Source organism: Canis aureus, chromosome 32 (genome assembly GCF_053574225.1).
Source record: "Canis aureus isolate CA01 chromosome 32, VMU_Caureus_v.1.0, whole genome shotgun sequence".
NCBI lineage: Eukaryota > Metazoa > Chordata > Mammalia > Carnivora > Canidae > Canis > Canis aureus.
Genome location: NC_135642.1, coordinates 37,692,559 through 37,809,024, shown reverse-complemented (window position 1 = coordinate 37,809,024; position 116,466 = coordinate 37,692,559). Strand labels below are relative to the sequence as shown.

Genomic DNA, 116,466 nt, shown 5'->3' with positions numbered 1-116,466 from the left:
GGATTGCTCGCAGACCTTCTGGAGGGTTAATAAATAAATGATGGGCTTCTTTCTGGCCGCGGGAAACCATCTCAAGGTCAATGATATTGCAGAGCAGGGCTTTACAGAGCTTGCTAAGATTAAAAAATCATCAGCTCCCACTAACCACATCCCCTCTTTTCTGAAACTTTGAAGCTTTGCTGCTGCAAAAAAGGAGCACAATTAAGCCTCGATAAAATTTTAATAGCAGGAATTATGCACTCTGCAACCAGCCTACAATTAGCCGTTGCTATGCTACGGGCAGAACCTAATCACGATAATGAGGCAAACAAAGGGAGGGAATTAATCAGGGCTATAAGGTTAGTGCACAGCCGGTTCCATCCCGGAGCACTGATTTCTGAAACACAGCAGTTGGGCCCCTGGGAAATCTCAGTCCTACGCAAGGTTAGATTAGCTGGTGTGGGGTGGGTGTGTGCAATCTTCTGAGTAAGGAAGGCTATGTGTGATATGATTCCTACACTGCCATGACGATGCATTCATTTTTAAAAAATGATGATGCCCCTACTCTGGGCAGAAAACCATGCTAGTTTCTGTGAGAGAGAGATTGCTATGCCAGACACAAGCCCGGTCCTCCAGGACTTCGCAACCCCAGGTGTGCTCCTTGGACCAGCAGCAACGGCAGCACCTGGGAGCTCGTTAGAGATGCACAATCTGGGCAGCCTGGGTGGCTCAGCAGTTAAGTGCCGCCTTCAGCCCAGGGTGTGATCCTGGAGTCCCAGGATCGAGTCCCACGTCGGGCTCCCTGCATGGGGCCTGCTTCTCCCTCTGCCTGGGTCTCTGCCTCTCTCTGTGTGTCTCTCATGAATAAATAAATAAAAATCTTAAAAAAAAATGCAGATTCTCAGGACCCACCCAGACCACTGAATTTTAACAAGATCTCCAGGTAACCTGCGTGCATACGGAAGACGATGCACTCTACTCCAGATCTCTTCCTGGTAATTATAACATTGGCATTATAATGATAAGAGCTATGGTTTATGCCAGGTTTTGCCTGAGGCATCCCAAATGCACAACTATCTCATTTAATCCTTACTATCACCCTGTGAGGTCCCCCCCCCATTATGCTTGTGAGGAAACTGAGGCTCAGAAGGGTTAAGAAACTTGCCCAAGGTCACCCAACTAACAGGAAGAGGAAGTAGAATGGGAATTCCAGGGTTTCCTGATGGCAAAGTCTGCGTTCTTACCTTCTGCTTTGAAGTGCCTCCTATTGTGAACAGATGGAGGGTAAATACAAATGATCACAATTCAGGGGCCCCTGGGTGGCTCAGTTGGTTAAGTGTCTGCGTTTGGTTCAGGTCATGATCCCGGTGTCCTGGGATGGAGTCCCACGTTGCGGTCCCGGCCTGCTTCTGCTTCTCCCTCTCCCTCTGCCTCTGCCTGCCGCTCCCCCTGCTTGTGTGCTCTCTCCGTGTCAAATAAACAAATAAATAAAATATTTTTTTAAAAATCACAATTCAGATCAGTGATAAAGGGTCACAGATGAGTCAAAAAGGGAAGATGGATTTAAGAGATTATAAAGAGGTAGTAGTCCCTTTTGGCTGGGGTGAGCAGGGATGGAGGAAGTAGCATTTGAGTTGGAATTTGAGTAAGTAGGATTTATGCAGATATAATGGCAGGAAGGGTGTTCCCGGCAGCAGGATCACCATAAGCAAAGCACAGTGAGTTGAAGGCATGGGGCTAATGGGAAGAACGCTGGAGTGTGATCCATGTGTGAGGTGGGGCTGGCTTATGGAAGGCGTTGAATGTCGAGATAACATCATTGGGAGGTGATGAGGATCCATGGAGGGTGTCTGAGCTGGGCTTGTGTCATGGTCAGGCCCACCTCTCAAAAGAGCTGTCCTGGATGTTATGAACTGCACTGAGAAGACCAGAGGGAAGCCTGAGAGCCCAAGTCACCATGGGGTCTTTGGGGTCTGAACTGAGGGTGTCAGTGAGATTGGAAAGGAAGGGGTGCCGAGAGGTCCTTGTAGATGGGGGGACAAGGCATTGGGATGAGTCACAGCTTCCAACTCCAGACCCCACCCTTGGTGACTGGGAGAGCACCAAATCAAAGGGAAAGATGCTTTGAGGAGAAAGATGGCATCGTGATTTGAGATGTATTACATTTGATGCGATTCGCATCCTCTCATCAGCAGCATCGATGCTCATCCCACAGATGTTTACCGAGAGGGACAGCAAAATGAATAAGGCACAGAAGCAAAGAAATGACAGTTCACAGTAACTGAGCACCACGTGCAGGGCAATGCCTTTCTGACTCCTCTACTGCCTCCTGAAGTGACTTCTCACCCAATCCCTAAAACCCAGGATGCACATTCTAATCATCCAGGGAGCTTAAAAAAAAAAAAAAAAAAAAAAAAAAAAAACCAAAAAAACAGGACCTAGTTACTGAGATGAGTGAGGGTCCTGGTCCAAGGCGGTGAGGGTATCAGCTGAGTCTTAGTGGAACCTCCGCTTCTATCAATGCTCTTTAGCTAAAGAGCACCAGAAACACATCTGTAGTTAAACAAGTGAATGCACTTGGGCTTCGATGGGTGACTTGGGAGCGGGGTCTCAGGAAGTGGGGGTTGCCCTAGTTGGATGGCTTTGGAAAGTGGGGGCAATTGGAGGAGTATCTCAAAAAAATCCCCTCTAGGGAAAGGGGAGACTGGAATAGAAACAAAGTTGAGGGGCACCTGGGTGGCTCAATGGTTGAACGTCTGCCTTTGGCTCAGGTCATGATCCCCAGGTCCTGGGATCGAGTCTGGCATCCGGCTCCCTGCATGGAGCCTGCTTCTCCCTCTGCCTGTGTCTCTGCCTCTCTCTCTCTCTCTCTCTCTGTGTCTCTCAAGAATAAATAAATAAAATCTTAAAAAAGAAAAAAAAAAAAAGACAAAGTTGAAATTGGTAAAGAAGGAGCAGCCACTCATCATGGCCAAGAGAGGGGGTATCTGGGACTTGGCAGATGGCAGAGTGATCCTGTTTTGTCTGAGCTGGAACAAAATTAGGAGGTGGCCTTGCTTCATCTCGTTGCAGCTTGGTCTCAGAGTAAACTTGTCTGCAGTCGGCATTCTGTGAAATCATTTTTATCTAATACGAACTTAACCTGGCCTGGCTCTGCGCGTCAGGCCGGCTTCTGAGTGTCGGGGTGCCACCACCCATGCCCTCCGTGTACCTCCGTCCTCTGTCCTCCAGGCAGCTGGGGGCAAAGGAAAGAGAAGACCCAGCAGAGGGGAAGGAAGAGGGAAGAAGGTGTACAGCTCAGGAAGTGAAAAGCCAGGGCGGAGGAGGAAGAGGTGCAGCTGGGTGTGGGGAGAGCAGGCTGCCAATCCCGCTGCCCAGCCCCGAACTGCACCACGCAGCAGGCCGCTAGGCAGCTGAAGGTGGGTAGCTGGGCAGGAAAGGGTCCCGACTGAGCCCAGGATGAGGAGGAACCATTCATTAATTTTTCACTGTCCTGCAGTCTCCTGAAGGAGATGGGGATGTCGTGGCCCAGCCCCCTCGGAGCCAGCGTTCATCTGCCATCTGTTGGGCATCAGGCGACCAGGGATGCTCAGCTTGGTGTGAAGGGGGACCTGCTTACTGAAGGGGAGGCAGCGGGCGGTGAGGGGGTCCGGGGAGCCAGGCCCCAAAGCCCCGGGTCAGGGGGAGGGGAGCTTAGAGGACTCTTGGCCAGACTGTTCCCTACTCAGATTGACAACGGACGGTGTGCGGGCGAGGGCTCTCCTGCATCTGGAGCTGGCCCTACAGCAGGTGTGTGCAGCCTCCCTGCCTCCACTCCAGCTTTTCTAGAGCTGGAGGAGGGGGATCCCCTGAGCCCTTCGGTGCTCCCAGCCTGCTCCGGGGCTGCCATCTGGGTGGCCTGTGCCTTCCCTCCACTTTGGGGCTGGCCCTGTGGACTCTGATGGTTCAGAAGCCGCGGAGACAGCAGGGGCCAGGTGGCACCAAACCTGCCATGTCTGTTGTGCCTTTTCTTGCCTCGGCCCAGGCTTTCCTCTTCCTGGAAAGCCTCTGCCTCCCGTGCCCCAGCCAGCCACGCTGAAGGCAAATTCCTGCTCCCCCAGCAGAATCAGTTGTCCCCTCCTCCGTGCTCCCCGAGGGGGGCCTTTGCCCGCCTTCTACAGAGAAACTCCTCCCCTGGTGTTTGCGACTGTGTGATCCCCACCTGAGTGTCTCTCCTAGGGACAGGGAATGGGTTTATCCATCTCTTGGTCCCCAGCCCCTGGACTTTGGCCAGACTCCTACCAGACATTTGGTAAATGTGTGCAGAGGTGAGAGAGAACTCGACGGCCACTCGAAACTCCCAGCAATGTCCTGGGGGTTGAGGGGACCCAGAAGCCAGGCAGCCAAGTGAGCCCTGGATGCTGTTGAAGACGGGCAGCCCTTTCTCATCTGGGCTGAGCTGCAGCCGGGCGCCCCTGCCCCTCCTCTCCCCATCTCACTGGGGCTTCTATGGAGTCGGGAGTAGCTAAGCCAGACGTGGAAAGTTCCAAACTCAGGGAGAATCTAGGCCACAGTTAGCAGCAGGTACTCTGCCGTTAGTTCAGGAGAGCCTCAAAGGAAGGAGCGAGTGGCAGGTGGCTCCCCTGTTGATACAATTTTAACCTACAACTTTTGCTGCTCTCTAGAACCAGCTCCTCGGTGAGGCCACCGAGAAAGACAACCAAACCATAAACCCCAAGCAAAGTTCCCAGGGCGATAAGATGGGGGACTTGGGGACTGGAAACATTACTCACCCACCCCCCACCCCCCCGCCCCCGCCCTGGGCTCCTTGGTGGAGAAGCAGAGGTAGCTTCGGCTCTCCCCTGGGGTGGCTGTGTCCCTGGGCAGGCCACAGGCTGTGGCCGTGTCTCCTGGCCCTCGTCAGGGCCTCTGCATGGGGACCTGTGCTCGGTGGCGTTCGGGTGGAGCCGGGCCCCCTCTTTGCAAATAGTGCAGCTCCACAGTTATGCACTTCAACACCCAGGAGCTTCGGTGGGGAGGATGCTAAGTGAGTGACCATCAGCACATGCGTGAGGATCCCTAGTGTTTGTGATGGACGAGACACCCTGAAACTGAGACTCGGGAGAGGCCGGGAAGGTAGGAGGGGTTTCTGTTCTCAGCCAGAGAGGAGCATGGGGCTCGGCATCTCAGTACTCACCAACCTGCCAATCCCTACCCCAGGCCACATCAGGAGCCACAGAGGCTCCTTTCTGAGGTTTCGAGATCCAGCCAGGGGTGCGGGTAGGAAGGGGGAGAGAGTTGGGAATAACATTTGAAACGTTCCCCTAAGCCCAGCCTCATGGGCCAGGGGGCAAGACCTTGGCAGTGATGATCTCATAGAGGCCACTCAGAGTACCGGAGTGAGGGAAGATCTGCATGGCACGTAGGCTGGGGTTCAAATCCCAGCTCCCCCCCCCCCCCCCACTAGGTCTGTGATCCTCGACAAACATTTGAATTCCTCAAGCAGCTAGTCCATCTTCCCTAATAGAGATCGTGTCCTTCTTCTGAAGCTGCTGGGATTTGGATGAAAAGGAAGGACATGGGCAGCCCGGGTGGCTCAGCGGGTTAGGCCGCCTTCGGCCCAGGGCGTGATCCTGGGGACCAGGGATCGAGTCCCGCATGGGCTCCCTACTTGGAGCCTGCTTCTCCCTCTGCTTGTGTCTCTCATGAATAAAAAAATAAAATCTTAAAAAAAAAAAAAAGAAAAGAAAAGAAAAGGAAGGACACGGCCCGTTGGGAAGGAAGGAGCACAGGCCAACCTACTGGAGCTGCCGGAGGAAGGAAGTGCCCTTCCCACCCCCCTCCTCTTCGCAGGAGAGGCGGACCCCCCCAACCCACCCCGGCCTGCACACCAGACAGCCTTGTTTCTCAGAACACGGATTACCTTGGAGTTCACCTGCATCTGGACACCCGGTGGGAGGAAGCGGCTAGCTGGCTGTTGGTGGGTTCCAAATATTGCACCCCCCCCCCCCCCCCCCCGCCGTGGGTAAAGCCGAACTCCTAATCTGTCCTAAAGAACAGCTCCCCAGGGATCCCTGGGTGGCGCAGCGGTTTAGCGCCTGCCTTTGGCCCAGGGCGCGATCCTGGAGACCCGGGATCGAATCCCACGTCGGGCTCCCGGTGCATGGAGCCTGCTTCTCCCTCTGCCTGTGTCTCTGCCTCTCTCTCTCTCTCTCTGTGTGACTATCATAAATAAATGAAAAAAAAAAAATTAAAGAACAGCTCCCCAGCTGCCCGCAGGGCCTCAAGCTTGAGCAGGGCTGGGAGTGGATGAGCGTCTCCTTTCCCATCGTGATTTTATCGACTCTAATCGCCTCTCTGTCCAGACTTGAAGCCTCCAAGTTTTCAGCTTCAAGTGATTCATCTCCGAGGCCACCCCCGTGGGCCCCTCCCTCATCTGCTGCTTAATTGGAGAAGAGGGTGCTAGACGCCCCAAAGCCTTAACTGCCTTTGTTAACGGGTAGGTACAATTATCCCCGCTGCACTCCTGCACACTGTCGGGCCGACAGAAGATGATTAAGCGGATCTTTAAAACTCCAGCTCCCCACAGCCCTCTCCACTAATTGAGCAGCGGAGGAAGCGATACTGAGCTCCCCCACTCCTTTTTATAAATTCACTCCTGGCTCCGAAGTCCTCCTCAGAGCAGAGCTTTGGCCACATGGCTCAGAGCATTCTGTTCCAACCCCATCTGTCACCCGTCACTTCGGCGCGGGGCCCAGCCAGATTGGCGGTGGGTCCATCCATCATCACCCGCGGGCTGGGAGTAGACTGGGGCGGGGGGTACCTTTGTGACCTCCAGAGGGTGATGTCATCCAACCTGACGGTAGCACCTGACTTAACTGAGAGGTGGCCTGAAGCTGTCCCATTGTCCCCCGACTTCGGCCACCTGTGCTCAGTCTGGACCGCCATGGCTGGCCCACTGTGCCCTGATTTCGTGCGTTCTCCACCCGGCAGCCAGAGCACAGCTATCAGCTTGAATCATAGACACGGTCGAGCACTGATGTGCTTTCACAGCTTCCCACTTTACCCAGAATGTAATCCAAGCTCTACACCATGGTCTACAACCGCTGGGGTGGGGAGAGGGAGGCTGGGGCCTGACACTCTCTCTCTTCTCACCCTGTATCCCCGGCCCTTGGCTACTGAGCTCTAGCCACACTGGTCTTCTCATTCCAGGTCCCCAAATATACTGAGCTCTTTCCAGCCTCAGGGCCTTTGCACATGCTCTTTCCGCTTCTTGGAAGAATTCTCATTCCCTGTAGAAAATCTCCTACCCTGTGTGCCCATCGCAGGATGGTGCTCAGGTGAGCTTGGGTTTTGGCCTGCTTAGCGTTTCTTCTGGAAAGAGCATCCCAAGTTTTGTTTGGAGACCACTCCCTACCCCATTAGATGCGGGCTTGGTAGGACTGTCAATCACACCCTCTGCCCTCCCCCAGGCAACGTGTGGTACTGGCCCCAGGCCCCCCTTCACACTTTTCATGGTCAGCCCCTTCCTCCCCTTTAAGATTTCTGTTTAAATATCACCTAAGACTTCTACCTGTGACTGTCATATCTTAAGTAATCTCCTACCATCTTAGTTCTTTTTGAAAAAATACTTTTTTCGGGGCATCTGAGTGGCTCAGCGGTTGAGCATCTGCCTTTGGCTCAGGTCGTGTGATCCAGGGGTCCTGGGATCGAGTCCCATATCGGGCCTGCTTCTCCCTCTGCCTGTGTCTCTGTCTCTCTCTGTGGGTCTCTCATGAATAAATAAATTTAAAAAAATACTTATTTCCTTTGAATTCTATATTGCAATTTTCATTATTTTTGTTTTGTTCTTTTGCTATATATTTTTGCGGTGGTTTGTGCCTCACTAACTATAGCTCCATGAGATCTCCTGATCTTTTAGTTCACTGTTATATCCCGAATGCCTGTCGGAGGACTTGGCACTTCCTCACTTATTCAGCAAGTGTTTATTGAGCACCTACTATGTGCCAGGCACTCTCTTAGGCGTGAGGAATACAGCAGTGAGCAAACAGAAGAGAATCTCTGCCCTACTGGATCTTACATTCTAGAAGGGACAGGAGAAGCAGACAATAAATATAAATAAATATACAATACAAAATATACAATTTTTTGTACTTATACAAAAAATATAAGTAAATCATATAGAATGTTAGAAGGTGACCAGGGCTCTTTCTACCAACCAAGACTAATGGGAAATGATTCTCTGTGATCCTGGGAATTAAGTATTGGGTAAAAAGCTAAAGAGAAAAGAAATGTGTATATGCAAAAAAAAAAAAGAAATGTGTATATGCGTCTGCGTGTGTGTGTTGGGGTGCAGAAGGAAGGTCGGTTAACAGTGTGGACTTGGATGCATTGTGTTCCCATGGAAATGGAAATGTCGCCTTACCCCTTCCTTTTTCTGGGTGTCCATCTCCGCAAGCTGCTGGCTCTCGCTCTGCTGCACACCCTGTGTGCATCTTCCATTTCCCTTCTCATTCCCTGTAGAAAATCTCCTACCCTGTGTGCCCATCGCAGCATGGTGCTCAGGTGAGCTTGGGTTTTGGCCTGCCTAGCGTTTCTTCTGGAAAGAGCATCCCAAGTTTTGTTTGGAGACCACTCCCTACCCCATTAGATGCGGGCTTGGTAGGACTGTCAATCACACCCTCTGTCCTCCCCCAGGCAACGGGTGGTACTGGCTCCAAGCCCCCCTGAACCTCAGTCCTAAATGGAGAGACAGGATGATTTCAAACCCAAAGTTTGTTCATTCTCCTGAAATGATTGTCCATTCATTCTCACTCCCAGGCCCTCAAGGCTTTCCTGTCCCTGTCCTTTCCAGTCGTATGTCTCACTTGTCCTTTCTTCTTGGGGCAGCTCCACCGTCCTTCCATACATCTTTTCCTGTTTATGACCAGGGGGGTGGGTTTCGGTTGCTTGCAGCCAGAGATCCTGCCCAGGGCTGCATCAGCACAGGCGGATATGGCTGCAGACCAGGGCTCTTGTTTGCGGCTGGGGGGACTGGTGCTGGAAGCCCATGCTTTTGGGGCTCGATTCCCTTGCCAGTAAAATGAGGACAATGACAGTTCGGTCCTCAGCAGACGGGAGGTGTGTGCCTGTGAGAGTGCCCGGCAGCCTTTCCCTTCCAGCGCCCTCCCTGACCTCACATACAAGTCCAGGAGGAGATGGAGTCAAGTGGCAGCAGCCAGCAGCCGGTCCCCACAGGGGTTGCTATGGGAACCCCAGCCACATGTGCAGCCTCGGAGTGGGGGGGCTGGGGGAGGGTGCCTGCAGCTGCTGGGGGGCTGGCGGCAACGACTCTGCCTTTTGGAGCAAAAAGGCCCAGCTGTTCCCGTCCCCCCAGGTCCCAGCTCGGCTCAGTTCACAGGACTCGGAACAGAGCAGCTGTTCAGCTTGGGGAGATGGGAGGACCAGGACTCGGTGCAGCTCTCAGCTTCCAGTCCCAGGGGAGGTGGGGGGGTGGGTGGCAGGAAGGAGGAGGAGGAGGAGGAGGAGCAGTATCCCCGACTGCAAACAAGCCTTAAGGAGCCACGTTGATCAATCCCGCAGCGAAGCACCAGTGAGTCAGTGCTGGGAGCCCAGCACTTAGCTGAGTGGGCAGGGAGGAGGACGAGGATCAGAAAACAGTAGTGGGAAGACCTCGGTGGAAATAAAAATAGAAACTGGCAACAGCAAGCTGGGCTCTAACTTACGGAGTGCCCACCCCGGGTTAGCCACCCAGCCTACTGCTCTACCTACACCTGAGAGCCCGCACCAGAAACCAGCAGGAGCCAGGAGCAGGCCCATTCCCCCGAGTGGCGGGGAGCCCTGAGCCCCAGGACCGCCTAGCCAGGCGAGGTGGCCCGGTGCGATCCGAGCCCCCCAGGGCCAGTTCATTCACTCACTCACACCCAGAGGCTCGCTGAGCACCCGGTATGTTCGGGGCCGTGTGTCAGCCCCGCTCGGAGCCCCACGGGAGAAGCCCGTGCGCACGGCCGACAGTGACACTGGTGAGGGCCAACGACAGGCCTGTGAAAGCAGTAGGGCAGGACGGGGGCAGTGCCTTGGATGTCAGGTGAAGCGGAGAGATGGGCTGAACTGGGCCTGGAAGGAGGGCCCAGCGGTCACCTAGGAAAGGAGCCCATGGAAGCGCGGAGGAGGGCCTTGGATGCGGGGAACCAGGCTGTGGTAGGGAGGGAAGAGGGACACTTGGGGGAGACATTCAGAGATGGAACCAGGAGACCCTCGGTGGCAAGAACCTGAGGACAAAAATATGTTCTTTGCCAGAAACCTCTGGGTGTGTCTGTGTGGCGTTTGGGTGTGTTGACACGCACACCGTGCGTATGCATGGCCTGCGCACACGTGCATATGAGGCTGCTCTCTGGAGGCCCACGGGGCCATGCGTGCAAGCGACCTGCGTGACGAGCTTCTGTGCGCTCGCAGGCCCGTCCGCACGACTGTATCCGTGTGTCTGTGCCTGTGGCCTGTGGATCTGCCCGCTGCCCCCAATCCAACTGTGAACCCCCCGCTGCCTTGCTGTGCTCTGGGCTCAGTGGGATTCTGTGTGCCAGGCACCCCCAGGGACTCAAGCTTTAGGGGCTCCCACTGCTAACCCGCCATGCATCTCCCATCCCTGCTTGATGCTGCAACAGGAACCCGAGGCAGGTCTTCAAAGGGAGCACTGGGGGGTGGAAGAAGGAGGGCAGCATCAGGATTAAAATTGTGAGCTAGCCCTGCTCCTTCCGGCTCCAGCCCTGGCCCGGGGCCCTTCCTCTGCAGACAGGCTTTGATTGGACAACGGCAGCGCCAGGATGAGGGGCTTCTGGGAACAGTGATGGGCAGCGCTGGTGGAGGGAGAGAGCTGCCCCTCCCACGCAGCAGGTCCCTTGGCCTGTAGAATAGGCTGCCAATAGGGCCGGTCAGAGGAACCCTCCCTCCCTCCTTCCTGTCCTCCTCTTTCCCCTCTCCTCTCCTCCCCTCCCCTCCCCTCCCCTCCCCTCCCCTCCCCTCCCCTCTCCTTCCCCTCCCTTCCCCTCCCTTCCCCTCCCTTCCCCTCCCTTCCCCTCCCTTCCCCTCCCTTCCCCTCCCTTCCCCTCCCTTCCCCTCCCTTCCCTTCCCTTCCCTTCCCTTCCCTTCCCTTCCCTCCCCTAAACACCTTTTCCAGAGGATTCCAAGGCTTCACTTACTCTGATACTTAATGATTGTGGGATGGTGGGCAAGGGCTCCCCCTGTTTTAAAAGGTCGCCACTCTCACCAGCCAGGGTTGTTAGAATCATGTAAACGCAGGCACGAACGGACGGCGGCGCCAGGCTCCCCAGAGGGGGGCAACGAAGGGTAGCCATCCATTTGTACGGTGGATCAACAAGGCATCGCCCCAGCAAACTGGCTTCTACCAGTAGCAGACACCAGATGAACAAATAGTGCAGTAAGAGTCTTATAAAAGGCGGGGTGCTGGGGTAGCTTGGAGGGGGTTCAGAAGAGTAAGGGCCACGCTCCCTAGGAAAGGTACAGGATTAGGGAGAGCTTCTTGGAGGAGGTGACCTCGGAATCCTAAAGGCTAACTGGATTTCGCCAAGTGGGTGCCAGGGGAGGGTGGCCAGGCTGAGGAGAAGACTTTGCCAGGGTGTGGGAGGGAAACTGCAAAGGCACTGTGGTGCATCCCAGCCTCCGGTTTCTGTGTGGGAAGCGGGTGCAGGCTGCAAGGCCAGGCAGGTCAGTGAGTGATCAGGGCCCCAGGGAGAACTTACGCAGGCTGGGCGTGCCGGGCTGAGGGGCCTCAGCAAAACCTTTCTAGGCCCTAGAAAAAAACCTTTCTAGGCCCTAGGCTTCCACTCAGGTGGCAGGCTGCCTGTGGTGGCCGCCCACCTGCCCCTTTCTGCCCCTTCGCAGGCCTGCTGGGAGGGCTGTGGCATGTGGCCTTCAGGGGTCAGCTCCCACACACAGACGCCCCAGCAGTGGAAGGCAGCTGCACCCAAGATCCCAGCCACCCCCTGCCTCCCCGCCCCAGCCCAAGCTGGGGACTGACCAGAGCCCTGGGGGTGTCAGGGTCAGTCCATTGCAGCCCAAGTCAGGACTTGGGGCTGACCTAGCTCCAGAACTTCCCCAAGAGAGGTCAGCTGAGGCTGCCGGGAGCCTGCCTTGCAGCTGCACGGGGACCTCTTCCTCTGCCCCCCTTCCCCCTCCAGCCCCTCCCTGCAGAGGCTCCCCTCCATTGCAGGGGCCTCCCTAACCCGAAGGTTGGCTGCTAAGGCCACTCACCTCTGCCTACGTTGTCTGCCCCCACCCCCCACCTCTTCCTGCACTAACCTTCTCATGCTCATTGGCCATTAGGACACCCTCCTTTGCGAAGCAGCTGCTCTAAGCCTTTTGCTTATATATTTACTGAGGGTTTTTTTTTCTTTTTTTGCCTTATTGATTCATAGGAGCTCTTCGTATATTCTGTATATAAGTCCTATGGCAGATCCCCATGTTCCTTTTTTGAGATTCAAGTATTCCTAAGAGAGGAGTGGAGGGGTGGGGCGATGGGAAAGAGGGAGAGGAGGGGTGAGGCCCGGCATCACCAACACCTGAGTTATACCAAATTCCTTTCTCCCCTCTCTGGGCCTGGGAAGCCCTTCCAGAGAGAAGGCCCCCTCCGCGGGGCTGCATTTGCCTTCCTCCACAGTCTTCTTTCGGCTGGGAGAGGGGGAAATACAAAAGAGCAGCCCCAGAAGAGCCAGCTGCAAAGGGCTGGACTTTTCACAGTAGGGGAGAGGAGTGAGGGGAAGAGTTTGACCTCTCCCCTCCTTTGGGGCCTGTACAGGGGGTGAGCAGGGAGCGTCTATTGCCAGGACAGCAGGAGCCCCCTTCCAGAAAGGGGGCTGAGCTCCCAGGGGGCATCGGAGCCCAAGGGGATCGGAGGAGATGAGAGAAGGAAAACCCAGGAGACCAGAATGTCCCCCTCACACTGCGATGTGACCCCCTCACTCTACAGGATCCCCCCTCCATCCCCAGATCCCTGGCCCTTGGCACAGCAGGTGTCGTGGGTTTGCCCAGCAGAGAGTAAGGGACCTGTGGAACCTTCTGGGAGGAAGCTGTGAGGGAGGGCCTGGGGGTGCTCATTCGAGGGGGCTCAATGAATGAAGTTCAAAATGCGGTGTGAACGGGATGCACCTTTCTTGAGCACCTGCCATTTCCGCTGAGGGGAAGGGACTTGCCCAGGGTCACTGGGCTGGCCTTGCAACCCCGCTGCGACCCCGCTGCGACCCCTCTGCACCAGCCCCTGAGTCTGCGAGCTGCCCCTAAGCCGCCCAGCTTCTTGGGAGGGGAGGGGAGCCCCAGAGGGCAGTTAGCCAAGGAGGGGCTCCCTCCAAGGACCCAAAGGCTGGTGGGCGGGGCTCTGGGAAGGGGCGGGGCTAAGGGGATCACAGCCCCTCCCCCAGCTCTCGGCTGCACCTGCTACCCTTACCCACCTGTCTGCTGCCTGCCTCCCTCCCTCCTCCTACCTCCCCCACTCTTCCCCCTCCCTCCCTCCTTCCTCTTCCCTCCTCCCTCTCCCCTCCCTCCCTTTTCTTCCTCCCTCCCTCCCTCTTTCCTCCTCCCTCCCCCCACTCTTCCCTCCTCCCTTCCCCCTCCCTCCCTCCTTCCTCTCTCCCCTCCTTCCCCTTTTCTTCCTCCTTCCCTCCCTCCTTCCACCCTCCCCTCTCCCCTTTCCCTTCTCCCTCCCTCCCTCCTCCCTACTCTCTCCTGCCCTCCTCCCTCCATCTCTCCCTCCCTCCTCCTCCCACCCTCCTTCCTCTTCCCTCCCTCCCTCCTTCCTCCCTCTCTTTTCCTTCCTCCCTCCCTCTCTTCCTCCTCCCTCCCCCTCTCTCTCCCTCTCTCCCTCCCTCTCCCCTTCCCTCCTCCTGCCCTCCTCCTCTCCCGCCCTTCCTCCTGTCCACAAGCACTTACTGCGCCCACGTGCCAGGCCGGGTGCTAAGGGAAAGTGAAGAAAACCAACACAAGACCCCCCTGCCTTTGTGCAGCTTACACTTGAGCCAAGCAGTGAGCACCTGAGACAGCCATTAACCCCATGACCCTGTGATCCCACCCGGGAGGTGTGGGTGGGGGGTTCACATGCGTGTTGCTCTCCCACTGATGCCCTCTTGGCATGAGAGAGTCCCCAGTCTCTGAGCTCCATTCCCCAAGGCCCCTTGTTGCTGGGTGAGCCAGCCCTAGGCTGCTGTTGCCAAGCACCCAAAAGATCTCCTTCCCCTTTCTGGCTTTTGTTTTGTGAAAACACATTTTCAGGGGAATTTTGCTGCATGGTCTGGGAGGGGGAGGGCTGGGAGGGGGTGAGGTGGAAGCAGCTGGGGTAGAGAACTGGGGGTTTCTCCCACCCTGCAGAAGAGGGTCAGGCTTGGGGGGTGGGGAGGGTGCTCTGGGGTCTTAGAGGGGAGTGGTCAGCCCGCTCCTCACACTAGCTCCCAACCCTGGCAAAGACCAGGATGATCCCTCATACACTCACAGGCTTGGCGGGGACACCGTGGAGCTTCCAATCTTCCTGGTTTATAGGAAATCTGCTATTACCTGTGCCGTCCAGGGCAGAGCAGCTAGCCCCTGAAGGGCACGTAACCTCTAAGGCCCCCAGGACCCTTACTTGAGTGGGGAGGAGCCTCACGGTCTGCCGAGGTGGGGTTTCCTACCCTGATTCATGTTCAAACTGCTGGCCTCTGAACTATCATGCTTTTGTCTGACTCCAGTGTTGACCTCGATCCGGAACCCAGATCTGTTTGTCCAGCAGCTTTCCCCACACCTGAGGCACTGACCAGGGACCAACGCTACGGAGGGGGGAGGAGGGATGATACCCTTCCCAGGGAATTTGTAAGGATTAAATGAGATAATTCACATGCAGCGGTGAGTACAGTGCCTGGTCCATGGAAAGGGCCCGATAAACATTAGCTGTTGTTATTAATGACCTGCCCAAGCGTGCAGGAAGCAGAACACAGGCCCAGAGGCATGGAGGGGCTTGGCATGTTCAGATCGTTCGATTCCAAGCAGCTGGTACAGTACCAGGCTCGTGGGATGGTATCAGACATAGGAGAGCGACCCAGGATCTAGAACACGTGTGCGATCACAGGCACCATACAAGGGGTTGCGATTTCTTCCCGCAAGCCCTGGGAAGTACTGATGTGGTTTTTTTTGTTTCTTTGTTTTTTTTTTTTTTTTTTTAAGATTTCATTTATTTATTCATGAGAGACACAGAGAGAAGCAGAGACACAGGCAGAGGGAGAAGCAGGCTCCATGCAGGGAGCCCCACGTGGGACTCGATCCCGGGTCTCCAGGATCAGGCCCTGGGCTGAAGGCAGGTCCTCAACTGCTGAGCCATCCGGGCTGCCCAGTACTGATGTTTTATCAACAGGAATGCACAGTTTCGAGATCCCACTGGGCCACAGTGTGGAAGGTGGATCTAATGGGGGGGGTGGGGGGGGACACACGACTCAAGGATGTGCTGTTACCTGCCACTGACCCTGGTTTATGCCCTCAGTGTCTGAGTGGCAACACAAGGAGAAAGGGGGGAGTCTAACCTATTTTCCAGCAGCCACTGGTTTTTAGTGAGTCAGCAGCTTTAGAATGTTAATTGTACAGTCAGGGAAGCGATAGAGCAGGAGAGAAAATAAAACAACAGAAACCTGTAAAGAGATCGCAAGTGTGATTCTGTAGGCGACAATGATTCAGGGACACAGAAGTGTCAGAGTTTCTGAAATCCTGACACCTTCCTTCCCTTCCTGTGTTCTACCCACTGACCCCGGGAGACCTCCTCTTTAGCTTGTGCCTTAATTAGGACTTCTTATCGCAAGCAGCAAAATAAACAGAGCCTCTGTCCGACAGGCTTAAACAGTAAAGCGAAGGTACTGACTTGCATAACTGAAAAGCACTAGAGGGAGGCTAGCTTCAGGTGAAGCTTGATCCAGGGGCTCACACAATGTCATCTAAGAATTGGTGGCTCTCTGTCCTGCCATCTAGACAATCTCCAGCCACCCCAGGCTTACCCTCGCAATTAGGATGGCCGCATTGGTGCCTGACTTCGCATCCTGACTAGTCTTTCCAAAGTGGGGGTTGGGGGGATTGGGGAGTTGAGGGGGGAGGTGGAGTCTCTTTCCTGGTAGAAGAATTCCTCTTTCTGAGAATAGCTGCCCTTTCCTTCCCGCACTAACATCCATGTCTCCTTGCTTCCCACTGCCCTTGAGAGCTTATACGGCCCTCCTAAATTTACCAAGCTGGCTGGTGGAGGCCGGGAGACACACTTGCCTTGGAACTGACCGTCCTCACTCAAACCACGTCAAAGAATGACACGAGAAGGGTGGGGGCCCCTGGACGGTTCCGTTGGTTAAGCATCTGACTTCAGCTCAGGTCATGATCTCAGGATCCTGGAGCGGGGAATCTGCTCCTCCCTCTGTCCCTCCCCCCAGCTCATGCTCTCTCTCAAATAAATAAATAAAATCTTAAAAAAAAAAAAAAAAAGAGGAAGGGTGGTTTCCTAAATGAAACTGCCCTCAAGAAGTGGGGTAGGGAGGTGCCTGGGTGGCACAGTGAAGCAACCGACTCAGGGCATGATCTCATAGTCATGGGATCAAGCCCTGCATCAGGCTCTGCGCTCAGCATAGAGTCTGCTTGTCCCCCTCTCTCTACTCCTCCCCCTGCTTGCACACTCTCTCTCCAGTAAAAAATTAATTAATTAACTAATTAATTAATTAATTACATCTTTAAAAGGTGGGATATGGGGATCCCTGGGTGGCGCAGTGGTTTGGCGCCTGCCTTTGGCCCAGGGCGCGATCCTGGAGACCCGGGATCGAATCCCACGTCGGGCTCCCGGTGCATGGAGCCTGCTTCTCCCTCTGCCTGTGTCTCTGCCTCTCTCTCTCTCTCTCTCTGACTATCATAAATAAATAAAAATTAAAAAAAAAATAAATAAAAAATAAAAGGTGGGATATGGACACAGGCCACCATGACATTGTTTCTCCGCGTGCCCTCAGCCTCAGTGACCACTCCTCCTAGACTTCGGGGCTCCTCCTCTTTTCCCATCCTTGAAGCCTAGGGTCCCCATGGTGTCCTATTAGGTCTTCTCTCTCCTGAGCGGCCACCCCCTTCCACCTCCTCCGCCCACCCCTTCGTTGACCCCTGGACCCACACTGCCGGTCCAGCTCTCACTCCTGTGCCGTGACACTGCGGGTCCCACCGCCTGCTGGCCCCTTGCCCTCAGAGGTGCCGCTGAGGCCCGGAATCCACCATATCTAACACCAAACTCATCCTTACCCCACCCCCAAACCCACGCTCCCAAACTGCTTCCCTCTCCGTTCCCACCACCTCCACTGAGTTCGAAACTTGCTCAGCCTGGACCCTTCCTCCCCTCTGTCCCCCAAGACATAACCAAGCCCCAACTCTGGGCCTGGAATCCATCCACCTTTCTAGCCCCAGTGCCCATTCACGTTAGGTGCTCAGGGATTCTGGGGCGACTGATGTATTCCATATCAGCCAAGGTCCCACCCATGTTCTCTACAACCTCCTGTCTGCTCCGGTGGCCACCAGAGTGGCCTTGCCTTGAGGGCAGGGCCTGTATCACTGTAACTGCTGCCTGACCAGAGCCTGGGACAGTGCCTGGTACCTAAAGATCTCCCCAGAACTGCGTGCATCAAACAGATGAATGGATGGAGGAGAGAGGAAAGAGAAGAAGAGGGCTTCCTGGGGGAAAGAGGCAGGATCTCTGAAGGTCTGGGAAAGCAGAGGGGGCCCCAGGCCCCTTGTGCTGGTGTTGCAGCAGCGCCTCTCGGGGGGCCACCTGGCAATGGAACTGCAGAGAAGCTTCTGTGTGAGGCAGCCAGTAGAGCAGAGTTCTGAGGATCCTGAGCCTCTCCGGATCCTGGGATTCCCTTAGGCTCAGTACAGTTAGCCCCTATTACCACCCGGAGCAGCTAAAAGTCGGATCGCTCCATTTCTTGTTTGAATGTTTCAGAAAACTAGCACATCAAGGCAGGGGCCCTCGGGCACAGAGCATGCTTGCTCGTCGCCCACCCTGGTCACGGGTGCCTGGCATGTGGGTTAACGACACCTAGGAGTTCAGCTACTGCAGTGACATTAAAATGTGCAGCGGGGAGAAGGCAAAAGGAGCCTGCTCGGCTGTAAAAGGCTCACAAACTTTATTGACCTTCTGTGACTTGGCAGAGATGGCCAGCTGGTGGCAAACACACAGATGTGGAAACAGACACGTGGCTCTGTGACTTTGGTCTTCCCTCTGAGGTCTCTGCACTTTTACACAAAGGCTCACTCTGACCTCTCTCCTGCTGGACAGGGACCCCTTCAGCCCCTCAGGCTTGGAAAGAAAGGTAAGGAAGGAGAACGCTTGGCTTTGTTGTGCCATGCAGGGCAGCTCACAAGCATTATCTTATTTAAACCTCACAGTAACCCTGAAAACAAACACCTTCCCCTTCCCCATTTTTATAGACGAAGAGACAAAAGCCCAGAGAAGTCCCCTGACTTGTCAGAGGCCGAATGAGGGGTGAGTGGCAAAAACGGGACCTGCATGCACATCTGTCCTTCCCATAGACCCAGTCACCAGGCCGACTACACAACCATGTTTGGATTTTAGGGTCTCTGTGGGATCCCTGGGTGGCTCAGCAGTTGAGCATCTGCCTTCGGCCCAGGGAGTGAGTGATCCTGGGGTCCCGGGATTGAGTCCCACGTCGGGCTCCCTGCATGGAGCCTGCTTCTCCCTCTGCCTGTGTCTCTGCCTCTCTCTGTGTGTGTATCTGTCATGAGCAAATAAATAAAATCTTAAAAAAAAAAAGATTTTAGGGTCTCTATAGTCTGCGTCACAGATGTGAGCAGTGCAGGGGTCTGGGGATGTTCATACTTCCTTAGGCTCTGGCTCCCGAGAAGGAGCCTGAGACGATAATACACACGTACCGTGATAGATTCTCTCTCTGATTTCTCATGTAGGACTCAACTTTCATGATGCTGCTTAAAACTTTCTTTCTTCTCTCTCTTTTATTAATATGGAGAGGTTCCAAGAAGAAAACCAAAAGTAAGTCATTAAGCTTCTTGGTCAGATGGACCTTTGTTCACACACACACACACTTGGGGTCGCTGGGTGCCTCAGTTGGTTGAGCATCTGTCTGACTCTTGATTTTGGCTCAGGTTGTGATCTCAGGGTCATGAGATTGAGCCCCGTGTCAGGCTCTGCACTGGGGGTGGAGCCTGCTTAAGATTCTTCCTCTCCCTCTGCCCACCCCCATCTCCCTGTCTCTGTCTCAAAAAAACAAAACAAAGCAAAAAACTATTAATTAAACTTATCGTAGTAATCATTTCACAAGATATACATGTATCAGATCGTCCTGTTGTACACCTAAAACTTATTAATGTCATCTGTCAATTATATCTCAATAAAACTGGGGGGAAATTGAAGTATAAATTTTAAAAATTCAGGGACGCCTGGGTGGCTCAGCGGCTGGGCACCTGCCTTTGGCGCAGGTCGTGATCCTGGGATCCGGGATCGAGTCCCGCATCAGGCTCTTACAAAGAGCCTGCTTCTCCCTCTGCCTGTGTCTCTGCCTCTTTCTGTGTCTCTCATGAATGAATAAATAAAATCTTAAAAAAAAAAAATAAACAGAAAAACTTACGGAAATCAGATTTTGGTCAATTTTATGTGAAACAAATACGTTTTCTCCATCTTTCACTGTACAATCTCAGATACATGCTAGCACGTCTTGTTTCTAGATGTAGCTCAAACGATTGCTTCACAAGGACCATGGGGAAGGCGGTGGGAGGCTGTATTCGCTTTCTATTGCTGCCATAAAAATTATTAGAAATTTAGTGGCTTAAAAGCAATTGAATTTACTGCCTGAGGTTTGGAGTCTAAAGTGGGCCAGCAGGGCTCCTGGAGGCTGTGGGGGAGAACCCATCTTCTAGCTTCTGGGGTCCACCTTGATTTGTGGCTCCTTCCTGTCCCCAAAACCAGCATCATAGAATCTTCTCTTCTCCCTGCCTCTGTTTCCCTCTTTCCACCTTTTCTCTCTATTTGAGCCTCCTGCTTTCTTTTATAAGGATCCCTGTGATTACATTGTGATTACATCCAGATAATCCAGGATAATCACCCCATCTCAAAATCTTCAATAGGCCAAGAGGGCATACGGTGACACAGCCACAGGTTCTAGGGATTAGGACATGGACACCTTTTGGCAGGCTTATTCAGGGAAGAAAGGGAGGAGGGGAAGGAGGGAGGGATTCTAATATTATTCCAAAGCATAGCCATCTCTCCTCCAACTCTGGCACTCTGGAACTTTCTACATGCAGCGTGACCTAAGCCTCATCACAGACCTCTTCTTCCAACCCCACCTAAAAGGTGACATCCTTGTTCTTCAAGGGCTGTCACATTGCTTTGTTTGTCTCTTATTCTCTCCTGCCCCACCCACCCCACCCCCAATGGGGAGCAGGGACAACTTCTGGAAATCAAACTCTTGTGCAAAGTAATCAACTCTCTGAGCTGGGTCTTACTTCCTTGCCAGGCTCTAGGCGCCTGGAAGCCTAGGGTCAAGTCTTCAGCTCTTGCTATTGTTGTTTCGTACCCAGAACGCCTGGCCTGGCATCAGAGAGAAAAGGAAGGAAGGGGATCTAGAAGAAAGGGAGGGAGCTGCTGCCCTCAGCCCAGCAGGCCTTGCATACAATCCTGCACAAAGGCGGCTCCCTTTCCGGAGGGCCTCCACCCACCTGGGACTCAGCTGGACTTCTGTCTTCCCTTGGGGGCTTGGGTTTTCTAAGAGCCACCTGGGAGCAAAGACTCTGCAGGAGGACCCGGCCCTCTTTTCTCCCCGGTAGGACGCTGGACCCACCGCAAGAGCAACAGGGACACTTGGCATGAAGTCGAACCTCTTTTGGGGTTCTGCTGGGGGTGGTGAGGTGAGGAGGCAAGGGACAGTTTCTGGCACAAGGACAGAGTTCAGTGTCTTGCTCAGAGGCAGGGTGATGGACCGGATGGCCTCTCGGGGTCACTACCACTTTGGCAGATCCAGAAGTGCTGCGTCCTCACCCCTGCAGACCTTCTTCAGCCTTCCTTCTCTGAAACCTCCAGACTTGAGATCTCCCTGGACAAATGGCCATGGAAACCCTTTTCCCTCCAGACTTTATTTTTATTTTTAAAAATATTTATCTGAGAGAGAGAGAGCACAGTCAGGGGAGAGGCAGGCGCCCAGCTGAGCCGGCAGCCAGATGCGGGGCTCCATCCAGGACCCTGGGATCGTGACCTGAGCCAAAGGCTGACATTAACTGCAGACTGAGCCACTCAGGCGCCCTTCCTCCTGATTTTAAAAATAGTACATACCTCTTATTGTTCAAAAAAAAAAAAGAAGACAACAATTTCAGAAAAACATAAAGAAGGAGCAAAATCCAATACCCATAATCCAGATGTCTGGAAGGAACCATGGTTAACATTTTAGCCTATTTCCTTCCCGCCTTCTTACTCTGCATATGTATTTGTAATTACTATTACTGTGAGCTGCTTCTTTCTGGGGTTTTCGGGGAGGGGGCATCTAGAGATGAACTTCCTCCAGGCATCCCTAGTAGGGGGGTGCCATTCGTGCCCTCTATTGCTTTGGCCCAAGTCACAAGGGGGGAGGTTGAACCTTCTTGGCAGTGGCCCTGGGACCTTAAGGAGGATTTCAATCCTGTACTGAATGAGAGCAGAAGACGGCGTCCAAGTGTTACAGGATTGGGGTCCTCTGTGGTGGGGAGGTGAAGATGGAGGTGGAGGAGGAATCTGCCCATATTCCCTGCACCTGTGAGCTCTCCTGCTTGGGTGTCTTTCTGCCTCTCCTGTCCTCCTGCCGCCCCTCCCACTTCTTACCTCTTCCCACTCACCCCCTTCTGGGAATGACCTCTCTTCTCCAAAAGATGAGGAACTCTCTCTCTCTTTTTTTTTAAAGATGTTATTTATTCATGAGAGACAGAGAGAGAGAGAGAGAGAGGCAGAGGCACAGGCAGAGGGAGAGCAGGCTCCTTGCAGGGAGCCCAATGTGGGACTCCATCCCAGGACCCCGGGGTCACGACCTGAGCTGAAGGCAGATGCTCAACCGCTGAGCCATCCAGGCGCCCCTAAGGAACTCTTGAATCCCTTCCTGCACCACCCACATTCCCATCCCCTGGCTCTGAATGAAGGTGGCTTGTCTCCACTGCAGCCAGCTGCTTGTGCTCTAGATGACTAGTAGGTCTCTGCAGGAGGGTGCAAGGGGGCAAGGGAGGAGCCCTGTTTTCTGGAGCCCAGGGATGGAGGGTGGGGGGTGGGGGGGTGGAGGGATTTTTCTCCCAAACGTAGCTGCTTCGCCCAAAAACGCATCTACAATACGACCTATTGCTCTACCCCAAGACTAATTTCTTCCAGGAAGAAAGTCCCACAACCGTACAAATAATACTTGACACACATAAGAAATTAATATTCTTCCTATTACTCTACTCGTAACTCTATTTCCTGTGAGCAAACACGCTGACCTTATTAGCCCCAAAGAACATTTACCTCCTCTCTGTCAAGGTTAGATGACAAGATATCCTTCATTAACTTGGCAAAAAAGCATATTGCTTTAATTGCTTGGGAAGGAAATTGGGGTGGGCATAGGGTGGTGGGGACGGAGGGGTGAAAGGTCTCTCTCCATCTATTCCACACACATTTTAAACATACTTGAAATTATACGATTTTCCATCCTGCTTTTTTCACAAGATGATAAACATGCTCCCAAATTTTTTAAAATTCCCTAAAAGCTCTCTTATATAAGCACCATTTTAAACGATTGTGTAACATTCCATTGTAGAACACAGCCTGAGATTTTTTTAGGGGCAGAAAGTCAACGTCCCAGGATTATTCTTGCTAAAGTAAATCCTTCAGAGCCCTAATAACTAGCTGGGGAATTGCTGGAGCCTTTCCAAAGAAATCACTAATAGGGAGCAGCTTATGTTAAGTTGAAAATGTTGTTCTGGGTATCAAAGCTGTGTGCAGGAAGCATCGAGGCCAAACCTGCTGGAATCGTGTGAGCTGGGTCAAGAAACATATCCTAGGAGGAGCCAAGGTGAAAGTATGTATTTTTAACAACCCGAGACAACCCAGCCCATATACTAAAGGCTCCCTACCTGGATGTTTGTGTCAAGAGCCATCAATCTGTCCCCAGGGAGTAGATCCAATGACATTTCATCTTGGACACAGGCAGACAGCTGTATTCCCGGATGGGAATGAACAGAACTGCAGCCAGCAAATTCCTAATTTTGAGCTCCGACCATCTCTGGGACTAGGTAAGCCCTCAGTTCTCAACCCTGACTGACCATTAAGGGAAAAAAAAAAAAAAAAAAAGAAGGAAATGCCCAAGACTTAATCACATTCTGATTAAAGGGAAAAAAAAATCAGATTTTATTTTTGCTCTGGGGAGCCCTCGGGAAAGACAAAGCTCTCTGTTCGGTTTGTGCACATTAGATGCTCTAGAACACCTTTCTAAGGCAGGGGGTGGACTATGTGACCTCCAATAGGTGGCACATCTGCCTCCAGAAAGCAAGAAATGCTGAGATGGCAACAGTTTTACAGAGCATCTTGGTACCCAGGTGGTTTTGTTTTGTTTTGCCAACTGTTTTCAGGTGTCATCATCAGGAGACTTGGTTGATAGGACAGGAATTGGGGGATAACAAGGAACTCTGCTTCTGACTACCTTAGGGTCTTCTCAGACATTCCCAGCAGTCCTGAGTTTCATCCAGACATCTGTGGGGGAACCTTCCAGGGAAGCGGTGGGATGCTCACTGCCCCATGAGGACTCTTCGATGGCCTTCCCAGAGCGCCCAGCCTGAGCAGATGCGGTCTGGAACTAGAGGGAAGCTGTGTTACATCACACGCTCGGGCAGCCGGCCCTGAAATAGTCCCTCAGCCCCACTCACATATCCAAGCAGCCAGAGTCCTCCACACTACCTCCCAAGGCCGTCCAGGATACACTTCTCTTCTTCCCCGTCTCCAGCTCCCCAAGGTGGGACCAACCAGTCTCCTCACCGGTCCACCAACCTCAGATCTTTCTGCCTCCAGTCTGTCTGGTGGGGAGCAGGGCTAGCTGAGGACAAAGCACAGCTGATACCCCACAAACTACCCCCAAGTTGATGAGACAGGTGTGACATTCCTCAGGAAGTTTCTCATCTTCTTATTGTTACTGCCTTGCTAGAGGGAAAAGCAATCTTTGACTTGACAATGGCAAGGCCTCCAGTATCTCTCGATCCTCCTTAGCATATGAAAATCCTTTTGAAATCTCCCTTTTCCTTACCTCCCCCAACTCCCAGGTATATAATCAGCCACCCTCACAAGCCTGGGACAGCAGCTCTTCCTGCCCCCGGGGCCTGTCCCAGTGCTTTATTTAATAAAACCACCATTTCACACCAAAGACGTCTCAAGAATTCTTTCTTGGTTGTGGGCTCCGGACCTCACCTACGTTCCAAAACTTCATCTTGTCCGCATGCCATAGCCAACGAGACCCTTGCCAGCTGAGAACTTCTGTTTGCAAGATGGTGAAAAGGTGGCAAGGCCCCTTTCTTTTACCGGAAACCATCTCACACCAAGCGCAAGCTCCATTTTCAGTAAAACCTAAAAAAGTAAAACCTAAAACACAAAATGGGTGGCAGGGTTGACCCCAAACAGTGGATCTTCAGCAGAGGGGCTCGCAGGAGGAAGTGGCATGGGGGGGGCACCGGGCCATCGAGTCTTAGGGACGGTAAGGGGCACAAGTGGAGGAGCAAGGGAGAGGCCTCATGTGCAACAGCAGGAAGCAGGTGCTCACGCTGGTGGCAGGGGTTCTGCGGGACCAGGACACAGTCCGTCTCCGTGGCAACACTGAGGAGCAGGAGAGACTTTGAACCGGGAAGAGCCTCATCGTTGGTAAAGAGAATCCAAGGCTAAGTGCTCTTATATTGACCCTGGGTCATAAGGAAAATGTAGCCCTCCTGGAAGCCCCCCGTGGCTGCTGTCATGCAAGAGCAAAATAACCCACCTGCTCCAAGGATGAGTAATCTATACAAAGCAATGACAAGAAAAAAAAAGGGTCGGAGTGGGGGGGTGGGGGCAGCCCCAGTGGCCCAGCGATTTAACACCACCTTCAACCCGGGGTGTGATCCTGGAGACCTTGGATCGAGTCCCATGTTGGGCTCCCTGCATGGGGCCTGCTTCTCCCTCTGCCTGTGTCTCTGCCTCTTTCTCTCTCTCTCTCTCTGTCATGAATAAATAAATAAAATCTTTTTTTTAAAAAAAAAAAGCGGTTGGTGGAGGTGGGGGTGGTGGGGGAAAAACACAAAGCAGGCAAGAAGACGCACCAAGAAACATTGCCAGGGAGCAGATGAACAATCTACCCAGAAAATTAAGAGAACAGGGGCACCCAGGTGGCTCAGCGGTTGAGCGCCTACCTTTGGCCCAGGGCGCGATCCTGGAGACCCGGGATCGAATCCCACGTCGGGCTCCCTGCATGGAGCCTGCTTCTCCCTCTGCCTGGGTCTCTCTCTGCCTCTCTCTGTGTGTCTCTCATGACTAAATAAATAAATCTTTAAAAAACCAACCAACCAACCCCTGCATGGCTCTCCTTGCCGAGAGCATAAATAGCAAGTGCACACCTCCAGATGGCTTGGTGGTAGGGGCGACCATAGAATGTGTTCCCCAACAGGGCAGTTCTGAGGTCGACAGGGGGTGCTCCATGTGTAACCCGAGGCTAAGGTCACCCACCTATGCGGCAGTTGTGACCTGATCCGTGCTGCCCTCCCCAGCCACACCTCACTGCCCGCAGCTCGGGGTGGGAGGGGGGCACCCAAAGCCCAGCCACAGGCCAGCCCTCCGCACAGGGGCTGCTCCCCCTGCCTCTCTGCCTCATACTCTCTCTCCTTCCCGCACCCTCATTCTTCTTTCTCTCCACTCCAATCCCTGATTCTGTCCAACGCCCTTTGGGTCTGAATGGACCCCTCAACACTTACACATTTTACCACTTCGAAAAGGTACATTTCCCCTCTACATGTGCACATCTGAAATTAGAATAGGGCTCACCATCCACAGCATGTCTCAGTTTCATCCACAGCATTTTTCCTGGAGGACCGTGAATTAACAGCACATCTTACAACAGAAGGCATCTTAGATTTGATGACACGTGTTATCACTCTGTACTATAATTGTCTAGTTCCACGGCTAGCTTCTCACTAACTGGGATATCTTTGGGGGCTGTCCTGTGTGTGATTTTTCATTGAATCCCCAGTGGCACTTACTGGGAAACAGCAGGGACACAGTAAATAAATTCTACAATGAGCTAGAAATTTCAGATAAAAAAAAAAAAATGGGTTAGGGATAGGGGATTTCCTCTTGAAAACTTCAAAAAGTTTTGTTTTGTTTTTTTCCTCCTAAAGATTTCTGGTTTTATTGGGCTCTTTGGGTCTCCAAATACCCAAACTTGAAGGAATGAAGAAAATCAAGTTCCATGTAAAATACATCTTTGTGTTTCTAACGGCAGGACTTCAGGTCTATACAGGAAAGTGAAATCAAAGGGAAAAATATATATTTTCTATTTTCTTTCAGTGTTTCCATCCAATCCTTGACTTGGTTTACACAGTAAAAGTGACAAAGTGCAGAAGAACATATTCATTCATTCAACAAACATCCACGGAGGCCCCATGATGATTTGCCTGCGTTTTTTTTTTCTTTTCTTTTCTTTTTTCTTTTTCTTTGCCTGCATTTTGTTCCAAACTGATGACACCACAGCAAGTAAGACCACGTCTCCCCCCACCCCCTGCCGGCCCCCAGCTCACAATCTAGTGATGACTGTGAGACAGTAACATACGCACAAATACAAATATATAACATGTCAGAAGTGGTGGTTATGATGATGATAATAATAGGAAAATATAGCGTTTTGCTATATTTGGGGGGGGTCCCCAGGCTTATCTGATCATAACAAGCACCAGGAAGCTCATTAAAAACAGATTCATGGGCCCATTGCCAGGCCCACTGATCTGAGACCTCCAGGGGAGAGACCTGGCGAAATCATTTGAAGGAATGCTCCAGTTGCTTCTTGTGATCACTGGAGGCCTAGGCTGGATCAGAGGTTTTGAACTTTGGCCACATGATAGAATCACGTGCAGAGCTCTCAAGTATATGACACCCAGGTTCCTCTGCTAAATATTGTGATTTAATCCATCCAGGTGAGTCCCGAGTTTTGTATTTATATACAAGCTCACCTGGTAATGCTAGTGGGCTGCCGCAAGCCCTTGGCTTCAGGGATGGCTGGAGATCAGAAATCAGGAACTTGCTGCCTTTGGGCTGTCCGCTGCCCATGCTGGCCAGGAGGCCCGCATTAGGCCTTTCCACCCAGCTGCCCGCCTGTCCAAGACTAAATGTCTTCAGATCTACACCCAAGGACAGACTGGTGGCCAACTGGACTACCGTGTTTTTGCATCTGCTTTTATACTTTTATAAAAAAAAAAAAGTTTTGTTTTTTTTTGGCTCTGCTTCCTGTACAGAGCCAAATCTGAGCGGTGACCCCTACTATAACATTTCAGCCCCGCCAGGCCCCAAGACCTTCTGCGCACAGCTGTGACTACCTGGAGAACGCTCCCAGTCACTGAGCACAGGCTGCTCTTCATTAGCAATTTCTTTGGAAAGTCCCCAGTGTATCATTTCCATTAGTAACTTCATTTTGAAATCCCATCAAGTCTATCAGGTGCTATGCCAGGAACCCACTAGGCAAACATCCTAACATCTCTCTCTTAAAAAAAAAAATAAAAGAACAGAACAGAAAAGCAAAGAAAAAAAAAATGATTTCCTTTTTCAGCTCAAAATTTCCAAAATCATTACATCCCTACACCTGGCCTGTGAGGGGAATTGAAGAGGGAGAAGACAAGATTGGGGTTCCGGGACGTCCAGGCGAGAGGAGCCTAGCTATTCTTTTCCTATGAGTCGCCTCCGCAGTCACTCCCACTTTGACATAAAATTGAAGGGCAGCCCCCCAAGTGGTCGTGGTTGGAGCTGGGTGACCTCTGAGAGCCTCTGTTTCTCCATCCACCTGTGCTGTTGGAAGAATTGGGGGTGCCCATCACTAAAGCAGAAAGTACTGCCCCGAGCACGTAGTAGGCTGTTCTGATTGTTACTCCCTCCCTCCGCCTTCTGGTGTTTTCTTCTAGAGAACTGATCGTGTCAGGACTTTTTTATGTCATTGCTCAATGAGCTGGAAACGGCAGCCCTGCTGATTAGAATGCTGGTTTGCAGGGAACAAGCGGTAGTGTTGACATTTGCAGAAAGCTTTCTTGCTAAACTTTAAACACTTCGCAGATCTAATCCTGCTGGCATCGCCTGTTAGTGATATTCCTCTGGCTATGACGGGCGCACCGAGTTCAATCAGACACCGAGGGAAAGGGCAGGATAATTGGCTTCCTTTAGGGTTCCAGCAAAGTTGGGTGGACACCACGTCCATTTTAGCGTGAAGGAAGCTAACTTGTATTGAGCGTTACCTGTCTGGTGCATAGGGGGGAGCTCAATAAATGTTGACAAGCTGAATAATGTGAAGGAATGATTAATTAATTGCATAGGCCAGAATGAATCGTGCATTTTTATTGGGCACTATTTATTTTGCTACGCACAAGTGGCTAATTTCCAATATTGATGTATTTATTGGGGCACAAAATGGCCACCTTCTCACTCTGTTCTCGTATGGCCTTTGCTTGGTGCAGGTTAGAGAGAGAAAGCTCTGTGGTGTCTCACCTTATAAGGACACCAGCCTTATTGGATCAGGACCCCAGCCTATGGCCTCATTTTACCTTATTTGCCTCCTTATTCCTAATAGAGCCTCATGGTTAGGCCTTCAACATATGAATTGTTGGGGGGGGGCGGGGCAAGGGGAAAGGATGCACAGGTGCAGACCCCGACATGGGCTTGCAGTGCGGTAAGTCCTGTGATTGAGAAAGCCTGAGGCCCCCAATGCAGACTGGCAGGAAAGCTGGGGCGGGGGAAATGGGGTGAGGGTGCTGGGAGTGAGAGCTCGCTGGGAAGGCCTAGGACAGGTTAGCTAGGTGGAGAGGGCCGGTGCACCTGCCAGGCCCTGGGAACTTCTCTGGAAAGGCCTGGGGGCGGGGGGAGCAAGCTGAGCCTCAGAGGAACTGGAACCTGGCTGGTGGGACTGGTGCTGGGGCCAGAGGGGAGGCAAGGTGGGGAGAGGTGGGGGAGACCCCAGCAGGCCTGGCACCACTGCGGGGTCAGCTGGTGCTCAAGCTGGTGCGCTGCAAGGCAAGGGGCTAAACGTGGTTGCCCAGGAAATCATTTGATGGGGGAAAATCAGCTCTTTGTAAAGTGTCCTTTGCGTATGGCTTTCAGCTTTCAGTTAGAGATGGAGTGGAGGTGGTGGCTTCCGGAGGCTTTGTAACGTTTAGGGCCTCTAGGGGGCTTTATGGGGCCCTGATTGTGAGCTCCTGAAGGCCGAGAGGAGCTATTGGAGGGTTTAGGCAGGGGAGCGGGTGGTAAGTAAGAGGTTAGCTTTCTTTTTGTTTCATCTCTGGTGTCTAGGGAAGTGGATTCAGTGAGGCTGCCCGGATTGGGGGGGGGGGTACCCAGCTGCAGGGCAGGAGGCAGAGAGGGAACACGGGGTTTGTCTCAGGTCTGCAATCCCCAGTCCAGAGCCCTCTCCGTGTCCCCTTCTCCTGCAGATGCCTCGGCAGGGTGGGGACAAGGGTGGTGACCAAGAGGCCAGATCCTAGAGCTAGAGCAGATTGTCTGCCCCGCCACTGCAGCTACAACCTCATAGGGGAGCAAACTCTGGGGCCTCTCTGTGCCCCCTCCTCCAGTCTCAAGGCCTCGATTGATTCTTCCGTGGGCCTTTATGCAGGATCTTCGCGGACTTCAGGAGCCTGGGGACTCCTTGGTGGCCACTGCTCCTGCAGGGCAAGCAGAACAGAGCACCCCGGGGAGCGAGAACGCCCCACACCCCACCCTGCTCCAGGCTCCCCATTGCATCCCCCTTGTCCCTTCTCCCCTGATGTCCCTCAGCCGCTCTTCTCACACCCTGCCCCTTGGGCGTAGACACCCTCCCCAGCCCTTCACCCACAAGGGGAGTGCAGGGTTCAGGGAAAAGGAGGGATCAAGTCAGATAGTTCGAATCCTCTTCCTCCTGAGTACCCCTCCCTGCTGGCAGCAGGGCCAAGGCCCTGGTCACAGAGAGGCCAAGGTCATGGTCATGGAGAGGCTTCCATGGTTTTTTGGGGGACCAGATGCCTATAGTGAGGACCCAGTGAGCTGTGAAATGCTTCTCCCTCTTGTCTGCTGCCTTCCATACCCTCTGCCTGCCCCTCTCTCTCTCGTCATGATTTTCCTCGTTCCGTCACACAGGGAGTACGTAAACACATTTTCATGGAAGATGTTGAAACCGTACACGATTGAGATCACACAGCAAAATCTCAATGTCATATTGCATCAACTCCACCCCCGCTGCTCCCCACCCCTCAACTCCCTTTCCCTCCTCCCAGCTGGAACCCCAGCCAGAGTTTGGTCTGCACCATTCCATCGCCTTCCCTCAGGGAAGCTCCTGCATTTACACACATGTGAATACACACGTCTGAACATACACAAATACGGCTCCATTGCGTATATGCTTGTGTGTACATACTCTTTTTGGGGGTATTTTTTTTTTTAATTTTTATTTACTTATGATAGGCACACAGTGAGAGAGAGAGGCAGAGACACAGGCAGAGGGAGAAGCAGGCTCCATGCACCGGGAGCCCGACGTGGGATTCGATCCTGAATCTTCAGGATCACGCCCTGGGCCAAAGGCAGGCGCCAAACCACTGCGCCACCCAGGGATCCCTTTGGGGGTATTTTTATAGAACTGGGGCCATGCCATAAGTGTTGTGCAAATTGCCATTTTCGTATAATGTGTCCAGGGGAGCTGTCGATCACAGAACACACCGGTCTACTTGGAGCCCTATCTCATCCTAACAGCTGCACGTTCCAATCTGCGGAGTCCTAATGGTTTTTCAACCTCTCACTATGGACATTTCTGGTGTTTCTAATTTTTATTTTGCTATCACAAACAAGGAAGTGACGACTATTATACTAGTTATCTATTGCTGCCTAGCACATTACCCCAAAACTCGGTGGCTTAAACCTATAATAAATATTTATTATCACTCACAAGTTTTTGCTGGCCAGGAATCTGAAAGCTGCTCGGCTGGGTGGCTTCTGGCTCAGCATTTTTCAGGAGGTTGCAGTCACTGTTGTTGTTTTTCTTTTTTTTTGGTCACTGGGTTTTGACTAGGGCTGGAGGGTACAGTCACTTGCAGGGGGGCGGTGGGCCAGATGGCTGTTGGCTGGTGGTGGCGAGCCTCAGTTTCTCCCCAAGGTTGAGTGTTCTTACAACATGGTGGCTGCTTCCCCCAGAGAGAATTATATAACAGGGAACAAGGTGGGAGCACCGAATGCCTCTTGCAACCTAAGCTCACAAGTCACACAGTTGTCACTTGGGCCACAGTCTCTTCATCAGAAATGAGTCACTAAGTCTAGCACTTTTGAAGGGAGGAGTGCACAGGATTTGTGAACATATTTTAAAACCATCAGTACAGCCCCTATACATAATCTTTGTGGATTTATATGAGTGTATCCCAAGAACAGATTTCTAGGACTGGGATTACTGGATCAAGTGGTATATGCACTTTTAATTTTGATAATTCCTGTTTGTTCCAGAAACTGTTAGCCACCTCCTAATATCCATCATCTGTCTTTCTCCCCTTAGCCCCAGACCTCCTCCATTTGAGCTGGCTTAGCTCGGGACTGTATTTCCCAGCATCCCTTGCTGCTATGTGGGGACAGTTCACTAAGTATTGGCCAATGAGAGGCATCATGTCAAACTGGGTCATGCCCTTAAAGGAAGCTGTTGGCCTACTTCCTTCCTCCCCCGGGGAGATCATGGGGTGATACGTGGAAAGAACCTGTCCCTGGATCACCTCACAGAGCCACCCCTCTTCCCAGGACTTCCTACCAGCTTAGACCTTCGTATAAGAGAGGGATGGAGTGTGGTTCCCTGCATTCATGTCCCATCTCTGCCACTTGACTCTGTTGACACGTCCTTGCTGTGTGCCTGCTGTGTGCCACTGGCAATCCGTGAGAAGCTGCTGTGTCTGGAGCTTACCTTTGGAGGGCTGAGAGGGACAACAGGCCAGGCTGGGCTGCAGATCCCTCACCTGGAGAGTGGGAACAACTGCCAGGCCCAGTGCAAGTACTGAATGAAGTTGCATGTGGATTGGATTGCGCCCACAGCACCTGGGCACCGCAGAGCCTCAGTCCAGGCAGCTGTGATAATTAAGAAAAGCCATAAAAGAAAGTCTCCAGAACCACCGCCACCCCCTTTCCTCTCCAATGACTCCCATAGACTTTAATACCCATCATCCCAGGAAAAAACCAAAACACCTGCTTTTATAAACGATCTTCTAAATTCTCTCTCACTAAAGTAAAATTGATTGGTGTCGCTTTATGCACTGCTCCCGTCACATGCACACTTTGGTGGGCGACAGACTGTGCTTGCCTAGACCACATGCAGATCTAACTGAGATTTCCGGTACCGGTGAAGCTAAGTGGGGGCACTTGGCCCACTCGGAGGTGCTTCACTGACACTGTCAAAATCATAATTTTTGGGGGGAGCTGGCCCAGACTTCCTCTCACCCTCTTCCCTCCCCGCCTATGTCGTGTCCCCTCTCTTCTCTCTCCTGTTCCCTCTCTGTCTTGTCCTGGCCCAAATGGCCACCTGAGTCCCCAATGATTCAATGCGATTACATTTCCACAGGCAGGTGTGTGTCGTGTTTAGTCACATTAAAAATAAATCACTTGGCCCTACACGGTCAGTGCATCAATCTGTCGCTCTCCTCCGCTTTCCAGGAACGGTTTGCTCAGAGTGCAAATGACTGCTGGGTAACGTGAGCGGGGGAGGATGAGGTGGAGGGCACAGGGCCCTTCCAGCTCGCCCTCCAGCTTTCCGCCCCATCAGACGGGTCGGTCAAGGCCACGGTCATGCCCGTCGTGCAGCATGTGTTGCGCTCCTGGGGCCAGTGATGGTGAACTGAGGAAGAAATCAGGTCTGGGGAGGAGAGGTAAGGACCCGCATTCACTGACACCTGCTCTGTGCCAGGCCCGTGCTTTCTTTGGCATCTGTTCTCTTCTACAGGGTAAGGGGGTAGGCATCAGGATCCTTGGGCAATTTCTCCTTTCGGGGCCTCATTTGTCCAGACTAGAAACATTACCTCATTGTCTAATCATTCCTTTTGGTATGATGGCAGCGTCTGGAGGTTAGCAGACCCAGCTCACCACTGTGAGCAGGCTGCTTGGCCTGTTTCTTCCTCTCTGAAATGGGGACGGCAATCAGGATCGAACGAGATAATATATTTAAGACACCTTATAAATAGGCAGCTAAAAAAGGCTGGTGTTTAATCTCTCCTTCATAACTCATGTAATGTGCTTCACCATCTTAGGGATTTGATTATTTTTACCGGTTGGGGTGGCAGGGTTTCAGGGTGCATGTGTGTGTGTGTGTGTGTCTTGATGGAAACACTGTGTGTGGGGTGGATGAGTCTTAGAAGAAATCTCAGCACCTTAGAAAAGGAGATCCCAGCCTCTATAAAATGCTAGTAGGCATTCAGGGGGTGGTGGGTATCAAAGATGTCCTCTGGTCAACCAGTTGTCCCTACAGTCCCGCTCTAGGGATTGGCCCTCCTTTGGTGTCCCATCTGGGCCGGTCTGTGGGTTGCTTTAACCAATACAATGTGGTGGACACTGAGACAGTTCTGGGCCTTGAGTATCCCTGGAAACTAACAATTTTGTGCTTTGGGGGACCTTGAGCCAATATGTAAGAAATTTGGTCTCTTTGTGCTGGAGAGACCGTATCAAGAGAATACATGGAAAAGGAGAAACCCTAAGAATATATGGGGAGGGTGGAGAGAGGGAAATGCAACTGTCTCCATGTCCCCCTGAACCCAGCCTTCCAGCCACACCTGTAAGGCACCAGCCATGGGCATGACCTCTCCTGGCCCTCCTGCCTGGTCCAGCTCTCCCGTGGCTACAGCCCCCACCCATACCATGTGCAATGGAAGATTTGTCCGGTGGATGCAATCACCCTCCCATCTCAAGAGACAATCAAAATGGTTGTCTTGAGCCATTAAATTGTGTATATTACACAGCAATAGATCATTGAAATAGCAGGATTTTCAAGTCCTCACTGTGCACCAAACCACGGATGCTCATTATGAGAGATTTGCAGGCACTACCCTTGGGAGCTTAGATTGGGCAAGGAGGTTGCACGCGGGCAAGCATGAAGATTTGAGACATTTATTAATCCACGCTCAAGTGCGTGCTTAGAAGCATGAGGCACAGACTATTGATGATGAGGTTGGAAAGGCGAAGCAGGAATACTTCCTAGGGAAAAGGAGTTTTGAGCTGGATTTTGAAGAGAAGAGCAGATGACATTAGGTGACATTTCAGAGAACCATGGGTAAGACGTACAGCAGCATGGCAAGACCATTAGGAGCACGTGGAGCTGGAGCTGAGAAACTTGAAGTCTGGTACTAGCTGGATATAAAACTAGGGAGGCTAATGGAGATCTTGCCAAGTTAGGTTCTAGGCCTGCAGAAAAGCTGGTTATTTCATGAGATTTCCTTTCTCCATCTCATTTGATAAAAATATAACTTGTGAATGGCCACATCCCTTCACTGCTGAGTTGTCCATGTTCAGCACCCACGGGGGGAGGCTCAGGGGATGCGCAGTTCCCCCCCAGGACAGTTTGTGGGGGGTGAGAAGTGAGGCTGCTGGGGCCCCTCCTGTAGCTGAGGAGGAGGAGGAAGACTTAGCTGTGGAAGCACCAGCCACTGGAGCTAATTGGTTGGTAATTAGTAGGTTAATGGCTCACTTCAGGGCTAATTGGAGGCTGGAGCCATGGCAGGAAAAGATAAAGCCTCCCCTCCAGTCCTCTCCCTCCTCCCATATTTGGTGGGGTTTTGACCTCTCCTACCTGGGAAGATCGGGGTCACACGTGCCTCCTCAGCTCCTGGAGTCGGGACCAGAAGGCGATGGCTAGCACCCAAAATCATTAGTTCAGAAGACAATGAGTGGTCCTGCCCTTCCCTTGAGGAGCAAGGAGGGGTGCAGGTGTAAGTTGTAGGGTGAGGGGCGTGTGGCCCTGTTCTAAGCACAGAAAGGCTGAGAGGGTCAGGGGACCCAGTGGCTTCTCGCAGCATCTCTTTTCAAATTTTATTTATTTATTTATTTATTTTTAAAAAGATTTTATTTATTCATGAAAGACACACACACACACACAGAGACACAGGTAGAGGGAGGAGCAGGCTCCATGCAGGGAGCCCGACGTGGGACTCAATCCCGGGTCTCCAGGATCACGCCCTGGGCCGAAGGCGGCGCTAAACCACTGAGCCATCTGGGCTGCCCTCTTTTCAAATTTTAGGTAGGCACCTGAAATGGTGAGTCCACTCACCTTACTCCATTTATAATTTTAGCCTAGACCATTATGGATTTCTATAGGCATGGAGTGTGAACTGGTTAGGGATCTGTTCAGTTGTAAGAAACACATCACCCAACGAACGTTGCCCTACGTGGTCAAGACAGTCATTCCTTGGATCCACAGAGAACTACCGAGAGCTGCCCCCCCGCCAGGCACTGTTCTAGGGGCTGTGGGGTGAGAGCAGAGACACGCGGACTTCCTGTCCTGGAGCAAGAAGCAGCACAGGCGAGGGCAGGGCCTTTCTCTTCTCATCACCCCATGGATTGGCTTCCGCCTCATGGTCAACGGACGGCTCAGGGTGTCCAGGAATCCCACTCAGTCAAGTCAGGAAGCAGGACTCAGAGGTGGCAAAAGAACAAAAGCTTTCCTGGAGGAACCCCCAGCAGATTCTCACTTACCATCAACCTGGGGTGGGGGTGGGGGTGGGGGGGACCTGGTGGCGGTGTGTGCCTACATCAGAATTTGCATGACCAGCTAATCTGGTCATTATTTATCACCTGGGGTTGTCCAAAACAAAGTCAGGTTCTATTTGCAAAGGAAAAGGGGGAAGAACGTTGGGGTCAGGTTGTCTTGTGCCCTCACTGTTGATGGGTGGGGTTGGCGGACACCACACAGGGAAACACTCGATGGGCAAATGTACTATTGCGGATCTCAAGTAGGGAGAAACAGTTTAAAAATGGTCTTAGATACAATCCAAGATCAAGCAAAAAGGCTTTCTTTGTTTGCTGCTGTTACTAAGCTCTTTTCCAAGTGCTCTGTAGGGACATATGAGAGGGATGAAAGGTTCCAGGAGCCTCAGGGAACGTTGAGACCAGCTGGAGATCACACGCGTGTGCACACACACACACACACACACACGCACTCACTAGCCTCTGCCAGAGAATGAGAGGCTTTGGTGGGATCTGAGGGCACAGGGCATCGAGGTACGCGTAGAGGCGATCACTGCACGAGGCACCCTCACCGCCTCCTGTCCACACCTCTCCTGGAGAACACGTCCTGCTCACAGCTGCTGTAGGGGGAGTCTTGGGACGTCCAGGCCCCTCCCCACCCCAACCATGGCTGATGGCCAGACAAGGGCCCCCACCTGAGACAGCCAGGCCCCACCTGGGGGCACGGAGGCGAGCCCAGGCACTCAGATACTATCTCTGGAGAATCTGAAGTAAGGGACACAGAGACTATGGCCCCTCAGTGAGGGGTCATTTTTTTTTTTTTTTAGGATTTTATTTATTTATTCATGAGACAGAGAAAGAGGCAGAGACACAGGCAGAGGGAGAAGCAGGGTCCCTGCGGGGAACCCCATGCAGGACTTGATCCCATCCCCGGGTCACCCCCTGACCCGAGGGTAGACTCAATCCCTGAGCCCTCCAGGCCTTCTGCGAAGGGGTCTTGATACCAGTTGGGGCTGGATGCTGGGTCCTGCAAGCAGAGGAAGCCAGCAGGGAGCAGAGGGACCTGAGGCCACCTCAGGGCCTTGAGAAGGGAAGGGCATCCTCAGTCCTGACTTGAGTCCATCCTCTCCTGGGGTGGTTCCATCCTAACCTCCAACCTTCCTTTCACTAGGGCTGGTTTGAGTGGGTTGTGTGTCTCGGCTTGGATGGTATTGGTGTGGGGAAGGCTTTGCCCTCACCCCTCACCCCTTCATCGCCTCTTCACTGCTCCCCAATCCAACCCCCGCCTCTGCCTGGGTCCTGGTCCTCTTTCCCCCTTGGGTCTCCCTGCATTTGCTCTCCAGCCTCCATTTCATTTATAAACGTGGACACTGATCTTTCATGACCCTGTCATGCATGCCCTTGCTTTAAATCTTGGAGTGGCTTCTCAGGGCTCAGCTCCACCCTGCACTCCTCCCCTGCTACCCGCCCCAGACTTGCCCCACCTTGACCCTTCTGTCTCCCCCTATCCACCCCAGAGCCAGTCATGGCGCTGAGCCTGCACACATGCTCCGACTTGTACCCACGAATGTCCGCCCCTGTTTCCTACTCCATGTTCAAGACCAAGGCCAGGGGGCATCTCACGCTACCCCGACCTTGGTTCCCTCCTCCTTCGGCCATCACAGCACCTTATGAGGCTCTCTGGGACATCTGCTTCCTTGTATGCACCACGCTCCCTGTTCTTATCGCCTGGCACTATTCCTGGCACAAGGCAGGCATCCAGCAAATGCATGTGAAGTGAATGAATGAGTGAATGAATGAATGATTTTGAAAAACTGGACTAGTAAGCCTCAGCTGATTCCATAGGGTTTTATTGGGGAAGTAGGGCACGAGCAGCAGCTCCACTCCCTGGGAGATTAGCCTCCGTCCAGCCTGAGTGAGGGACCAGGTTCTTTTTATTTTTTTAGATTTTATTTATTCATGAGAGACACGGAGAGAGAGGCAGAGACACAAGCAGAGGGAGAAGCAGGCTCCATGCGGGGAGCCCGATGTGGGACTCGATCCCAGGACCCTGGGCTCAAGCTCTGAGCCAAAGGCAGATGCTCAACCACTGAGTCACCCAGCATCCCTGGGGGACCAGGTTCTTTTTGAGACTCTCCGACCCCGGAAAGCCCCACCCCATCTCCCTGCACCCTTTGGGGCCATGGGGCCAGGTTATTTGAAACTGGCCTTCCTATCCTCAACCCTGAATCGAAACCCCCAGGAAAATTTTGCTGTTTTCCCCTTTGGAGAAGGGGAGTGCAGAGCCCAAGAGCAGAGGCTTGGAAGTGTGGCTCAGATTTGATAAACAGGCAGGAGATTTCAGAAGCAATCAGGGGAGAAAAGAACATACATTATTCCCGGAATTCACAAGGCAGCGCTAATGAGCTGGAGGAGCTATGATTTGATCTCCTTCTGCCTCCTGCAGCCCAGGCTTGGTGGGTTGGGGACAGGACACAGGGAGGGGCGCCGTCGGCTGCCGCAGGATCCACGCGGCCTGGCCAGGGCTTGCCGGGGTGTGAGGGCCCGCAGGCGGGGCGGCGTGGTGGTGTTTGCTGACCCCCGGGAGCAGGGTGGTCCTCCCTGGGATGGGAGGGGGGTTCTTAGGAGGCTTCCAAATATGGTTGGTCATCAAGGATCTAAAGACAAGGGACAACAGGTGTCTCCTGATGGCAGTGGGGCAACTGGGAGGGTCCTCGCCAGAACCCCACCACTCCGGCACCCTGATCGTTCCTGAACCCCCAGCCTCCAGAAGTGCGAGAAATAAATTGTGTTGTGTATAAGCCACCCAGTCTGTGCTATTTTGTTTCAGCAGTCCAAACCGACGAGGACAGAAATAACCATTTATTGGAATGTACTACATGCCCAGCACTGTTTTAAGCACCTCCCACACATTAACTCATTTAATCCTAACCGTGGTCCTATCTAATAGGCACCGGGATGATTTCGTCCCCATTTCACAGATGAGGGAACCGAGGGCAGACACCTCGACCCTCCCGTCCACTGTAGAACTCCAGTGCCCAGAATGGTAGGGATTCCACAGACTTGTCTCCTTCAGGGCACGGAAATGCGCCCTAATGTGGAACCCCGGGGGGGCCACAGCCTCCCAGGTGATGGCATGGTGGGACCCGGGAAATGGACCGAGGCCTTCCTGCCCTTCAAGAGGCTCTGCGCCTCCCTCCTGCCCTCTGCTCATCCCCGCGGATCGCTCAAGGCCCCCTGGTGCAGCGCTGTCACATAGAGCGAAATCTGATTTAGGTTTTGCCCCCAAGTCAAGATTATAATTATAATTTAATAAGCAAGGGATAACTTTTGTGTAAAGATTATGGCAAAGGAATAAGAATCACAAAGAGAAGGAAGCAATGTGCTGTCATAATTTTCTCATTCATTCATTCATTCATTCGCCCGCTCAAGGAGCGTTCACTGGGCTCAGCCTTGGGGTGCAGGGTTGAGGGTGGCTTAGGCTCTCCTTCTGGTGGGAGGAGGTAGGGGCTGCCCCTCCACTCCCTGGCACCCCCCAGGGTAGCAAAGGCCTAGAGGGAGCAGCTGAGGGGAGCAGGCTCCAGGCCGGAGGCTTGCCCCACCACCTCTCTCTCCTCTCTGGCCCGAGGGGTGCTCCCCGCCCCCCAGTTGGCCCCAGCCCAGAGCACAGCCTGCAGGGCTCTGGCCTGCCGAGAAAAAGCAGGTCAATGGACTTTGTCCCGGGCCTTCGGGCTGGCTGACCCCATTCGGTGTCCCTCTGGCCTCCCTCCCCCTGTGATGGCTGGCAAAGGGCCGCGGGCTCCCGGCCTGGCTGCCCACTCATGCACCTGCTCCCTCACGCAGAGCCATCTACGGACAGCCCGGCCACTTCCCCCACCGGCCGCGCAGCTCTGCGGAGTGATGGATGGGGCTGCTCTCGCTCTGAGTCCCGGAGAGCTCCTTTGAATAATAACTTGGCAAAATTACTCTTTTTTTTCTCTCCCTATTTCTGATTCATTTGCTCTTTCTAAGTCATTCATCTCTTTTGAGTTACAGGAAGAAAGAGGAAGAGGAGGAGGAGGTGTCTCAGGTGCAAGGGACCACAAGCCCCACCTCCACGTCTCACAGAGAGGGCTGGAGTCCATAAGCACCCCTGTCACTGGGATGTCTCTATTACACCTGACCTGCGCTCATGGGAGAGAAGCCAGTGTGGGAGGCAGGGGAGGTGAGGGAGGCAGGAGCCTTTCCAGGAGCCCTAAAGTCCCGCCTTGAAGGCAGCTGCCTGCTTAACTCACCTGAAAGGTCCTGTCTGCCTGCAGGGATGTTAGGGTTTTCCCACCCTCGAGGGGGAGCAGCAAAGAGGATAAGGAAAGGAAGGAGAGATGGGGGTCCCGTTAGCTTACCAACGACTTCACTGACCGCCTGTTACATGCCATGGGCCAGAAAGACAGACAGACTCTGTTCCTATCCTCAAGGGACTCCCAGGCTAGTAGGTAAGTACCTGCGGAAGATCCCTAGTGGAGGCAGGTCCTGTGCCATCATACGAAGGAGGCTGTTTATTCCGTGACAAGTTGGTCATCAAGGATTTCATCAAGGTGATGAAATGTTCTGAAACCTCGATCTGAAGATGGGAAAGGGTGCTCCGCACGACAGGCGCTGCAGAGGCCAAGGCTTTGAAGGTGCTCTGGGGGGAGCTCTGTTACCTGGAGAGGGAGATGGCAAGGGTAAGACTCAAGAGGTCAGGAAGGGCCGGTAATAACGTGGTGGTTGCAGATCTTAACTGAGTCCTTAGCTTATCGGGGAGGCCCGTGTGCCAGTCTCAGGGCTCGGATGACTGCAAAGGGACAGTTACACAACAGGAAGTTGTGTGATTATATCCGCAACAGTGTTTGTGGGGGGGGGATGGCTGGGAGAGGCTGGAGGCAGGGAGACCAGCCAGGAGGCTGCTGCCAGGGTCCAGGCAAAAGGCGATTGAAAGACTGAACCTGGGCAGGGCCAAGGGGAGAGGGAATGGATGTGAGAAACACGGGGAATGTCATGTGACGGGGCCTGGTGACCGGCTGGGGCCCGAGAGTGGGGGAGACAGAAGAGTCGATGCTACCTCCTGGTGCCACCAGCAGAAACAGGGACCGCGGTGAGAGAAATATTGACGACACACAGCCGAGCGCCTGCTAGGTGGTGGCGCTATTCCAATCACAGGGACACGGAGACAAATAATCCATTTCTCTTGACGGCTCTCAGGGGCATTTAAAGACAAGCTTAATCTGTATATGTAAACTCCTATCCTACCACATCTTGAACTTTTTTTTTTTTTTACACAAAAAATGTGCCCTTTTCTCCCCTGCCACACAGAAACTCACTACCTATTTTTCTTTATTTTGCTTTCTCCACCAGGCTACACTCCACACAGTGGAGATGATTCAAGGTGGCCCCATTGCCCAAGATGGTCCGTGGGCAGGATAGGGGAGCCCTTTTGGGGCCACTGCCACGTGGCCAAGGTTGGGAGGCTGGAAGCTGCCTGGAGAGTGAAGTCTCTTTCCAGCCATCTCTGCCATTCAGCTTGAGGATTTTTCCCCCCCCCCCGGGATGGCTTTCCCCATAAAATAAATGTCTTGTCTGAATGAATCTTATTTTTAAAAGGAGAGAGTCATCATATTGTAAAGACAGATCATAAAAAGAGGCATCAATCTGTCGGGAAGGCTGGTTACTATGAGTGCTTGTTTAGCAGGAACAGTGTCCCCCACCCGCGCCCCCAGCGGCTGTGCTGTCGCTGGACCCAACCACCACCCCCCCCCCCCCCCCCCCCCCGCCCCAGCAGGCAGCTTCTCCCGAGTGCCCGAGGCCTCTGCAGTCTCCTTTGCGGACCAGCCTCAGGCCTGGAAGGGGCCCTGTGTTTTACTCCGCAGCCCCCTGGGGCCCACAGGTTGGCACACTGAATCCTGGCTTGTCCCAACATCCCTTTGCAGAAGAAGTCCCAGAGCGCCCCCAGCTGGAGGGGCCGATCCCACTGCCCAGCCCCGTCCCACACACTTTCATCTGGGAGCCACTCATTATTCAGGATCTTTTTTTTTTTTTTAAAGATTTTATTTATTCATTCATGAGAGACACACACACAGAGAGAGGCAGAGACACAGCAGAGGGAGAAGCAGGCTCCATGCAGGGAGCCCGACGTGGGACTCGATCCCGGGATCCCAGGAGCACGCCCTGGGCTGAAGGCAGGTGCCAAACCGCTGAGCCACCCAGGGATCCCCATTCAGGATCTTGATGACACTTCAGACAACCTCTCCATTTTGTTTATTCTTGAAAAAGAAACGATATTAGGCCTGAACCTAAGGGCATAGTTTAAAAAGCAAACAAGCAATTCCTGAAGAGCGTGGTGTAAAATTTCTATACTGTAATGTGAAATGTTACGTGTATAATACGTGAATACATAAAATAGGAAAGAGGAAAGCGTGAAGGTCCTCCTTTACCCCCTCCACCATTGACCACTGTGGATGTTTGGTGTGTCTCCTGTCTCCCAACGCATTTCTACCGATTTATCCCCTGCTCCATACACATAAGCAGTTTCTTTTGGGTTACGTGAAGTTGTTTCTTTTTTCTTGTACTCAGCATTCTTTTTTTAAAAAAAAAACAAAACTATAAAACCTACAGCTATCATAAAAACTTCAGACTTTATGGAGGATTAGAAGATAAAACGTAAAAAAAAAAAATAAAAATAAAAACAACCCCCAAACAAAATCCTTTCCTTCTTGTCCCTCCATTCCCACTCCCAAAGCAAACAGATGAAAAACATCTATTTTTTGCATATCTTTTAAGAAAGGAATATGCATATACTAGCATTTTAAAATACTCATCCTTAATCTGTTCATTTTATAAATGAGGAAGCAACTGCTCAGAGAGGTCACGGGGCATACCCAAGGTCACACAGCTGACTGGGACACAGGCAAATGTGGGACCCAGTGCTCGGTCTTCGGAGGGCAAAGGCCCCCTGGTCACCTCCAAGATGTTTGCCCAGGGCCAGTCTTGGCTGGTATCTCTCTCTCTCTCTTTTTTTTTTTTTTTTTTAAGATTTTTTTATTTATTCATGAGAGACACACAGAGAGAGAGGCAGAGACATAGGCAGAGGGAGAAGCAGGCTCCATGCAGGGAGCTCGACGTGGGACTCGATCCCGGGACTCCAGGATCATGCCCTGGGCCGAAGGCGGCACCAAACCGCTGAGCCACCAGGGCTGCCCTTGGCTGGTATCTCTGATCCCTCCCTCATCTTGACTCTGTCTGCAAGACTGCTGACACCTGTCAATATGACCCGTGTCACCTCCCCTCCCGTCCATGCCCGTTGGCTCTCAGTGTAATAGACTGCACTTGTGCCTCTGGTTCATCCGGGTGGGCCTGTCTAATCGCTTCGCCAGCCCCTGCTGGCTCTGTGGGAGCTGACCACGGGGCACAGCAGCCTCGTGGAGCCCGGCGAGGCCGTTGGTTCAGTGGGCTCAGAGTTTGCACTTTGGCATCCCAGATTCCAAATGACAGTTCTATGCAGAGGACCCTTCCTTCCCAAGGATAATTCCAGTTAAATAAGCCCTTTGCTCCCGCCCCTCCCTCTGTGCTAGATGCTGGGGCCCAGGCCTGACCGTGGGGAGCTCACGGCCACATAACCCACCCCTTACCTGTAGTTGGCTTGTGTTCCCTCTGTTCCCTGTGTGTGTGTGTGTGATTGCCTGAACCCTCTTAGATGCCCATATGCCTACGGAGGAAGGTCAGCCAGACATGCGGATGCATTTCTTTCTGGTTGATGGCAGGACGGCCCCCATCTGCACATCCAGGCAACATCCAGATGGACAGACCACATATTCGATCCTGCCACCTACGAAGAGAGGTAGATGGCCGAGCCCCAGGGCGGAGCCTGGACCTGCACACTGTCCCCCAGCAGGCCTATCCTGTCCTTACTTACAGATGGAAAAGTGGGAAGCCCAGGGAGGGAGGGGTATGTGTGTGTGTGTGTGTGGGGGGGGTGGTAGGGACAGGGTCTGTGTGCGCGTTTGTGTGCTGGTGCTAGGGGCTGGCAGCTCCAGGAACTCTGATCTGGAACATGAACCTTCTTGACTTCACACATCTGCCCAGGTCTGGGGCGGAGGTGCTCCTGGAGCCGGAGCTTCGGGGTGGGGCACAGTGTCCTCGGGCCTGCCTTGGATTCACTGCCACTCAGGGACCCGGCTCCTTCCCCGCAGACAAAACCTCCAAGATCTCTGGTTCTGCAGCGCCCTCCAGTGGGTACCTGCAGTATGTCTGGAGAGAAAGCCTCAGGACTAAGGTGGCCAGATGTCAAACGTGTGGCCCCTGGGTGGATTTTAGATCTATGTCCCAGTTCCTCCCCCTCCTCTCACCCTCTGTGTGATATAAAATTCCAGATGAACACAGACAGACAGACAGACAGACACAGAGGGAAGTCCTATGCTAAACAGACTCTGCTCTGCCAACTTTCCAAATGACTTTGGTACATTCCCAGCACATGCCCCAGCCCTGAGTCAGGACACCCTGTTGACTTCTGCGCTACAGGTGGTGACAGTTTGCCCCCAAGCCTTCGCAGGTCTGATGAAGGGGAAAGAACCAACCCAGCAGGGCAATGGGTTCCAAGACCGTGTGACCTCAGCCTGATAACATGACTCCTCCGACTCCTCCGTGTGAGTTGTGCGCCCACCCCGGGCTTGCTGGAAACTGCACCTGGCCCGGGTGGAAGGTGCCTGGCACCAGGTCTCCCAGGTGTGCAGGCTCCCAGCAAGGAGGGGCTCAGGGGGGCCTGGGTCCCCTCCTCCCCGCCTCTGCACCCAGTGCTTCCCTGTGGGGCTGCCAGCTGGGCCCCTCCTCCTCTCGTACGTGCTCCTGCTCCTCCTGCTTCTTGTACCCCATGTCCTTTCTCCCACTGCCTCTGTCCTCAAGGAGCACTGTGCCCTCTCCCCCAGGGTGTCCTTCCACTCCTTCCGCCACCATCCCCTCCTCTCGCTGCTGCTCTGTGAAGACAACTTTCCCACAGGATGCCTCCCTCGGCCCTCTCCGCTCACCCTCTGCACACCGCCCCCTCATCTGGGTCCCAGCTCCCCCTTTGGATGCCCAGATCTATATAAGGGGTGTCCTCCTCACCCAATTCCTTTACCTGTTCCCCTTCTGGGCCTTCCAATCCACACAAAAGAAAGGCACAATCTGTGATTCTATGGGAAAGTGCAGCATTCGAAGCCCCCTTCCCCCTCCCCAAAGCGGGTTTGGGGTGGAGTGGTTTAGGCTCCCACACAAGAGAAAGAACTAACTAGCAGGACAGGCTGCAGAGTGGAGGCCACCCAGGACCTTGGGGGTTCCCAGGGGCTCACGGTGTGGGGCAGGCGGGACCCCCCAGCTCAAATCCAAGCAGCAAGGCCAGCCCCCCTCCCACCCCTGCCCTCCACACAGTGTCTCACAGGAGAACTTGGGCTTTCGCGCTCCCTGCCAGGTACTCCAGCACACAGTGACAGATGGGACAAAGGCTGCCTAGGGACAAGGTGCAGAGACACGGACAGCCATGCGGGGATGGAAGATGTATGTCCTGAGCACCGACGTCCCATTTTGCTCTCATGACAACTGTGACCAGGTGATGTCACCAGTGCCATTTCTCAGATGAAGAGTCAGTCGCGGAGAGGTTTCCAGGGCTGCACCACAGCCCTGTGGCTCAGCTGAGCTTCAAGCAACGAAGTTTCCAGGCGCACGGCTCTCCTGTGTCCTGTGTCCTGGCTCTCCTGTGTCCCCCTCGGGTGGACGCAGCCACAGACTGTCTCCTATCTGTTCCTCTGATGACTCAGGGCATGGGGACAAGGGAGAAACCAACACGTGGAGCTGGGAAGGGACACCAGGGGACACACGCAGGCAGGGGAGAGGCAGAGAGAGGCAGGGGGAGCGATGCGGGGTGGGAAGGGACACAGATAGGGAGACGGTGACAGAGAGAGAGAGGTGGGAAATCTGCTGCTCATCTCCTCCTAAGAGGATGGGTTTTGAATAAAATACATTTTCCGGGGTTCACCTCCAGAACTTCACAATCAGAATTGCTGCAAGCGGGACCCAGGAGTGTGCACGTAAAGGACGCTCCTCAGATGGGCAAAGCGGGCTTGGAAATGCATCGGAAAGACAAGATACGTGGATGCATGGAAAAGAAAATAAAATGTTGGGATAAAAATCCCGAATGATTTGGCAGGTGGGGGACCACTGTTGTAGGGGAAGGCTCCCTCGGAGGACTTTCGGAGGAGCAGTGGCCTGGGAAGCACCCCCCCTCAGTTTCTCAGCAACCCCAGAGTGCACAGCAGCACAGGGCCCAGGCCACCGGCCTTTCCCCAGGGTCCTGAAGGAGGTGCACCTGGCCTGGGTGCTCCTGCTGTGTGTGTGGAGCAGGGCCAGGTGGCTCCTGAGGCTGGCCTCTGTGGGGCACTGGGGCGACGGGATCAAGTTGGCCAGCAGCGTGGGCTTGGGAGAACCGGGGGAGATGAGGCTAGAAGTTCTCTTGGAAGAACTTGAAGCCGAACTGCTCACAGTGGCCCTTGAGCACCTTGGCCAGAGCTGGGGAGCCACAGAAGAAGACCTGCACCTTGCCCTTCTTTTCAGCAGCCACTTTCTGGAACACCTGGGGCCCACACAGGGTCAGGAGAGAGCAGAGGGGGGCCAGTGAGGCTGCGGAGCTGCTCGGGGACACACCCACCTGGAGCTGACAACGTAAGGGGTGGCAGTGATGGCCCTCTGTCCCCACCAGGAGCTCCAAGGCTTGGCTTCAGAGCGGAGGGTCCAACACATCACCATCCATTAAGGAGCCATGTGCTCAACCCCTGACCTGACCCAGACCCCGGGAAGGGGCTGGACCAGAAAGACCCAGGCCCTCCACTCCTAGAGCACGCCTGTGGGGAGTGTTGGAGGGTGGCCACAGGGCCCCGTGGGCACGCTGAACCCCGACTGCCCAGACCTCGTGCTAGTCGTCCACCGGTCGGTCACCTGCCTCCATTGAAATGCCTCTTTCCTAAAGTCCAGCTTTTTTGCCAGTGAAGACCCATTTCCACCCCAAATTCTGCTTAAGGAGGCCATTGCTAAAATCCCTCTTTGGTGCCCAGGCATCAGTGGTGTCCTGTCCCCTCACCACCTGGGCATGATTATCGCCATCAGATTGAAAAGCAGTACCTTCTGGCTCCTCATGCAAACTGCACCCTGACTGGTAAGTATTCAGGGGGAGAAATGATTTAAAAGCCAATCTGAGAAATCAAATAGAAAGACCACCAACTTTTGTGCCTTTGGGCTTCAATCTTTCCATTTGTACCGGGAAGGATAAGACTTGATGCTTTCCCCAAGACCCCGTCTACTCAGGCCTTCTGACCTTGGTTCATAGGGAATCAGGGCGGGGGGAAACCTAGGAGGTCCAACTGGCTAACTTTCTCTCTGAACAGAGGGAAACTGAGCCCAATGATGGAACAAGGTGAGATAGTGATGGCGCCAGTGATCCTGGCTGGACCCAGGATGCTGGTCTCATGCTTGGCCCTGAGCTGCTTGGTCCTAACCGCCCCAGCCGCTGCCTTAGGCTCTCAGCCCTGCTGGTCCTAGCAGGCCTTTACCTTGTTCCAGTCAGGCCGCCCAGGCTGGGTGCGTGTCTGGAGGCCCGTGATGGAGTCCTTCTTCTCCTTCTTGGCCAGGAGGTCGAGGGCCATCTGCAGGCCAATGGCCTTCATGTCATTCTTGCCTAGTGCAGAGGTCATGTACATATGCAGCTCCAGGAAGGGGCCTGGTGGTGGGAGAAGGTGACATTGAGGGGTTCACGCCTATAATGGGGACACGGCAGGATGTCAGCCCCCTACCCCAGAGCTTGGAGAGAGACTAAGAGTGCTCAGAGCCCACTGTGCTCTTTGCAACCTCCAAGTGACCAATGCTTTAGAAAGGAAGGATGGCCCACCGCTAGATCAGAGCCTACTCTGTGCAAGGCGTAGGCAGTGACTGTGTGACCTCTGTCTGACTTGCACCCCAAAACCACCTCAGGACTAGGAGGGGAAATGCATCCCCTTCTAGCAGCATAGCAGTCTTTGGGCTCTGAAGCTCATACGCTTTCACATCTTATGGCGTCTGTTCAGTCTGGTTGGGCACACAGGCCATGCGCGCCTGAAAAGGTGACCGAGACTAAAGGGTCAAAGGTTGAATGAGCCGGTCAGATGGCCAATGCTACTGATCTACAGGGAAGGGCTGGAGCAGACGGACCTGCTTCCTGGGAGGGTGGGGACAGGGGTCGGTCTTGGGAGAGGGGCAGGATTCAAAGCTGGAGTGGGGTGTGTGAAAGGAGGGCATGCTGAGAAGGGGGAGCAGAGGAGCCAAGGAGGAGAGGCTGGAACCGACGTGGTGTTTGTGGGGCGCGATGGGACTGCCTGCCTGGAACACAGGATCCTTGCACAGGAGCAACAGGAGATGGGAGATGCGACCGGACACACATTGAGGCCCAATGTGAAAGGCCTTGACTGCCCAGCTGGCAAGTGGTGGCAGGTAGTGGGGACTGGAGCATGGTATGGCAGGATGAGAACAGCATCCCAGAAGGGGAGCCAGAGGACAGGAGGGACAGGGCAGAGATTGGCCTGGATCTGCCTGGACACAGGCCTGGATACTGGTGAGCGTCCACAGCCCAGTGCCTGCAACGGGATCGGTTTGCTGAGGCATTGGTCCCTTTGGCTCTCGGGGTGATTGGAGCTCCCTGCTGGGCACCTCTGTGCTCGAGCAGCTTCCCCCGTTTTCCCTGACTTGGCATACAAATGTTACCATTTTCCACGTGTGCCATGACAGGAAAAGGCTGGCAAAGTGCCACCTTCCACCTGCGCATCGATCCCAGCTGGAAATGATGGGGCCTGATCTGGGACGTGGGGTCCACAAGCTTCATCCTTCTCCTCTCCCAAGACTAAAGTGTTCAGGCCATCCCAGCTGGCTCTCTACTGTCTCCTGTGCTGCCATTAGCCCTCTTTTCCTGTGGCTCAAAGTCTCAGTCACTGTTAAAATGCAAATGGGTCTAGGAAGAAAACACCTTTTATTTCACATATCACTTAACTTGAGCAGGGCTGGGTGGCTGGGAGGGAACAAGAGGTACCATAGAGACACATGCCTGAGAGGGACCCCCCTTCTTTCGCCTTCCTCAGAGTCCCCATCCCCCAAAGAGGGGGTGAGGGGAGAGTGACACCATGGTGGGGCGGAGAGGAGGAGCTCTGGAGAATGAGCTGGGTTTCACCCTCTCCAAATCTGTAGTGTTTGAGACATTCATTCCATTTCTGGAAAAGTCTCTGAAGTAGATCATCCAAAGGAGGGAAATAAACTAGGTGCACATACAGATTAATTGCAGCTTTATATATGAGAGTGGAGAAACAGAAACAAATAAAATGTCCAGTAGTTGCAGCACGGCAGACCACTAACTGTGTCATTCATTATATAGTCATTAAATACTATGACTGCTGGGCAGCCCGGGTGGCTCAGTGGTTTAGTGCCACCTTCAGCCCAGGGCCTGATCCTGGAGACCCGGGATCGAGTCCCACGTCAGGCTCCCTGCATGGGGCCTGCTTCTCCCTCTGCCTCTCTAGACTCTTTCCTCTCTGTGTTTCTCGTGAATAAATAAATAAAACCCTTTAAAAAAAGAAAAAAAATACTACAACTGCTGCTGCTACTACTATTGCCACTATTATTGCTAACTACTGGAATCATGGACCCCTGGAATATGAACCCTGAGCCAAAGGCAGATGCTGCTACTGCTATTACTACTATTACTACTGATGCTGCTAAATTTACTGAGCAGCTATTAAGCTCCAGCCACCGTTTTGTGTGCTGCACAGATGATCTCATTGAATACCCATGACAACCCTATGAGGTGGGTACTAGTCACATACATATTTTTCACGTGAGGAAATCGAAGCAAAGCAGTTAGATAATGTCCCCAAGTTTCGATAGCTATTATGGGATGGAATAAAGATTCAAGCGCAAACAGAATGTTCGAAGCTTAAGCTGTAGAAATTAAAAGCAATAAACCACAAATTCTTGAACTCAAACTTTGGTAAATAATTAAAGTTGAAATCAGAAGTCATGAGCTTCTGTTGCAGTTAATGAAAAACCTTGGAAGAAATTTGAGGTAATAAAGTTGTTGACTCAAGTGGCTTTGAAAATGCAAAGCACCGGGTTCACTGTTACCCTTTGTTTATACAGATTAAGAAGAAGCAAATTGCAAATATTTATATACCAGTAACCAGGAAACTTAAATGAAATCTAAACTTCCCCCCCAAGCTTGTCATCATAAAATTGAGTTTCTAGTGAATTAATATACATAAAAGCATTTAGAACAAAGTGGAGGTTCTATAAATATTTGCTATAATTGTTATTTATAAGAAAGGGCAAGGAGCTTTATTGCAACATTCTAAAGTTTACCAATTCTGTGTCAAATACTGTTGACTCGTGCTTTAGGGCTCTGAATGTTTGTTATAATTAACTATGCCTGTTTGAATGTTTCTTACACAAAACTGTGTTTGATTACTTGAACTTAGAAACTATTTATCATAGGAATTTAAACTCACTCATGGCAGCCATAGGATAATTAAACAGCCAAATAAGATCTGATTCCATTGAACTCAACAAGTATTTAAAAAAAAAACTACCAATTCTCTAAAGTTAGAAATATATCTAAAGATATTCCTCCTCATATTACTTATTCCAGAAGTAAAACAAAACAATGATTCTAACAAATTTACTTTAAAACACAGTATAAAACCTCAGTGTTCATGGGCATCCCGGGGGGCTCAGGGGTTTAGGGCCTGCCTTCGGCCCAGGGTATGATCCTGGAGACCCGGGATCGAGTTCTGCATCAGGCTCCCTGCATGGAACCTGCTTCTCCCTCTGCCTATGTCTCTGCCTCTCTCTCTCCTCTCTGTGTTTCTCATGAATAAATAAAATAAAATCTAAAATAAAATAAAATAAAATAAAACCTCAGTGTTCCATAAAGATGTCCTGTGAAGACCAAGATGGAACCCAGAGAACCATGCTATCATACAGATTCAGCCTTGGCTTAGCATAGGATGTAAGCAGCAACCCTTAGGGGTGGGAGGGAGAAACTGTGGGGCTGGAGGAGGACATTCAAAACATTCATTTTTATTTTTTTTTTATTTTTGAAAGATTTTATTTATTTATTCATGAGAGACACAGAGAAAGAGAGAGGCAGAAACACAGGCAGAGGGAGAAGCAGGCTCCATGCACCGGAAGCCCAACGTGGGACTCGATTCCGGGTCTCCAGGATCGCGCCCTGGGCCGAAGGCAGGCGCTAAACCGCTGAGCCACCCAGGCTGCCCAAAATGTTCATTTAAAAAAAAAAAGATTTCATTTATTTATTCATGAGAGACACACACACACAGAGAGGCAGAGACACAGGCAAAGGGAGAAGCAGGCTCCATGCAGGGAGCCCAATACGGGACCCTATCCTGGACCCCTGGAACATGCCCTGAGCCAAAGGCACATGCTCAACCACTGAGCCACCCAGGTGCCCCCAAACATTCATTTTTGATAAAAGTGTAAAAGAAGGGACCAAATGGGAAAAGAATTCGTACGTGTTAAGTTGTTTAACCTTTACCTTAAAGCATTCTCTACACCCTTTTCCCTGCCACCTCAGCAGGACAATTATTGAGCATTCATTCCCAATCAACACCTATGCTTCTTCACCTGTTCTTCTCTACTAGCAGACGATGTACATTAAAAATTTATGTAGGAGGGGTTTCTGAGTGGCTCAGGCAGTTGAGCATCCGACTTAATTTCAGCTCAGGTCATGATCTCTGGGCCATGAGATCGAGCCCCCACATCAGGCTCTGTGCTCAGCAGGGAATCTGCTAGAGAGTCTCTCTCTGTCCCTCCCCTTGCTTGCATGCTTGCTCTCTCTCAAAACAAATAAATCAATCTTTAGAAAAGTTATGTTGGAGGAAAAAAGAATCATATTTACCTTCTCACCTTAAACAACTAGAAAAATAGACAAAATATACAAAACTATGTTTTCCAGACACATGTGATCAAGCAGCATAGAACTGTAGTCGTTGAGAGAGAGAAACAGATGGAGTGAACCCCAGCTTACTGCCTGGTGCTGGTCTCACTGCATTGAGAAGTCACAAGGCAGCCGGGATTTGCCAGTCATAAAACTGAGAAAAGGAAAATGCACAGAAAAGAGCAAGGGGAACAGGAGAGAAAGAGGAAGGGAAGAAGGGAGAGAAGGAAGGAGGCAGGAGCTCCCTAGCTCTGAAAATCCACATAAAATTTCCCCTAAGTCTTTGGCTGAGCGTTAATCAATACAGATACGAAAGAAAATTACCAGAAAACACTAGGCTTAACAGTACTAGGAGCTCAAATAGAGCTGGGGTTAATTTGTGTTTCCATCAGCAAGAGTGGAGACAGCTTGTAATGTTCAGGGGAGTGGGTAGAGCCCTCAGAGGTGTCGCCCTATGCTGACACTGCTCCACACGCACCCTAACAAAAGTTAAAAGCAAGTCTTGAAAGGATCCCAATTCTCCTAAGTCATATAAATGTGTGCCAGAACAAGGCACAGTGCTATGTAAAGCAATACCACAAAATCCAGAACACACAACGTGCAGTTTGCAATGCCTGACATCCAAAAAAAGTTATTGGGCATGCAAAGAGGTAGAGAATATGTTCCAGAACTCGAAGAAAATTTAGTTACTAGAAACAGACCAAGAAACAACAGAGATGATGGATTTAGGCAAACCTATCACAAGAGATACTAAAAGTGTGGATGAGAGAATGTAAAAATAAAAGAAAGCAGATAAAATGGAGAGAGAAATGGAAAACATAGAAGAGACCCAAATTTGCTCAAATTTGATGAAAATTACAAGCCCACCCATCCCAGAAATTCAATGAATTACAAATATAAGAAACACATAGAGAAAACCATTTCTCAGAACTGTTTTGTAGTTTTCAGTGTACACATTTGCTCTTATTTTGCTAAATTTATCTTTAAGTATTTCATGTTTTTAAACTCTCTATTTAAAGTTTTTCATTACTAATTATCTGTTGCTAGTAAACAGGAATACAATTGATTTTGTGACCTAATATCCTATGCCTTGTGGAGTTCACTATGAGACTGATTGAAATGAAGAGCTAAAACTACAAGACTTCTAGAAGAAAAACATACGAGAAAATACTCATGACCGTGGGTGGGGCAAAGATGTTAGGACACAAAAGGATGAAGAATAAAAGAAAAAAAAATCTGATAAACCGGACAACACTGAAATTCAAAATGTTGCCCTTCAAAAGGCAATTTAGGAAAATGAAAAGATAAACCACAGACTTATAGAATGTATACGTCAAATGTGCACCTGACAGGGAACCTGCTTCCAGAATATGTAAGGAACTCTTACCACTTAATAAAAAAGAAGGCAAAGGAGTGGACAAAATACTTGAACAGACACTTCAAAAATGCACAAACCGCAAATAACATGAGAACATGTTCAGCATCATTAGTTGTTAGGGAAATGCAAATTAAGAGCACATTGAGGGACGTCTGGGTGGCTCAGCGGTTGAGGGTCTGCCTTTGGCTCGGGGCATGATCCTGGGGTCCCTGGATCGAGTCCCATGTCGGGCTCCCTGTATGGAGCCTGCTTCTCCCTCTGCCTGTGTCTCTGCCTCTCTCTGTGTCTCTCATGAATAAATAAATAAAATCTTTAAAAAAAAATGAAAAGACTATTCTTTAAAAAAAAAAAAGAGAGAGAGCACATTGCGATACTGCTATGTTCCCACTAGATTGGCTGAAACGTAAGAGACTGCCAATATCAAATGTTGGCGAGGTTGCAGAGCAACTGGAACTCTCGTCCATTGCTGATGGAAACACAGAATGGGACAGCCACTTTGGAAAACCAGTGTGGCTGCTCCTTAGAAAGTTAAACTTAACACAGACCATACTACCCGGCAAATATATCCACACTTACAGGCAGATGGTCAGAGCAGCTTTCTTCCAAATGGCTAAAAAGTGGGACTAACTCTAACATCCTCTCACAAGTGAGTGGCAAAAGGGATTTTGGTATATCTATAAAACAGAACACTGCAGAAGAACGAACCACTTACTAATACATGCAGCAACATGGGGAAGTTCAAAGGTATTACGTTAAGGGAAAGAAGTTAGAAAACATTGCATATTATATGATTCCACTTACAGGAGAGTCTAGAAGGGGCAAAACTGTAGTGATCGAAAGCAGATCCGGGGGTGCCGGGAGCTGCACATGGGGGGGAGGAGATGATGCCAAAGGAGGATGAGCAAACCTTGGCAGATGATAGAAATGCTCTATATTTTTACTGTGGCGGTGGTTACACCGCTGCACACATTTGTCATAATGTCATTGTATTCATGTAAACGTGCATTGGCGAATGTTATGGTATATAAATTATTCCTTAAAAAACTAAAAAAAAAAAAAAAAGTGTGACTAGGAGTCATTTGAAAGCACGTTAAAATGTACATTCCTGGGGAGGGATGGCTGGGTGGCTCAGTCGGTTCAGCCTCTGCCTTTGGCTCGGGTCATGATCTCAGCGTCTTGGGATGGAGCCCCCCCGCTCAGCAGGGAGTCTGCTTGTCCCTCTGCCTTCGCCCCTGCTCTCGCTCTCTCTCAAATGAATAATAACTTTAAAAAAAAAAAAAAAAAAAAAAAGCATTCTTGGGCCCTGCTCTCAGAGACCCTGATTTGGAAGTCTGGGATGAGGCCTGGGAATCTAAATTTTCATCAGGTATTCATCGTGACTTAAAAAAATAAAAAAATGCCACAAAAGAGGGAAATTAGAAAAAAAATTATGTTTTTGTAAAATGTGAATAAGAAAAAAATACCAGGACATCCTTTAAAATACTTGGAATGCTTTGGATAGCTGGATGAGATTATGAATACCTTTTTCTCCTCTTTTTTTGGTTTGACACGTTACATTTTAGTGGGGAAAGAAAAAGCATTCCTCTCTCCCTCCCATTTTTGATAGAAATGGAATAATCTAAACACCCTCTTACAAAGACCCTGAGCCCCACCCTGCTGCCATCTTCCTCAGGCCCGGTTCCTTTCCTACCCTCTTGTGATATCTCGGCCTGGTCCATCTCCAGTTTGGTCAGCAGGCTCACAAACCACTCGAAAGATCTCTGGTCTCGGTTGATCCACATGAAGTCCACCTGGGGAGAGGGGCCCTTCTGTTCAGAGTGAGCCAGCCTCATTCATAGCATGCTCACGTCTGTGATCCTCAGCACCTGGATGACGCCCTGGTGTTGGCAGGACACGCATTATCATCCCCATTTAACAGATGGTGACACAGTGCAGAGGTAGGAACCTTGCCCAGGTCACAGAGCAGCATGGGATCAGGACCCAGTTTCCTGACTGTCAGGTCAGGATTTTCTGCAATAACCTAATGTTCATAGTAAGCAGTGTCCTCAACTATTAAGCTTAGGAAGAAGCCAGAAGAATAATAATTCTTTTTTTGAGAAGCTCTTTTAAGTGGCCTATACAAAATAATGAATTTTCAGAAGGCAAACGTTTTCATTTTTAAAACTACCAGCAGGTGATGGCTAGTACACATCACGGCTATAACCGGATCCCAGCTGCCTGACTTGCAGGCTCCGAAGGTCTTTACTGGGACTCCATCTTCAGGGCCCAGGCTGCCTCTCAGAGGTGCAAGGGGAGGCCTGGACACTTGGGAGGCACGAGGAGAACATGGGGTGTTAAAGGAAGCATAGGGACCAGTTGTTCCATCCGTCCCTCCCCTGCATCTGCACAGGAGAGCCTACTCTTCCAGGGGAGAGGGTCCAAAGGCCTGCCTGTAGGAGGTGGCACTCACCTTGTGGAGCTTCATGTCCTCATCCTGGGCGCTATCCATCCAGGAGTGCTGGCAGCTGGGGCAAATGTTCTTCCTCTTCTGGTGCCTGAGGGGAGGCGATGAGTGAGTCTTCTCAGGACCCCAAAGAACAATGCAGGGGATGGGGGGAAGGGGCAGGGTAGCAGGGCCCACCCTATGAGGAAGGGGAGGATTGAGAGCCAAAAGAGAGAGGGAGGAAGGCCAGAGCAAGAAAGAGAAGAAAGGGTGAAAGGAGAGAAGACGGGAACAAGGGTGAGGGGCGAAGGGGGGCTCCCTAGGATGCAGGCAGGGGTGGCAGCCTGTCCGCCCACCTGTACATGATGCTCTGCAGGATGGAAGCAAAGGGGGTGATGCCAATGCCCGCGCCGATGAGCACTGCATGCTCAGAGGCAAAGATCCTGCGGGTGGGGGTTCCGTAAGGGCCGTCAATGTAGCACTGTGGACGGGAGAGCATTGGAGGAGAGAGGGCTGGGTGCCTGGGGAGAGCCGGACCCCAAGGCTTCAGCAGCCCTCCTGGGCTGCAGCCCAAGCCTAAGTGGCTCCCACTGTAGGGCTCGGAGGTCAAGTCTGGAAGAGCCCTGGAATGTCAGAAGGCAGAACTGGGGAGGGTGGGACCCAGCACCTGCGAGGGCACAGGTTTGGTCCCTTTCTCTGGACACCTGGGGACTTGAGGAATTGGGGTCCCTGGGGTCACAGCAAGCCCTCTCTGTAAGCAGAGGCTTCTCTTCCTCTGGTTGAAGCAGGGTCCTTGGTCATGCTCAGCCATGGGAGCCTCTTACCTTGATGTTACAAAACAGGTGGTTCTCAGAGGACTTCTCAGAGACCTGTGGGGAGCAGAGAGCCGTGGGCCTCTGGGAACGGGCGCATCAGGTCATTCTCAGAGGCAATCCAGCCCTTGCCACTCTGGGCAACTGTACAAAAAGGGAATTGCTTTTCCTGCCCCAAGCATTCCAGGGAGCTTGGAGTCCTTTTGAGGGAGAAGATCAGTGGCGTGCTGGCAAACTGACTCCTCAGAAAAAGAAGACGACACCAAAATCCTGACTGGTAGTGTCCAGAGATTTCTGGTGTAAATACTGCCATCGTGGCTTCCACCGTAATGACTGTGTCTAATAATTGGCTCTCAAGGCTCCTGAAAATCTAACAATTGGCTCTTGTGGTCCAATGCAAGTCAGCTTCAAGGGGTGACTGGAGAATGAATGCTCACTCCCCCCAGTCTCCAGCCACTCCCATAACTTTCTCCCCGCCCCCACTTGGCTTAAAGACCCTTTCCTCTTCCGCAGCTGACAGATCCCTGTGCATCCTTCAGAACCCAGCTCAGCTGAAGCATCTGTTCCTCCTTATAGCTGTGCCCAGCTGCACCAGGCAGAAAAGCCAGTGGCTGGCCTGGCTCACAGCTTCACCCTGCCCCTGGCACTCTGTCCTGGGCTTCCTGACGGGAGCCACCGAGAGCAGGGAGCAGGCCTCCTTTCCGGGCCTGGGCACTTGGCAGACTGCATTTGGGAGGTCAGTGCACTTCCTTCCAGAAGTTGAAGGAAGCAGATCCTCCCAAACAGGCTGCAGGGGCCTGGGATAACTCTCTGTCTGGTGCTGGGAGGCAGAGTTAGGGGTGACCTTCACAATGATCCAGAGTAATCCCCCACTTCGCCAAAGAGGAACCCAGCTTGACAGTGTTGAGAATGACTTGCCCAAGTTCCCAAAATGCTCAGGGTAGAGCCTGGGTCTCTTGCTGACTGTCCAGTGCTCATCGCATGACAACACGTTGCTTCTTTGTTTGGGGGCCCCTGCATGCTGCGTCCTTGCAGAGGAGGTGTCAGACTTGAACTAGCGGTGTAGGAGGTACACCGGACAAGGGCTATTCTCCTTTCTGTTCTCTTTAAGCCTTCTGATTGCAAGGGGAAAGCCCACGTCATGGTTAGCAATCTGACACGTAACATTTACCAGCCCCACCCCTTTTTTTTTTTTCTTCTCTTTTTCAAAAGCAAGAGAGAGAAAAAAGAGCACGAGAGTCTGAGAGAGAGAGAGAAAAGGGAGAAGCAGTGGAGTCCAGCTTCAGACTCAGAGCACTAGCAGGCAGAAACATCTGGAAAGAACTTAGTAACACTGGTTTTTATTGATTTTACTTTTCAAGTTATCTTGATTACAGCACATGCTACTAACTTCCCATTAAAGACAGCAAGCTCAAGCATCCTTTTAATACAATTCAGTTTAAAGTGATGCTGGGGAGGAAAGAGAGAGGCCAGGTAGGCAGGCAATAGTCTCATCTCAATAGGGTGCGACTATGGCAATAGTTATGGGAGGGGCACACCCATGCTCGGGTGCAGGGGCACCACATAATAATGTGCAGTGCTTCCTGGTGTGGCCTGCCCATAAGGACCTCTCCTCTGGGTTCCAAGGACTTGCCACCCATGGGAAGACAAACATGGGCTCTCCCCCTCTCCAGCCCCCGTCTCCGCAGCCTTACCTGGCCTGGCTCGGCTATGGCTCTCCACCGTGCCTGAGCCCCTTCCTTTGTCACCGCCGTGGATACTAGGCCTTGGTCCCCCTGCTGTGGGGTTCCCTTGGGCCTGTAGGATGTCAGTTCCACAGTGACATCCTTGCTGTAGGCCACCGCTCCCTGTACCGAGGTTCCCGAATGGATGTGCTGGTGCTCCAAACTCTGGTTTCGAAATGGAAGTTGCTTTATTACTTAAATCATGAAATTAGTACATGTTAGTTCTTTTTTTTATTTTTAAAGATTTTACTTATTTATTCATGAGAGACACAGAGAGAGGCAGAGACACAGGCAGAGGGAGAATCAGGCTCCCTGCAGGGAGTCCAATGTGGGACTCGATCCCGGGACCCAGGATCACGACCTGAGCCAAAGGCAGACGCTCAACTACTGAGCCATCCAGGTGCCCCAGTACACGTGGTTTTTAAAGATTCACATGTTACAGGACTTGAAAGAATAAAGCAAAAAGTACCCTGAATAAAGTAGAATAGCTTCTCTAAACATTTTTCTATGTCCTTCCATACTTACACACACACACACACACACACATTTACATAAATGAAATATATTTCTTTGTAATCTGTCTTTTCCACTTAGTACATCTTGACTAGCTTTCCATGCTAATGCATATACATTTACATAATATTTTTAGGGACTTACTATTCCATGATAAGGGTGATCAGTAATTTATTTAGCTATACCCCTGTTGGTTGGGCATTTTGATCATTCCCACTTTCTCATTACTGTGAACAACCAGCATATATAAAATAGCACCTCTCCTGTCTCTATCCCTTTACCCTGATTTATTTTGCTTCGTAGCATTTATTATCACTTGGCACATTATGCATGTATATTGTTTGTTTATTGTCTCTCTCTCTCTCCAGAAGGTAGAGAGTCTCCAGGGACTGCGTTCGTTTTGCTTACTGATGTATCTCCGGCATCTAGACTAGTACTTGGAAAACTGGAAGTGCTACGCTCACTAAATGTTAGTTAGATGAATGAATGAACAAGGTGATTAACATACTTCCTGTGCAACTGTCCAATTAGCTTTTTAGGACAAAGCCCTAAGGATGGAATGGCCGGGCCAGTGGGTAGGCATATTTAAGATGTCGACTCGTGTGGCCAGACTGCCTGCCAGCAAGAGTGTGCTAACTTATTCTTTGGTGGTGGTCCCTAAGGTCCCAAAGAAACAGAGCCTTTAACATATCTACCCGCTGATTCAGGTGTAGGTCTCACCTGGTTTGACAAGCCAGCTTCCTTCTTCCCCAGATTAAAAGCAGAGAACACCCTGCTTGTTTCCACCTACCCTTTAATTTTTCCCAAAGCTTTGCTCTTGGCGTCTTTCTAGAGGGATGCCTGCCTCTGGTCTCCCCTGGACTTTAAATTCCACAAGGGCTGAGCTGGACCTGGGGCATCTTCTCTTTGACCTTGGCCAGAGCTTCCCCATATTAACATGCCTCCCAGGCGAGCGGGACTGTCTACCAGCTCTGTGTCCAGGTACCTTCAGCCTCCTCTGTCTGTCCTTACTGTGACCTTGCTGTATTCTTCCCAAACCTCCCAGGGCCTGTATCCATTTTGAACACTGACAACTTGGCAGCTTTGTGGGTTTCGTTGGGGTTCAAAAGATAACGATGCCGCCGCTGATGCTGCTAATGGTGATGATGAGGGTCCACGTGGACCATGCTGTCCGATCAGCTCAGTACTTTACATGCATTATTCTATCACCGATCCTTAAAAGAATCGTGTAAGAAACGGAGGCCAAGGAGGGGGACCACCTCCAGTTCATTGATGAATAAGCTAAAGCTCGGTGAGGCAAAAGGATGTGCCAGGCCTAACAGTCAGAATGTGCTGGAGCAAAGACATGGAGGTGGGTTTTTCGGATCTCTTTCCAACGTCCCCCTGGCTTCTAATAGAGTACACGGGACTCGGGAGGACCTGGGATGGTCAGGCTCTTGGATCACATAGTTAGTTCATAGCCGCCTCACCCCCTGTGCGGCCATCCAGTCAGCGTATACAGCAGTTGCTCAATGATGGATGCTCACCAGCTGAGAAGACAGCAACATAGTCCCTGTTGGGTTTCTCTCCACGGTGGACCCTTCCTCCCCCAAAGCGACCTACCTCTGGCCTCCTCTGGCTCCTCCTCATCTTCAAACTCCTTGACAGTGGTTTGGGGTCACAGTCCATGGGGCATGATGTCTTGAAGGACTCATACAGCCTGTTGGTCCATTGACCTTCAGACCGGATGTGTAGCCAGATGGTGTCTGAGCAAGAGACGGGCAGGGGGTTGGGGGTTGGGTGCTGGCCTCCAGCATGGAGCCAGCCTATCTCACCTGAGGAGTTGGAGCTGGGCATGAACTGCTCAAGCCCCAGACTGAATGTCCTTGCTTAGGCCCACAGTAGGGGTCACAGCCACGGGAGCTGGAAATCTCATCTCTCAGGTGCAAACACTGTAGTCTTTCTCTAGGAAGCCAACTTAAACCTACAGAGTAAGGGTTCAGTCTCCTCTGCTAAGGCGGGGTCAGAGTGTCCCCGCCTCCTTCATCACTGGGCCAGGGTCTCCCCAAGGCAGAGACCATTCCCTCCCACATTCAACCAGATGCTTGTCAATGGCTCTGCACCCTGGAGGTGCTCAGTTTGGGGTGGGACCAATGGCTTTCATTGTGCCCAGTGCCTGGGACAAAACAGGTGCTTGTTCAGGTTCTCCGCTGAATGGAAAGCTGGGCAGAGAGGCGGTGTAGCTACCCCTCTGCTGAAGGGCACTGGAGAGAAGCCACAGCATTAGAGCAAGGAGGCCCCCCAAGGGGATCTCCTGCTTGGGCATTCTTGCCCTTTTTATTTTATTTTATTTTTTAAAGATTTTATTTATTTATTAGAGAGAGAGAGAGAGAGAGAGGCAGAGGGAGAAGCAGACTCTATGCAGGGAGCCTGATGTGGGACTCGATCTCGGGTCTCCAGGATCACGCCCTGGGCCGAGGCAGGCGCTAAACTGCTGAGCCACCGGGGCTGCCCATTCTTGCCCTTTTTTAAAAATTTTAAACCATAGACTCTTTTGGCCATTCCATGATTACAACAGAGAAATTCCTTCTCAGAGTAAGGTTTTTTTTTTTTTTTTAATTTTAAAGATTTTATTTTTATTTTATTTATTATTATTATTTTATTTTATTTATTCATGAGCGACAGAGAGAGAATGGCAGAGACACAGGCAGAGGGAGAAGCAGGCTCCCTGTGGGGAGCCTGATGAGGGAGTCGATCCCAGGACCCGGGGATCACGCCCTGAGCTGAAGGCAGATGCTCAATCACTGAACCACCCAGGTGCCCCCAGAGTAAGATTTTTAAATACACCAAGTAGCATACAGAGAAATCGCAAAACCATGTGTGTTTGCAAAAACAAAACAACAACAACAAAAAACCCCAAACACATGATCTAAGAACACATGTGCCTATCAACACACGGAACGACAAGATCCAGCAGGAACTACGTGGCCACTGAAAACCTGTCTGCATTCACAATTGAAGAGGATGCTAAATTTCAGTGGGTTCTCTGAGGTGGGACAAGTGCGGGGCTGGGGGTGGGGGTGGGGGACTGTGCCTTGTTTACATAAATGCACTCTGAAGTGCCCCACACAGCAACTCCAGGTAGGAGGCCTCCCTAAAACGCTGGTGGAATTCAATCAGCCACCACTGGCAACCTGAGTCCCCTCTCGGTTTCTGGAAACCAGCTCCGTAAACAGAGTTGGGGTACGTACCAGCCCTCACAGGGACTCACTCGGTTCACTGCACAAGACTTGGGGCCCGGGAGCCAGGCTGATTCCAAGCTGAGACCCTGAAGAAACCCCCTGAAGAACGGGTCCAATCAAGGGCACCTCCACGGAGTGCACACAGTCATTGTAATCACACTCATGTCAATACACTGGAATACTATGCAGCTACATAAGGAAAAGTTCTTTTTTTTTTAAAAGAACTGACTTGCGAAGACCTTCATGACGTACCATTCATGGAGAAAAAGTGGACTGCACAACAGAGTGAACAGTGTGACCCCATGTATGCAAAACTATCTCTACGCCAACGAGCCACGTAGAAATATAAAGACGGATCTAGAAGACCGCTCACCAAAAGATGGACAGCGGCTTTCTTTGGATGGAATTATTATGAGGGATTTTCATTTTCTTCTGTACCTATTTCTATACTATCTGAATTTTCTGCGAGCGTAGATCTTCTTGAGAAACATAACAGGGATGAAAGATAGGAAGAAAATAAGCTTCCTTCTCCCGCCACCACTCCCACCTTTGCCCCGTTGTACATCCGAGCCACCACTCAGGTGGCTCCAGGGCGGGTGTTGTGCAGCCTCACATGGGGAACCCTTGCCTGGGGTCTCACCCTGAAATGTGGGAGCTGGCCCAGGGGTCTCGACACGTTGGGGCTGGGAGGCATCCTGAGTGGAATTAGAGCTTTTCATAAGGATGGGTGAGAGAAAACAGGCAACCAGGACCCTTTACCCCCTCATGAAGTCAAGCAAGGGTCTTGCTCTCGAAGGCCACGTAGGGCATTCCCTGCCAGAAGGACCACCTAAGTGGAAAGACCAATCTCTGGCCTAGGAAGAGGGCAGAGGGCCAGGGGCTGGCCTCACCAACAGCCCAGGACCAGAAGGAAGACACACACATGGCTGGGGGGGCCAGAGGTCTGCTGGGCGAAGGGGGGTCCGCAGTTCTGTGGGTGTTGGGGAGCCAGAGAGAAATGGTTCCCAGGTTTCCATGCTGCTGCTTATGCATCTCGCTCTGTCTCCTCCCCCATCTCCTTCTCTATCTCGTAAACTCCAACCAACCCTTCAGAGTTCGGCTGCTATACCACCGGGTCTGTGGAGCCTTGTAACCTACCCAACCATGCCCGGCCTTCATGGGATCCTCACGACAGCCCTGACCTCCCCAGTCAGTAAGAGTTTGGGCAACTGCTTCCCGGTTTTGGAGGGAGTTCTTGGAGGGTGGCTTTGGGTCTCTGGTCTTACTCGCTTCTCTGTTCCTGGTCTCCAGCCTGTGCTTGACTCCCAGGAGAACTCAGAAAATTACCATCTGCAGAGCGAGTTGGGGGGAGGGCATACCTTTCTGCTCTGGAGCGCTGCTGATGGTGAAGGGGTGCCACTCGTAGCGTGCGATGGTGGGGATGTTCAGGTACAAGTAGTCGCCTGGCCTGTAGTGGAAGAGAGGGGGCCTCTTGATGAGGAGATGGGTGACCTGGGGAGAGAAGAAGGTCAGGGTCATCCGTGTCATCCCTGCAGGTCCAAAGCTGCCAGGGGCCTACTGGGCAAGAGGGCAGAGGCCCAAGCCATCCTCCTCCACCACAAGGCAGGCCAGCGTTGGACGTGAGACCCTTCTTGCCTGTGAGTGGGGCTCCCCCTGTAGCACATCCGCCAGCCAGGGGGTGGGCGATGAGCAGAGGAAGGGAGAGCTGAGATGTGTCTGAAGTGAGGCTCGTGGCTTGATCCCACTGCTTATGGTGTGAACACCGCTGTTAGTGGGTCCTTCTCTGTAAAGCCCCTGACTGCTCTGGCCCCTTGCTTGGAACTTCTGTAGTATTTGGATGGTATTCCAACCACTAATGGCACCTTCCCTGGGAGAACGGCTTCAATATGCTGAGCACTCACTGTTGGCAGAGCTGTGTGAAGCACAGAAAGTGTGATCTCAGGCACCTGAGTGGCTCTATGGGTTAAGCATCTGCCTTCAGCTCAGGTCATGATCCCAGGGTCCTGGGATGGAATCCCACATTGGTTCCCTGCTCAGCGGGGATCCTGCTGTCCCCTCTCCCACTCTCCCTCTTGTGTTCTCTCCCTGTCTAATAAATAAAATCTTAAAAAAAAAAAAAAAAAAAAAGGAAGTGTGATCTCTGGTCCTCACAGCCATTCTCTGAGACGGATGCCATTCTCTCTCCACGTTACAGATGAGAAGCTAAGGCTCAGAATGGCTAAGGAGCTTGCTCAAGGCTGCCAGCTAGGAAACCATGGGATGTGAATCTAATCACGGCTAGCTGAGGCCAGAGCTCGATATAAAGCACCTCACTATCCGTGTCCTCGTGCTCAGCTGCCCAGAGGTGAGCCCACCTGGCAGTGCCTTTCCTTTTTCCATAAAAGGCCCAGTCACTCAGACACCTCCCACCCCCAAGTGTAGCCAGTTACCTCTTGAGTCCTTCTGTGATATGCCCCCACCCCCACTCCACAGCCCCCTTCAAGGTCAAGGCCCTCACGAGTTCTCATTTGCACATGTGCAGCAGCTTCCCAAATAGTGACTGCAGAAATCTAGCTGCAACACAAACCCACTTAATAGCACCCTCTCCCAGCCTGCTCAGGGGCTCCCCGTTGCCTGTAGGGCAAGGAGCCTCGGTCCCCCAGGCCCCACCCACACCTTCTCCCTGGCACCTTGGCTCCAGCTATGCCAAATTACCCACAGGCCCCAAATGCGGTATACCCTCCCACAACTCGGTGCCTTTGCTGGTGCTGTTCCTTCTCCCAGCAGCACCCTTCCTTGTCTTGTCTAGCCAAGGAACCCCTGCTCGTCTCTCAGAACCCTGCTGGGGCATCTCCTTCCTCCTTCTGGAGCCCTCTCTGACCTCTCAAGGATAGTTTTGTACCACCTGATGCTCTACTCTCAACAACACAGCCCTGCCCTATAATGCCAGGGCCAAGCAGGACAGTGCCTGAGCTGTCTCTGTGTTTCCGTCACCTAGCACAGGGCTGGCAACTTACAGGCTCTTCATATATGCTTCGTGAGCAGCAGGATCCTGCCTACCTGTCATTCCTCTGCCTGAAACATCACCCCTGAAGGCTAGACCAGATCCTGGGCTTTGCTTGTCTCCTCCACTGCACAGGGGCTTGGCTACACTAGTCCCTACTTCCTTGGGGGTCTAACAGGGCACCCAGCTGCTGTGCCCCACCAGCTACAGCTCCCCTTTGCACCTTGGAGGGAAGCAGATTGACTTCCACGATGCACAGGGCTGCCATGCGGGACACCGCTAGCCCGATGATCTTCTCTAGGAAGAACAGGGTGCCAGGGACCAGCAGCCACTTCCAGAAGTTGGGCCCATGCAGAATGAGCAGAATCCACATGGGAAGGTAGGACAGATGGGTCCAGTAGAACACCTGTGGGTGTGGGGGGGGGAGTGGTAGTAGTAAGCTTGCAGAGCTCAAGACGGGGGAGGGTGGAACAGGGCCAGGGCTCAGGGCCATCCTCAAAGCCAGGGCGGCACCCAGACAGAGCCTTGGTCAAACACCCTCTCCTGGGGACAGGGCTGGGTAGGAGGCTGGGGATGGGAAGCTCTGGTGCTTCTTTATTCTGGGGGCTTGGCCCCGGGATAATAGAAGGGTTCCTGGTGCTTGCACCAAACATCTGAAACATCTGCCTATGGATATCCTGGCTGAAGGGCTCAAGAGCATCAATGTCCCCATCACACTGACCCTTTTGGGTGGGTGGGTGGGGGGAGCAAGAAAAGAAAGACGGTAATTTCCTGGGTATGGAGAAGAAAGGGCAGAGCCGGAGTCTGAGTGCCTGAGCAAGTGGGAGGAGCGTGGGCCGGGCAATCACTGGTCTGAGTGTCAGACTTCTCGTTGGTCAAATAAGGATGTGGGTTCTCCCCTCAAAGCACTGCTGCTGGGGCTCTGAAAACGACTATCTGATGTGACCAGATCAGTCCAGGGGGCTCCAAACCAAATCTGTGACCTCCTGCATCTTGAGGACACTACACATGGGGAAGTGTCTGGAGCATCTGCGTGCCAGGGGAATAGTCAGTGGCTTTGCATATGTTATCTCATTTAATGCCTAAAATAACTTCATAGGTAGAGAATTATAGGTTCACTTGATAGATGAGGAAGCTGAGTGGGCCAGTTTAAACCTACTTTAATCCAACTGGGGCGGGGAGGGGGTGGGGGTGGTCACGCCAGCAAAAAGGCAGAGTCTTCCAGAACAACACAGCTTCCACTTGGCAGACATACACTACAACCCAAGGGCAGAACCCAAGGCACAGGCATGTGATGTGCAGAGTAGCCCGGGCACTTCCTGGGCTCTGCAGTAAATGAGAGGGGATGCAGCATGAAATGATGGGAGCCCAGCCTGGGATAGCAAAGGGCAAGGATGGACACCTCAAAGTGGCCGCTCCTTCTGATGCAGGAGCTGGAGCAGGCAAACATGAGAAGCAGTAGCAGCAGTAGTGCCACACCGGTCGGGGAGGCCAAGCCGTGGATCCAGCCAATGCCAGGCCTCGTCGTGAGCAGCAGTTCCCAAAACTGGAAGGGGCTGGCCTCGGCCTGAGCCTGGAGCGCTGGAGACAAATGCAAGACAAGCTCTTCCCTGTCCGCCTTTCCTCTGAGGGCCCCAGGGCTCCCCGCCAGATTCCCCCCACAGGTAGGGACTTCCCTCCAGACCACCGGCTTAGGCGGGATACCGCTCCCCCCACCCCCAACCGGGTCTGCAGGACACACAGGGCCTGTGCCCTGTGTCCAGGGCTGGGGGTTTGTGAAAGGCTCATCCAGGGCCCCTCCCGCAGCCCCAGGCCACTCACCGAAGTTCACGATGTGGGCCACGGTGTGTACAAGGGAGAGCACAATCACCACATAGCCCACGAACTGGTGGAACTGGATGTTCTGATCCAGCGGCAGGACCTGAGCCAGCCACGTGGCCCGCAGCCATGTCAGGCAGCGCCTGAGCATCAGCACCTGGCAGGACACAGCAGCAGAGAGACCCCCTGGCTCTCTCCCAAACCCCCCACTCCCCCTTCCCCAGCAGCTGTCTCCCTGCCTCCCTCTGAGCTGGCTGTGCTTCCTGAACCGGTCCCTTCACCAGCTCCCCTGCCCCCCAAGCCTTCCCTGCTCCCCTAAGTCCAGAGCTGAGGGTGTCCAAAGCACAGTCTCCGGGAACTGTGGCAGGATGAGAACAGGTTACAGGATGACTGCAGGTGTTACTTGTACCTAAACCCACGAGAAGCACATTGTGTCCACAGGGTGGACCCTCATATATCTGTACGTCAGCCCAGCACCTGTTATGTCTAGTTCTCGAGGTGTCCTGGAGGAACACCGGGTTTTTCCAAGGCCCTCCTTGCTCATTTGCTTTAACATATGTGAGCCCAGATATGTGGACTTGGTGATGACGTTGTCTGATTTTATTTTATTTTATTTTTTTAATTTTTTTTTTCGTTGTCTGATTTTAGCCAAGCTAAACTGCCTCTCGCAGAAAGGACAAGTAGCTCAAAGAGTTTCCCTGCAGAGGAAGCGCTGATTCAAAGCAGTGTTAATAACTCAAGTGACCAAGCAAATGAGTCATGGGTCTCTAACCCTTGGTATGTAGCCAGGTCTGAGGATAAAAATAAAACCCACACAAGAGGCTGACATTATCAAGAAGAGTATGTGGACTAGAGATGTACATCCCTGATCATTAAGGATGATTCTTGCCTGATAGTTACCGCGTGCCCCGCGTCTGACGGCTACTGATAATAGGGCATGCACATCATCCGAAGGAAATATGTTGTGTCATTGGAAGGGTTTTTCGCTGTTTTAATTATAGGAGCACACAATCAAAAGATGCTTGGAGACCTCGCTCCCTGGCCCAGAGCATCATATTCGGACGCATTAGCCTGTCACTCAAGGGCTCTTATCCCGGACTCCATCTGCTGGGCGCCCTGCACAGAAGCTGCCCATCTCCCCCTGGGGTCACTGCAGGATGTTGTGAACATCAGATGGGAAGGGCTTAGCACCCCCTGAATGTCCATAGTAATTGCACAAAAATGCCTGCTGTGTTTTACAGGCTGTGTGACCACGGACAAGTCACTGCCCCTCTCTGGGCCTCAGTGTCCACCGAGTGTTGACCTTCCGAGGCGCCCTCCCGCCCTGGTGCTCCAGGAGTCCACGTGTGGGTCCCTGCGGCCCTGAGGAACCTACATCAGCATCCCCACTCTCCCCACCCCACCCCGGCCACCTCTGGGCACCCTGCCCGCGGAGTCCTACCGCGATGAAGCTGCCGTCGAGGTTGAGGCACTGGCCGCAGCCCTTGGCCACCATGACGCTGGCGCCCCGGGCCCGGTGCTCGCTGGCCGCCAGCGCGAAGAGCAGCAGGTGGAGGCCCGCGAAGGCCGCCAGGCAGAGCAGGTGGCTGCGGTGGTTGTGCCAGTAGGCCCAGGTCAGAGCGCGCGGGCGGCGCGGGGCGGCGGGGGGCGTCAGCCAGTGGGCAGCGCTGCAAGGGACCGGCTGTGCTCAGGGCAGCTGCGGAGGGGGACGGGCCCCGGGGGCACCGAGGCACCCCACGCCCGCTGCCTTCCACCCACTCTCCGGGGCCTCGTGGCAAGCCGGCCGGCTTCCCGGTACACCCGGGAACAGAGAGGCCAAGCCACTGGCCCAGGGTCACACAGCTCGGCAAGGCCGAGATGGAACTCCCACCTGTCTGACGCTGCATCCGCCGCCGTTCTTATTACCTCCTTTACTTGCCAACCGAGGAGGGGGGGGAGTGATCCGAAAGGATGGAAGAGGGCAGCCCCCAAGGCCCAGCGGTTTAGCGCCGCCTTCGACCCAGGGCGTGACCCCGGAGACCCGGGATCGAGTCCCGCATCGGGCTCCCTGCATGGAGCCTGCTTCTCCCTCTGCCTGTGTCTCTGCCCCCCTCTCTCTCTCTCTGTGTCTGTCTTGAATAAATAAATAAAATCTTAAAAAAAAAGAAATAGGGATCCCTGGGTGGCGCAGCGGTTTAGCGCCTGCCTTTGGCCCAGGGCGCGATCCTGGAGACCCGGGATCGAGTCCCACGTCGGGCTCCCGGTGCATGGAGCCTGCTTCTCCCTCTGCCTGTGTCTCTGCCTCTCTCTCTCTCTCTCTCTGTGTGACTATCATAAATAAATAAAAATTAAAAAAAATAAAATCTAAAAAAAAAAAAAAAAGAAAGAAAGAATGGAAGGATCTGAGATATGTTGTGGTGGATAACCCACAAGTGAGTTAACACACTGAAAGAATCAACCGCGAGGGCTTGGAGTCAAACTTAGGTGTGTTGTTACCCTCTATTTTATTTTCTCCGCAGCCCTTACCTGTTTAGTGCCCCTCTAGTTTATGCGTCTGCTTATCGGCATTATAGACATTACCTATAAATCAGCCGTGCCTGCCCGACCACGTTGAATAAGTGTGTGCCTTTGCTAATTATTTGTGTGATCCTAGATAAGCTCCTTCAGGTGACGTGACTAATTTCCTTTTGGGCGTTGCTATAAAATGCACGGGTCTGTTCGTAAAAATGCCCAGCCAATAGTGGGTGCTTAACACTGTGAAGTTGATTCTGAAAAGACACTGAAAACGGAGGCTTGACAACAGTTGCCCCGCACTACAGACCTTTGTCCCCTCTGAGAAAGCGGGTCAGGCTGGACCTGGGCGGGCAGGATGCTGCCGGGCAGGGCAGGCTGCTGCGGGGCGGGGCTGGGCGGGGCTGAGCTGGACGCGGAGGGGCTGGGTGGGCGGGGCCAGGCAGGCTACAGCGGGGCGGGGCTGGGCGGGGCCAATCAAGATAGGCGGGGAGGGGGGCGGGTCCAGGCAGGCTGCTGCGGGGCGGGGCTGGGCGGGGAGGGCGAGGCAGGGGGTTTGGCGGGGCTGAGCAACGCGGAGGGGCTGGGTGGGCGGGGCCAGGCAGGCTGCGGAGGGGCTGGGCTGGGCGGGGCCAATCCGGATAGGCGGGGAGGGGGCGGGGCCAGGCAGGCTGCTGCGGGGCGGGGCTGGGCGGGGCCAAGCAGGAGAGGAGGGGGCTGGTGGGCGGGGCCGGGCCGGCTGCGGAGGGGCGAGGCTGGGCGGGGCCAATCAGGATAGGCGGGGAGGTGGGCGGGTCCAGGCAGGCTGCTGCGGGGCGGGGCTGGGCGGGGCCAAGCAGGACAGGAGGGGTGGGAATGGGCGGGGCCATGCGGGATGGGCGGGGCCGGGCAGGCTGCGGGATGGGCGGGGCTAGGCGGGCTGTTGCGGGGCGGGGCGGGGCGGGGCGGGGTGGGGTGGGGCGGGGCGGGGCGGGGCCAGGCAGGCTGCGGAGGGGCGGGGCTGGGCTGAGGGATCCCCGAGCGTTCAGACCAGCCTGCGCAGCTGGAGCGGCACCTGCACGCGGGCGGTACCCACGCGGGACGCAGAGCCGCACCTGATGGTCAGGTTCTCCATGACCCCGGGGAAGCGCTGCAGCTCGTCCCGCAGCTCGTCGAAGGTGATGGCGCCGTTGCAGTCCTTGTCGGCCGACTCGAAGAGCGCCAGCGTCAGCTGGTCCAGCTTCTCGTCGGGCAGCGAGATGGCGCTCTCGCGCATGCACGACCGCAGCACGGTGCGCAGCTCGTCCGCGTCGATGGAGCCGCTGCCTGTCCCAAGTGGGGATGCAGCCGAGTGAGGACTTGTGCCGGGCCCCACTCTGTACCTGCAGATCCCCCCCTGCCGTGCCCAGCCTTTGCGTGCGGTGGTGAACCTTCCCTATGCGCCCACCTCCGGTTTTCTGCCAACCAAGTCCCTTTTGGGGTATAGACCAGGCAGTCAAAGTACACAATGTCATCCTTGGCTCAGAAACGTTGCGTGGCTCCCTACTGTCCTGCTCAGCAGAGATAAACTCCTGCCCAAACATGGAGAATCTTAGTGCATGCCTTTCTCCAGAATCTACAGCCTCCTTTCTAAGTACTGAGCTTCCAAGACCATCTGCACAGAAGAGAACATTTGCTTGATTAATCTGTAAGGAGCTAGGTGCCCAGAGCCTCAATTATCCAGAGGCAAATTGTACATGGGTTGGTGGTGAAGGAAGTTCCCTTTTGTTCTCCAGCTTGTAGCAGAATTTGCTCTTCCATGTTGTCCTGAGAGGTCAGAGCTGGGTACCCACGTCTGGCCATGTGACCTTACATGCACATGAGGGTGTGATGGGAAAAGGAAGCCAAATCTACCCACTGAGATGAGATTGGGGGCGGGTTTTTTTTGTTTTTTTGTTTTTTGTTTTTGTATATATTTCCATTCTTCATAAGCAGCAGAGCCTGTGATTAATGAGTTCTTGGCGTGATTTGGTGCGGACACACTTGAGGTAGCTTCCTGTTTCTGCCCCTTACTAACTGATGGTGGGCTGTAAGTCCTATGGAAGTGAACCTTACTTTGCTCATCTATAAAATGGAGATAATAATTCGTCCCTTTCAGAACTGGCTCAAGAAAAAAAAAAAAAAAGAACTGGCTCAAGGACAATTGATAATTATAAAGCACTTATTGCAGTATCTGGAAAAAGGTAGTTGCATATACATGGAAAGTCGTATTGGTACCGTGATCACCATGAAGGCCCAAGCCAAAGTCCGTAATCACATGACAGGGAAGAGTCGAACGTACCACTCTCCCATCACATGTCCTGTCCTTCAGCTCGCCTGGTCAAGAGCCAGCACGCAACAGGTTTCTAACTGCAGCCAGAGCTCCAGTTCCTCCCCAGGTCCCTTCATATCCTCTCAGTGGTCCAGCTTTATTCACTCATTGGCTAATTTCAAATCCAGGATTCCTCTTCACTATTATTCTCATACACACATTCCTCTCCCTTGTCCTATTCCAGCAACCTAAACATATCCCATCCCTGAGTGAATCTAGCCACCTGTTCTCTCCCTTCCTGCACCAGGGCAGCTAATAGAACATTTTTGCAGAAAAGCACCCAAGAGAGCAGGAAGCTTTGATCCCCAGCCACAGCAAGGCCTTCAACTTGCCTACCAACCTTCTCCTGTATTCCTAGTGAGATCACTCTTGTATTGTCTGCAAGGACCACTTCTCACCTCTATGCGCATCCAATCCCTGCCTGGCTGTCAAAGAAAACAGAAGCCACTGGAAGGGAATGCCCTCTAGTTATACATCTCCTGCTCTTCCCTGCCTTCCTCCCCTCCACTGTCTGCAAGGAGAAGGTGAGTGTGCTGCTTCTCCTGTCACAAACCAACCTCTCGGGAGTGACCAAAGCTTGGTGGTCAGAAGGCAGTCAGTGAGGACTGTCCCATGGAGACTGGGAGGAAGATGTTTAGGTAGCAGGTATGGCCAACTGCCTATGTACCAGGGGAAGGAGGTCAATTTGAGGAGTGGGTTCCAGGAATGAGGTCTGGCTAGATTGAATCAGGTAGGACCGGGAGGTAAAGAAACCCCATAAGCCAGAGGGCCCTTCCCTGGGAGCAGGCCTGCAGCTAGGTAGAGCTTTTCAGGATGCAAATCCAGCCCAGTGACTTCTCTGCTCAACACTCTTCAGTGGCTCCCTGTGGCTGAGGCTGAGACTCCAAACTGAGACTCCAAACCTTGGAGACCTGTCCAGTCTCACTGGGTGCCTCTTTCTCATTGCAATACCTCTTCTTCTGATGATTCCAGGCCCTCAGAGATGCCTGATGCCATAGAGCAGCCAAAGATTTGAAAGCAGGACATTCATAGCAGTGTCATTTATAATGGAAAGAAAGAAAGAAAGAAAAGAAAGAGAAAGAAAGAAAGAAAGAAAGAAAGAAAGAAAGAAAGAAAGAAAGAAAGAAAGAAAGAAAGAAGGGAAAGAAAGAAAGAAAGAAAGAAAGAGTGCTGGGAAAGGGAGACAATGAAATTCTCCAGTTTGCTTGAATAAATAGTACTAAATAACAGGTGACACCTATAAAGGTGTGCTGAGCACTGTTCTGAATCTACATAAGTTAACTTAATCCTATCAGCCTCATGAGTGTACACTTTTATAACCATTATTCGCATGTAATAGGTAAAGAAACTGAGGCACAAAGGAGTTAAGTGACTTGCCAGAGGCTCCATGATTATTAAAAAGTGGTGGAGCTGAGATCTGAACTTTGGCAGCCTGACCTCCAAGTCAGAGATCTTAAGTCCGAGGCTGTGCTGCGTGGGACACAGGACACAGGGTCGCATATGTCGATATTGTGGAATAGGACGCAGCCACAGAAAGTGATGCTCTAAATACACTTGAGTTACCACTTCATACCCACTAGGGTGGCTACTGTTAAAAATCAAACAAACAAACAAACAAACAAAAAACAGAAATAGCAAGTGTGGCAAGGATGTGGAGAAATTGGAACCTTGTGCATGGCTGGTGGGAAGGTAAAACAGTGCAACCTCTATGAAGAGTAAGGCATTCCTGGAAAGATTAAAAACAGGACACCTCCAGAGTCCTTACCATCAACGTCGTACACCTGGAAGAGGAATTTGAGTTTGTCCATGGGGTTGCCGTGGATGAGCAGGGTCAGCGCCTCCAGCAGCTCCTGGAGGGTGATGGTGCCACTTCCATCAGAGTCAAACAGGGTGAAGAATCTCTCTGCAAAGAAGGACTGTGGCGGGGAGAAGACAGGAGACAGGCACCAGCTGGCTGTGGGGCCTGGATTAGAGGTCATGCAGGGGGTGTGCGCATGCGCCCTGGGGTGGTGGGCTCGAGGCAGGACCCCGGGGCTTGCACACACGGTGTGATTTACCACTTGGCCACACCAGGAGGTGGTGTCCACGGCCCATCCTGCTTGCCCAGAGCAAGTTTGGACTCCCGTGGAAGAACTATTCAGATCCCAGGAGAAGGATGGGCTTGTGTCTGGGCCTCTGGCCCCCTGCTAGTTCTCAACTTGGTCATTTATACAGGCTCTGTGTCCCCTGCACGCCGTCACCCTCATCAGCCATGCAGTCCAGACCCCTCAGCATGTGAAAAGGGTCAGAGGGCTGCGTCTGCAGGCTCCTTCCAGGTCCTGTCTTATCCCCTTGGGATGACCACAAGGGCCAAGGAAATCAGGAAGGTAGCTCTTAGAGGGCAGATGGTACTTGAATACTGGGATCATCCCTGTACTCATTGTTTAGGCTGCCTGTGGCCTACACTTAAGGCTTGCTCTTTCTTTTTCTTTCTCTCTCTCTCTTTCCCTTGGGAATGGTGTGGGAGTTTCGTGTATACAAATCATCAAGAAACTTATTTCTTGGAAGGAGGCTTATGGACATCACAGCATCTACTCTGCCCATGAGGCTGGTGGAAAATATGAGGCCAAATATATTTCTTAAGATCTGGCAAGGGGCACCTGGGAGGCTCAGTGGTTGAGCAACTGCCTTTGGATTGGGTCATGATCCTGGGGTCCTGGGATCAAGTCCCGCATCAGGCTCCCTTCATGGAGCCTGCTTCTCCCTCTGCCTGTGTCTCTGCCTCTCTGTGTCTCTCATGAATAAATAAATAAAATCTTAAAAAGAAAAAATCTGGTGAGCTACTGATATCTAACTTCACATGTCGTGTTGAAGATCCCAGGAGGCGTGGCCACCAGAGGGATGGAAGAGCATGAGCAGCAGACACAGAAACATTCTCTGATCCTGATCAGGGTGGGGCCATAAGCCCTGAGGACGCCCAGGGAGCCATCTTTCCCTCCTAGCGAGGTGCTGTGTCCCTGAGAGCCAGATTGCCCTTCCTTTATGAATGCAGGGCCCCACTTCCAGAGTAGACACTTGCCTCTTTGACATTCAGGGCTGTTTTGAATTGTTGCAGGTTGATCTCCCTGTCTTTTTCCGCAATGGTCTCAAACTGGTGTGTCACCCACTGAAGCCACTTGGCATCTTCCTCGGTACTCATGGTGCTGGGAGAAAAGGAGACAGGTTTATGGGTTTGAGGTGGTCAAGGGCTCCTGGTGGTTCCAGGACCTGTGCCTTCTTCTCACTATGGCCTCGGGCCTTCCATGGGTTGGATCAGCTTCGCCTGTGGGATGCAAGCCTCTGCAAGATTGCTTCTTTAAGTCCCTAAGTCCCTGTCTCTTTCTTCCATCTGGCATCAGCTAGCCTGGCCTCATGTGTCTTTAGGTTCTGGAATCATAGGGTCCCATGAGATGGAGCCCAGATTGTGGGCATAAGATCAGAGAGTGGCAAACTCTGGGAATGCAAGTAACATGATGACATTACTTCCCCACTTTGCATTCCAACAGCTCTTTACTGTTTTCCAAATATTTCCCACCCCCTACTTCATTTGGTCTCATAGCCTGGTGAGTCATGATGTTTTATAGGGAGGAAATAGATTCAGAGCAGCTGAGTATTTTAGCGAAATTTATTCAGCCAGTGAGAAAGGGAGAGAGAGAATTCAAATCCGAGGCCAGCGTGTTCTCCACCGTGTCCCAGAGACGCCACCCTCTGCTTCAACACTTCTAGTACAAGCCACACCAGGATTCAGACCTTGAGTCTTGACTCCCTGAGTCCAGGGCATATTCTTTGATGTCCCCAGGGTATCAGCTAACTAGCTCCCTCACAAACAAGCTTAACTATGCAATGACCTGAACAGAGGTGATAGTGATAAATGAGGATACCACTCTCTGTGGCATCAGAACCCAACAGACCAAACTTGAAGCTGTGAGTGAGGATTTATAAACGTTCCTCTGAGAGAGTGGCTTTGTATCCCATGAGTTCAATATAACCTTAAATGACTTAACTGCAGTCGATCCTCATTGCTCATTGTTTGTTGATCTCATATTCGTGAACTCACTTATTTGTTAAAACTTATTAGTAACCCCCAAACTTGCAGCATTTTCCCAGACATTGTGGACATGAACAAAGCAGTGATAAATTTGAGCTGCCTGATGTACATACACGTTCGCAGCTGAGATCAAACAAAGTGACCCTCTGCCTTCCTGTTTCAGCTCTCATACTATAAACAAGCGTCCTTTCCGTGATCTACAGAGTGCTGCAAATTTTGTATTTTGGGGCTTTTGATTGGTGATTTTTTTCTCCTTATTTATTTATTTTTTTCATTCTTAAAACATTTTTTTGGGAGGGGCTATGGTTGACACACAATGTTGTATTAGTTTCAGATGTAACTCTAGTTATGCTGTGCTCACAAGTGTAGCCACCTCTTCCCAGGCAACGTCGTTACACTATCATTGACTGCATTTCCCATGCTGTCTAAAAAAAAAAAAATAATAATGGTAAGACTCCCAATTTATTTTACAAAGCTAGCATTACTCAATCCCAATGAAGATAGTGTACAAAAAAGGAAAATTCTAGACAAGTGTAACTTATAGAGATCCAACACTCCAACTAAAATATAACCAACTAAATCCTGGAATTTACTTTAAAAAATAGTAATCCACCTTTATCAGGAAGGACTTTTTCCACATATACAAGGATAGTTCACTATCAAGAAATCTGTCAACCATCCTCTGCTGTCCCAACGGTGCAGTATCCAGAAGAGTAGCAGTCCCAAGCTGTGATATGTGCCTATCAGAAACAGGGAGAGCTTGCTAAAATGCCCACTCTGACTCACCAACTTTGCAATGGGACCCAGGAATCTGAGCATTTAACCAGCACCCTGGATGTTTGCGACCCCTGCCGGCTGGTCCAGGCTCACCCTTGAAGGTTAAACAGCCCCACTTACTTCACCTCTTAGGACCCACATGAAGGCATTCCACAATGCAGAGAGAACTCTGGAAAATGAGACTGTGTGTAAACACTAACCCGGGGAGAGTGGGGACAGGGTATCTGGTGTTCACCTCCCTCTTCTCAGAAATGTTAGTGTTTTGGGGCTGCAGAAGGAGAAGAAATTCTGGGAAGCTGGTGGAGAAGAGGCTGGAACAGCTGGTTGGAAGGAGGGAGGGAGGGCATGGGGGAGAAAAGGAGACGGAAGTCCTTGCAAGAAGCCAGGAATCTTCAGATTGCAGAGGTCTAGGGGAACAACGTGCTCCCCGGAGGCCAGAATTATCCTCAGGGACCAGGAGTTTAGGTCCAGGCTTGCTTTGCTCTAACTGAATCACTGGCCTGACTGTGCTATAGTTTGCTCATCTGCAACATGTGACAGGCATCCTTCCAACAAGGGCTGCTATGAGGATCAAATGAAATGCTATTTGGGAAGCGCAACTGGTAAGTACTGTACAAATGCTAGATATTGTCATTACTCTGACTAGGCCAATTCCTGATTTTCCAGATGTGAAAACAGGCCCAGAGAGGTCTGGTGACTTGCCCAAGGTTGCACAGCTTTCTAGCAACCAGGCAAGAGCAGAGCTCATGTCTCTTGACTTCTGTCCCAGGCAGAGTCATCCTTCATAGCTTCCCCTCCAAAGGCAGAGAACCCTTGCCTTTCTCTTCTCACTGGCATCGAAAGCTAGAGGAATGGGCCACTCACCCTCTGCAGCTTTCAAGGTCTGGCTGGGCTGGGTCTTCCAGCATGCTCATCCTTTTTCCCGTCTTCTAGACCGCAGGTCCCAGAGAGGTTGTGGTCTGAACAGCAGCCTGCGTTGTGAAGCCCACAGTTCACCTCTCCCCAGCTCCTCCTCTTCCTGACTTTCCTAAAGAGTTCACACCCACAGCCCCTTAATCATCCATATGCTGGCTAGTGGCTGACTTGGTCCAGAGAAATCTGAAGGTACAAGGATGGGGCAAGGATTTCACTGGAACGATGTTGGCCGGCTTCCATCTGACTGCATGTCTTCCATTTCCTCTTCCTCAGGGACACCAGCAGGTAGGAAATCCAAAAACGCACGGTGGAAAAAAAAAATCACCAATAATTCGGAGCAGGCTCTGCTCAGCCCTTAATGAGCCAAGGGAGACTTCATTAATCCTACTAATATTGATTGCCAACAGAAATGTTGAAGCACTCACTTTGAGCCGTGTGCACTCTGCTAAGGACTTTACCCATAGTGTTCAATTAATTATGTAACACAGCCCTGTTTGGTGGGCATTATTATCATCACTGCACCAAAGGAGAAAGTGGAACTCTGAAAGGTGAGTGACTTGTCCAGATGGCTGGACAGCCATGTTGGGCTGACTCTGGAGACTGTGCATTTAAATACATGGGGAGCAAAACTGAGTCCCAATTAATCCAGTAAAATGTATTAGACTTGTCCTATGGAGAGATTCCCAGTTCAAGGGACCCAGGAGGGAGGGAAGAAAGTGAGCCCTATTGGCCAAAAATCTATGAGAAATTATACAAAGGCTTAGATCAGGCCACACTGCAACTAAAATTTGAAGTGCTTTTCGCTTTTCATCCTGCCTGGCAAGACATCAGCCGAAGCTGATAACCCTGGACATCTGTTGCAGATTCAGACCCCCAAAGGGCGATTTTAGAGGTCTCTCACTAATTTCCAAAATGAAGGAAATAATAATTGCTTTGTTTTGTCTTAAAGCAGGCAGGTTGGTAGAAGAAATTTCTTCCAGGGCAGCCTGGGTGGCTCAGCGGTTCGAGTCCCAAATCGGGCTCCCTGCATGGAACCTGCTTCTCCCTCTGCCTCTCTCTCTCTCTCCCCTCTCTCTCTCTCTCTCTCTTTCTCTCTTTCTGTGTTTCTCATAAATAAATAAATAAATCTTAAAAAAATAAAATTATAAAAAAAGAAATTTCTTCCAATATATGGCCCTTGATGGGATACTTTAAAGGGCTCCTTGGATCGTAGTCCCACCTGGACTCCAGAGTCATTAGGGGCTCACCTGAAGCCCTTTTGTGGTCATCCACATACTCCTCTGCCCATAGGCTCAGCCAGTTCTCACTGGGCTAGTCCCAAGGCAGTGTAAGATTTGCAAAACTGGTGATCCCTTCTGGTGATCTCTGAAAAATCTCCTATTCCAACTTGGCATATTTCACTGGGTACCAATGATTTAAGACAGTGTCAGAGACAATGAAGAACATCTGGTTCTCTTTCAAGGGTGACTATTCCAGAGTTTGTGCTATAATGATATCATTTGACAACTTCAGTCCCATGATCTTGGCTTAGGTTTGACATGTTTTCCTTAGAATCAGGATTAGAGGGACGCCTGGGTGACTCAGTGGTTGAGCATCTGCCTGCCGCTCAGGGCATGATCCTGGGGTCCCGGGATAGAGTCCCACGTCAGGCTCCTTGCATGGAGCCTGCTTCTCCATCTGCCTGTATCTCTGCCTCTCTCTCTCTGGGTCTCTCATGAATAAACAAATAAAATCTTAAAAAAAAAAAAAAAGAATCAGGATTAGAAAGATTTTCAAGGTCACAGAGCTCAACCAACATTTTTTTTTTTTTTTTTTTAGCTTAAATCCCTCTTCTACCCTACCCCAACCAGACCTGGTGGTCAGCAGTGCTGACTTGCACACCTCCAGTCATGGGGTGCCCCCTTGCTTGGGAAGCACCAATTTGGGGGCGACTTTGACTATTCAGATTGTGTTCCTCATAGTGGAGTGAAGTGACTTCCATTAAGTGACTTCAGAAACTACATGTAGTAAAAGGAAAGTTCTTTTGAAGAAATAAGCAAAGCAGTAAGTATGATTTATGCTTTCATGTTGTGACCAGTTAAAGAAGGGAATGCAGAATGAGTAGAGGTGAGGCAAAGCTGTCTGAGTCCTACTGTCATGTTGATGATCTGTGCATGATTCTCTGTCTACCCCACTGGACTGTGAGCTCTGAAAGGTAAGGACTCTGGATCATTAATTTTGAATCCCAGGAAACTAACATGATGCTCAGCACCTGGTAGGCACCCCACGCATATCTGTGGCATGAGTAAACTGCCTCAGTTTGACAAGTATTTAGGAAATACCATGTGCCATATACCGTCTGGGTATGCAGAGCTGAGTAAAATAATCCAGCATGATCAAAGCAGATCCAGGATTGACAAGAAGAGAACCACAGGAGAACTTCCCAGTGGAAGTGATGGATCTGAGATGGGTTTTAGAGGGTGGATAGGAGTTTGCCAGGTAGAAAGCTAAAAGGACATTCAGAGCAACAGGAAGACCAAACAGAAAGGCATAAAGATGGGAATGCATTCCGTGTTCAAGAAACTATAAGCAGTTCAGTGTGACTAAACAATGATATAGGGAAGGACATGCTAGAAAGCAGAACTGGAGCCAGGAGCAGGAGTCAGACTATGAGGGGGTCTGATACAAGGTGAGCTAAAGATCTAGGCCATTGCCCTGGTTGCTGGGGAGCCAGTAAAACATGTAAAGCAATGGAGCAACATGATCACGTCCTTGGCAAAGTTCTGACAGATGAAAGTCCATTTGTCTCCTAATATCTGGAGAAGAGGCAAATATTTATTTATTTATTTATTTATTTATTTATTTATTTAATTTTTAAAAAAAGATTTTATTTATTCATGACAGACACACAGAGAGAGGGGCAGAGGCATGAGCAGAGGGAGAAGCAGGCTCCATGCAGGGAGCCCGACATGGGACTCGATCCGGGTCTCCAGGATCAAGCCCTGGGTGGAAGGCAGGCACCAAGCCGCTGAGCCACCAGGGATCCCAGATACAAATATTTAAGAGGAGGATGATAAACACTGTGAAAATGCATTTTTGAACATGCCTTTCTCCTCCTTTTTTTTTTTTAAAGAAGAGAAAGCTTTTCTTTTTTTGTTTTCGAAGATTTCATTTATTTATTCATGAGAAACACACACACACACAGAGGCAGAGACACAAGCACAGGGAGAAGCAGGCTGCATGCAGGGGGCCCAATGTGGGACTCAGATCCCAGGTCTCCAGGATCATGTCCTGGGCCGAAGGCGGCGCTAAACTGTTGAGCTGCCTGGGCTGCCTAACATGCCTTTCTTCTAACTAACATTTGGGAAGGATAGACGTTTTCTGCCAATTACATTTTTGGATGATTACAAAGCTTATAAACATTAATCATGGGAAAACATATAAAACCACAAAAAAAAAATTTAAAAATTGCTGTAATCCACCCACCTAGATAAAATCTCTGCTACAATTAAATGTTCCTTTCTAGTCACATGCAAAATGTGGCCCAGCATGGGATTCAGAGCAGAGTAGTTTCTGATGAACCTGTTTGCATGAGCTGGTTTGCCTTTTGAAAGGTGGCTAAATTGGCTAAGTGTCTACCTTCGACTTGGGTCATGATCCCGGGGTCCTGGGATTGAGCCCCACATTGGACCCCCTGCTCGGTGGGGAGCCTGCTTCTCCTCTGCCCCTCACCCTGCTCGTGCTCGCTCTCTCACACACATAAAGAAAAAAAGAAAGGTGAAATGCAATGGTTTCACTTATGTCAAGGGGTTTTAAAATGGAGTGGGGCTGCCAGGAAGGAGGCCTCATGCACATGTCGCCAAGTAGGACCAAGAACTTCTGAACTGGGCCAAACCACAAATATTCTAAGGACTGTCCGAACACCTGCAACTTGCTGCAATAAGAGACTTTGCTTAGGGGGAGCTTTAGCAACCAATTATATTCAGCCAAGTCTCATTTTCTGCCACCAGCGCCAATCAAAATTCTTTGTAAACAACATATACAAACATTCCCTTTTGTCTTTAAATTTCCTTGACTTTTGTTCCCAGGGAGGCCCTATTTGGGTTGCTGTGTGCATCTGTTTTCCCTGAATTGTAATTCTGAGAAACACAAATAAATGCTTTTGTTTTTCTTTCAGCTCAGCCTCTTTTCTGGGTCCACAGCCTTGTGGGACATACTTAGGATGGCACTGGGAAAGAGGAAGCAGAAAGCATGGGTCCGTGCTTCAGCCCTACCCTTGAACTCTGGTCTGAGGTCTCTGAAAAGAGAGATGTTCTGTCCACTTTTGTGGGGAATTCGGGTGGTTCTAATACCATTTGGACTTGGACATCTTGAATTTTTGGAGGATATTAGTCTCTGAGCAATGGGAAGAGATGCCCTTAAGTGGCTGCCAGGTGGTTAACATTTCCAGGAGCACTGGAGTGTCTGGATCTGAGCAGGCTAGCTTGTGAGCACATGTGATACTGAATGTCCCCTGGGAGAAATTCCTGGGGCAAAGTGGAAGTGAGGTAGGGAGGACAAGATCCCCAATCAGAAAAGGGTGGGCACAAATACTTATGTTACTTCCTTCACACCCACAAGCCAGAGTCAGAAAAGTAAGAAGCTGCAATTTGGGGCTTCTGGGTAAGATGGCCTGAAGTTCACTTTTTTAGGACCCTTCATCTGTACCACACAGAAAGTGATGGCAGATAAAATACTTTTAAAATTTTAAGGCAGTGCTCTGGTGGGGAGGGAAGGTGGAGACCTGGGAGTAGACAGCCTGGTCTGAGGGTCCTCTGGGCTTCATGGGGAGAGGCAGTTCCCCTTATTGGATTGCATTTGGGAGGGGTGGGCATGACTTCCAGGGGTGATAGACCTGGCGGGGGCCATTGAGCTGCCCCATTCACTAGCATAGGAATGGGGGCACTGGCTGAGGGCAATGAGCCTTGGTACTGGCATTCTACTGCACTTTGCCATAAACTTCAAGCTGCAGCAACATCTCGCAGCCAATTTCTGGGACAAACCGGTGGGTAGTAAGACCTTTCCCCAAGGGATTGGTGCTGGCATGGATCACTCAAATTTGGAGTTTTGGAACCCAGCTGAGCCTGAGCTAAAACACAAGAGTGCCCTGCCACCTGGCAGGCAGACAGCTCAGACACAGGCAGGGTGAAGGCAGGGATCTCATGGAGGCTGGGAACACAGAAGAGGTGATTGTGTGCTCTTTTATGAGGGCTTCCTGAAGGGTGGCAGGTACGGACTCCTCACTTTGGGAGAAGAGGGCTGGGCACCACCATATTTATCCTACTCATCAGCACCAATGGACTTCAGTGAGCAACATAGCAGCAGCCAGTGGAGGCCAGAGCCACTTACACCGAGCCCCACCCTCTTGCATCCTGCAGGCACATCTCCACTAGTGCAAGTCCACCAGAGAATCAGTGCAACAGACTCCTTCCCCAGAAGACCAGCACAACGCCTTGCTCACACCAAGTCTACTGATCACAGAGTGCCTCAAAGCTTCAGCTCTAGAGGAAATAGGATCTGGCTTCCTTTTAATTTTTATTATTATTATTACTTTAAATTTAATTGCTCTTTTATTTGTTTTTGTATTATTTGTATTATTTTTCATATTTTTAGACCTCGCTTACTTAACAAGCAGACTAAAACGTCACCTAGGATCGATCTTTCTTTCTTTCTTTCTTTCTCCTCCTGGACAAAATGACAAGACAGAGGAATTTACCCCAAAAGAAAGAACAGGAAGAAGTAATAGGTAAGGATTTAATCAGTGCAGATATAAGTAAAATGTTTCAACTAGAATTTAAAACAACAATTATAAGGATACTAGCTGGGCTTGAAAAAAAAACATAGAAGACACTAGAGAATCCAATCTAGTCAAGGTAAAATTTAAAATGCTATAACCAAGATGCAAATCCAAATGGATGCCATGACAATGAGGATGGATGAAGCAGAGGAACACATTAGTGATATAGAAGATAAAATTATGGAAAATAATGAAGCTGAGAAGAAGAGGGAAAGAAAAGTATTGGATCATAAATGTTGACTTAGGGAACTCAGCAACTACTTAAAACATATTAATGTTCATATCATCTCAGGAGTCTTCAGGAGTCCCAGAAGACGAAGAAAGAGAAAAGGGGCAGAAAATTTATTTGAGCAAATTATAGCTGAAAAATTCCCTAATCTGGAGAAGAAAAACAGGCATCAAAATCCAAGAAGCACAGAGAACTCCCATTATTTTTTTTAAAGATTTTATGTATTTATTCATGAGGGACACACAGAGAGAGGTAGAGACACAGGCAGAGGTAGAAGCAGGCTCCATGCAGGGAACCTGATGCAGGATTTGATCCTGGGACCCTGGGATCATGCCCTGAGCCAAATGCATACGCTCAACCTGCTGAGCCACCCAGGCATCCTGAGAACTCCCATTAAGTTAATCAAAAGCCAGCCATCACCAAGACATATAGTCAAATTTACAAAATACATAGATGAGGAAAGAATACTGAAAGCAGCAAGGGAGAAAAAGTCCTTAACCTATAAGGGAAGACAGATCAGGTCCACAGCAGATCTGTCCACAGAAACTTGGCAAGCAGGAAGAGAGTGGCATGGTATATTCACCATACTGAATGGGGGAAAATATACAGCCAAGAATACTTTTTTTCAGCAAGGCTGTTATTCAGAATAGTAGGAGACATAAAGAGTTTCCCAGACAAAGAAAAATTAAAGGAGTTCATGACCAGTAAACCAGCCTGGCAGGAAATATTAAAGGGGACTCTGAATGGGGAAAAAAGACCAAAAGCAACAAAGACTAGAAAGGAACAGAGAATGCCACCAGAAACACCAACTCTACAGATAACACAATGGCACTAAATTCATATCTCTCAATAATCACTCTGAGTATAAATGGACTAAGTGCTTCAATCAAAAGACATAGGGTATCAGAATGGATTTAAAAAAAAACAACAAGACTCATCTATATGCTACTTACAGGAGACTCATTTTAGAAAACTGCAGATTGAAAGTGAGGGGATGGAGAACACTCTGTCATGCTAATGGCTATTTAAAAACAGCCAGAGTAGCCATACTTATATCAGACAAAGTAGATTTTAAACCAAAGACTATAACAAGAGATGAAGAAGGACACTGTATCATAATTAAGGGATCTATCCATCAAGAAAATCTAACACTTGTAAATATTTATGTCCACAACTTGGGAGCACTGAAATATATGAATCAATTAATAACAAATATACAGATACTTATTGATAATAATACAATAATAGTAGGGGACTTATTGCAATGGATAGATCATCTAAGCAGAAAATGAGCAAGGAAACTTGGCTTTAAATAATACACTGAACCAGATGGACTTCACAGATCTGTTCAGAACATCTCATCCTAAAGCAGCAGAATACACATTCTTTTTGAGTGTACACGGAACATTCTCCAGAATAGATCACATATTAGGTCACAAATCAGCCCTCAACAAGTACAAAAACACTGAGATAATACCATGCATATTTTTCAACCAAAATACTATGAAACTTGAAATCAACCACAAGAAAAAAATTGGAAGTACTGAAAATCCATGGAAGTTAAAGAACATCCTACTAAAGAATGAGTGGATTAACCAAGAAATTAAAGAAGAAATAAAATAATACATGGAAGCAAGTGAATATGAAAACAAGATGGTTCAAAACCTTTGGGTTGCAGCAAAGACAGTCCTGAGAGGAAAATATATAGCAATTCAGGCCTACTTCAAGAAGCAAGAAGTCTCAAATACACAAACTAACCTCACTCCTAAGGGAGCTAGAAAAGGAACAGTGAGTGAAGTCTAAAGCCAGCAGAAGAAGGGAAATAATACAGAGTAGAGCAGAAATAAATGATATAGAAACAAACAAACAAAATAGTAGAACAGATCACTGGACCTAAGAGCTGGTTCTTTGAAATAATTAATAAAATTGATAACCCCCTAGCCAGACTTATCAAAAAGAAAAGAGAAATGACCCAAATAAATAAAATCACAAATGAAAGAGGAGATATTGCAACCAATACCACAGAAATACAAACAATTTAAGAAACTATTATGAAAAATTATACCTAACAAATTGGGCAATCTAGAAGAAATGGACAAATTCCTAGAAATATACAAACTACCAAGGCTGAAACAGGAAGAAATAGAAAATTTAAATAGACCCATAACAAGGAAAGAAGTTGAACCAGTAATCAAAAACCTCCCAACACACAAAGTCTGGGTCCAGATGTCTTCTCAGGGAAATTCTACACACTTAAATAAGAGGTAATACCTAGTCTTCTCAAATTATTCAAAAAAATAGAAATGGAAAGCTCCCAAACTGCTTCTTCAAGGCCAGCATTACCTTGATTCCAAAACCAAAGACCCCACTAAAAAGGAGAATTATAGGCCAATATCCCTAATGAGCATGGATGTAAAAATTCTCAACCAGATACTGACAAATAGAATCCCACAGAACATCTAAAGTCTTACTCACCATGATCAAGTGGGATTTATTCCTGGGCTGCAGGGGTGGTTCTATTTGCAAATTAATCAACACAACATGATACACGACATTAATAAAAGGAGGAATAAGAACCGTATATTCCCAATAGATGCAGAAAAAGCATTGGAGGGCAGCCTGAGTGGCTCAGTGGTTTAGCACTGCCTTCAGCCCAGGGTCTGATCCTGGAGACCTGGGATCGAGTCCCGCGTCGGGCTTTCTGCATGGAGCCTGCTTCTCCCTCTGCCTGTGTCTCTGCCTCTCTTTCTCTCTGTGTCTCTCATGAATAAATAAGTAAAAATCTTAAAAGAAAGCAGTGAATAAAATACAGCATCCATTCTTGACAAAAACCCTCAACAAAATAGGTATAGATGGAATATACATCAACATCATAAAGGCCAGATACAAAAGACCCACAGTTAATATCACCCCTCTGAGAGCTTTTCCTCTATGGACAAGAATAAGACAGGGATGTCCACTCTCACCATTACTATTTAATATAGTACTGGAAGTCTTAGCCTCAGCAATCAGATAACAAAAAAATAAAAGGCATCCAAGTCAGAAAGGAAGAAGTCAAACTTTCACTATTTGCAGATGACATGATACTCTATGTAGAAAACCCAAAGGCCTCCACCAAAAATTTTTTTAGGACTGATACATGAATTTAGCAAAGTCTCAGGATATAAGATCAATGTACAGAAAGCTGTCGCATTTCTATATACCAATAATGAAACAGCAGAAAGAGAAATCAAGGAATTGATCCCATTTACAATTACGCCAAAATTCATATGATACCTAGGAATAAAACTAACCAAAGAGATAAAAGATCTGTACTCCAAAAACTATAAAACACTGATGGAAGAAACTGAAGAGGTCACAAAGAAATGGAAAGATGTTCCATGCTCATGGATTGAAAGAACTAATATTGTTAAAATGTCTGTATTACTAAAGCAATCTACAGATTTAAAGCAATCTCTATCAAAATACCAACAACATTTTTCATAGAGCTAGAACAAATAATCCTAAAATTTGTATGGAACCACAAAAGACTCCAAATAGCCAAAGCAATCTTGGAAAAGGGAAGTGAAGCTGGAAGCATCACAATTCTGGACTTCAAGTTACATTACAAGGCTATAGTGATCAAGACAGTATGGTACTGGCACAAAAAGAGGCACACAGATCAATGGAACAAAATAGAGAGCCCAGAAATGGACCCACAACTGTATGGTCTACCAACCTTCAACAAAGCAGAAAAGAATATCCAGGGGTAAAAAGATAGTTTATTCAACAAATGGTGTTGGGAAACTGGACATCCATGGGCAGAAGAATGAAACTGGACCACTTTCTTACACCATACACAAAAAATAAATTCAAAATGGATAAAAGCCCTAAATGTGAGATAGGAAACCATCAAGATCCTAGAGTAAAACACAGGTGCAGCATCTTTGATCTTGGCCATAGCAACTTCTTACTAGACATGTCACCAGAGGCAGGGGAAACAAAAGAACTAGAACTGGGACTTCATCAAGATAAAAAGCTTCTGCAAAGTGAAGGAAACATCAAAACTAAAAGGCGGCCTATGGAATGGGAGAAGATAATTGCAAATGACATATCTGATAAAGGGTTATTATCTAAAATTGATAAAGAACTCATCCAACTCAATACCCCAAAAAACAAGTCATCCAGTTAAGAAATGAGCAGAAGACATGGACATTTTTCCAAAGAAGACATCCAGATGGCTAACACAGATGAAAAGGAGTTCAACATCATTCATCATCAGGAAAATACAAATCAAAACCACAATCAGATACCACCTCACACCTTCAGAATGGCTAAAATTAACAACACAGGAAACAACAGGTATTGGTGAGGATGCAGAGAAAGGAGAATCCTCATGCAGTGTTGTATGCAAACTGGTACAACCACTCTGGAAAACAGTATGGCAGTTCTTCAGAAAGTTAGAAATAGAACTACTCCTACAATTCAGCAACTGCACTACTCTGTATTTACCCAAAGGATCCAAAAAAATACCTCATGTTATAGCAGCATTATCTACAATAGCCAAACTATGGAAAGAGCCCAAATGTCCATTGACTGATGAATGGATAAAGAAGAAGTGGCGTGTATATATATTATATCAATATGTATATATATATACACATTACTCAGCCATTAAAAAGAATGAAATTTTGCCAGTTGCAATGATGTGGTTGGAGCTAGAGTATATCATGCTAAGAGAAATAAGTCAGACAGAGAAAGACAAATACCATATGATTTTCCGATTGACATTTCACTCCGCCTAATACCCTCCAAACATTATATGGTCTCATTCATTTGGGGAATATAAAAATTAGTGAAAGGGAATAAAGGGAAAGGAGAGAAAATGAGTGAAAATATCAGTGAGGGTACAAAACATGAGAGACACCTAACTCAAGGGGTAGTGGAAGGGGAAGTGGGCGGGGAGTTGGGGTGACTGGGTGTTGGGCAATGAGGGGGGCACTTGGCGGGATGAGCACTGGGTGTTATGCTATATGTTGGCAAATTGAACTCCAATAAAAAAATTTTTAAAAATACCATATGATTTCACTCATATGTGGAATTTAAGAAACAAACATAAACATATGGTGGTGGGGGGGATAGAGAGAGAGAAGGAAACAAAGCATAAGAGACTCTTAATAGAGAACAAACTGAAGACTGATAGAGGAAGGTGGGTGAGGGGTTTGGGATAGAAGAGTGATGGGTATTTTTTAAGATTTTATTTATTTATGCATGAGAGACACAGAGAGAGGCAGAGACATAGGCAGAGGGAGAAGCAGGCTCCCTGTGAGGATCCTGATGCAGGACTCAATCCCAGGACCCCAGGATCACATCCTGAGCCAAAAGCAGAGACTCAACCACTAAGCCACCCAGGTGCCCCAAGTGATGGGTATCAAGGAGAGCATTTGTTATGAGAGTGTTAACACGTAAGTGATGGACCACCGAATTCTACTCCTGAAACCAATATTGTACTGTATGTTGACTAACTTAAATAAAAATTTGAAAAAAAGACATAAAGATAAAAATTTAAAAGACCAGCTGCCATCAAAAACAAGATAAACATCTCTGTTGACCATAGATGAAACGGAAATACACAAGGGCTGTAAAGTGGAAGCCCCAGTCCTGCTCAGTTCTGGGTGCAGAGGCTTCTAAGAACTCTGCTCCTGGGAAAGGATGTGAGCCTCCAGCGGAGGGAGTCCTGATTATGGGACAGGGCTGAAAAAAGCTGTGACTGACCATTGCCTAGGACTGAGTTATATTTTGTATTTAGGAGAAAAAGAGGAGTTGACATAGCCTCCTTGCCCAGACCTGGACCAGGCCAACACCTGTTTGGTGACTGCACTCACAATGTCCTCCCTAGGCCACCAAGACCAGTATTAAATTAGGGGAGCTCAGAAAGCTAGATGGAAGCAACCATGAAACTTTTAGAGAAAGATCAAGCATGAACACACACACACACACACACACACACACACACACACACACCATTCAAGGTGAGCCAAGAAGCTGGTCTTCCAGAAGACCCAAAAAGAGTGAATGCTCAGTGCTTGCTTGGGCAGCACATATACTAAAATTGGAACGATACAGAGAAGATGGCCCCCGAGCAAGGATCACATACAAATTCATGAAGTGTTTCATATTTTTAAAATTAGGAAAAAAATAAAATTAGACAGGAAGACAAACTATGAGAGACTCCAAACTCTGGGAAACAAACAAAGGGTTGCAAAAGGGAAGGTAGGTGGTGGGATAGGATAACTGGGTGATGGGCATTAAGGAGGACATACGATGAGTTGAGCACTGGGTGTTATACTTTATGTTGGAAAACTGAATTTAAATACAATTAAAAAAACACTTCATTTTATAACTGCAAAAAAAAATGAATGAATGCTAAGAAGACAGCCATTCAAACCAATAATAGGGAGAAATCATTCTTTAAGCATATGTAGAGTCTTTAAAGAGAGAAAAGAAAGAAAACCACCCATTAAAAAGAAAAGACATTTAGAAATAAAAATGTGCAGAAAGCAAACCAGTTTTAGCTGGAGTGAAGAAAACCCAGTTAGAAATATGGAGAATAATATGGTTATTATAATTTTAAAATAATTCAATCAATAGGATAAAATTTAAACTAGAAAGAGTTGAAGAGTGAATGCACATTCTCTAAGACAGCATGGAATCACTCACTTGAAATAATTCTATAGCTTTTTTCCACTTACCAACATATTCTAAGCATTTCTAATATTATTAAATATAAATATTAATTTATAAAAATTAAATATAAATATAAATGTGTTGGAATGTTGTAAACTAGTGCTCTATGTCTGGACTTTTTGATTTTCCTATATTTATTCCATTATTGTAAACAAGTTTCTGAAAAATCTTGTGATTCATTCTTTGCCTGAACTTCCAGATGGTGTCTCTCAATTGGATTCTCAAGAGAGGAACTGCTGGGTAAAACTTCTACACTTCCTGAAGCCTTTTGATAAAGCCAAATTGCTTCCCCAAAATCTCAAACCAGTTTTCTTTCCCATCCGTGTTTTCAGAGAACGCCTCTTTCAGCAAACACTTGTGAATAGTAGAGGTTATTCTTTAAAATACTGGTCCATCAGGCAAAAAAAAAAAAAAAAAAAAAAAAAAAGATATTTTGCAGTTCCTTTTCTAAAAAAATATTTTATTTATTCATGAGGGACACAGAGATAGAGGCAGGGACACAGGCAGAGGGAGAAACAGGCTCCATGTGGGAACCTGATGCTGGACTCGATCTCAGGACCCCAGGATCACCGCCCTGAGCCATAGGCAGACACTCAACCACTGAGGCACCCGATACTTTGCAGTTCTTATTCACCTTTGTCGGATTAGTGAAGTGAAATGTCACCATGGGAAGAAAAATCATGAAATCCTCTTTTCCTCACTTCTCAGATGAATTGGGGCATGTTTTCCTCTGGGCGGGGGACACTGAGCTTCTTTTCTAAAGTCATGCTCCCAACTGGTGGTTTTTGGAATAGAGTGCTCTTTTTCCACATTTTTTAAAATCAAAGGCATGACATATTTTCACTCTATCACTATGGCAGATTGTTTGTTGCTTCTGGGGTGTGATTCTAAGTCCTGAGTCTATAGCCTGTGACTTTCCCCTGCTTGCTGGAGGATGGAGACTGCGCTATGGCCGCTTTCCTCTGCCAGGAAAAGTCAGGGAAGGCAGGTGAGATGGGGACAAACCCCACGGAAGACCGAGTCAGCCACCTGCGCTCCTCTGGGCAGCCAGCCCGCCACCTGTGCCCTGGAGCCCTACCCCCTTTACCCACTTGAGGCCTCTGGCTATTTCTCAATTTCTCCTCAATAGCAAAACTTCCTGAACGAGTTCCCTATACTCAGTGTCTACTTCCTCATTCCCTCTTTTGTGGGAGGTTGGGGGAGGGTGGATCCCACTTGAATCAGACTTCTAGGCCCCAAAGAAGCCTTTCCTAATGAGATCACCAATAACCGGCTCATGGCTGAGTGGAGGGGTCATTCTCAGCCCTCAGCAGCATTCAGCAGAGGGTCCTCCTCCCTTTTTGAACTCTGTCTTCATTTGACTTCTAGGATCTTGTCCTGTCCAGGTGTCCTTTCTAACTCACTGTCTCCTTCTCAGCATCCATGCTGGTCTTTCATCTGACTTTTGAAAGTTAGGCTCAGTCCTCAGATCTCTTTTCTTTTCTCTACAGATTAACTTCCGGTTAAGTTCATCTAGCTCCATGGTTCTCAAGCGCATTGGCAAGTGCAAGACGTGCACATGGGACTGTGGGCTCGTAGATCCAACTGCCTGCTTCACGACTCCGCTTGGATGTCAGTCTGCATCTCAAACTCAACGTGTCCCAAGTTGGACTAGTGGTATCCTTAAGTCTGAGCCATCCGGTGTTCCTGCCTCAGTGAATTGATCCCTTCTCCATTTACCGAGCTTTCCAGACAACAAACCATGAGGTAGTTATCTATTCCTTTCTTTCCTGCACACCTGACCTCCAACCCACAACCTTATTGCTTCTGCACTGGAAATAGATCCAGAATCTGATTCCCTCTCTGCAGCCAGAGCCAACATAACCACTCACCTGGACAACTCTGACAGCCCAACTCAGCTCCCTGTCCTATTCTCACCCCCTTATAGTCTGTTTTCTGCTCAGCTGCCCTGGTGATTCTGTCCAAATGTAAATGAGATGGAGTCACTCCTTTGCTTAAAGCCATCTCAGGATGGTTTCTCATCCTTAGAATAACCCACCAGGGACATGGCCCTCATAGCGCCTCCATGACATGGCCCCATGACCTGGCTGCCCTCACCTCGGGCTCTCCTCCTCACTCACTCAGCCCCAGCTACACTGGCCTCCTCAGTATTTCTTGATCATGCCAGGTACACTTCTGCCTCAGGGCCTTTGCACTGACTATTCCCTCTGGAATACTCTTCTCCCAGACAACTACCTGGCTAACTGCTTCACATCCTTCAAGCTTCTTGTCTCACCCCTTCTCAGTGGAAGTGTACCCAGAGCACCTGTTTTAAAATTAGATCTCACCTTACCCCAACTACTAATTCCCGTTACCCTGCTCTATTCTCTTCTTTTCACAGCATGTATCATCTTCTGACACACTATATAATGAGCTTCTTTTTTTTTTTGAATAATGAGCTTCTTTATGATGTTTTTTTTTTTTTTTTGTCTGCCTCCCCCCGACTAGAATATAAGCTCCAGGAGGGTGAGGACTTATGTCTGTTTTATTTACACATGAGTCTCAAAACTCAAACAGTACCTGGGCTGTGACCGTCACTTGGTCAATATTTAATGAATGACTGAATCAGGCTGGCTAGATGAGCATCCCATAGAGCAATCTCCCCCACTCCAGCCAAAGGTTCACAGTGCCCCGCTCTGGTTCTAAGGAGGGTCAGCAGGATCTGAAGGCCAGCCAGCTCCAGGCATCAACCAGGAGAAGTGGCTCTCCCACCCAGCCTGCTAACTCATCACACGGCTTGGAAAAGTCACCTCTCCAGGACTCAGTCTCTCATCTGCTCCATGGAAGAATTTTTCCCCCTGCCTATGGAGATTGTGTAAGAGTAGAACAAGAAAAAAAGTTGACCTCATTCATGTTATGCAACAAACATCTGGCAGGAAGGATAACAAGGGGTTGTTTACAGGTCACTTGCTAAGGCTAATTCTCCTCCTGGTGGCCTGTTCCTCAGTTGGGCACCCCTGAGATCAAAAAAATACACAGAGGCTCATGTCCTGTTATGCAAGCAGAGCTCATCCTATCACAACATGAAATATGATATATCCTGCCCAACTCCACCCCTCTAAAGTTGAAATGAACTATCCATGGGAAACAGGGCAGTTAAGGTCACCTAACATAATTTCAGCAAATTCTGTTATCACTTTGATGTATAAAATTTCAGAGGATATTACATTTTCGCCAGCTTTCCTTATCACCTGTTTAAACCCTGCAAGGTTGAGACATGTCTTCCTCCCCTTCATCCCCTGTAGCTGCTTTCCCAGTAGTTACTCATTTGGTCTGTCATCTGCTGGGCCTTGACTCGCTGTCCCCCGGCTTATGGAAAATGTGAGGAGAGCCAATGCTGTTCCTGCCTAGAGGGCAGCTTTTGCAGGGAGCCCTAGAATCACAGGGAGCATTAGCATTAGCAGAACAGGTCTTAGACTGCAAAGTGCTTGTGCAAACATATCCCAGGAAATTCCAGTAAGACCCCCCAGTGCAGTCGACATTCTGAGGGGGCAGAGGCTGGACCAGAATGCTCTGAGCCCCACCACCCCTGCGCAGGCTTCCTTCCCTCTGTGGCAGAGATGCATCCTCTGCTGGAGACCCTGAGTGTGCCTTGCTCCCTTGCAACACAGAGCCCCTGCGGGAACTGCCTCACTTCTGCGGGACAAGCCTCTGGGAGCTCTCCACCCCACCAACTGCAAACCCGGCCTGACCCTCAAGTCCCAGCCTGCTGTCCTTAGGTCGGAGCTACACTGTGTTCCGCAGCCCTTACTGGCTGCACCACAGACAAACATGTGCTGTCTTGCAATATCTCATATCATTGCTTTGCATGGTAACTCAGTCCTTGGGTCATTATTTAACTTTTACACGTGTACCTCTTCTCTCACCAACCAGCCCATCAGCTCTAAATAGGCAGAAACTATTTCCACACTTTCTTTATTTCATGCATTCCTCCAAGAGATAAATCGGTGATCGAGGGAGACATGGTTCCTGCCCTTACAGAGCTTTTATTTATTCTTTATTCTTATTTATTCTTTATATCCTCACGGAAGTCAGTATGGTCCACCTATAGACAGCAGGCAAGAGTTCATGGAGATAGCCTCTGGCCAGCGAGTTTAGCAGTGCGTGTCCCTTTGATCTGGTCAAAGCCACGTAGGGACTGTTTTTAAGTAGAAAAGCAGGAAGGACCACAGAGCGTGGGCAGCTTCTAGGTGACAACCCTGGGAAGGAATTCCTTCTGGGTGCTGCTTTTGGGATACTTTGGGAGCCCACCCATAGAAGTTCAAAGCCCTTAGGCCCTGAAGAGAGGCCTTAAGACTCACCAAGGGAACACTTTGTGGCACAGGTGGGGGAAACCGAGGCACACAGAGGGTCGTGGTCACTCCCGTACTGAGCTCCTAGAGCAGTGTTCTTCTCCTAGGATCCCACTGAAGTATGATTCCCTGCTCCCCTAGCAGTGGGAGCAGTTCTGGAGCACAGGATCACGTAGGTGGAAAGAGAGAGGCCTCTAAGCCTGTGCTCTCAGTCGTGGGGCTTTGTCTGCTCTGTTCATCATTCCATGTGCTTGGCAGGATTAGATGAAATACCTGGCCCAGAACACTCAGTTCATTTTCACTCATTCAGGAGGTCATTTTGGTTATTCTCAACCAAGTTCCTAAAAAGGTACCCTGGTTAGCCTTCTTGAAGTAGAATGAGCTGAGTGCGCGTGACTTCGATTGCCAGGCCAGGGCAATGATGCCAGGCCACGGTCCTGATGCTCCAGCTCACTCCACCACCCACAAAATGGACACTTTGCGTCCACCTCTTGATGCCTCAGGCCAACATGCTCCCTTTCCCTGTTCCTTGTTTTCTTCACCTGTAAACAGGGGCTGCTCAGACCTCCCCCACCCACCCCCCCCCATGAGGTTGTTGGGCTTCCTGAAGACACCACCAGTCCACCTCCAGGCAGGTTGCACTGGATGCATGCTGGCTCCTGTCCCCGCTTCACTTCTCCTGGAGGGATCTTTTCTCCAGAGAGATCAGGGCAGGGTTCCAAAGCAGGGCAAGGGCCTCTGTATCCTTAGCACAGGATACACTTACTGCTGCAGCCTTTGAAAACACACACAGCAGGTGCTGGCTGCCGCCGCCAGCACCATTCAACTCAGGAGACAGTTGACAAGTGTGACTCCCTTAACTAAAAGCAGGCGATGGGAGGCAAGGGTTATTGTGGGGACTCGACTGCAGAAAGGAAGTCCACCTCTATCCTCCTTGCTCTCCCTCCACTTTTGAGCTTGGAGCAGGGTGGAGACTTACAGAAATTATGTCTGCATAGAACTTTGGAGATTATTTATTTTAGTGGCTTCCAAATGCTTAAGATTAATTTTTAGTTCCTTGGGTAATATTTTAACTGACTTCACTAAAAATATGTATACAGATTTTTTTTCTATGAAAGATCTAGTACAACCTTTCCTCTCCAGATGGGGAAGTTGAGGCTAGGGCCTCAGGGTGCATGTGGCTTCCCAGAGGCAGCTTGAGAGTTGCGGGGGCTGGGACTTGACCCCTGGTTCCCTAACACAGCATTCTTTCCAGTAGCCTCCACACTGAGAAGGTGCCTGCCAAAGTGAGGCCCTGCTTGGCATGAGATGGGAGGAGGAAGGAGGCAGGGAGGGTGGAGTCCTTGCAGCTTACTTATGTGCAAGAAGAATTTTGGGCTGATCCAGGAACTCTGCATGTTTATATCTTAATCTAGTTTCCTAAGAATTGGTTCTTGGAATAAGGCTAGGAGCTGTAAACTCAGATTTTTTTTTTTAAACTCAGATTTTTTAATTGGAAGAAATAAAAATATTATTCTTGCCTTTTGTTGTTGAAGACGTTTTGTTAAGAGCCATGGGGCTCTGGGAATTCCAGAGGAAGGGGTGTGAGCTCAAATGTTCGCCTGGATAAAGTCTGTCCCTGGTTCCTACCATGAGTCTTGGCCTAAGATCTTCCCCAAAGCAGACTTGCTTGACTTCTCCTGCTTTCTGTACCTTGCCTTGTCCTTCTTTTTGTCCCTGCCCTTGTGTTCCTTTAACCCTTTCATTTGTATCCGTAGGAACCACAGCACGAATGGCAAAACCTTACCCTAGGCTGGGAACAGTTCCCAGAACACTGGTTCCTTTAGAGAAGCAATGGAGCATCTGGGATTCAGCATATATTGGCATTTTACAGGCCCCATGTTGACCAGACTTGTCCTAGCCCCTGGCAAGGAGCCATTGCCTGTTTCCAGACTCTGAGTGCCCCTGAACCTGCTCCTTAAATCCTGGAGATGCAGAAGGATTAGAACATGATAGTTTAGGAAATCTCTAGACAGAGTCAGGTCCTTGGTTCAGAAGCCATAAACAATCCTTCCTGTTTCTGGGTGTGAGCGAGGAAGTTGAGTGGGTGATGGGCCCTGGAGTAGGAATGGGCTGCCCAAAGACAGCCTCTGAACAAGACTTGGTGTTTGGAAAGCAGTGGAGGCTGGCAAAACAGATTATCCCAGTGGAGAAGGAGGGGGACTTGGTGCTCGAAGGCAGGAGCTAAAGATGTTTTTAGGTGGCAAACATTCCTTCTTTAGAGAATGTACATGGGGCAGCACAGAGCATGGAACATTGTCCTCCTGAAAGAACACTGCTGACTCGCTCACACACTAGTGCTACTAGAGGCACCTTTTAAATACTTGGAATCCAGACTGGTGTGAGGATGCTGCTGTTCCAGTGGGGATGGGGGTGTTCAAGCCCCTTGCACACAGGGCTGAGAAAGCCAGGCCTGTCTCCTGTATCACCAGGAGCAGTGGCTGCCATGGCAACTGAAGGCTGCAGACACCCTTTTCAGCCTGTTACATCCCGAGGGGACCTTTTGCAAACCCAGGGGAGAGAAGAAAGCAAGGCTAGGATGATACAGATTTTCTGTTCCACACTGCTTGTAGAGCATTCAAACAGGATTTAGTTCCTTTTAATAAAAGCAAGGCATGCCCATAGTGAAAATGGAACAGTACAAGGGAGTAGACAGGGGAAAAAGGAGTCCCCCTCCTTCCTCAGCCCCTGGTCTCACTTTCCAGGGGTAAGAGCATTTGTGGTGTTTTGTTTGTATACTTACACACCACACGTGTACTTACACTTACACATGATCACAGAGTTGCCTGCATGCACCACCTCATTCCTTTGAATGGCTGAAAGCATCCCATTGCCAGTCCCGGTTCAATGGATTTTCTTTGATTTAGACACCCTCAGGAGTGTTACATGGACTGCATCCCAAGTTTCATGGTATAGTTTCATTTCTGTATTTATACAGGCAATTATATTTACATGTATTTATACATAATCTTATCACCAAGATTTGTAATCCTTATCTCCCCCCCCCCCCACCGCCCCATCCTGGGCTGAGCCTCCCACCACCCCTCAAAGACAAGGTTTGAAAGGGAAAGCAATTTAGTAGTGGCCAAGGGTGAGGAACAGAAGATAGGATACAACATGAAGGGGAACACCCAGGGAGCTCCTACGTAGTGATGGAACAGCTCTGCACCTCGATTGTGGTGGCAGGCAAACTATACATGTGATGTTGGTACACAGAACCACACACACACACACACACACACACACACACACACACACGAATAGTCCATGTCAATACTGGTGATATCTGAACAAGGTCTGTGGGGTTGTACCAATATCAACTTCTTGGTTTTAATGTTACACTGTGGCTTTACTTATGATGTTACTATTGGGGGCAACTGGGTGAAGGATACACGGGACCTTTGGCGACTTCCTGGGAATCTAGAATTATTTCAAGGAAAAAAATGATCATGACAAGGTTGGAGTTTCCTGCACCCTTTTACTCTATTCCTAGCTCTAGTTCAAGTCCTGGCACAGAGATGTGCTCAGAAAATGTAAGCAGAAGAAGCCAGGGGTCTTGCCTTTCTGGGCCTCAGTTTCCCCATCTCTAAAATAAGGCCACGGACTGAATAATCTCCAGCGATCACACATCCCACATGTTTCCAGTCCCCACATTCAGTTCTGTTTAGGCAGTGCAGGCTCCTGTCTGTGGAGCCAGTAGCTGACTCTCCTCCTAAGTGCCGATCTCCGTGCCCACCCCCTGCAGGCCCCTTAGGCTGATACACCCTACTTTCCAGTAAAATATAGTTGTAGTGTGATGAAATCATTAGCCAAGTTAAAATGGAAGATGTTGCACTTCTTGAAAAACAACTTTTCTGAAAGTCTCTATATGAAGAGCAAAAGAATTTGTCAGATACGTGAGGGGGGGCCTGCTTTGCTCTGTGGACTGGAAGTATACAGCCAAGAGAGAGACTCATGGAATAATGAGAACAGAATCTTTGGGCTCCAAGCCCCAACTTGCCTCCAAATGAGGCTGCCTTTCCACTGTCTCTATCGACCAAGCCCCGGGCTTCCTAGGATTTGAGGAGATACTGGCTTATAGTGGATAGCATTGGTGCTCCCTGCAGACTGCTTCTCATCATTTCTCTACCCCTGTCCACATTCCACAGGTGGAACACTCACCTCTTTTGGGAGAACTGCTAAAGCCAAGAATGCAGGGCTTGCTTGGGAGCCAACATCCTTCTACTGTCCCAGAGAGTGATGGGCTGGGCATCATGAGGGCCCAGCTTCCTGGCCCCAGGTGTCACTAATACTGTGGTATCACTTAAACTGTGGACTGCCCCTGTGGGGTTGGGTGGCACTCTCAGGAGACAGGTGAGGTCTTTTTCTGAGGCTGCTCTGACTTGGCTTTCCCCCTTCCCTGTTCTGCTTCTCAATCACCTTACCAGCATTCCCTGGGAGCTTAATACATGATTTGCTTACAAATTCACATCTCAGCATCTGCTTCTGTGGAATACATTTGAGCAATAGTATCCTTAAACAATTTCCAGCTGTTATTTGTCTCAGTGCCACTTCTAAAGTCTGGGTGTCATCATGGAGGGCACCCCTCCCAGACTGAGGCTCGGTGAGCTCCTCCCAGGGGGCCATCAGGGAAGATGATTTGAAAAGTTGCTGAGAGAAAGTCTACGGGGAAACAGGCACTTTGAATGAGACACTGAACCAGATGAACTTCACAGATATATTCAGAACATTCTATCCTAAAATAGCAGAATACACATTCTTTTCAAGTGCACATGGAACATTCTTCAGAATAGATCACATACTAGGCCACAAATAGGCTTCAACAAAGTCAAGAAGATTGATATCATACCAAGTACCGTTTCTGACTACAACACTGAAACTAGAAGTCAACCAAGGAAAAAATCCAGAAAGAACACAAGTACATAGAGGTTAGATAACATGTTACTAAACAATGAATCAGTCACCCAGGAAATCAAAGACATTAAAAAGTACCTGGTAACAAATGAAAATGGAAACACAATGATCCCAAACCAGTGAAATGCAGCCAAAGCAGTTCTAAGAGGCATGCATGTAGCATTCAGGCCTTCCTCAAGAAACAGGGAAAATCTCAAATAAACAACTTAATTTTACATCTAAAGGAGTTAGAAAAAGAACAACAAATTAAAAAAAGTCTCAATAAAATTTTTTTTAAAGATTTTATTTATTTATTCATGAGAGACACAGAAAGAGGCAGAGACACAGGGAGAGGGAGAAGCAGGCTCCCTGTAGAGAGCCCAATGTGGGACTCAATTCCATGACCCCGGGGATCACATCCTGAGCCAAGGGCAGATGCTCAACCACCGAGCCACCCAGGTGTCCCTATTTTTTTTTTTTTTACCAAATTTTAATTTTTGATTCACTTAATCTATTTGCTCAATACAAATAAGAATATAAAAAACATGTATTACTTATAAGAAATACAAGAAAAATGTATTACCTCTAAGAATATGTATTACTTGTACATGTTAATGGTTCAAAAGAATCCTACTGGTTTTTATTTTGTTGGCTTATTTACAGTTTCAATTTCCAATAATTAATATGTATTCTTATACAATTAAAAAGCAAAATTAAAGTTATTTTAAACCTCACAATTTGCATTGAAAAGATGTTAATAAAGAAGTTTCTTTTAAGGCTTTGCTTAGGTAAAATTATTTGAATAACATTTCTGCCTGCATATTAAAATATCTGATTAATAAAAACATTTTTTAAAGATTTTATTTATTTATTCATGAGAGACACAGAGAGAGAGAGAGAGAGGCAGAGACACAGGCAGAGGGAGAAGCAGTCTCCATGCAGGGAGCCCAACATGGGACTCGATCCCAGGTCTCCAGGATCACGTCCTGGGCTGAAGGCAGCATTAAACCGCTGAGCCACCCGGGCTGCCCTGATTAATAAAATTTAAATTCTTTTGTCTTATGTGTATTTTGGAATGCTTACTTTTATGAGAAGTTCTAAGAGGGAAGTTTATAATAATAAATGCCTACATTAAGAAACAAGAATGACTCCATATAAATAACCTAATTTTATACCTTAAGAAACTAGAAAAAGAACAAACTAATCCTAAAGATATTAGGAAAGAAATAACAGAGATTAAAGTAGAAATAAATGAAACAGAGACTAGAAAACAATAGAAAAGCCAAAAAAATTAAGAGCTGGTTTTTGAAAAGGTTACCTGAACATAATAAAGGTGGTATATGACAAACCCACAGGTAACGTCATACTAAATAGTGAAAAACTTAATCCTTAAGATCAGGAACAAGACAGAGCTGCCCTGTGCTCAATACTTTTATTCAATACAGTGCTGGAAGTCTTAGCCAGAGCAATCAGGCAAGAAAAATTAAATAATAGGCATCAAAATCAGAAAGGAAATGGAAAATTATCTCTTTTTGCAGATGACATGATCTTCTATATAGGCACCTATGGTGGCTCAGTGGTTGAGCATCTGCTTTTAGCTCAGGGTGTGATCCAGGTCTGGGGATTGAGTACCACATTAGGCTCCCAGTAGGGAGCCTGCTTCTCCCTCTGCCTATGTCTCTGCCTTTCTCTGTGTCTCTCGTGAATAAATAAATAAAATCTTAAAAAAAGAATAAAATATTCAAGATAAATGTAAAGCTTGGTGAAAGATCTATAATCTATAATCTGATACAAATAAATTTAAAAATGTTTCATGCTGATGGATTGGAAAAAACTAGTATTGTTAAAACATCCATAGTCCCAAAGCAATATACAGATTTAATGCAATCTCTATCAAAATTAAAATGATATTGGGGCACCTGGGTGGCTCAGTGGTTGAGCATCTGCCTTGGGCTCAGGTCATGATCCCGAGTTCCCAGGATTGAGTCCCACATCAGGCTCCCCACAGGGAAGCCTGCTTCTCCCTCTGCCTGTGTCTCTGCCTCTGTGTGTGTGTGTCTCATGAATAAATAAATAAAATCTTAAAAAAAATAAAATGATATTTTTCACAGAAAGAGAAAAAATAATTCTAAAATTCATGTGGAATGATAAGAGTCTATAAATAAAAAAAATCTTGACCAAGAAAAGCAAAGCTGTAGGTGTCACACTTCCTGATTTCAAACTACATTTTAAAGCTATACTAATCAGGAATCTCTGGGTGGCTCCGTGGTTTAGCGCCTGCCTTTGGCCCAGGGCATGATCCTGGAGTCCAGGGATTGAGTCCCACGTTGGGCTCCTTGCATGGAGCCTGCTTCTCCCTCTGCCTGTGTCTCTGCCTCTCTCTCTCTCTCTCTCTCTCTCTGGGTATTTCATGAATAAATAAATAAAATATTTTTAAAAATAAAGCTATAGTGATCAAAATAGTATGTTATTGGCATAAATCAGACATATAGGTCAATGGAACAGAATAAAGAGCCCAGAAATAAACCCATTCATATATGGTCAATTAATTTTCAACACATGTGCCAAAAAATACACAATGGGGAAAAGTATAGTGTTGGGAAAACTGGGAACATCCACATACAAAAGAATGGAATTTGATCCCTATCTTACACCATACATAAAAAATCAACTCGCAATGATTAAAGATCTGAATGTAAGACCCGAAAATGTAAAACTCCTGGAAAAAAGAAAAAAAAAAAACACAGAGGAAAAGCTCCTTGACATCTTGGCAATGATTTTTGATTTGACACCGAAAGCAAAGGCCACAAAATAAAAATAAACAGTGGAGACTACATCAAACTAAAAACCTCTGCACAGCAAAAGAAATCAACAAATTGAAGACAATCCATGGAATAAGAGAAAAAAACTACAAACCATATACCTGAAAAGTGGTTAATATCTAAGGTACATGATAAAGTCATATACCTCAATAGCAAAAACAAATAACCCAATTTAAGAACGGGCAATGGGCCTGAATAGATACTTTTCCAAAGAAGACATACAAATGGCTAATAGGTATATGAAAAGGTGCTCAACACCACTAATCATCAAGGAAATGCAAATCAAAACCACAGTGAAATATCCACTTCACACCTGTTATATGTCTATTAACAAGATGAAAGAAGATAACAAATACTGGTGAGGATGTGGAAAAATAGGAATCCCTATACTCCATTGGTAAATGTAAATAGATACAGCCCTTATTAAAAAAAAAAAAAAAGTATGGAGGTTCCCTAAGAGATTAAAAATAGAGCTACCATATGATTCAACAATCCCATTCCTGGGTATATTTCCAAAGGAAATGAAATCATGATCTCAAAGAGTTATCTGTACTTTCATACTTATTGCAGCCAAAATATGAAACAACGTAAATGTCTGTCATTGGATGCATGAATAAAGAAAATGGTGTGTGTGTGTGTGTGTGTGTGTGTGTGTGTGTTGTGTGTGAGAGAGAGAGACACACACACACAGAGAGACAGAGAGAGAGAGAGAGACAGAGAGAGAGAGAGAGGTGATGGAATATTATTCAGCCTTAAAAAAGAAGGAAACTTTGCCATTTATGACAATACGAATGAATCTTGAGGGCATGATGCTAATTAAGTAAGCCAGACAGACAGTGACAAATACCACCTGGTATCTCTTATATATAGTATCTAAAAGGAACTGAGTAGAATGGTGGTTGCCAGGGGATAGGGGATGGAGGAGATGGGGAGAGTTTGTTAAAAAGATACACAACTTTCCATTATAAGATGAATAAAGTCTGAGGATCTAAAGTATAGCATGCTGACTCTAATTGATAATACAGTATTGTATAACTGAAATTTGTGAAGAAAGTAGATTTTAATTAAATGTTCTCACCAAAACAAAACAAAACAAAACAAAACAAAACAAGGTAACTGTGTGAGATGGTGGATGTGTTAATTAACTTGATTGTGGAAATCCTTTCTCAATGTAGACATACAACAAATTATCAATTGTACACTTCAAATACATTACAGTTTTGTCAGTTATACCTTAATAAAGTTGGAAAATTTTTAAATAAGAAATATGACAACAGGGTGCCTAGATGGCTTAGTCGGTTAAACATCTGCCTTCAGGTCAGGTCATGATCCTGGGGTCCTGGGATCGAGCCCCACATCGGGCTCCCTATTCAGCGGGGAGACTGCTTCTCCCTCTCCCCCTGCTTCTCCCCCTGGCTTCTACTCTCTCTCTCTCTGTCAAATAAATAAATAAAATCTTTAAAAAAAAAGAAATATGACAACAGCAAAAAATAAGTATAAAATAATTTATAGAAAACACCTCCCATTTTATAAAGGAAATGCTAATAAACTCTCGTAGGAAATTCTAGCAAAGTCACTAGTATATTTTTTCGGCAGAACACATTTTTTAAAAAAATATTTTATTTATTTATTTGTGAGAGGCACAGAAAGAGAGGCAGAGACACAGGCAGAGGGAGAAGCAGGCTCCACGCAGGGAGCCCGATGTGGGACTCGATCCCGGGAATCCAGGATCATACCCTGAGCTAAACGCAGACGCTCAACTGCTGAGCCACCCAGGTGTCTCCATTTCATTGTTTTTATATCATGTTTGAATCAGAAATTATCATCTTTATCCAGTGTCCATTGCAAAGCAAAATACAAAGTACTGTCCAATAGCTGTCCACTAGATGCTATTCCTTACAAAACAATACATATTGTATTTATTACTAATAAATACAATTAGTATTACTAATTTAATGACACTTACATATGCTAATTTGTGACTCTGCTTTAAGAATTAATACATAATGTAGACTTTTTGTCTCTCAAAATTCTGACTACATATTACAGCTTTCCTAATTCTACACGAAGGCAAATAGGATTGAACAGGCTGACAGGAACAATTCACAAGATGTGGAAGGCAATGAGGATCAGTTATCCACACTGAGCATATAGTCTATCAGACAGAGCATGTAGATGAGAATATAGAATATTGATGTGCTCTCGGTCATTAACACAGGAGGGTGGATGCCCTAGAAAGCAGCAGGTTTATGATACAGTGGTTTTCAAACGTTAGCACACATCAGAATCATTTGGAGGGCTTGTTGCAACACAGATTGCTGAGCTTCACTCCCAGAACCACTGAATTAGAGACGGTGGGTGTGTGGCCCAATAATGTGCATTTCTAACAAGTTCCTAGACAATGCTCATGCTGCTGGTTTGAGAAGCAACCTAGTAAGTAGAAGAAGAGAATACTCATGAAGGCAAGAAGCGTCAGCTAGGCCTATTAGTTAGTGCCAACCCAGTGGGCTAGGATCTGACCCTGACCAGGGATTGAATTAGTCTAAGGCAGTACTAAAGGGACGACAGATCACTAAATTTGGGATTCAGGTACAAGGTTCTGATTACTAAACCTGGGGTGTGAGGTGGGGATGAAGTCTCAGGAATAAGGAAGCAATAGGAAACTTAGAACCGTGCACAAGATCAAGGCTAGTTTAATACTCAAGTTGAGTTGATGCTAAGTCCATAAGTGTTGAGTTATATCATTCCTGCTTAAAGTCAAAACCAGTCATTCTGAGGGTCAAATCTCAATCTGCAGAAAACATCAAAAGGGGATTTAGTAGAGGGGTGCCTGGTAGGCTCAGTCAGTGAGCATGTGACTCTTGATCTCAGGGTTGTGAGTTTGAACCCCATGTTGGGTATATAGATTACTTTAAAAAGAATTTAAAAGGGATTGTAGTAGGAACTAATAAGTTTGAAATCAAGTAGAAATTGGCTTCAATTTAAAATAATATTTCCTGGGATGCCTGGGTGGCTCAGCGGTTGAGTGTCTGCCTTTGGCTCAGGGCGTGATCCTGGGTCCTGGGATGGAATCCCACATCTGGCTCCCTGCAGGGAGCCTGCTTCTCCCTCTGCCTGTGTCTCTGCCCCTCTATCTTTCTGTGCTTCTCATGAATAAATAAAATCTTTAAAAAGAAGTAATATTTCCTATCAAAACCTAAACATATAAAACAGAGCAGTATCTCACAATGCTTTATTTTTTAAACAATATTTTTATTTATTTATTCATGAGAGACACACACAGAGAGAGAGGGGCAGAGACACAGAGGCAGAGGGAGAAGCAGGCTCCATGCAGGGAGCCCGATGTGGAACTTGATCCCGGATCCTGGGATCACATCCTTAGCTGAAGGCACATCCTTAGCTGAAGGCAGACGCTCAACCGCTGAGCCACCCAGGTGTCCCCTCTCACAATGCTTTAATCCAATGTAAACATTTTCTTAAAATAGAAGTTCAAGCACATTGTTAGAAGATATTTGAATGTTCTCAAATCACATTTTACTGCAGTTTCTATATAATCATACTTTCTAAAGCTATAAGTAACACAAAACTACCATTCCTTAACACCTGCCCTTAACATATGCTATCCCTTTTAAACCTTCTAACTCACTCAACCTCAGCAGATCTCTTCAATTTCTACATCACTAAAAAAAGAAGAAAAGAAGAAGAGGAAGAAGGAGGAGGATGAAGAGAAGGAGGACAAAGAGCAAGAGAGAGGAGAAGGAGGAGAAGGAGAAGAAAGAGAAGCATCAGCACCTACAATCTAGAATTACTTCAATTTTTGCTACCAAACCTATAAACCTATCTTTATTTGAATCCATTCTTTCTCCTTCTTTGTTTTATTTCTCTGCCCCCTTTGCAATAAAGGAAATGTTCATCTTTCCATCTAAAATAAAAATGCTGTTGGTATTTTGATAGGGGTTGCATTAAATGTGTAGATTGCTTCGGGTTGTATAGATATTTTAACACTATTTGTTCTTCTGATCCATGAGCATGGAAGGTCTTTCATCACCTTCAATTTCTTTCCTCAATATTTTATAGTTTTCAGAGTACGGATCTTTCACAGGTTGGTTAGTTTTATTCCTAGGTATCTTACTACTTTTTGCGCAATTATAAATGAGATCATTTTCTTAATTTCTCTTTTGCTGCTTCATTACTAGTGTATAGAACTTGAATAGATTTCTCCACATTGATTTTGTATCCTGTGACTTTCCTGAATTGATTAATCAGTTCTAGTAGTTTTCTGGTGGAGTCTTTAGGGTTATCCATACAGAGCATTAAGTCTTCTACAAATAATGAAAGTTTTATTTCTTTCTTGCTGATTTGCATGTCTTTATTTTTTTGTTGCCTGATTGTTGTAGCTAGGACTACTGATACTATGCTAAATAACAGTGGTGAGAGAGGACATCCCTGTCTTGTTCTTGACTGTAAAGGAAAAGGGATACATACACCCTGATGTTTACTGCAGTGTTATCTACAATAGCCAAATTATGTAAACAGTCCAAGTGTCCATCAACCGATGAATGGATAGAGAAGATGTGGTGTATATACACAATGGAATATTACTCAGCCATCAAAATGCATGTAAATTTCCCATTTGCAATGATGTGGGTGGAACTAGAGTATTACATTAAGAGAAATAAGTCAGTCAGAGAAAGACAAACACCATATGATTTCACTCATGTGGAATTTAAGAAACAAAATAAACAAGCAAAGGGAAAAACAAGGGAGGCAAACCAAGAAACAGGCTCTTAACTACAGAGAACAAACTGATGGTTAACAGAGGAGAGATGGGTGGGGGGAATGGGTGAAATAGGTGATGGGGAGTAAGAAGCACACTTGTTGTGTTGAGCACTGGGTGTTGTATGGCAGTGCTGGATCACTGAATTTATACACCTGAAATTATAGTATACCATACATTAACTAATTGGAATTTAAATAAAAGCTTTAAAAAAATGAAGTAAAAATCCTTTACCAGTGTTCTGGATCTAATTTCCTCTACTGATTATTCCACCCTCCTACCCTGTCTTGAATCTCTTTTCTACTGGCTCCTTTTCATCCGTTGATAAACATGGTCTAGTCTAGTCTATCTGAAAATAATAAAGAAACTAATATTTTCCTTGGGCTTTACTTTGCCCTCCAGCTCTCATCTTTTTCTCTTATTCAGTGAAGCATTTCAATAATTTTCTATATTTTCTGCTTCCATGTTCTTATTTTTTTAAAAGATTTTATGTATGTATGTATGTATGTATGTATGTATGTATGTATGTATGTGAGACCCACAGAGAGAGAGAGAGAAAGGCAGAGACACAGGCAGAGGGAGGAGCAGGCTTCATGCAGGGAGCCCGACATGGGACTTGACCCCAGGTCTCCAGGATCACGCCCTGGGCTGAAGGTGGCGCTAAACTGCTGAGCCACCCGGGCTGCCCCGTGTTATTTCAAAGTATTCTTCCAATATGCCTTCTTCACCAGTGTCTCTACCAAAACCATTTTTAAACTAATTTGTGGATGCTTTTCTGTCTTTATCTTGTTTGATTTCTCAGTTGCAACAGAGATAACTCCTCCCTCTTTCTTTAAACATTTTCCCTTTGCCTTCTATTTAACTACACTTTTCCTATATATCCCCTACTACTCTGACTACTCTTACCCTGCTGCTTAAAAAGCTCCTATTGTTGTCACTTTAATGTAGAGTTCCTTAAGACTTAGTTCTTGGCTTTTTTTGCTCCTCTATATATTCCATGAACAATCTCTCTATATCAATGTCTTAGATTTCCATTTATAAGCAGATAGTTACCAAATCCTTATTTACTGCTATCTCTTAAGCTCTAGACCAATGTGTAACTGAGACATGTCTCATAGACACTTTAAATTTAATACATTCAAAATAACATTTCCAAAATAATCTTCCCCACAATCATGATCTCTCTTTTATTTTTTTAAAGATTTATTTATTTATTTTAGAGAGAGAGAGAGAGAGAGATAATGCACAAGCAGGGGAAAGGGCAGAGGAAAAGGCGAGAGAGAAAGAATCCTCAACCAGACTACCCAGTGAGCATGGAGCCTGCCACCAGGCTTGATCTCAAAACCATCATGACCTGAGGTGAAATAAAGCTGGCCACTTAACCAACTGAGCTACCAAGGAGTCCCAATCATGTTCACTCTTCTAAATATACTGTAATGTATTAATATTTATTGAGCATATAATTACAGGCCAAACATTGTACTAGGGACTGGGATTATAGCAGTGAACAAAACTTTCATGGCCCTTCCATGGGAGACAAACATTAAACAAATAAATATACCAATAACTATAAAATCATAATTATGATAAATGCTGTTAAAAAACAAACTACTACCCACCCAGTGTGCAAGTCAGAAACATAGAAGTTACTCCTGTCTCCTTTATTTATCTTGGATATCAAACAATCACCAAGTTCTATTGATTCTTAATTCCTAAATATCTCTCATATTCAACTACTGATTTCTACTTCCTCTGTTACCATCCAGTGCAAGACATCATTGTCTTTAAGATTCCTGTAGCAGGCTTTTAACTGGCTTCTACTTCCAGTCTTGCTCTGTCTTATCCTTTAACTACACTGCAACCAACTAGAATGACTTGTTAAAAATGCTTAAAATATTGCAATATATTTTCACTGTCTTTCGGATAAAGTACTCCTAAACACTATTAAAAACCCTGGACACTATATATAAAATAAACCTAAGAACACTCTAAATAGTGGGAAAAAAGAAGGCATCCTGGCCACAGAACTCTGAATCCAAGAAATGACATGGTGGTGCATTCTCCACACTTTGTTTTTTCCCCTCATATATCCCAGACTTAGAGCAAAAAAAAGCTGACAAACCAGAAACATAGCAGGCACTGAGATAAAAACTCCAAAAAAAAGCCATTCTTCCTAACAAAAGGATTGGAAAGGGGCAGGCTAGCAACACACAAAACTTTTAGATAGTAGCCACTCTATTACAGCCAAACATTACAGAAAAATTGTAACCTCCAACTCAATCCCCATTCCCAAAGGCAAAAGCCAAATAAAGACCGTCCTCTCACCAGTGTGGTTTCAGATAAGGCTCAGTAGAAAGCCAGGACTTTCATCTCCAGTGGTGTACTTAACCCCTCACTTCATATTAGTGAAGAGTATATGAGTAGCATGAATTCCACCCCTATCCAGCAGTAATGAAGCATCCCTCCTCCTCACCACTAGAGTAGTGTCAGAGGAGACCTAGTGGAGAGTCAGAACTTTCACCACTACCCAGTAGATAACAATAATCAATAGATGTCAACATCAAGATAACAGCAGTTTTAGAACTATATGACAAAGTTGTTAAAGCAGCCATCATAAAAGTGCTTCAATGAACATTAAAAACATGCTTGATATAAATGAAAAAAAGTATAAAATCTCCTCCCAAAGAAATAGTGTCTTAGCAAAGAACTATAAGATATAAAGAAGTACTAAGTGGAAGTTTTAGAACTGAAAAATAAAACAAAATGAAACAAAAAGCTCAGTGGATGGGCTCAACAGAACAATGGAGGAAACAGAGGAAATAATAAGTAAACTTGAAAACGGAATAATAGAAATTACCCAATCTGAACAATAAAAAGAAAGTGGACTGAAAAAAAATGAACAGATGCCCAGGATCCACGTGACTATAATGAAAGATTTAGTGTTCATGTGATTGGAATCCCAGAAAGAAAGAAGAAGGTGAGGTTGCAAAGTGCTCAAAGAAATAATGGACAAAAATTTTCCAAATTTGGCAAAAACCCTAAACCTATAGGCTTAAGAAGCTGAACAAATACCAAATAGGATAAATCTAAAATAATCTACACCAAGACATATAGTTAAATATCTGAAATTTGGGGATCCCTGGGTAGCGCAGTGGTTTAGCGTCTGCCTTTGGCCCAGGGCACGATCCTGGAGACCAGGGATCGAGTCCCACATCAGGCTCCCTGCATGGAGCCTGCTTCTCCCTCTGCCTGTGTCTCTGCCTCTCTCTCTCTCTCTCTCTGTGTCTATCATGAATAAATAAATAAAATCTTTTAAAAATATATCTGAAATTTAATGCCAAAGAAAAACAGAAAAACCCTTGAAGGCAGTGAGAGAAAAATGACATTTTACCAATAAGAAAAACAAGGCAAATGACAATGGGTTTCTCACCAAAAATCATGGAGGCAGGAAGGAATTAGTGCAACAGTTTTAAAGGGATGAAAAGAAAAGAACTATCAACCCCAAAACCTCTATCTGGCAAAAAATATCTGTCAGGAATGAGGGGAAAATGAAGATATTTTAAGAAAGGGAAAACTGAGGGTACACTTCAGAATTCTACCAAATATTCAAAGAAGAATTAAAACCAATTTACACAGGGCAGCCCCAGTGGCTTTGTTGTTTAGAGTTACCTTCAGCCCAGGGCATGATCCTGGAGACCCGGGATCGAGTGGGACTCCCTGCATGGAGCCTGCTTCTCCCTCTGCCTGTCTGCCTGTCTGCCTGTCTCTCTGTGTGTTTCTCTAATAAATAAATAAAACCTTTAAAAAAAAGGGGGGGGGGGTTAAAAAATAAATAAATAAAACCAATTTACATAATCTTTTTCAGAAAATGGAAGAAGGAGGAACACTGCCCAATTCATTTGATGAAGCTAATATTGCTCTGATGCCAAAACTAGACAAAAAATGGAAAGCTATGGATCAATATTGTTCACTAATATAGGTGCAAAAATCCTTAATAATACTAGTAGATGGAATTAAGCCATATATATGAAAGAATTAAATGCCAAGACTATTCTAATTTCCTAGGAGTGTCATAACAAAGTACCATAAACTAGATGGCTTTAAACAACAGAAATTGGGCAGCACGGGTGGCTCAGTGGTTTAGTGCCACCTTCGGCCCAGGGCATGATCCTGGAGACCCAGGATTGAGTCCCACGTCTGGCTCCCTGCATGGAGCCTGCTTCTCCCTCTGCCTGTGTCTCTGCCTCTCTCTTGTGTGTTTCTTATGAATAAATAAATAAAATCTTTAAAAATATAAAATAAAATAAAATAAACAACAGAAATTTACTTTCTCGTGGTTTTGGAGGCTAGCATTCAAGAATCAAGATGTCAGTAAGGTCATTCTCCCTCTGAGACTCTGGGCAGAATCTTGCCTTTCCTCTTCTTTGCTTTTCGTGATGGCCGTTGATCCTTGCGCTTCCAATCTGCGTCTCTGTCATCACACTGTGTTCTCTCTGTGGGTCTCAGTCTTTATGTGGCTTTTTAATCTTCTTTTGAGGAGGCTAGCCATACTGGATAAGGGACTTTGCATTCAGAAACTGTTTCTTAGACATGACACAAAAGCACAAGTAGCAAAAGGAAATATACATTGGACTATATTGAAATTAGAAACTTTTGTGCTGAAGGCAATACCATTAAGAAAGTGAAAAGACAACTGACAGAATGGGAGAAAATATTTTCAAATTGTATATCTAATGAGGGACAAGTATCCAAAATATATAAGGAATTACAACTCAATAATAAAAAGAAAAAGAACCCAAGTTAAAAAGCAAAGGGTCTGAATAGACTTTTCTCCAAAGAATATATACAAATAGCAAATAGACACATGAAAAGGTGTGCAACAGCGTTAGCCATCAGACAAATACAGGTCAAAACCATAATGAGATACCACTTCACTCCCACAAGGGTGGCTATAATAAAAAAAAGACATTGATAAGTATTGGGGAGAATGTGAAGAAACTGAAATCCTCATATGTTGCTGGGGGGAATGTAAAAAATGGTTAAGTCCCTTTCAAAAACAGTTTGGCAGTCTCCCAAAGTTATATGTAAAGTTATCCAACAATTCTGCTCTTAGGTACACAACCAAGAGAGTTTAAAACTTATGTGCACACAAAAAAATGTGTACATCTGTAGCAGCATTATTCCTAATAGCTAAAAAGTGGAAACAACCCAAAGTCTATCTACTGAGAAATGCAAAAACAAAATCCAATATATCCATATATGGAATATTCTTCAACCATAAGTAATGAGGTTTGAATACATGCTAGAATATGGTTAAACTTTGAAAACACTGTTAAGTGAAAGAAGCCAGTCACAAAAGAACACATATTGTATGATTACATCATATGAAGTGTCCCGAATAGGCAAATCCACAGAAACAGAACACAGTTGCCAGGTGGGAGAGAGAGGAATGGGGAAAGGACTGCTAATAAATATGGAGTTTTCTTTTGGGGATGTTGAAATATTCTGGAAATAGATCGTTATTATCATTGTAAAACTTTATAAATACACCAAAACTATCAAATAGTACACTTTAAAATAAGTAAGTGTTAAATAGTGATGACACCAAATGCTGGGGAGCTATCAGAGAAACTCTTATGTTGCTAGTGGATATGGTCTAGCCACTCTGGAAAATTGTGGGCAGTTTCTTATATTACTGAATATGTAACTACCATACATCACAGCAATTTCACTTGGGGGCATTTATCCCAGAGAAATGAAAAGTTACGTTCACACAAAAACTTGTAAATGAATGTTGATAGTAGTTTTGTAATAGCCAAAACCTGGAAATGACCCAGAGGTTGTTAACCACCTTGCTCAAGCTCCAGAGAACTGAGCTTCAGGGAAAGAAGACTATCCCCAAAGATTGTGTACTATATGATTCTGCTTATAGAGCATTCTTGAAATGATAAAATTACAGAAATGGAGAAGAGAATGGTGGTTAGTAGAGGTTAAGGAGATGTGAAAGCAGGAGGAAAGTAGATGTAGCTATAAGAGGGATCCTTATGGTATTGTTAATGTTCTGTATCTTTTTTTTTAATTTTTATTTATTTATGATAGTCACAGAGAGAGAGAGAGAGAGAGGCAGAGACATAGGCAGAAGGAGAAGCAGGCCCCATGCACCGGGAGCCGGACGTGGGATTCGATCCCGGGTCTCCAGGATCGCGCCCTGGGCCAAAGGCGGGCACCAAACCGCTGCGCCACCCAGGGATCTCATTGTTCTGTATCTTATATCAACATATTTATCTTGCTTGTGATATTGTACTATAGTTTTCAAAGATATAAACATTGCATGAAATGAGTAAAGAGTACATTAACTAGATCTCATCACATTATTTCTTAAAACTGCATGTTTATAATTATCAAAAAATTTAAAAAATTGCACACCTATCAGAATGGTAAAAATCCAGAACATGGACAACACCAAGTGCTGGTGAGGATGTAGAGGAACAGGAACTCTCATTCATGGCTGGAGAGAATGCAAAATGGTACAGCCATTTTGGAAGACAGTTGGTTTCTAGAAAATTAAAAATACTCACTGTACAGCCCAGCGATTGTGCTCCTTGGTATTTACCCAAAGGAATTGAAAACTTATGTCCATACAAACACTTGTACATGGATGTTTATAGCAGCTTTATTCATAACTGCCAAAATTTGGAAGAAACCAAAAATGTCCTTTTTTGGCGAATGGATAAACTGTGGTACATTCAGACAATGGAACATTATTCAGAGCTAAAACTAAATGAGCTATGAAGCCATGAAGAGACATGGAGGAACTTAAATGTGCATTATTAAGTGACAGAAGCCAATCTAAAAAAGCTACATACTATATAATTCCAACTATAGGACATTCTAGGAAAGACAAAACTATGGAGACAGTAAAAAGATCAGTGGTTGCTAGAGGTTGAGGGGAGAGAGGGATGAGTAGGCAAAGCATAGATGATTTTTAGGGCAGTGAAACTACTCTTTATGATACTATAATAGTATCAATGAAAACATGTCTCTATACACTTGTCCAAACCTACAGGATGTATACTACCAAGAGTGAACCCTAATGTACACTGCAGACTTAAAGGTGATAATGATGCATCAATGTAAGTTTATCAATTTTAACAAGTGTGCCACTTTGGTGGGGGAAAGCAATAATGGGGGAGGCCATGCATGTGTGTATATATATGGAAATTCTCTGCACCTCCTGCTTAATTTTGCCTAAAACTGCTCTAAAAATGTTTATTTTTAAAAAGGTAAAACCATTAAAACACGAGAATAAAAAAGAAGAATTTTGTAAAATCTGAGTGGGAAAGGTAAGACAAAAAACATGAAGGCACCCAAAGAAAAAGGTATAAATTTGATTTATAAATGTTTTCAATTTCTGCATGGAAAGATCAAAATACAAATAATACGCAGGCAAAATATTTGCAAAATTATGACACAAAATTCCAATTTCCTTGTTACATTAAAAGGTTGTATGTATTGCTACGGAAAAGCAACTGGTAGAGAAATAAACACGAATGAGCCATTTTCAGAAATAAAAATGTAAATATAAAAAGATGTCCAACCTCACTCATAATTAAAGAAATATACATTAAAACAATAACTAGATAACACTTTTCATCTATCAGATTGGCCAAAATATAAAGGTTTGCTAATTTTTATATGTTCAAAGGTGTGAAAAAAACTGGCACAACTGAAATTTGTGTTCAAAAACCTGCACATAGATGTCTATAGCAGTTTTATTGACAATTGCCAAAACTTGGGAGTAATCAAGATGTCCTTCAAAGGCTGAATATATAAAGTATGGTACATCCATACACTGTAATATCACTTAACACTAAAAGAAATGAGCTGTCAAGCCACAAAAAGACGTGGAGGAATCTTAAACACATATTAAGTGAAGCCAAACTTAAAAGGCTAAATGATTCTAACTACATGACGTCATAGAAAAGGAAAAGTATGGAGACAGTAAAACTATCAGTTTGGGGTGACTGGGTGGCTCAGTCAGTTAAGTGTCTGCCTTCAGCTCAGGTCATGATCTCAGGGTCCTGGGATGGAGCCTCAGGTCAAGCTCCCTGCTCAGTGGGGAGCCTGCTTCTCCCTCTCCCCCTGCTTGCTCCTCTCCCTGCTCATGTTCATGCTCTCTTTGTCTCAAATAAATAAAATCTTCAAAAAAAAAAAAAATAGGTATCAGTTTTGCCAGGGATTGGAGGGATGGGAGAGGAAGAGTGCGGGATGAATAGGTGAAGCACAGGGTATTTTTAGGGCAGTGAAACTATTGTGTATGGTTTACAATTACTATTGTAATGGTGTATATATGTTATTATACATTTGTCAAAACCCATAAAATGTACAACAGGAAGAGTGAACCTTAATGTAAACTATGGACCTACAGTTAATAGTTCTGTATCAGTGTCGGTTCATCAATTGTAAGAGATGTACCACACTAATATAAGATGTAAATAATTGGGGAAACTATGGTAGACTAGAGAGAGGCATGTGAGAACTCTCTATTTTCTGATCAATTTCTCTGTAAGCCTCCAACTGTTCCAAAAGAATAAAGATCTAATTGAAAAAAGCAGGTTACCATTGAAGGATTTTTATGAACTAATTATTTTGAAAACTGTTAGAGAAAGATTTGATATCTTTCCAATACACACTGGACCCCTAGGGAATCAAATAATAGAGGGGGAAGTGTCTCATTATAGAGATATTCCCGCTAATCAGGAAGGCATGTTATGTTCATTTTGCAACACCTGATCAACATTCTATCTAGGTAATGAACATCACAGACTGCTCTATAAATACAAAAAGTAAACACAACTAGGTGATCTATACTATCTTGACCAAAAAAAAAAGAGACAAACATGAGTCTAATAAAGCCTCTCTAGATTCATCTATCAATATACAGGAAATACAGAGGGCAGGAAAACATACTAAGTGACATTATGAGGATACAGTCAGCAAAATCCATAGGTGTAAAACTATAGGTCATATGACCAATTTCTTTGATAAATAAGCTTCGGGGTGGGGGGAGAAGTGGAAGAAAACTCTTCAGATTAAAAGACTTATGAGTCAAATCAACCAATCTCAATGTGTGAACTTTATTTGGATCTTTGATTCATACAAACTCTAAATTTAAAAAATTATTAGACAGTTGGAAATTTGAACAATGACTGGATATCTGATGATAAACTAAAGAATTTTTAAATTTGTATGTGTGGTGATATTGTGGTCATTTTTTAAAAAAGAGTTAAAGAGCTTCACACTGTAATATTTACAAACGAAATGAAAAAGTATCTGGGATTTAATTCAACATAAAATAGGAGAAAGGGGGAAGGGTGAGGGTTTCGGTGAAACAAGACTGGTCATTAGTAGATCACTGTTGTACTGGACATTAGGTACATACGTCTATTACATTAATCTGTTTACTTTTTCACATGCTTGAAATCTTCCATGG

The 116,466-nt window shown here is 48.3% G+C and overlaps 1 protein-coding gene, 1 long non-coding RNA gene and 1 pseudogene across 4 annotated transcripts; 1 reads left to right on the top strand and 2 right to left on the bottom strand.

Annotated features, from left to right (window-relative positions):
- Window positions 1-23,347: 23,347 nt before the first annotated feature.
- Window positions 23,348-25,783, bottom strand: LOC144303459 (uncharacterized). Of its 2 annotated transcripts, XR_013370508.1 has the most exons (4): window positions 25,390-25,783; window positions 24,422-24,577; window positions 23,918-24,033; window positions 23,348-23,816 (listed from the first exon to the last, which is right to left on the bottom strand). It is a non-coding gene; the product is annotated as an uncharacterized LOC144303459 (long non-coding RNA). The 2 variants fall into 2 exon arrangements; XR_013370507.1 differs by lacking the exon at window positions 23,918-24,033 and having other exon boundaries at window positions 25,390-25,776.
- Window positions 25,784-42,145: 16,362 nt separating this feature from the next.
- NOX5 (NADPH oxidase 5) lies at window positions 42,146-77,891 on the bottom strand. 2 transcript variants are annotated; one of them, XM_077881658.1, is made up of 18 exons: window positions 77,291-77,891; window positions 74,642-74,765; window positions 73,349-73,499; window positions 70,681-70,887; window positions 70,349-70,559; window positions 68,206-68,431; window positions 66,768-66,921; window positions 66,349-66,527; window positions 65,170-65,352; window positions 63,322-63,454; window positions 60,345-60,487; window positions 58,200-58,394; window positions 56,518-56,562; window positions 56,050-56,174; window positions 55,721-55,805; window positions 54,962-55,061; window positions 47,476-47,642; window positions 42,146-46,502 (listed from the first exon to the last, which is right to left on the bottom strand). In XM_077881658.1, exons 1-18 carry the CDS (start codon window positions 77,338-77,340, stop codon window positions 46,371-46,373), a joined length of 2,610 nt encoding a protein of 869 aa, XP_077737784.1. In that variant the 5' UTR covers window positions 77,341-77,891; the 3' UTR covers window positions 42,146-46,370. The 2 variants fall into 2 exon arrangements, with proteins under 2 accessions (XP_077737784.1, XP_077737785.1); XM_077881659.1 differs by lacking the exon at window positions 70,681-70,887 and having other exon boundaries at window positions 77,291-77,597.
- An 11,555-nt stretch (window positions 77,892-89,446) lies between these two features.
- LOC144303688 (U6 spliceosomal RNA) lies at window positions 89,447-89,547 on the top strand (annotated as a pseudogene).
- Window positions 89,548-116,466: the final 26,919 nt, after the last annotated feature.

Excerpts from the sequence above, each read along its gene's own strand:
- NOX5 (XM_077881658.1), bottom strand. The coding sequence starts at position 77,340 with ATGAGCATGCTGGAAGACCCAGCCCAGCCAGACCTTGAAAGCTGCAGA. Across the intron at positions 66,922-68,205 it reads TCGACGGCAGCTTCATCGCG|GTGCTGATGCTCAGGCGCTG; the intron begins GTAGGACTCCGC and ends GTGTCCTGCCAG. Across the intron at positions 55,806-56,049 it reads CTGCAGAGCATCATGTACAG|GCACCAGAAGAGGAAGAACA; the intron begins GTGGGCGGACAG and ends GCCTCCCCTCAG.